This window comes from Coenobita brevimanus, chromosome 7 (genome assembly GCF_032717465.1).
Source record: "Coenobita brevimanus isolate Jiangsu-jjx chromosome 7, ASM3271746v2, whole genome shotgun sequence".
Classification (NCBI taxonomy): Eukaryota; Metazoa; Arthropoda; class Malacostraca; order Decapoda; family Coenobitidae; genus Coenobita; species Coenobita brevimanus.
Window position 1 is genome coordinate 7,049,013 of NC_136960.1, and position 132,621 is coordinate 7,181,633.

The following is a 132,621-nucleotide window of genomic DNA, read 5'->3' on the forward strand; positions in this document are numbered from 1 at the left end:
GAGGAAGATGAATAAAGAATATCTGCTGCACTGACTGCTAACATCATTGGTGGCGTATGGCATAAGAAAACAGTAATCCAAAAAGAACAGTCAAGGTATACTTAAAACATAAAGAATATTAACGTAAGATAAACGATAAAAAATATAAAGAAACCTAACTGAAAGTAGGATGAGTTGCAGGAAGAAGTCACAGGGGGTGTGGCGAGCTGACAGCTACCCTGACAGTTTTAAGGAAGCAGAGAAGCGTATTGAAAAAAAAATGCTATCTCTTATTTACAGTACCTTTCAAGAACTAAACCAATGCTGGGTGGCAGTCGATTTTTCCTTTGACTGCTCCGGGTGAACATTAAATTAATTCACCCTATCACTTTAAAACATCGTGAACCACATAGAACACTTTCATTTTCCACTCTTGCCAACCGCAGTCCAAACCCTAAACTCTGAATGACCGTAACAATGCAGCTGACTGAGGATGTTGCTGCCTTGTTGTGCATTCAGATTCTTAATATTTTCATTTTGTTTCTACTATCAGTGCACAGCAATGAGTCGGTGATACAGTGGTATTATGACCCATCCCATGTGGTAACTCGTCTGAACATCAAGGAAACTGAAAATATGAAAATTACACAAGCACTGTGACAGCATACTGATCACGATGTGTGTGTGTCCGACTATAGCCTGCCGCCACACATCTGCAGAAATGTGTTTATATGCGGTAAATATTCTCTTCCCTCTTTCTCAATAGTTATAATGTGTTTAAACTGGGGTTGTGTGATACATTTCACAATAATAATTTGTCTACTGTAGTTGCTCTATAAATGTCATGACCAGAGGGACATCGGCTGAAGATGCGCGAATTTACGTCTTAACCAGTAACTGGCTAACATCAAACTTAACCTGGATGGTACGGAGGCTGGAGAGTTACATTAATAAAGCCCTAGAAAATTTTATCTCTTGTATCTGTTTTATGGTAACGTATTCTATTCTACGTGAGGTGCTCCATGGATACACTGTCAGGTGTTTCAGTCCTGTTGTTAGGAACCTGGACGGCAATGGTATTCATTGTTCCTTTATCATTACCAATTGTTTCCATTAACTCTTTCACTGCAGATGTAACTTAACCCCTTCAGTACAATGATGCTGTTATTTATTTTTTTCTTTCTAAAGGTAGTCAAATTTATTTAGCAAAAGACCCCACTGGCAGTATTATCTTCAAAATCCATCATTTAAACTATGTACAAGGCAGTTCAGTATTTTATTGCTTCTGTCAGACCATTTTACTCACAGAGGCCTCTTGCACTGAAAGGGGTAAGTACTGACTCTGAGATAACATTATGTATTCAGCCAAAGGACATCCTAAATAGAACAATGGTTAAAATGCTACATTTACTGTCACTGAACTGGTTGCTGTATCAGTATTTTTCATATGGTTATTATTTATTTCAGCCAAGGAAAACTGTAGGCAACATATGAGCTGAAATTGACCATGCTATTGCTGCAAATTAAACTATTATCTATCGGATACATGATTATTATTGCTATATCCTAGGTCGATCATGATTCTGTCGAAATATCTGGGCAATGAGGACCGTAATGGAAGTCCAACTTGGCTGCTAGAGTACTCACTATACAAATGTTTCGTCTGCAGAAATGAAATTAATACATACCTCATACAATAGGACCCATCATACAGTGGATACAGTTCATACATGATCTAGAGCTATATTGAAAAGAAAATTATCTGGACAACACTTCCTGAATAGAAAGCTATCTGGACATTACTTCAGTTTTAACATTTTGTGCTATTTTCTTGTATATTCAAGTGGCTCACTAGAAACTCCTTTGCGATACATTATACATATCATGCCTCAACATTCTCTTGTATACCATGCACATACTGATATCAAAATTAACATTGGTGTAGTCTGCATTTATGTTATACACAAGGATAATTACGTGCCATATGGATAAATACATTGGTAAGGACTGGTGATGACGAACCTCCTGATCATATGAAACTAATGGTCCTTTGCCTTAACATACCTTCCGCAGACTATATTAGCAAAACGAGATCGCCGCTTGTTAGTTCGAGGAATCTGAACTTACGCAACAGCCACATTTCCGTGCTGCCAATCTGACCGGTCAAGAAATGCTCTCCACCAACCACGTCCCACACAGCCGCGGGTTGTGATTCTCAAATGACAGCACAAAAATGCGGCTATTGTGTCATCATTTGTATGTATATGTCCGATAATCCTGAGTAACTGCATATTTCCCCCTAATATTCCACCACTTAAACTTGTTACTGTCTTCAGGTGGTAAACTTTTCGGTGAAAGAGGCTTGATGGTGTAATTATTTTCCCTTTTGACTTTTTCCATCAAATTTGCCTTTTTTTTTTTTTTTTCTAGTTTGTGTGGCCCTCTTGCTTTCTGTTTCCCGCCAGTTAGGACTTTGGAGTTTGGCGTACATGCCACATAGGCTTCCTTGCTATCCTTGCGATGCTCCTAAGTCCAATCATACTCTGAAAGGGAGCTGCCTAGAATGGACCAACCAGTCTACTGCACCCGTCCTCTTCCTCTCTTCTTATGTTTTCTCTGTCCATATATGACTTTCCTTAGCATGATACATCTGAGAGTAACTAACGGACATGCTACAAGTGTGAGTAGACGTGGCAGGATATTAGGCAAATTTTAACCCCTGGCTACATATACTTCCTCCATTCCACTGCCACATGCACCAAATTCGCGCATGCAAAAGGTACCCTATGCACAAACTAAGGTTTCCTATACCCAAGCACAGAGATACGGTACACTTCAAGGTACTTGGTGCACAGAGTCACATGCAACAACTTCATGGCTGCACAGAGTACCTTATGCACAAAATAATTTATAGCACATCCCTTTCTTTTAACATATATTGCTCAATAGGTGAATCCCTCTGAGTATGAGAAGGGCAATTTATTCAGAAATCAAATTGTCCCTTTGTCTAACACAGGAAATCATCTGTTTAGGATTACATGCGCAAACATCAGGAGGATGCTTTAATGCCTGTACTTTATGCATACTCAAACTTGGTTGGTGTGACACTACCCTCGCACCCCCCACACCAGAGCCAGCGCCAAGTAGCACCAAGCTTTTGAGCTATCCGTTCTTGGGTACACCAACATACACACTGAGGAAACAAATATCCAAAATAATATTCCCGTCAATAGGAGAAGTCAAAATTCAAAAAAAGACTCGCAAAATAAATATAGAAAAAAATTCCTTCGCAGAAAAAAAATCGAAGATCGACAGAAAAGATACGTCTCTCACTCACTCACTCACTCACTCTCTCTCTCTCAAAAAAAAAAAAAAAAAAAAGTTACATTCTATAATACGAAGAACACAGGGACATCTATGCAATATTTCAGTATATGTGTGCTTCAAATGACTTATATGTACATTATTGTTCACTTACACCTATAGCACGCACTTGTGTGCTCTCACACACGTAACAAGTACAGTATTCACATTTTGTACAGCGTGTCAAATTATAAATAAGCACGAGTGACCCCATGCTGCTAGGGAAGATGATTTCACAATGTACAAGAATGGTAGATGAGCACAGGAACAGAAGGCCACGAAGTAGTGTGTAAAGGGATGCCACACAGATAACACAATGTAAGCAGACAGCACGGTCAAAACGGGCATTGGACTAGCGTTCACTGTAATAAAATACATTTGAATTTAACATATTACCTAATTATGGCTACTACGAATTCTGTATAACCCTGTTAAGTACAACCTACACCATAGGTGAGGTGACAGACACCTGTGGATCCAAGTGAGGGTGGTGTCTGTATTGTGTCCTAGGATTCTGTTCCCTAGGGTGTGGGGGTCTCGATGGGTGAGAGTGTGACGACTTAAAGGTACTGCCCTCACTGCCACACAATGAATCACCTCGCTCCCATTTGTCCTTGGCAATTTGAAGGGTATCAGTCCAGTTCATGTTCGTCATGTGGGACAGTGGGTGTTCAGCAGAGCAGCAAGATTCCCTTGATGAGCAATGGGACTCATCCTCAGACTCTGCATCCCCCATCGTTGAAGACTGCGGTGAGGTACGACCATCGAGAAGAGGTTGTGAATACCACTCCACATCGCTGGCTTCTTCAGGCATGTTATTACCAACATGTCTGTGATCGGACACACCAACACTCTGATAGCGAGGATTGTCACTCTCTGCTCGTCTGTGGGCTGATGAATGACCCACCACCTGAGCCTCGTAGTCCCCTCCACTTACCATACTTTGTCCAGCTGGCGGAGTCCTTAACTTTGACTTAGACCTAGATGGACGTGGGCCAAGCAGAGGGCTATCATGGGATTTGTGAGAACCCCCCGTGGAGGAGCCACCACAGTAAGCCAGCTGCTGCGGTAGGAGCCTGGTGGACGGAGACTGGCCATGGCTGCCGGTGGAGGCCAGCGTGTTGTTGCTGGAGTGTTCCCCGGCCAGCACTGGTGGAGGCGGAAACTGCAACACAGGGCCAGCCACTCCTGTACCACCCAAGAAACAGTCAACATCAGCATCAGGCAGTAATAAAACGCTGATTAATTCAGCAGAGGTATTTAAAAAAAAAAAAAAAAGCAGGAACAATTACTTGTTGTTACTGGGTAACCTCGGTCTGTCTGGTCGAACAGACCTGTCAACCACAGGCATGCAATCAACGCTGCAGGGCTGCCTCATGCAGTTAACCGATGTTCCTTTGTGGCAGACAGAGCCCCGCCACAACAAGGGATGGGGAAAAGTGTGGAGGTTTGGCTTCTGGATGAACACCACATCTGCGTCTCTCCTCTCAGTTAACTGGGACACCAAAGGCCTCACATCACCCCATTACTTCGTTGTACAGACACCGCTCAGCAGTGTAAATGGTTTCCAGAATTACAAGAAACCATTAAGCTTGTTCCTCTGAGCCTAAAGACACCACTATACCGAGCGAGAGGATGATGGACGCTGCCACCTAGGAGCAAGAACTCGATATGATCAACCAGGTGCCAGGTGTGTGTGTGTGTGTGTGTGTGTGTGTGTGTGTGTGTGTGTGTGTGTGTGTGTGTGTGTGTGTGTGTGTGTGTGTGTGTGTGTGTGTGTGTGTGTGTGTGCGCGTGTGTGTGTGTGTGTGTGTGCGTGTGCGTGCGTGCGTGTGTGTGTGTGTGTACTAAAAATGTCATCGTAATGAAAGGGTTACGTTTATCCGTGAATCCAGACCCAGAACACTGACTTTTCTCCTGGTGGGGCGTGAAGGCGTCAGAAAAAATAAGCTACGAAAAAAAAGTAATCGAAGTGAATGGGTTACGTTTAGCCGTGAATCCGAGCCACTGGTTTCTGTTCTGTATGTCATTTTTTCCCATTTTTTTGTCATCAAGGGAAATCTAGGTTATGTTAGGTTTACTTTCCTAGTAACAACAGGGTTAGTTTGTTAGTTAGGTTAGGTTAAAGTTGAAAATAAAAAGTAGAACGATGATCCTGGGAAAATCAAACTTGGCGCATAGTGCGAAACTGTTAAATGGAATGGAAACCTGCATCGAAGCCTTAAACACTGACCTTTGTCCGGGTGGGGCGTGAACGTGTGTGAGCGATGACTCCCGCTGTAGTCGCTGGAGGTCATCTTGGCGCAGGAGTCCTCAGAGGCCCCCGTAGTGGGTGGAAGGGACTGGACGGGACTGAGTGGGATATTGGGCGGGAGTCTCATGTTGCCGGGGCCACGAAAGATGTCCCTGATGAGCGGCGTTGTGGCGTACGGCTCGGGAGACATGGCCTTGCATCTGGGGAAGGATTCAGAAAGGAACCTGCATAATTTTCCCCGTGGTTTGTCATGACTGGGTATGAAGCTGGAGGACCGTGAATATGCCAGTAACGTGTGTGTGTGTGTGTGTGTGTGTGTGTGTGTGTGTGTGTGTGTGTGTGTGTGTGTGTGTGTTTAAGACTGTGTCAAAGGGGAAATATGCTCTACTGTGTGACTGATGAACCGTTTGCATTTCAGTTCTGACTCAATACACGTAACGACCTCTCTTTACAGAAAATCCTACCCCACCAGCCAATTCAGTCCCCACCCATCACAGTCTCAACCTTATGCATTCATCACAATTCTCTTGGTCTTATCCACCCAATACTATCTCCCTCTCACAGTCCGCCCATCACAATCCTCCCCATCTCATCCACCCATCAGTCCTCCCCACATTATCCATCCATCACAATCCAACCTCGTCCATCTGTCCCTCACCTTGGATCAACATGTCCGCTGAATGAGACGAACTTCAGTCTATCTGGGTCCTCATACACCACATCAGGCTGGCATCCCCCGTAGTCTGCTTTGGTGGGTGAGGCGGGGTGGCCACGGTAGAGCGGGGTGATGGTCATACCCTCACCCCCTGCCACACCCACGCCCACACGTTTGTCACCCCAGCACTCAGGGTACTCTTGCCAGGGCCCTCCCCCCTCACCTGAAGGAAGAGTTGGAGACAGTTTAAACACCTGAAGGAAGAGGTGAAACAGTTTAAACACCTGAAGGAAGAGGTGAAACAGTTTTAACACCTGAAGGAAGAGGTGAAACAGTTTTAACACCTGAAGGAAGAGGTGAAACAGTTTTAACACCTGAAGGAAGAGGTGAAACAGTTTTAACACCTGAAGGAAGAGATGACGATAGTTTTAACACCTGATGGAGGAGGTGAAAACAGTTTTAACCCCTTCAGTTCGGTGACGTATTTTCACACTGTTCTTGCTATGTAACCCCTTGCATCGGCACTGGAGAGGGATGCCTTCACGTGGTGGCACCGATATGACCGGGTGGTGAGGCTGCCTGGTTATACAAACATCTGTCAGTCCACTCCCTATCCCCCGAAAGGATGGTGGACTGTGTGGGGTAATTTTGGCGTGCAGTCCACTGGGTTCAGGTTCCGGATTTATATTTTTCGTTTCGTTCTTGCTTCTTTTATATCATTTTCTTCACCTCAGGGGAAATTTTTCGATCTGGAGGGTCGTACGCAGCCTCCATTAATCCCTTCATTACACGAGATCCTTCCTACGTTTAATGAAGTTGTTTGAGGAAAGCAGGAAATATAAAAATCCGTAGTGGGACGGAAGAGGTCAACATAGATTTCACTCAGTTTTGGAGAGATTTTTCAAAGGGGAGGAGTTAGATATAGTTTTCATTCCAGAGCTAACAGGTGTATTCTAATGGTAATAGAATGGCAGTATTTGCTACCCCAAGCTCATATGGACATGAATCCGATGTACTGAAGGCTGAAGCTGCTCTTTTACTGCAGTTCACCATCCTCCTTTCAAGGGCTAGGGAGATAGCAGAGAGACGTTTGTAGAACCTGGCAGTGGAGCCGCTCAGTTATATCAGTGCCATTACATGAAGGCGTCCCTCTCCAGCACCAGTAATAAGAATGAAATATAAATAGGCTGCAGGAGTAAAGTACTTAAAATCATAAAATGACAGCTAAGACATGGCATCTATCCAAATCACTCACCCTTCCCCGAGTGCTGCTTCCCTTTCTTGTTCCTGCGATGGCGGTAGATATAGAACACAATCACAGCGAGGGCGGCAAAGAGCACTGCAGCCACGAGAGAAATACCCACAATGAGATACGTATTGCTGTCCAGGGATGACGATTCCGCGATGTCTAGAGGGTGTGAGGGGGTGATGTGGGGCAGGGTGAGGTTCAGTGGGGGTGAGGTTGGCCCCGGACCCCTGGCAGTGACTCCTCGGAGGGTGACGATGTAGGACGTGCCAGACATCAGCCCAGGAACCAGCGTCCATGTGTTGTTTACCGTCGTGTCCAACAGAATTTGACTCTGGTTTTGTAAGTTTGAAACCTATGGGAAGAGAATAACGTATTTTTGATGCTCCCAGCCAGAGAACGTCATTTGTATTTCATTTACTGCGTCTATGTGTTATTTATTTGTCATGTTCAGCAGGATTTGACTCTGGTTTTGTGAGATCGAAGCCTGAAGAAAGAGAATGATGTTTTAACCACTTGAATCTGATTATGTTATCGTCAGCTCACCCTTGCTACTTCCAGATGCTGAGGATGAAGCTATTTATTACGGCACAAGTAGGCTATAGGAATTTTATTAAGACTATAAGAAATGCCCCTCCCCCCGCCTCTCTCTCTCTCTCTCTCTCTCTCTTAACCTTTGCTACAGCTAAATTACACAGACTCACCTGAATGTTATATCCGGTAATGCGGCCGTTGGAGTAGTGTGAGGGTATGGGGTCCCAGGTGATACGGACGGTGGAGGTGTTGACGTAGGAGTAGTGAAGTCCATGGGGGGGCACTGCTGGGGCCGCCTCTAATGTGGTGGCCCTCACTGCTGCCGTCGGTTGGCCCTCCACTGAACGATAGAACGGCACCACAAACACCTCATACCAAGTGGCGGGTCTTAGATTGCTAACGACGTGTGAGGTGGGTGGGGCTCCCTCTCCATGCAAAGTTACAGTCTCCACGCTCAGACCACCAGCAGGCCTCCCATGCTGAGTCTCCAGTGGCCTATAGCGGACGTACACACCCTCCAGCAGGTCCGCATCCATCAGAAGCTGCCAGGATACACGTAAGGAGGCAGCGGACGCAGGTTCCACACTCACCAGACGTACTGCTGGCTGCGACAACCGGGCTCTCAATTCGTGCAGTGGTGGCGCCCCTCCCGCTCCCTTAGCTCGTGTCTTAACAGTGTGAGTGACTGGTGACGGCCGCGACACGCCATGGGAGTTACGTGCACGAACCACGAACATGTACCTCGTTTCTGGCTGCAAATCCGTGACGGTTAAAGACACAGGTGTGGGTGTGTGGCCGGAGGTGACCGTCTGTTGAGTCGACGCTGTGGTCCATGGTCCACGAAGGTCTGGACTCCACATCTGCACACTGTAGCCTAGTAAGGACGACAAGCCTGGTCTGCCACGTCGCCAGCCTAAAGACACTGCTGTTGTGTTCACCCCCAGAACCGTCACCTGTTCAGGGGCCTCCGGCAGTGACCCTTCGTCGGGGATCTTGAAGAAGGCCACGTTAGGGTTGGTCGGTTTAGCCACCACCAAAGAGGCAGTCCAGGTTGTCTCCCCAGCCTCAGAAATGGCCGTGCAGGTGTAAACGTCCGTGTCTGACACTTTCAGTTCTGTGGATTGAAAAGGTGGGAAAAAAAGTAAGTTAATCAGTTGTATTATCACAAGAACTGTCACTGACGAAGTCTGGCATAATGCAGCTGGATGGGACAAGATTATCTTTAGAAACTATCTTCCTTGACACATAATCGTCATCATCATAACCATATTCCCCAGAAGATCAAATCGTCTTGCAGTTGCATGAATGAACAATAAAAGACGATATCATACAGTGGGGTTAAGAAACATAATTATAATCCCTTCGCCGAGATGTTTATCATACAAAAATAAAATATATCAAATGTCATCCCAAGGAAAGGACTAAAACTCACCTTTTATGCGCAGACTACTGAGTGGTGTGACGGTAGTGCATGCAACACCATTGATCGTATAGCCATAACAAAAACGAAACGCAAAAGACGTCATCTTACAACTAAAGAATGGAGTACGCCACCTAAACAGAGGGGCTGAAACTCACCCTTGATGCGCAGAGTGCCAAGTGGTGTGACGGTGATGCGGTCGTCGTGCTGGAGGGGTCGTCCTGCCCTGTGCCACACCACGGTGGGCTCTGGAGTGCCTCGCGCCTCACACGGCATCTCGCCCTCAGTGCCCAGGGGCAGGGTCTGGTTGGACGACCCCAGGGCGATGAGGGGTGGAGGCATGTCGGCTAGGTCCTGCAAGGGAAGTGTTCAGAGAAGGTCTTATTAAATTTTTATAGTGAATAAGTCGGCATAGCATCATTCTAACATCACTTTCACTTCATGTTACCTCCATATCATTTCAGACAACTTAGCAGAACACCCCAATATTTAGCACATAATTCCTTGTAACACTGAATGTTGAAAGCTTACAAAACTTTACTGCGTGCAAACAGCCTAATATACTGCGATGTAATTTCGTTCATATGAAAAGATGTTATGATTTTCTTTGTTAATTTGTAATACTGCATCTCGGTATGTTAAGCCGTGTACATGCAATAGTTATTTATCCCAGCAAGATTTTGTCGTCACCTGTATAAACCATATTACATATTCCTACCTGCCATACTTCCTCAGGTGATGGTAACACCCTCTACGACCTCCCAGACAATTAATAAAATCACCTGAAAGTAATAAAAATAAACCAATAAACTAGACCATACTAAATAAAGCATGTGTAAACGGTACCTGTACTTCCAAGTGAGCACGGGCGAGAGCAGACCCAGCCACTCCTACAGCAGAGCAGACATAGTAGCCCTGGTCTTCCCGCCGCACCCCCCGCACCGTCAGCGTATTATTGGCGTCCACGAACCATCTCCCGCCGCCCCAGGACTGCCCCGCCCCTACAACGTTGCCGGAGCCTTCGTGTGTCCAGTAGGTGGTGGGGGGAGGGGAGCCGGAGGTGGAGCACTCAAAGGACGCTGTGCCGTTGATGCCCACCCGTGCATCAAGAGGGGTGACGGTGATGAACGGACGTGCTGAAAGGAAAGTAAATTCTCTCTCTCACTCTCTCTCTCTCTCTCTCTCTCTCTCTCTCACACACACACACAACTAACGAGAAGGATCCACACTCACAAGGGACGTCAAGGGTGATATTGGAAGTGACGGATCCAACAGAACCATAAGCAAGTAGGGATGAGATATGGAAAATAAGAAAGGATAGACAGGTAAAGAGGGAGAAAGAAAAGGGATAAGAGACAGGGCAGATAACAGGCTATTTAGAAAGGAAAAAAACTGACGAGACTTGAGCGGCACTCACAATGGACGTTTAGGGTGATATTGGCAGCGACGGATCCAACTGGGTTTTCCGCCTGACAGGAGTAGACCCCCTGATCCTCCGGTGCAATGTGATGGATCCTTAACACCTGACTGCTCTCCTCCAAGGTCATCCTCCCCAGAGGCAGGTCCGAAGGGGGGCTCACGCGACGCCAGAAGACCTCAGGGGGCGGATCTCCCCCCACACGGCAAACCAGTTCCACGGTAGAGCCAGCAGCGCCAGTCACGGTGCCGGAGGAGGATACCAGGTGAGGCGATACTGATAACGTAAAGATAAAGGGTTAGAACTTACTTATAACAGGGAAAATGATGATGATGATGATGATGATGGTGATTATGATGATGATGATGATGATGGTGATTATAATGATGATGATGGTGGTGATTATAATGATGATGATGATGATGATGGTGATTATTATTATCATTATTATTATTATTATTATTATTATTACTAGTAGTAGTAGTATTAGTAAGTGAAGTGGGGTAAAGAGATACAGAGAACACCTGCAAATGGAGTCACAAAACAGAGTAGAAATTTTACTACTACTACTACTGAACACCTAGCCAAGTTGAAGTGAAAGGCGTCCACTGACTTACCCAATACGGTGAGTGTGGCAGGCGGTGTCTCCCTGTGGCCAAACACATTCCTGGCCCGACACACATACTGGCCCGAGTCTGACACCCTTACCCCGCTGATCACCAGGTTACCCCCGTCCACCACACGGTACCTGAAGAAAAAATATATCACCGTCATCATCATCAGTAACATCAGCAATATCATTATCACAACATCACCTTCACTATCAGCAGGCTGGCTCCATCCACTACACGGTACCTGAAGAAAAAAATCAACATCATCATCAATATCATCAACATATCAGTATCATCATCAAAACATCACCTTCACCATCCGCAAGTTGCCTCCGTCCGCCATTATCCTCTCCATCACCATCAACATCATCAGCATCACCTTTCCTATGAACGTCACCTTCTCCATCAATATCAACATCACTTTCACCTACACTTTTATCAGGTGATCTCTCTCCACCACACGGTACCTGCACAACCACACACAGACGCATACAAATCATCATCATCATCATCATCACTTTCACCAATGAACATCAACATCAACATTTTTTTCCCTGTTCATCGCACGGTATATCCGCTCTGATGGGGTCAATGCTGCTGAGAATAGTAACTTTGCTTCACTTGTACAGAATCCCTGGTGTATTCTTAGCGATTCTGAATTCACATTCACAAACACTTTCGATCCATCCCATGCCGTAACTAGAACACGGCGGTGCAGCTGCCTGGCCACATCGGTGCCACCACGTGAAGGCGCCCCTCTCCAGTAGGCTATCACATTAAGGTGAAGCGGGTAAAATATATCGCTAAGGAAGGGGTACACTTGCCTGCAAAAGTTCTGTTCCTCTTCCTTTCCATCAGCAGCTTTACCCAAACTAATATGATGTTTTGGTTTTCTGAGGGTCCGGAAAAGGAACAGAACTTTTGCAGGAGGCTGTACTATCACGATCACTTGTTTCTTTGCCCCCCTGGAGACAGGGAAGTGGAGGACAAGGCTGGAGAAAGGCCAGGGGAGCAGATATTGACGTCTCATCAGACAAACACACTCACATAAATACACACCGTACTGGACCGTCATTATCCATTAGTCTGCCCTAATCAACCTTGTCTTCAGCCTCCCTCTCGTCAGGGGGAACAGAAACTAGTGATCGTGATAGTACGCCTCCAACGCTGATGAAAATATGGTAAGTGACTGACCTGTGATGTGTGGCGGGGTCCAGTAGAACACCATCCTTGGCCCACGACACCACGGGCTCTGGGTTGCCTCGTGGGGGCAGACACTCCAGTAGCGCTGTCTCACCCTCGGCCACTCTCGTCGCTGATGGTTGGAGTCGGAAGTCGTCTCGAAGAACTGCCGTAAACATTGTAATAATAATAATAATAATAATAATAATAATGATTTCTTCAATTTCTTTACAAGGAAACAAACGCAAAAAAAAGAAAAAACTGCATAGCTTACACCAACACAAATAAAGACCTCCAATATACTACCTTCGTGTTTACAGCTGACAAGGAGGAAAAAACAGAAACACAAAAGGAAGACTGCACACTTAACAACAGCACCAGGAAAAATATATATAACAGTTTACAGCAGGGAGGTAAGGCCAGGGTGAAGTTGTGTGAGTGGTTCCCCAGTGTGCAGGTAACTCTGGGAGGTGTTGCACGTCACAGGTAATTGCTGCTGTCCCCCCACAATTAACCAAGTGACAATTCTCGTAATTAAGATGGAGGACCAGGTGCGTACGGGGTCTACACTTCTACTGCTTGGGGGTTTGCCTGAGTAAGTGATGATGATGATGATGATGATGATGATGATACTTTTTTACAGGCATTTATTATTATCATTATTATTATTATTGTTATTATTATAATTATTATTATTATTATTATTATTATTATTATTATTACCATTATTATTTAATATTATTATTATTACAGCTTTTGATACTAAGGCACTTCTACTGCTTTTGCACTGGCGCTATGGAATTTTGTGCTGCTGGTTAGACAATGCACTAAAAGACACTACCATAACCCCCCTTTCCTCTCTCTCTCTCTCTCTCTCTCTCATCCGGTCTTTGTGTGTGTGTGTGTGTGTGTGTGTGTGTGAGAGAGAGAGAGAGAGAGAGAGAGAGAGAGAGAGAGAGAGAGAGAGAGAGAGAGAGAGAGAGAGAGCAAATATAACCATTCCGTATACACTTTCTTACACGTCTACGCTTGCATGATAACAGGCAACTTCCTTTTCAATACCCGCTGGGAGATTAGAGAGTCACAAGGCATGGATCGTGACTGAGTAGTGTTATCTCAAAGCCAATCCCGACACAGCAAAATTCTACCGCGAGTTTTAGGAAGTGTTAATGAGAGGGTGGAAGAGGCAAGCGTTGGTAAGATAGTATCGCCAACAATGTCCTCTCCCTCTCCTCCCTCACTGCTATCTCTCCATCTCCTTTGAAAAATATTTTGTTGAGATCGAAGACTCGTTTTTGGGAATGTACCGTCGCCAGTACAAGTACTGTCACCTCCGTTTTTTCTTTTTTCCTATGGACTTTGGAAATTAATTTGGAGAGTCAACAGCAGACACTAATGACAATGATCTGAGGCCAAATAATATTATAACTGTCGGATGCTGCAAATGCTAGAGGCTTGTTGTCAATGTCCATGCACAGACAAGCAGGGGAAGTGACAGGATTTTTGCTCCCAACTGTGCGTGAGGCGATGGGGAGTGGCGTCAGGTAGGCTACACTCCCGCCGCGAATTTACGGCTCATGCAGTGACCAGATTTGGGCTGAGAGGGAGGTGCGGCGGTGTACAGGCAAATACTAAAGTCCAATCGCTTCTCTTGCCACCATTTCATCGCTGGATTCATTGCCGTTTAATAAGACGCACTGGACTGAGATGCATATTATCAGTCATCTGTGGGTGATGATACGCACCTTCCTCCACTACATTTCATTCATGCATCTATCAATTCAGCAATGGGGAAATGAGCAGACGGTATTACAACCCCTACGGCAACACCACGCTACACAACACAGTCCTTTTTCAGTCTGCTAGTCAAGGATAAAACACAATAAACTTAACCCTATCTTCGTGCTAGGTATCGCCATCTTGTCCTCAGTTTTCACTTTAGCTTCATGCCGCTACTGGTGCTTGTCTTAAGAAAAGTTAAATGTTTCGTTAGACTTTAGCCTCAATACCAGGAGATTATTCCTTCTCAGGCCCCACAGTGTGTCCAAGCAACGCGCAAGCACAGCACAGCACAGCACAGCACAGCACAGCACATGACATCAAAACCATGACGTTATCACCATTCGGGACATCACCAGGAATCACTGTTGCAGTATTCGCGGCAGGTAGCGTTGAGCAGCGAAGCCCCAGGTTGCAAGGTCCGTTGTATAAAAGCCCTTCCATGCAATAAGCGAGCACCTTCAAACACGCTACTCATCAATTACGAAGCACAGTGACGAAACACGCTATAAACAGTGGGGCAGAAGCAGGGACATAAACATCATCACGTGTGGGATCATTTTTCAAGCGATCTCCATTACTAGACTCCACACCACACGTGCCCTTGATCGTGTGGAGAGCCCTTTAGGTGTGGTTGTTTACGTTCATCAGATTATACACTAATCATCTGGAACATGAGTGTGTGGCGTGGTAGTCGCGTGGAAGGCATAATTAGACCCAACCGCCCTAATCACCTGTGCTCGTTAACTCCATCATTTCTTCTACCAAGGGCGGCCCCATCGTTGTCTTCCATCCTTCAATACGATGATCTCTCTTTCTCTCTCCCCCCCTCTGTGTGTGTGTGTGTGTGTGTGTGTGTGTGTGTGTGTGTGTGTGTGTGTGTGTTTTACTACTTACAAACACCTATTTCAGTTTAGAGAATTTTTGCACCGAAGAGGTCAGATACAACCTACTTTAACCCCTTCACTACTAGGATGGCGCTGGAGAGGGATGCCTTCACGTGGTGGCACTGATATAACTGGGCGACTCCACTGTCTGGTGATACAAATATCCCTTAACTACTTCCCTATCCCCTGAATGGAGGATGGTGGACTGCAGATGGGCAATTTAAACCTGTAATCCACTGGGTCCACAATTAAGATGAACCTTGGACTACTACTGCTACTACTACTATTACTACTACTACTACTACTACTACTACTAATACCATTGCATCACCTCCACCCATTTGGGAATTATATTGTGAAGATTACAACCAACTTTCATAATACAGTTTCACCATTACTACTACTCCTACTGCTACCTCTACCACCACCACCACCATCACCAGCACTACTACTACTACTACTACCACCACCATCACCGCCACCACCACTCAGGCGATCTCCTACGCTGAATAAAAACCTAAAAAGCAAGAACAGAACCAAAAATGAACCAGACCGAAGAACATAACGACTTGTGCGCCTTAACAGCCTCATTTCTTCCTCCACTTTGTTAGGTCGCCCACATCATTGTCTTAAAGGTGCACTGGTCTGTCTTGTTGCACGATGCTCGCCTTGCAACATAAGGAACTGGGATTTGCAACGTCGATCTTGTAACATGTGGAATTAGGATCTTGCCTCTCAGTACTCCTTGCCGTATTCGTTTCATTCTTGCTATTGACTGACGGTTTTCTTGATGTAGGTACAACACACACACACACACACACACACACACACACACACACACACACACACACACACACACACACACACACACACTGAAATAAACTAAGTGCCACCCCCTTCTATTACCGGCAGACCATTGTTGTGGCACTTTCTATAATTTACCTGCATAAACAAAGCCTGTAAGAGAGGTGGCCCCTTCACATAAACAGACTCTCTCTCTCTCTCTCTCTCTCTCTTTCTTTCTCTCTCTCTCTCTCTCTCTCTCTCTCTCTCTCTCTTTCTCTCTCTCTCTCTCTCTTTTACAGCCCAAAGCCAGACGATTTTATTCAGTGTTGGACAAATGACTTTACTCACCAATGATAAGTTTCACGAGGTCTGAGAATCCATTAGAGCATGACCCAGTATTCTCGTCAATTAAGGAAGCTACCAAACACCTTTTCCTAAGCGATTTATCCTGTTTATTACACCTTATTGTCCTCTTCTGCGTTATATAAATCCTCCCAGTATGGCCACACGCTGCACTGATAAGGTACAAAAGGATGTCAACCACCCATATCCAAAAAACAATCGATAAGGAAGAGGTATTAGGGAGCTTTCTTACCAGAGGAGAAAAGAGGCGTGGTGTGAGTGTTAAAAGAATCGCAACAACTTGGGTCTTTCCCCTTCCTGACACCAAATAGAGACAAACATAACCAGCTCTGTAAATCCTTCTAAAAACCTCAACCGAGCATGAGTGTTAAAAGAATCGCAGCTTGAATCTTTCCGTCCGTGGCACCAAATAAAGCCAAATATAACCAGATCTATATTTCCCTCTAAAAACTCCAGCCGCGTCCCGTGCCTCATTCTTCCTCTCCACTTTGCCTCATCCCACACAGCGCCCCCAGGGAACCCATAAACAAACATACACGTCGTTAGTATCCCGCCAGCAGGAGAGGCGCAGCGGGGAAGTGATTACGCTTGGCTGGAGAATGAACTGCTCCCAGGGGCTGAGAAAACCTATACATACATACATACAAACAAACATACATACATACATACTCGTACATATATACATACAATCATACAAACAGACGGACAGACAGACAGACACATCCATAGATAATACAGAACAGCAGATGGATAAAGACAGAGAGAGAGAGAGAGAGAGAGAGAGAGAGAGAGAGAGAGGCGGAACCCAGCTATTCCCGTCCATAATCACCCCTGGTTAATGACTACGAAGCTCTCCTCACCTGCGTCGCGCAGGTAATAATAGGGAGAAAAACAAGAGTGCCCGACACGCCCATATATAGAGTCGACTTTTGTTATTAATAGCCGTCCTTAACCAACTGTGTGTGTGTGTGTGTGTGTGTGTGTGTGTGTGTGTGTGTGTGTGTGTGTGTGTGTGTGTGTGTGTGTGTGTGTGTGTGTGTGTGTGTGTGTGTGTGTGTGTGTTTCTCTTTCTCTAGGGACTCAGGGAAAGTGTGTATTTGGCTCACAACACCTTCACTCTGGCGTAAAAACAAGACTACACTGACGCATAAGAAAAAAACACAAGCACCAGCACGAACCAAACTAAAGAAATTCAAAAACTTTAACTTGAACAGAATTAAAGAAACGTTAAGGAATGGAGGAAGCTTGAAGTCAACCAAGTCGAGGCGTGGTATAGGAAGAAACTAAATGCTTGCTGTGAGAAGCACTGCTAAGAAAGGATGAACAACAGGAAAGACAATCAAAATAACACAGGAATTTTAACTTGATCACGTGTCAGCACAGGAATGAAATATTATCCACATACTGATTACAAGCATTGCATCACAAGTAAAGTAAGCCTTGAGAGGAACGAACAGGGGTATGGCATGAGGTGATGACCGTCTCACAGTCGATATTACAGATGAAGTAATTTTGCCATGTCCAATAAAATCACTCCTACTATGGATGCAAATCAGCGAAGAGAACAAGCTGGATTTCGCAGTGGTTACTCTGTTCTCGGATTTCATGGTTACTCAACAACAATCCATATTCGTGTTATTAATCAGGCAACTGAGAAAACTTCAGAATAAACGAAACATTTTTGGTCGGTATATAACAGGAGAAATCAAAAATAATTCTGGTGAAACGGCTGTAGGGATGAGAGCGATGCGAGGACCTGTGCAGAAGAAACTTGAGTTAAGTTCTACAAACTGTTTCAAGAGACAAGACTGCAGCCATGACACTCCATATGGACAGCCAGAAAATATCAACAAACAGGGGTGTTGGACAGGGAGACAAAATTTCACCCAAGTCATATTTTGAGAACCTAGATGCTTTCATAAATTTAGACTAGGATGATGATGATGATGATAATGATGATGGAAGAGGAATTAAAATAAAAAGTCATTTTGCTGTACCAGTAAATGGAGATTGAGCCTATCACCTTCAGTAACAGTCACCTTGCCTAAGTTATTAAATCGTTTGGTACTTGTAGTAGTAGTAGTAGTAGTAGTTGTAGTAGTAGTAGTAGTAGTAGTAGTAATATAGTAGTAGTAGTAGTTGTAATCCATTTATAGACTTCATCATATTGCAATGGTTAATGGAGACTGTATCTAATATCCTCATTACCAGACATCCTTCCATCTGACTTAATTATCAATAACCATATAATCAGTGCCATAATAAGGGTGTATCTTCAGTAATTAAATTCAGTGGATGGCAGGCCTTAATGGTCCTCTGCCTTATTAAGTGATATTACTGCCAGTCCCTTAATTACTCCATGTCTCTCCTTTTCTAAGATTTATTAATGTCCTTCAGTTGTATTATAAAGCTACATTTAGTGAGTGGACGGTAAGGCTCAATGGTTCCCTGTGTGTGTGTGTGTGTAATTAATTCCATAATCAAGGTGTGTCTTCAGTAACTGAGTGGATGGCAAGGCTCACTGGTTGTCTGGCTTATTAATATTAAGTAGTACCATTGGAATCACACACACACACACACACACACACACACACACACACACACACACACACACACACACACACACACACACACACACACACACACACACACACACACCACTAAGCTAACGAGTCATAGTCTAGACGGCCGACAAGGCTTCGTAACACCCCTAAACTAGCGATTTATTTTGCATATTACCCCTTAACATTCCCTTATGCGCCATTTACATCCATTTAACATCAACGTATTCTCCATCAGTAACATACAAGAGGATACTGAGGCGTAATGTACAAAATAAATCGCTTAGGAAGGTGCGTTAGGGATCACCAAAGGCACTTACAATAACAGTCCAATATTCACTGGGAACCGTTGCCTGTGAATCATGAATCAATTAAGGGAATGATAATAGAGAGGTGATTTACTGCAATGAGGTGGCTATTAAGACTTGAAGCTCCACCTTAGTCTTCTCAGCTTAATTATTTCTTCTTTACCTACGGGTTTTTAGAGTATTTTTTCATTTGACGGCACTGGGTCACTCTCATGGCTAAACTACCAAGTTGTGGTTGCATGAAATTCGATAAGCCTTTTGTTATGAGGCAGGAATGAGTCTCCTTGGTTACTAATTGAACCAGCCCTCCGTCTGACACACCTGGCCATCACCTGAGCTGCAAGGGGTTAGGGATCCTTGTCAGGTTAGAGTAAACGCTGTAATAAGCCGCTGGATTGCAAGGCTTAATAACGATCCCCACTACCCACTGAAGTACCAAGACGTCTTTATAAATTCATTCTTTCTACCTCCAGGCAAATGCATTCAAGTCGGGAAAGAACTCTCATATACAGAAGGCTTTATTGAGAGGGATTAATGAGCTAATATAAAGTTTTAGATAATAATGAGGTACTATAAAGCTAATGTAGCCATCAAGATCCAAGGCTACCCTGGAATTCAACAGGCCTTAGTTTTGTGTGAGGTACAACTAAGTCTCCTTGGTTGCTAATCAAATCAACCGCCCAATCAGACAACATCTGGCCATGAACTGAGCTAAAACGGGTTAGGGATCTTGGTCAGGTTAGAGTAAATCTGGGAGCGCCCACCATCCACTCACTGGATGTAGTCCTGTCTTCATGTGACTACACTGACTGACAAGCCTAATGGTTTCCTGCAACCTAGGAAACCATTTACAATGCTGGGTGGTAACCATATAACCAAATAACGGGGTAATGTGGACCAAACTAAGGTACTCCTGTTAACTGGGTGAAGACAAAAATGCAGCGTCCTTCCAGGAACCAAACCTCCCCATTCTTCCTCGCGCCTCGCTGTGGCAAAGCGTCATCTGCCGCAAGGGAAGGCGTGATGGCCCTGCAAGGTTGACTGCTTGCCTGCGGTTGATAGGTCTGCTCGGTCAGAAAGACCGGGGATCTTCTACTACTACTACCACTACTACTCCCTGGAAGGAGGATGGCTTGGGCAACCCGCAGGCCGCTCCCTCTTAATTACCACTCTCTGGTGGTGTATCTAAAAGCAATACTCGTTACCTACCTATATACGGGCTCAATAACCAGTATCGGTGTGTGTGTGTGTGTGTGTGTGTGTGTGTGTGTGTGTGTGTGTGTGTGTGTGTGTGTGTGTGTGTGTGTGTGTGTGTGTGTGTGTGTGTGTGTGTGTGTGTGTGTGTGTGTGTGTGTGTGTGTGTGTGTGTGTGTGTGTGTGTGTGTGTGTGTGTGTGTGTGTGTGTGTGTGTGTGTGTGTGTGTGTGTGTGTGTGTGTGTGTGTGTTTTCTCAGCGTCTCTAACAATTACTAAACAAAGGAACGCCTACGGATGTAAAAAAGACAATGAACGTCGATATCCAGCACTGCCTCAGGGGTGAGTGAAGCAAAGATGTTACAGTACACAGAGATGGGACTTCAACCGCTGCTCTGTACGCCTGTCAACCTCTGAACTAACCATTACAACACACTGAGGAGAAGACACGTCCTTTGGTCTACCTGGTTAATTGTTCTGAGGAAAAAGTATGTACACGGGTCATCTGTCTAGTTCCTGGTCCCTACACTCTTGAACGGACAAAAACAGACTGGATGGTGGATAGACTGACATTGTAATAGACTAAACTTTGACAACACAAGCCAATAATGTTATCAAGAGAAGATGACGAGATTAAGTGTACCAATTCTCAGTACTGAACGTGCTTGGAATATATGCCTGAAAAATCATTAGGGCAATCAGTAGTAAATCTTTCTACTGTGTGGACTGAAATGCGGTGGTAGTAACTGTGGCCCCAGGTTGATCTGCAACGTGAACCCGGTGGACTGCAGGCTGGAGTCGCTCTCATCCTACAGTCCCCCATCCTTCTTTTGTGGGATAGGGGAGGAGCTGAGGGACTCTTTTATAACCCGACAGTGGAGCCGCACAGCTAAACCGGTGCCACCACGTGCAGGCGTTCCCCCTCCGCCAATACTGTCGTGAAAATACTTAAGCAACAAATGAGTTTCGCCCTTAAATTAATCAACTATATCCTGGTGACGTCTTGTTTAGTTTATTTATCAATTTCAGGTCGGCCCTCTTGTACTGCAGGGGCTTATTAATGCCACATCTATCCCTTCCAATTCGAAAAACAATCTACCTGAATCTGAATAAAACCGTCTGAAGAAAAAAAAATCTGGAGTGATATTGGTACACGTGGCCAGGATAAGACTACCATGTTGCTCCTTACTGACTCACACATCCTGCCCCTCTCCCCAACTTCCCGACCTCCATCCCTCCGACTCCCCTCCCGCGTCACTTCCCTCGCCTTCGTGGGGGTAGGAGAGAGTCCCTTGGTGTTCGTTAGAGCGCTCAACCAGATTCTTGTTAATATCAGAATTTTTCAGTTTAGGAGACCAAATAAGTGGTGATGGGGTTAAAGATGGCTATATCAGGCCCTTCCAACCCTTCCTAGATGTAAAAGTATCTCTCAAATTAAACAAAATCGTCTGGTGATAGCAAAAACGAAACGGAAATTACGTCCTGTTGGTTGAATGGATTAACTAACTCCTCCCGGGCAGACTCTATTAACCTTTACTGCACCATGTTAACCACGCTTCCTGCTGACCACCCGATGCACACACACACACACACACACACACACACACACACACAATCTCTTTCTCTCTCTCTCTCTCTCTCTCTCTCTCTCTCCGTGGGCCAACCATAACAACAACACACTTACAACTTCAGCATAGGCATACACAACACACAGACACTACGGTGAGATAAAAATATAATCAGTTTTAAGTCCAGGAAGGCATACTCTTTTCACTTTAACTTGGCCTAAATTACCATATCTCCTTCCTGTATTCTAAGTCGTAACAACAGATTAACACTAGAATATGGTGCAATACTCTTTTCACGGCAACTTGGTTTAAAATTACCATCTGCCTAACTTCAATTGTGAGTTGCATAAAACGACCAAGCCTAAAACATGATGCTAGTCACGATGAAGTACTATGGAAAGAATGTAGTCCTGGCATTATCTTTTTCTGACACTGAGGTACGTTAAATAAGCACCTAGAGGACGAAAATTCTGCGCCAAGGTAAGGTGAAAGATCTTTAGTAAGTGTAATGAGGATTCGCCATTATCCTCTGACACAGTAACTTCTTGATTTTTCTAATATATGGAAGCGCAAGGAGACTGATGACCTCTACATATTCTAATCATCATCATCATCATCATCATCATCCCGAACTCTTTCTCCATCATCATCATCATCATCATCATCATTATCACCATCATCATCCCGACCTCTTTCTCCACCATCATCATCATCCCGACCTCTTTCTCCCTCATCATCATCATCATCCCGACCTCCTTCTCCTTCATCATCATCATCATCATCATCATCATGACCTTTTTCTCCCACCTAAGGAATAGCTGACGATTCTAAAACTTAAAACAAATAAATAACACAAGATATGAGAATTCCCAGTCTTTCTTCCAGCCCTGTTATTCGCTCGCCTTGTGGACCATTCACCCATGTTGACGGTAATGCAGGAAGGAAAGTTAAATCAATTCCCCAGCAGTTTGGATGTGTTGTTGCGTGTGTATGATGGTGTGGGGAGAGGGGAAGGGAGTAGGGGAGGAAAGACGGGGACAGGGAGGGAGAAGACAGGTAGAGAGGGGGAGACAAGACGGAAAAAAAGAGGGGAGGGGTCCATGAAGGGGTGAGAGAAGGGAGGAAAGGGAGGCATGTGGAGAGGAAAATAGAGGTATATGACGCGCACACACAGACACAGACAGACACAGACACACACACACACACACACACACACACACACACACACACACACACACACACACACACACACACACAGATCACAGTTACAAAAAAAAAATTGTCATCCACCCACTGGCAGGAAGAGAGGCTAAGGAAATGAAGAGGCAGCGGGGGAGGGGGAGGGAGGCAAAGAGGGTGAGACCGAGGAAGAGTGTGGCAGCGAGGGCGATAGGGTGAGGCAAAAATTAAGGGTGAGGCAAGGATAGAGGGAGGGGCAGGGAGAGAAGGTAAGGCAGGGAGAGAGGGTGAGGCAAAGAACGGGTGGGGGGAAGTGAGGCAGGGAGAGAGGATGCAGAAAGAGGGTGAGACAGAGACATGGTGGGGCAGAGTGAGTGGGGCAGGGAGGAAGAAATGGGCAGAGAAAGAGGGTGGGATAGGGAGAGAGGGTGTAACAAGGAGAGAGAAGGAGAATGCAAAAAGAGAGGGTGAGGCAAACTGAGAGAAAAAGAAAGGGTGGGGTAGACAGAAGGGGAGAAAGAGAGGGTGAGGCAAGGGGTGGCTTGGTGTGATGAGTAAGCCAGGCATGTAAGTAGTGGCGGCAGGAGTGAGGTTGCAGGAGGTTTTTGTGGTAGGAGTGAGTCACAGGACCGAGGCAGGTTTCGTGGGGAGGGGGGGTGAGGCAGGGGTGTGGGTGGAGGGGTGAGGCAGGAGAGGGAGTGGCAGGGTGAGACAGGGGTGTGGTGGAAAGGTGAGGCAGGTTTGATGGAGGAGTAAGGAAGGGGTGTGAGCGGATGAGTGAGGCAGAGGTTTAGGTACAGAGTCGTGGCAGGGATGTGAAGGAGGGGTGTGGCAGGGACGTTAAGTGCAGGGGTGAGACTAGGGTGTGGGAGGAAGGGTGAGGCAGGGGAGGGAGTACAGAGGGAGAAGTAGCAGTGAGATTTGTACCATCAACTATTAAAAGCGAAAAAAACAGTAACATACACTTCTTTAGTACCCCACTGTGGTGTAGGGTACAGGAGTAGGCTATGGAAGTCGCGATCGTTTTTACATTTCACTCTTCTTACTGCCAAACCTTTATTCAGCTTTGGCAAGATGTCGTTTCTACGTATCATTCTCGCTATCGTCAGACACCTTTACTTAGCTTAGAAAAGAGCTCTGGTAAAAGGCTCTGGTGCTTGACGTTAAGAGAGCCAGGTCAAATGAGTGGACTTGACACGCTATTAAAAGTAACTGGGGTGAAAATTGCTAATGAAAGGGACGAAAATGACGAATAAAGTAGTGAAGAAAAGGAGTGAGCTATTAACACCTTCACAACATTTAACCTGAATAAAATAAGAGCAGGTAAGAGTAGTAACAAAGCAGTAGATCGTACAATCCCACGCTGCCTCCACCGCAATAGGAGTAAGCAAGAGAATCGAAATACACAGGGTTCACAGGGGGTTAGGAGGAAAGTAAGACACAAGACAGAGGCGGTGAAACAGACGAGAGCAGTAGCAGAAGACAGTGAGAAAGGTAAAACAGTCATGCGGAGATCTGGAGGAGGATACGGACGGTGAAACAGACAGTAGTTGTAGTAGACAGTGGCATGGTGTAGTTTAGGAGGGTAGGGTTGATACAAGGCATAGACGGTGAAACACAAGACAGTGGATGTAGACAGTGGCATGGTGTAGGCAAAGTTGACTAGAGTACAGCTCCACACACACACACACACACACACACACACACACACACACACACACACACACACACCATAATCAATTCGCCTGGCGCCACCACCACCACCACAGGCGAGGTGGAAGTTACTTTTTTTCCCTCTCTGTGTCTTCGGCGCTTTATTTTTGCCTTTACTATGCTTTTTTGTGATTTTCTGGTGAGATCTGTGCCTTTGTTTTTTTTCCCTATGTTCTTCCTTTTTTTTATTTTTAAGTTTGTTTCTGTTGTTTTGGAAAAGGTGTTAGAGAAATGCCTCAACCAACGGGACGAGAATATGCTCCATCATCACTGACGTTACTTGATTACATTCTTGCTATTCCCAGACAATATTGCCAAGCCTAAGACAGGACCCCTAATACTGAACGAGGTAATGAAGGCTAGATCTAACCCCACTTGTTCGAAATTCTCTCCTGTTACATAAAATCGTCTGTGGGTTGCTAGAAAGACAACAAAATCAGTCACTGTCCTGAAGTAGTCAACGCCTTCACTGTGAGGACGTCACTCTATATTATTCGTGTGACTTCTAAATAATTTTACTCACTTGAAAGGGTTAGAGATACGGTACCCTTATTTAACCCCAACACTATACTCTTTAACTCGTCCTAAAACTATCGTCTCTCCATCATCAATGCTGAGTTGTAACAATAGACAAACACTAGAATATGATGCTAATCACGAAGCATTGCTGTGCAAAAGTTGTAGAGCCATACCATTGTCTTATTCTGTCACTGAACTACGTGAAATAAGCTCAGCAAATGGACGAAAATCTTGGCCAAGCCAAAATGAATGAACTATATTAGAGGTTCTTTTCACACTGAATAATATCATGTGGCAGCTTGTTTTAGATGAACAAAAAGTAATCGGGCAGAAAAAGCTTAATAAATTGCCTGTTACTTCCTCCTTACACTCATCCCCAGACACTCCCTTTCAACCAGTACAGCCATTCCTCTCTATAAATTACACTCGACTCTTCTCACATACTCACAAATGCCTTCCTACCCCATTACATCACTATGCTTTTCCAAGTATTCTTACATATTCAATTCCGTCTCCTTATTTTCCCCACCCTTCCTTTCCTTTCATTCCCAGACACACTATCAATCACTACACTCATTCTTATATGTATATTTCCCGATTCTTCTCAAATAGTCATAAATCTTTTCCTACTCCATATCTGCACTGTTCCTCTCTCCGTGTTCCTCTCTCCCCTACCTATTATTTCTAATTTCAATTCTCTTTCCATCTCTCCACCCTGGCTCTCCTCACACTCCCCATCCTTCACATATTTCACTCAACTTTTCTTACATTCTCACAAATCCCTTCACACTCCATATCTGCACTGTTTCTCTCCACGTGTTGCTCTCTTTCCCCTCAACATTATCTCTCATTTCAATTCTATTTCTCTTTCTCCACCCTGCCTCTCCTCTCACGCGCCTCCTCTCTCATATCTTGTTTCCCTCCACTCACACACGCACATATTTTCATCACTCTCAGGACAAGATTTTCCTCTGCGTTTCCCTCACTCTGCATCATATTCCTGTCATTCTCTAGAGCTCTTATCACTGTTGCAGGAGCGGCTACCACTTTACAGAATGGTTTATTACTCACTGTGTTATTTTCGAACTTCTTGCTTTTCTGCCTTAAAATGAAAATAAGGGTTAGCCTGTAAGAAGGAGCTCCAGTCGAAACTCACGTGGCAATATCTTGTGTGTGTTGCGGGGTCGGCTCAGTCTGCTGGTGTGGGCGTGGTTGTGGCAGTGGGAGCAGGAAATGAATAAATGACACAGGGTTGATACTGATGAAACTGAGCCCGGTGGAGTGGACAGGAAGCGCTATATATGAACTACCCTGTATAAAAACTACCATTAAATGTAACGATTATATATACCAATAGTACTGACAGCAATATATCTGCTAAGTACGTGAGGTGCAATCGTTCATCTAATTACGTGATACTTATTCCATCAATAGTCATCAATGAAGGTGGGGTCTGCTTTCAGAGGAATCTTTGTTATTAGTTCTCCCCCCCCCTCTGTGTGTGTGTGTGTGTGTGTGTGTGTGTGTGTGTGTGTGTGTGTGTGTGTGTGTGTGTGTGTGTGTGTGTGTGTGTGTGTGTGTGTGTGTGTGTGTGTGTGTGTGTGTGTGTGTGTGTGTGTGTGTGTGTGTGTGTGTGTGTGTGTGTGTGTGTGTGTGTGTGTGTGTGTGTGTGTGCACCTTCACGTTTTTAAATCATACCCATCCCACCTATAACAGAGGGGACAGGAATAAGATGATGACCATGATGGAAACCAATCTAAAGGGATCTTTTTCACTTCTAACTCAGTAACTTTCAAACCTAATTTCTCGTCGCCCAGTCGCTTCATCTATAATGTCTTTCTGTCCTCATGACCACCCCTCTTCCTCCAGTCTGTCTCTCATCCTGCACTTCACTGTACTGTCTTCAATTTGGCTCAGATTTTCGTCCTTTTGTAGCTAATTTCACGTAGCTCAGTGGATGAAAAAGACAGTACTTAAGCTCTACATCCTTTCCCCAGCACCTCTCGACTAGCACCATATTCTACTGTTAATCTATTGCTACAAACTCAACATTTCAGGTGGAGAGTTGGCAATTGTAGGACAAATTAGAGGTAAATGGGTACACTTGATGATTCCCGTTACCTCACTAACCTATTTCTTTTGTGGCACTGAAGTCATCCTATCGTTTAATTTTTCTGCTACTGCTTTCCGAAAAAAAAAAAAAAAAAATCTAGCGAGGTATTTGATCATTCTACAAGCGAAGGAAAGTCACTGTACTGCATAAGACACATCCATACCTCACGCTGGCCTACCCCACTTCCTTATGGCTCAGTTACATCTTAAACTTATTCATATATTTATTTCCAACTCTGGACTGAAACTACTACTTATATAAACATTTCCTATACATAGCTCGTCCATTAGGAAGCTATGCCCCCACCATCTTCCCTGTACCTTGCTATGTGTTAGGACCCTGTTCCGACCACGGTGAGGCGCTGTCTAACACAGGAAGGCGGCTCCTTGCTTTTGGTCGATGGGTCTGCTCGGTCAGACAGAGCAGGGCACAGTAGTGAAACAACAGCAACCATGAACTAGACTACTCCGAAATCGTTGGAAGAAGTTAAATCCATTTCGGCCAAAACTACGCCTCAGGCCATTGATCACAAACCTGGCCATGATTATCACCCCAATTTCCAAACATGTCAATGGTACAAAATCAACAGCATTTCCCAGGTCCAATCTCTCAAACTCTCGCCACCCGTCCATTATTCAACCCATTCTCCTGAACCTTTACCGAAGCCTCCCCTCGGCCAGACTTCTCTTACTTTTCCCTAATTCAAGCACTTTCTCTAATTCACTCACTCCCCTCGACACTTTTATCTGGTAAGGAATGTCACGGCTTGGCCACTTGACAGGGATGGTTATTAGGTCGCTCGTGACGAACAACCTCCCCGCCCCTATCCCTCCACCCACCTCTCCGCCAGGTCGAGCTGTCAGACTTAGATTATATTTACCGCCGTTACAGAATAAACTTGGCCACTGGGGAGTTGATTTGGACAGGGTGAAGACTGGAAAAGGGCGGGATGAACAGTGGCTTGGCTTGTTAGTGAGGGAGATTGCTGCTGGGGAGAATGATAGCAATGATACTTTCTGAAACCCGGCCACTGAAGAGAGTAGACTTCGACAGGGAGAAGACTAGGGTAGAATGAGAGGTAGTTTAGTCTGTTAGTAAGGTAGAATGCAGCTCTGAGAATGACAATAATGATACACTCCAGCCAAAGGAAGAGGAAGTACTTGCCTTGGTATTTATTTCTCTCCTAGGCTGACCAAAATCGAGTGTTGGCCAAAATCGAAAATAAGAGACATTCTCAGGTTGGAAAGGTTAATGAATGCATTGTTACTGCTGGAAGTTTGTGTGTGTGTGTGTGTGTGTGTGTGTGTGTGTGTGTGTGTGTGTGTGTGTGTGTGTGTGTGTGTGTGTGTGTGTGTGTGTGTGTGTGTGTGTGTGTGTGTGTGTGTGTGTGTGTGTGTGTGTACTTTAAGCCCCTTCTATCTGAGCAGTCTTGCCTCAGCTGAATAAAGTTGTCTGACGTAAGCCAAGAAATGAAAAAAATATATATATCTTTGGCCAGAAAGAGTACTTATTTTAATACCAGAAGTCCAACTAATAAAAAACTATTACACAATAACTGAGTACTTTCCGATCAGCAAGTAGCAAAAAGTAACACATCCGAAAAATATTAAGCCCCGGGAAAAATGAATAGAAGGGTCAAATCTAAAGCCTTGCGCTGTATAAAAATATGTATAATAAGGATGTGTATAAGGGTAGATGAAGAAGCGTGAAGAATGATGAGGAACGGAGAAGGAGGAGAGTGTGCTAGAGTGTACTGAAGACTTACATCATAAAGTCTGCTTGTCGTATTGCCTACTCTCCTTACGTGGTTTTATCAAGTCTTCAGTTAGCCTTACCGTACAATTATTTCTTTGCAGGCGAACTTTTAAGCTCTGGAGGACGACCTGCCTTCTTCGTTAAACACAAATCAAGTGCATTCATAAAACTGAGGGATATCTGTATGCAAATTAACTTTTACAACTTCAACTGAAATACAAAACTGTCTTCTAATAAAAAAAAAATGCGACTTATCAATCAGGCAGCCACACTTCTCCGTCATTACCTCAAAATCTATTCGTTCATGTTATCTATTATTTATCATTTCCTTCTCTGCCATTATCTCAAAATCTACTCATTTATGCCATCTTTCATTTATCATTTCCTTTTCTGTCGATACCTCAAAATCTATTCGTTTGTGCTGTCTTTCATTTACCATTTCCTTCTCTGCCATTACCTCAAAATCTATTCGTTTATGCCATCTTTCATTTACCATTTCCTTCACCCCCAACACAAAGATAACAGACTACCATAGTGGCCGGCCAGAGACCCATTTCACCACACAGAGTCAGACCGGGGGAGCAGAGGGAGTAGATTTAGCCGGGGTGAGATAGAAACCATTAAGAGAGGACGAAGCGGAAAGGAGAGAATATTCTGTGGTCAGATAGTGGAGAATTACGATATACTGTGGTGCTGCAGAGGGGCACCTTCGTGTGGTGGCACTAATATAACCGGGTGGCACACTTTCGCTCTGTACACCACGTCTGCATTAAGAACTAAGTTTGATTTTTCGCAGGACGATTGTCATTTTCTTTTCTCTAACCTAACCTAACCTGTCCTAACCTAACCTAAAAAGTGAAGGATGTATTTAGGGGGGGTGAGGGAGGGGGGTCCTGAGAAGAATGTAGAAGGAGGAATGAAGGAATGGATAGAGAGGGTGAAGGAAGAGAGAAGGAAGAGAAGAAGAATGTAGGAGGGAGAATGAAGGAATGAAGGGAGGGGGAGGGTCCTGAGAAGAATATAGACGAGAGGGAGAGAGAACGGAGGAAGGGGGGAGGCTGAGAAAAATGCAGAAGGGAGAGTGAAGGGATGAATGAAGGGAGAGTCATGAGAAGAATGTACAAGGGGATATGAAAGGAGGATGGGAGGGGGAGAGGAAGGGAGGCGACCGGGAAGAATGGAGATGGCAGAGTAGAGGAAAGGATGAAAGGGGAGAGGTAGGGAAGGGGGGTGGGTCCTGAGAAGAATGTGGAAAGGAGAGTGAAGGAATGGATGAAGAATGAGAGAGAGAGAGCGGGGGTCCTCAAAAGAATGGAAAAGAGAGAGCAGAGGAATGGATGGCGGGGTGAGAGGGATGGACCTATCAGAGTGGAGTGCCTGTAGGGTCACCCACAGGTAAACATCTGCCCAGGTGGTCCAATCTCTTTCCTACCTGGCGGCTTTGTTGTGGGAATTTCTCCTCCACACCACACCTGCACTCCTGCACATGTATCTCACACCTCAAGCTTCTTTTATGCACAGGAATAAGGACCAAAAACTTACAATAGCTGTCCTAAGACTTGGATAGAAGGGAAGGGAGACGAGGATATGGGATGGAATGATGAGGCAGGGTGAGGCAGGGAGGCAGCAGGGTGAGGCAGAGAGGTAGGCAGAGTGAGGCACAGAGGCAGGCAGGGCGAAGCAGAGACAGATAAGCAGGGTATGGCAAGGACGCAGATAGGAAGGGTGAGACAGAGAGAAAGACAGACAGGGTGAGGCAGGCAAATAGGTAAACAAGCACGCAGGGTGAGACAGGAAGAAGAAGGTAGGGTGAGACAGGGAGACAGGCAGGCAGGGTGAGACAGGGATGAAGAAAAAGAGGAGGTACAAGCACAAGTGGGCAGGGTGAGGCAAGGAGTCACAGGGTGAAGTAAGGAGACAGGCAGGCAAGGGGAGGCAGAAATACAGGCAGCCATGGAAAAGCATGCAGGGAAACAGGGAGACAGGCAGGTAGGGTAAGGCAGGTTGATAAGCAGGCGGGATGAGGCAGGGAAACATGCAGGCAGGAGGAGGCAAGGAGAGGCAGATTACTACAGCGGCAGAGGCAGAGGTTCCGCCATCTAATTATTCTAATGAAGTACAATCAATACTCAATAATACTTAGAGCTCACACACGCTGCTCTGGCCTCCTCCTTTACTGCTTATTGTATCAAATACCTTATGCAAATTACAGCCAGGAACACAATTATACCTGCGCTTCCTACACCGGTTCTCAAAGTTAAGCCCTTCAGCTCCATGACGCATTTTGAGTCCTATTCTTGCTATCACCAAACGATTTTATTCTACTGCGGGAGGTCTTCTATTACAGGGGTCACTGCAATGTATATCTAACCATCTCATCTCGAAAAGTCTTCCATGAACTAAGTAAAATCGTATGGAAAAATCATCATCATCATCACAATCATCGCCAATATAATCATCATCATCATCGTCATCATCATCATCATCATCATCATCATCAGATGCATAGGCTAAAAATTATGGCTTTGTTATGAATGAAAACTGAATGAAGAATGTCGTTGTTCCTCCTCTTATTTCTGATTTCCCACCTTTCGTCTGCTCACCCCCTAAATTTCGCCTCCAACCTCCCTCCCCCTTCCTTCCAATTCCCCCCCTCCCCTTCCCTCCTCTCCTCACCTCTCACCTCCCCCCCCCCCACGCCCACCCCAGAGGGTCCTCATTCTCCGCTCAGGTCATCTGCATAACAAAAGGCTAACGTCCCTAGGTCCTTGCCGCCCCACACCTCACCACCACCCTTAACCTACATGCCACCACACCACCACCACCGCTCTCACCTAATATCCCCTGACACCACAGCACACCACAGCACCAGCCTACATCACCACCAGTTTCAACCTACATGCTGTCACACCACTACCCCCAACCTCCATGCCCTCACACCACACCACCACACCATCACCATCAACCTGCATGCCACCCATACCATCACACCACACCACACCACCCTTAACCTACATGCTCTCACACCACACCACCCTTAACCTACATGCTCTCACACCACCACACCACACTCTCATCCAACATGCCCTCACACTACCACACCACACCACATACACTTACCATTACACTTTCCATTATACGCAAATCTTAACAATTCACAGGAGAAAGAGAGACAGCTGCAGAGTTCCCGTTAATATTCCTTTTACAAGTCAAGATCTCCAAGCTATATAAAGCGCAGATTCCGGTGATAGCTTTTTTTTTTTTTTAACAACACTTAGCTGGATTTTGACACAATTTCCCGCGAGAGAAAAGAAGCTACTGCACCACCAATGAAGCAGGATTTAAGTCCATTTGCTCGTTACTGATTAGGCTGGTGAGATCTTCCTATACTCCTTTTAAGTCAAGAGAAAGATTCAAGAAATAAAGAAAAGGATTCAAGAAGTTAAAAGAGAGAGAAGAGTTCACGAAGTTAAAAGAAAGATTCACGAAGTTAAAAGAGAGGAGGATTCAAGATGTTAAAAGAGAAAAATTCAGTAAGTTAGAAGAAAGGATTCAAGAAGTTATAATAGAGAAAAAAGGCAGGAGGTGGCATAAGGGAGGGCCCCCTGGGACGTGAGGCCCTAGGAACATATCGCCCCCCACCATCGACAGTGACGGAGAGACCACTGAGGTGACGCCTTAACCCTGACGGTCATTACCACGGTTTACCCACTAACAACAGACAGGTCCTGATCACCTCCCTCTGGCATGACCTAACCGGGAGTGCTAGCTGTTGTTTGGGAACTACTCTATGCCTTCTTCTCATCCACCATTTTCACTGCTGATGAGTAGCCTACACGTGGTGGCGCGGTGCATCCTGGGTGGAGCAAAGCAGCTGCAGCCAAACCTCCCCATACTTCCCTGCACTTTGTTGTTAGGCAGGACCCTGGTCCCAACCTGGAGAGGGGTTGTCTACCACAAGGGGATATCGGTTCGCAGCAAAGTTTATTTATTTGTACTGTGTTGTACCTCTGAGATGACCCCACAGATGCAGGGTCTTACCTATGGTTGACGAGTTTGCTCGACGAGAAAGACCGGGGTTAAACAACAACTGCCACTTCAAACGGACACTATCTTGTCACGATTGTATCAGCTCACCAACAATAGACAGGAACAGATCATCCCCCTGTGACATCACCTAAAGAATGTGCTGGCTATTGTTAGGGAACTAATCCACTTCGTCTCATTCTCTCCCTCGGCTTGTACTACAACCTGATACGAACACAATCTTGTAGTAACTGTATCAACTCACCAACAAAAGACAGGCTGCAATCACTTTCCTCTGGGATCATTTAACCTGAAGTGTTGGCTGTTATTTAGGACCAACTCTACGTTGCCTCGTTCCCTTTCGTCCCCTCCCTCTGCATATTCTGCCACTTGCAACGGACACTCACCTTGCAATAACTATATCAACCACCAATAACAGACAGTGCCAGATCACCTTCCTCTGACAGCACCTAATCCAGTCTTGGCTGTTGTTTGGAATCTACTCCACAATGCCTCGTCCTCTTCCTAACGTCTGCTTATACTGCCATCCCCAGTTTATATAGAAAGATACATACACAGATGAAGACACACAGACAGATAAACAACCACTTAGATACACAAATATACAGCCAGATATTTCACTATACTCACCAGCAATCTCCAGGGTGGCATTCCTACTGACGACTTCCCCTACTGAGTTTGAGGCCACGCACCAGTACACCCCTGCATCGTTGTCCTTCTTTGTATGCAGCACCTTCAGGAAGAACAGTCCGCCAGTACCCAGTTGAACGTGGCGCCCTTTGTGCAGGCTGTGTGGGGGAGAAGAGGATTGGGTCTTGGAGGGAAGGTGCGTCATCGTCAGCGCCGCCGCCAGTGTTATTATTGTCAGCTTTGTTATCGCTATTGTTATCTTCTATTCTTCATCATCATCACAGTTATCATCATTACCATCGTCATTGTCATCATCATCATCATCATCATACCATCTCCACCAATCTTCTTCGCATCACCATCATCATTAACCCTCCCCCTCACTATCACCATCATCATCAACATCATCATCATCCTATCTCCCACAACAAACTACGATGGACAAACCACTATCTATCTATCTATATACCTAGGCTGCTTCCCCCAAGGAAAGGGAGGTTGCCGAGACAGGAGGACACACTCCCCAATTACTCATCCATTCAAACACATTCATTCTCATCTTAGCCCCAAGGGAAGAACGGACAGATCCTCACCGCACCACACTGCACAAGGATCAACTGCGCAATGCAATCAGTGACATCCACAGCAGGGCCCGACAGCAGAGCTGGTTTACCCCTGCCACATCATAACAGATCTATCCCCTTACCCGCACCTGACCTGACTAGCTGATCAAACCAAATGCGGGAGAATATCCCCTCAGGGCTGCGTCATCACTTATTCATTCACAATTTCTCTCCATTTACTTCTGTTACTCACAGTCACTCTTCCTTGCTCAACAGACATCCCTCTCGCATCCAGTGCTCTCTTCACACTGTCCATCCATCCTATTCGTGGTCTTCCTCTCAGCCTTACACCTCTCACATCAGATCTAGTTATCTTTTTCACCAATCGCTCATTATCCATTCTCTCCATATGTCCAAACCATTGCAACACCCTCTGCTCAACTCTACCAGCCATCTCCCGAACAACTCCAGTTCTCCTTCGCACTTCATCATTTCGCACTCGATCCATACACGTCACTCCACACATACTCCTCAGACACCTCATCTCCATTACATTCAAACTTTTCCTCTCTGCTACACCCATATTCCATGTTTCAGCCCCAAATAACGCAGTCGGTACCACAACACCCTCATACAACCTTCTCTTTACATCCATTCTAAGCGAACGACATCTAAACACTTTTTTCATTCCTCCCAGCACCTTTCCTACTTCATTCATTCTAAACTTCACTTCTGCATCTATTCTTCCATCCACAGCAACATGTGACCCTAGACATTTAAAACACTCTACCTCCTCAAGCAACTCGCCATTCAAAGCTATATTCATCCCCCTACCATCTACCAACCTCGTACACTTCATCACTTTACTCTTATTCTCATTTACTTTCAATTTCCTCCTTTCACACATCCTTCCAAACTCCTCTGCCAACTGTCTCAATCTCTCCTCTGAATCAGCCACCAGTGCAGTATCATCTGCAAACAGCAGCTGCTTCAGATTCCACTCTCCACCATCAACATTCACCAGACTCAGACCTCCACCTAAAACTCTTGCATTCACCTCCCTTACAACACCATCCATGTAAATATTAAACAACCAAGGCGACATCACACATCCCTGTCGCAGCCCCACTCTCACAGGAAACCAGTCACTCACAGCATTTCCCACTCTTACACACGCTCTACTATTTACATAAAAACTTTTCACCCCTTTTAGTAACCTACCATCAAGTCCATACAATCTTAAAACAGTCCACAAAGCCTCCCTATCAATTCTATCATATGCTTTCTCTAAATCCACGAATGCCCAAAACACATCCTTGCCTTTCGCTAAATACTTTTCACACACTTGTCTCACCGCAAACACCTGATCCACGCATCCCCTCCCTCTCCTAAAGCCACACTGCTCTTCACCAATCACTCCCTCTGTACCCTCTCTAACTCTCATAATTAACACTCTACCATAAACCTTACCTACAACACTCAACAGACTTATACCCCTAAAGCTAGTACATTCATATTTATCACCCTTGCCTTTATACAACGGGACCACACAAGCACTTGCCCAGTCAAGTGGCACCATACCTTTCACAAAGCACACATTCAACAATCTTACTAACCAGTCAACAATGGTCACTCCACCACCTTTCAGGCATTCCACAACACACCCATCCATACCTGCAGCTTTCCCTGTTTTCATCTCCTTTACTGCCTTCTCCACTTCCTCCTTCGTGATCAAAGAATCATTCAACTCTCCCAACACATTTATTCCTTGCACCCTTCCATCTGCCACAATCTCAGCCACCCTTTCCTCCTCTACATTTAACAATCTTTTAAAATACTCTGCCCATCTCTTCCAACTGCATCCATCTCAATTAACATCCTTCCATCCTCTGCTTTTACTCGTTCTTCCTTCCCAGACTCTCCCTTTCGCACCCTTTTCACCTCCTTCCAAAACATTTTCTTATTCTGTTGAAAATTCTCTGTAAGCTGCCTACCCCACCTCTCATCTGCTGCCACTTTAGCATCACGCACAGCCCTTCTCACCCTATTCCTCTTTTCCTTATACCTTTCATATGACATCTCATCCTTCCTCTGCAGCCACACTTCATATGCACGTCTCTTCTCAGCCACAGCCATACTTACTTCCTCGCACCACCATTCACTTCCTTTTCTTACACCACCACCCACACGTCTCACACCACACACCTCTTCTGCATGCCCCACCACAGCACTCTTAAACAACTGCCATTCCTCCTCCACACTGCCATTTTCCTGATCTTTCACTGCGTTCCACTCATCTTTCAATTTCTCCTGATACTCTATCTTTTTCTCACTTTTATCCAACTCACTCACTTTCAAAACCTCCCTGCCACACCTAACCCTCCTAGCTCTCACCCATCTCTTACCTACTCTTAACTTTCCCTCCACCAGGTAGTGGTCAGACATACCTCCACCCTCCCCTCTCAGAACTCTCACATCCAACAATCTTCCTATTACATTCCTAGACACAACCACATAGTCCATCAAAGCTCTATCAACAACCCTTCCACCCTCCTGTCTCACCCATGTATACTTATAAATATCTTTCTTCTCAAACAGCGCATTCCCAATCACCATCTCTCGCTCAACACACATCGCTATCATTCGTTCCCCATTTTCATTTCTTCCAGGCACACTATGCATACCAACTACACCTTCAACTGCTACATTTCCCACTCTAGCATTCAGATCTCCCATCATTACCACATTCACATTCGCTCCAAAACTCTACAGACACTCATCAACATCATTCCAGAAAGACTCCCTCTCTTCTTCACCCCTTTCACTACCAGGCCCATATGCACTCACAAACACCCACTCACGTTCAAATTTCGCTTTCACCCACATCAGTCACGATGACACCTCCTTCCATTCAATCACACACTGCTGTACTTCCGGACTCACTAACAAGGTCACACTTTCTCTTGCCCTTCCTCTATCAACACCTGATAATCTTCCATTCACACTTCCAAACATAGACTCACCCTTCCCTTTCATCTTCGTTTCACTCAAAGCTAACACATCCAACTTTCTTCTCACAAACATTCTCCCAATTGTACTACATCCACGCACATTCATAGACCCAATCTTCAGGGTACGGGGATAGCTTCATCCCCCATCCCTTTCTCTGGCCTGTCTCTTTTTAGGAACTAAAAAACAGAGGAGGGGGTCCCTAGTCCCCTCACCCCGCCCCTTTTAGTCGCCTTTTACGACACGCAGGGAATACGGTGCCAGTATTCTTCCCAACACAACCTGGCCGTAGAGTAGTAGTACCACCCCATTGTGTGGCCAGGTTGTGTACCCCCCGCCACAGGGGGGGACACAACAGGGCAAACTCGAAATCACCCAAGACAACAATACTTTAAGGAACTAAGGTATGCAGAATTTAGATAGGAATAATACAGCAAAATCCTCACTATCAGATACGTATATTTTTGATGAATGTATGCAACGTCTGTGGCTATATACCGTACTTCTAGGTAGACTGATAGTGGTAGATGGAGAAGTAGAACGATAAATAGAGTGATAGACAGATGGACAGACAGACGGATGGATGAATGGATAGATGGACATAGACAGACAGAAAGCTAGACAGACAGATAGAAGATAAGGAGGAAGGTAGGTAGGTAGGAGTACGTAAGCAGGTAGGTAAGTAGGTAGGCAGTAGAGAGGCATACAGACAGACAGACGTGTGTGTGTGTGTGTGTGTGTGTGTGTGTGTGTGTGTGTGAGAGAGAGAGAGAGAGAGAGAGAGAGAGAGAGAGACGTGCAGATACTGAAATAAACTTACACAAATTTCTGTCCATCCTTATACCACACGATTTCCGGCTCTGGCCTTCCCACGGCGTGACAATTGAGGGTGGCTGGTTCATTTTTGGCCACCAGGAGGTCCGCCGGATGTTCTGTGATCACTGGTGCCCGATACTGGCCTGTAGGAGAAGGAAGGTAAGCTTTCAAATGATATCCAGGTGAGTACGTTTAATTTATCACATGTAAAGGTGGGTAAAGAGACACTGGTTATTAAATGCCCCACAGGTAAAGAGACATTGGTTATTAAATGCTCCACAGGTAAAGAGACATTGGTTATTAAATGCCCCACAGGTAAAGAGACACTGGTTATTAAATGCTCCACAGGTAAAGAGACATTGGTTTTTAAATGCCCCACAGGTAAAGAGACATTGGTTTTTAAATGCCCCACAGGTAAAGAGACATTGGTTATTAAATGCCCCACAGGTAAAGAGACATTGGTTTTTAAATGCCCCACAAGTAAAGAGACACTGGTTATTAAATGCAACCCAGGTAAAGAGACATTGGTTATTAAATGCTCCACAGGTAAAGAGACACTGGTTATTATATGTTCCACAGGGAAAGACATTGGTTATTAAATGCCCCACAGGTAAAGAAAATTGGTTATTAAATGCCCCACAGGTAAAGAGACACTGGTTATTAAATGCTCCACAGGTAAAGAGACATTGGTTATTAAATGCTTCACAGGTAAAGAGACGCTGGTTATTAAATGTTCCACAGGTAAAGAGACATTGGTTTTTAAATGCCCCACAGGTAAAGAGACGCTGGTTACTAAATGCTCCACAGGTAAAGAGACGCTGGCTATTAAATTCCCCACAGGTAATTGGAGGTAAGTTATTAAATGCTCCACAGGTAACGGTACACAGGTAAAGAGATGTAGGTTACTGCGTGCAAAGATAGGTAAACAAATGAAGGTAAACATATATATGAACAACCTTGTATGTTAGACAGCAAAATAATAATCATCAGTTTCTGCATTACAAGGACGTTTTTATCATCCGAACTGGTATATTCATTTTTAATTAACCCATCAGCCGGAGGACATTTCCAGAATAAAAAAACAAACAAACTCGGGATGAATTGACAGATTTATCATAACATCTCCCAATGAAAAAGTCTCTCCCAGGCTAAATGAAGGTATCTGGATGTAGCGAAATAATTAATACTCAAGGACGGAAGGGTAGAGCTGAAAACGATGCAGGAAACCATAAAACGAGCGGGATAACAGCCCCGTAGTGGGGTTCCCGGGCCCACCATATGGACTAGACGTGAGAGGGACAAAAGACACGCTCTATGGCATATTAAACACCTGTGCCTTTGTCTCGGCTCCTGTTTTTTATGCCAACATTACCGTCACTCGTAGGTAATTAAGATGCCTGGGGGTGCGTGGGCGCTTAACCACACACACACACACACACACACACACACACACACACACACACACACACACGGCTGATCCTGGCTTTTTTTTTTTTATGTGAGGAAGAAGGAACCAAAGGCAAAGAGCCAGCAAAACTGTTCCTTCCAAGAGAAAAACAAAATACGAGAGAGCCAAATTCAAGATCCATTCATTTCGAGATGCCTGGCTTTAATACTCTCTCTCTCTCTCTCTCTCTCTCTCTCTCTCTCTCTCTCTCTCTCTCTCTCCCCTCCTGCCACAATATCATCCATCATCCCAATTTTCTCTTAATCCTCCAGCTCTCTCCATCATATCCCTCCCCCCTCCCCACCCCCTTCTCTCTTTCTTCACAATCTCCCTTCTCTCCTCCCCCACCTTCTCTCTTTTCCTCCCTCTTCATTACCTCTCTCCTCTCCTTTTCCCTCCCCATCTCCCTCCATTACCTCCCTCTCCTTCCTCTCCCTCCCTCATTCCCCTCCCACACATTTTCCTCCTCCTCCTCCTCCCTTTTTCTCCTCCTCCCTCCTCTCCATCACCTGCTCCTACTTAGCTGAAGGAGAGAGAGAGAGAAGAGTGAAGGTGCATTTTCTAGTCTGGCATAAGGACTTTGTTGGGCAAGCCTACCATACGAGTACTGCACAATTAACCCTCCCAGTTCTTTTTATATGTCTTCCTTTTCTTACGCACTATATCATTACAACGCAGGTAATTCTTCAACACAGCCTCAACAAAAGATCCCTGGCAGCGACCGGTTGAAGTGGCCTGTTTCCGGAGGTCCAGTAAGTTCACAGATGAGCCTGGCTTTGCAACAACAACAACAATAATTCTAGCTATTTCCGATCAATTTCTGTGGCATGCTGGCTTATGCTGTCCTAATCCCACAGTCCACCATTCTACTTTCGGGTGATAAGCTGGCAGAAGAGGGACGTTTGTATAACCAGGCATCTCCACCACTCAGTAATATCGGTGCCACCACGTGAAGGCGCCTCCCGTACCACATCATACGAGCAAAGTGCATAAACATATATCTAATTAGGTAAGTCATTCACCAGGCATCCCCATCGCCCAGTTATATCGGTGCCACCACGTGAAGGCGTCCCTCCCCAGCACCCGGAGTGACGTGGTTAAATAAATAACAGGAAATTAGCCAACAATCACCGTAAATCACACCAGGGGCAGGAGATGGTCACAAATTGCTACTGTTAGAGCCACGAGTGCACGTCCAGGGGGTGGCAATTTGCGTTTACCTTATAGCATCAGATAAACGTGGGTAAGGCAGCGTGGGGCAGAGAACACCACCTTGCCTACCTTAGCCCTTTCAGTCCCAGTACGTCATTTCTGTAATCCGTATTCTCGCTGGTACTGGAGATTTCGTAGCACTTCTTCCTAAGCGATTTATTCTGCATATAACACCCTGATGTCCTGCTGTAATTTTTTTGTACCTAACATTGACGTAGACTGGCATCATATTTCAGTGCTAATCTCTTCTTACGTCTCAGGAGAGAGAGAGAGAGAGAGAGAGAGAGAGAGAGAGAGAGAGAGAGAGAGAGAGAGAGAGAGAGAAGGAGAGATTTGTAGGCCAGGTTAGAGCAAAACAGTCATAGTAGCAAATTCTAGCGTATATCTCTTGTTCCACTTCAACGGCAGAATAACAATACTACGGCTCTGTTTCCCTCCCATAGCACTTCTTTGTGTCTAGCACCACAATCTAGAATCTAATCACTTGTTACAGCTTAGTCATAGGATACGAAAATACGGCTCTACATCCCTTCCACAGCACTTCTTCGTGATTATCACCATATTCATCTCGGCATTCAAGATGGAGAGACGGCAATTTTAGGTCAAGGTAAAATGGACAGGGTATAGTAATTTGCATGTATAACAGATGATTAACTAGTCTACGCAACAAGGGAGAGAGAAAACCAAATTGTTGTACTCTGGACGCCTGCTGGTTTTGTGTCCAACCCCTTCAGTAAGACAACACATTTTCATTTTATTCATTTCCACCACAAGATTTTATTCATAGTTTTGCCCACATTGTTGCAATTTGGAAGCCTTTATTCCATGCAAAGAAGAAAGAGGCAACAGCTAGAAGCCTGCAAAGTTGCTCTATCCAAGAAAAACAATATGAGAGTCAAGTTCAAGATCAGTTCATTTCGAGATGCCTGGACACATTGCGTTTGAAAGACTGGCGGTCATAAGCAGAGGAAAATACAAACTGAGAAAGACAGTTCCAGAGCTGACCTGCTGATAATGAGAGGAGGAAAATTATTTTGAATTATTATGGTGGCAAGAGTTGGGATGATGTGCAGGGCAGCTTTACTACTTGGCGTGTGGCGAGGCTGGACGGTATGAGGGGAAAATTGAAAAAGAGAAAAATAGCACCAATTATGTTATAAATACACCTGAGTCAGTCTCCAGATCCGCGGCGCCCTGACCCTGCGCTCGAAGCCTGCCGTGAAGAACATCAAGAGGGACGTGTTCGCTATAGTGTTCTTTCAAATAATACCATAACTTTGCAGTGTATACTATTGGTTCATACTAGTGATATATACACACTTCAGTTTACACACACAGGCAACAACACCAGCTCTCATATGCACTGCTTTCATCAGAGTACCTTCCTGGATCTTCTCAGGTCAAAATGAGGAAGGGTAAATTCAGACAACTTTCAAATCATAGCATAATTCTGCACCCTATCGATCCTTACTGGCGACATATACCGATTTCATTTACATAAACACAGTCGCCACAACAACTCACATACACTGCTGTCACTTCAAACCTCATCCTGAACCGTCCATAGCCATCCTAGGGAATGGTAAACCCCAGCAGTGGACAAAAATCAGGGCCATGACAGTGAAATATATAGCTACTACTTCGTCAGGTCCAGCAGTGAACTTCAAGCACACCGATACGGAATATACAGCAGTGTGGGTACGGAGGGTGGCAAAGGAGTGCTGTGTATATGTGCATCGATGTATAGTAAGTGACGCTGGAATGGAAGGAACTATTCTCCATCGCACCAACATTTTCCAGCACCAACACTCTCCAGCACCAACCTTCTTTCCAGCACCAACACTTTCCAGCACCAACACTTTCCAGCACCAGCACTTTCCAGCACCAACACTTTCCAGCACCAACGGTTTCCAGCACCAACAATCTTTCCAACACCAATACTTTCCAGAGCCAACATTTTCCAACACCCACAGTTTCCAGCACCAATCCACCACCAACAATCTTTCCAGCACCAATACTTTCCAGAGCTGACACTTTCCAACATCCACAGTTTCCACCACCAACACTTTCCAGCACCAACGCTTTCCAGTCTCTCTTTTTTTTTTTTTATTCCAGGGCGCACAGTTCCCATCGCCCATACTCTCTCCAACACCCTCTCACTCAGCAACAAAAATCCCCACCCACTCCCCCTGCCAAACTCGGCTCTCTCTCTCTCTCTCTCTCTCTCTCTCGCCGGCAGTGGTTGGATCAATATGTAAGTTCTTCACGCTGATTACCCTCTTGCCTCAGCACTCAGCAGAGATCGTAAATACCACGGCCTATATTTATCAAGAATCTTAGTTAATTTAATGCTGGAAAGAGACGCCTTCACATGGTGGACCGATATAACAAGGTGGTGGAGCTGCCCAGTTATACGCATATCCCTCAATTCCCTCATACATCTCCACTGCCCATGTCCATCAATTCCCTCAAACATCTCCACTGTATCCTTCACCTTCACGTCACCCAAAAGGAGGATGGTCAGCTGCAGGAGGAAGAGGACCACTTTGGCCTGCAGTTTACCGGGTTCACGTTCACATGTGCCTTAAGGTGCAATATGTAAAATAAATCGCTCAGGCAGAGGTGCTACGAAGCCTCCTATCCTGCCGTCAACACACCCAATAAGCTCAAGAAAGTTCAAAAATACAGCTCCAGGTCCTCGTCTGTCAACATGGCCAGTATTTACCTCGCCTTTGTGCTCGCTGACACACCCACCTCTGACCTCTGAGCCAGCCAGTGATAAATGACCCTCTGCTAAGTGGATCTCTTGCCTTGACCACTGGCGATGGAGAGGGACGCCTTCATGGGGTGGCACCAATATAACCGGGCGGCTCCAGTGCCTACCTCGCCTTTCTGACCCTTGAGCCAGCCAGTGATAAATGACCCTCTGCTTAGTGCATCTCCTAACCATTAGTGCTGGAGAGGGACGCCTTCATGTGGTGGCACCAACGGGGCGGCTCCACTGCCTAGATATACAAACGTTCCTCAACTACTTCCCTGTCCCACGAAAGGATGCTTGCGGAGTGCAGGTGAGAGGCAACGTCAACCTGCAGTCCACTGGGGTCACATTCACATGAACCCAGGGCTACAACAATTACTGCCTGAACCACTGCCCTCCTATTACGTACTTTTTTTTTTTTTTTACGTCTCCGACTCTGGGCAAAGGCTTCAGGGCCTATTTCTTGGGGGCAGTCACCTATCCCAAGGCCCAGTAGTCCTCCTACACCTCCACATGTCACCACTTCGGCGCTAACACCCACCGTCCATATTGACTACATGCCAGGGCTGTCTCATACAGGACTGTTGTACTGTACTGATATTAGCGGGGGTACTTTTACGACATGTCGGCGGGTCATCTGGTAGATCAGGAAAGTCTGCTATTTAGGAAATTCAAATCCTTAAACTGTTCCCTGCCCCAGCCGGGATTCGATCCTGGGTCCATTAGGACTGCAGGCCACCTCTCTACCGATTCAGCCACCGCCTCCTGCTACTTTCAAAGAGTGTTACTGAGCTTCGATGAGAGCTTTTGAAATGGAGGCGTTACAAACTGCCTTATAGTCTAAAATATCACAATGGCGAATAGTGTTTCTTTTCGGCTTCCTACGCCCCAACGCACTGCAACTGGGGCGACAGTGAGCTTAAGTAACTGCAGCCACAACGGTTGACAAATGCAAAATGACCTGACTGAATATTGCAACTTGCCATTCTGCATATACGGACGGGAATCTCTAGCAGGTCAAAGGTTAATCGATATACCCTCTGACCACTATAATCTCCCTTTTCTGAACAATATCCTCTTGTGGAAACTTTAAAGAAATAAAAATTCATGCTTCCAAAGAATGCCAAAGGTTAACTCTTGGGTAATCAGAGGTTCCACAACTCTCAATGAAATTCTCTCAGTAGCCAGAAAAAAAAATTATAAAGTCAGGAAATAAGGCTGAAGCAGATGTTTCAATATACAAGGGTTAATGGAGATAAGTTTACATCATCGCCAAAAAAAAAAAAAAGAATGACGAGAAAAAATGGTGAGTGTATTTACGCTGCGCAGGACCTGTTTTATAAGACCACAGTTGCAAGAGGTAGAGCAAACACCAGTATCTACCCACTCTGCAGCACACACACACACACACACACACACACACACACACACACACACACACACACACACACACACACACACACACACTGTTTGCTTTAATCACCACGGATGAAATATTTTTAATTCATTTTCCCTCATCACAAAAACAGTTTAATCACGATAATTTCTGGGTCGGACATGAAAGGTGAAGGTTTAATCCCCCGCCTGAGAGTACTGAAGCAGCCTGGCCCGGTGGGAAGGTGAGGACGTGTTATGTTGGCCAGGCCCTACACGCTCACTAACCTCCCTTACATACGCAACCACACACAACATACACATAAACACGCGCACACAAAGTACTGTACACGTACCTACACACTATAGATACCTAGATACATGCACACGCTCTCAAAAGTGCGCTCATAAACGCACATGGGTATGAAAACATACACATATATACTTGTATGTGCACGAGAATACAACGATGAACCTACACATCTAGATGGGAATATGTGCAGGAAAACACATATATACATCCAGCGAGTACACTGTACTTGCACAGATAGATAGTTAGATAGATATACGAAAGCACACATTGCTACATCAACATATATGTATAAAATACGCATACCCACGCACAAATGCGTGAAAGAACGCGCGCAGGCGCACGCGCAAACACACACACACACACACACACACACACACACACACACACACACACACACACACACACACACACACACACACACACACACACACACACACACACACACACCATTTATTCTACTGGAATCCTGCTGCTTCAGGCAAAATCCCTTCATTAGCAGCAGGAACTGCCCTTCAAAACACACAATATCAAAGCACCCAAGTTTTTCCTTCCCTCCCTCCTCCCCCTTCCTCCACCCCCTCCTCTCTCTCTCTCTCTCTCTCTCAGGCCACCACTACCGGTATTCAGCCCAAGGAAGTATAAAGCTATAAGAGAGAATGATCAGATTCAGTTTAAGAAGGATATTTATTTGAATGTGCTAATACTGCGTCCTTATGGTCAGACTGTCTTACTGTACCTTGCTCCACCTTCTGTTTGATATGTGTAGACCAGTATGTAAGGATCCAACCCAATAAACTCCCTTTAACGTGTAGGGGCCCGAGGTAAGGCTATCGTAGTCCAGAACATTTAATGGAAGGAGACCGACATAGGCCCCTGCTGGTGTTTTACTAGAGAGATAAACTCCTTAGCATTCTCTAGGATCCAACCACCATTCCTTCACCATTACGGCAGGCACGCGGTACCCATTTACCTACTCACTCCCTCACCCATATTCTGTTCACCATTCTAACCCAAGTGCTGATCGGTACTCTGTCTTTCGTGTATGCAACTGGTCAACTCTGGAACTTAACAATTTGTCTTTCCTTCTACCTCTCTTTCCTTGGGGAAAGCAGCCTAGGTATATAGATAGATAGATTCTACCTCTTTCATGCAGTCTTTTAGCCCCGGTGCTGGAGAACGACGCCGGGTGGTTCCGCTGCCTGGTCAGACAAACTTCCCTCAGTTCCTTCCTTACCCTCCAAAGAAGGATGGTGGACTGCAGAAGGGAAATTTCAACCTTGGGTCACATTCAGATGAGCCAGGAGACGCAACTGCTATTACTACAGGTACTTTGAAACGTACTGAGTAAAAACATTTCGAAATGAACGGATCCTCATTTTGATTTTCTTTCCGTTCAAGTTTCTTAGGACGGGTCAAGTTTTACAGACTATCTTCAATTCTTTCCTCCATACATTAAAAAATCTTGTGTTCCTCTGTTCCTCTGACCATCACCTTGTACAAGTAATTTTACTTCCTCGCTTTTCGTGCTGTTTTTGTTTCCTCCTTCACCTTTCCCTTCGCCTCGCCCAATTTCCCTCTCCGTTAAGTTTCCTCGCGCCCTCCATCACTTCCCCCAAAAGCAGTCTAACAACCATCATTGTTTAGCAGGAATTACTACGTGACTTGTGTTCCTGAAGGGGAAACGCAGAGCAACCGACCTTTAACACGTCAACCGGGGCCCCTCACTCCCTCTCTCACTCTCTCCAGTCCCTTTCCCCCTCTCTCACTCCCCCCACTCCCCCTCACTGGTCCTCTCACCCCCTTCCTCACTCTCTCCGCTCCCCGTACCCCACTCTCTCCACTCCTTCTCCCTCACTCTCTTAACTCCCCCTCCTCCCCTCCCTCATTCTCTCCGCTCCCCCTTCCTCAACCCTTTAAAGTTCCTCTCCCCTCTTCCCCCACTCCCTCCGCTCCCCATCCCCTACCCTCTCAGTCCCACCCACCCCCTCCCTCACTCTACACTCCCCCTCCCTACCTTCTCCACTCCCCTTCATCCCTTCCCACACTGCTCTCCACTCCCTCCTACCCCACACTCTTCAATCTCCCTAACACCCTCCCTTAGTGTCTCCACTCCCCCTTCCATACTGCTCTCCATTCCCTTCTACTCTTCTCTTCCCCTCCTCTCACTCTCCGCGCCCCCTCCATATCCTCTCTCCGCTCCCCTCCCCCCTCCCACATCCTCTCAGTCCCCCTCCACCTCCCACTCCAGCCCCTTCCCATACGGCTCTCCATCCCCTTCCTCTCGCCTCCCCTCCTTCCCATTTACGTCACGCCCTCCATCTATTCCATATTTCTCCAACGCCTCCCCATCACGTCCCACCTCCCAGTCTCCGCTGCCAGTAAGCCATACATTCTCTCTACGCTGTTCAACTCACTTTTTTCTCTCTTTCCACATCTTTTTCTGTCCCTCATTCCTATCTTTTTCCAAGTTTTCTCTTTTCTCAAGCCCCTCCCTCCTCAATCCTCCCTCATAGCCTTCCAGTAAGCTATTCATTCTATCTTTTTCTGTAATTATTTTTTTCACAAAGCTATCCACTCTGTCAGGCCATTCAAAGTTATTCATTCTTCCTTTACGATGCTACTACATATTTTTCCTCTGCTTTCTCCAGTGCATTCTCCCTCACACACTCCAGTACCAGTAAGACACCCGTTCCATTCGTGTGTGTGTGTGTGTGTGTGTGTGTGTGTGTGTGTGTGTGTGTGTGTGTGTGTGTGTGTGAGAGAGAGAGAGAGAGAGAGAGAGAGAGAGAGAGAGAGAGAGAGAGCGTATTACTTATTCACTCCCCACCTTCGTCTCTGCCATGCTTCTTTGTAACTCCCTTGCTTTATATATTACCCTTCGACGGCAGACTTGAAAGAAATGTTGAGTCAATAATATCAACTCTATATTACTCTTTGTGGAGGTAGGGAAGACCAAGACAACATTACTCTCTCTCTCTCTCTCTCTCTCTCTCTCATACTTCGCTTGTCAGAACTTAACCCCTTCAATACGGTGACTTTTTTCTTCATTCAGGCTGTTTCAAGACGATTTTATTGAGAGAGAGAGAGAGAGAGAGAGAGAGAGAGAGAGAGAGAGAGAGAGAGAGAGAGAGAGCCTTATCATGCTTAAGGTAATATTCAGAGTTCCATCACATTCCACCTAAGTTTTCTTTTCCTGTGTTCCTGCATGAATTAGGTAACTTCCCGAGCTGGTGAGGAGCCAAGTGCCTGACAGAGGAGGAGGAGGAGGAGGAGGAGGAGGAGGAGGAGTAAGAAGAAGAAGGAGAAGAAGAAGATGATGATGATGATGATGATGATGATGATGATGATGATGATGAGGAGGAGGAGAAGAAGAAGAAGAAGAAGAAGAAGAAGAGGATGGTGATGACGACAACGATGATGATGATGATGATGATGATGAGGAGGAGGAGGAGGAGGAGTTGGGGGCTACACTCTTGTCACTTCAACTTGACCTAAAACTGTTATCTCGTCATCTTCAGTGCTAGTTTTAATAATACTTTAACACCAGTTCATGTTGCTAGTGACGATGAAGTGATATGGAATGCACTCGGCAATTTGTTTTTCCTGCCGTTGTGCTACATGAAATAAGCTGCCAAAGGACGAAAATCTGGGCCAAGTAAAGTTAAAGAAATAAAGTGGTGTTTCTCTCAATGTAATTTCAACTGCAAGACAGACAAAGTTCAATCTTCATATTCTGAATGAGGTTCTGAAGTTCGTCTATACTGGCAATGATGATCTTGTAAAATAAATAACACCCTTTTCTACAAGCTAAAGCGTCTCTTCTCCTTCAGTCCACCATCGTCCTTTCGGGGGATACAGAGGGAGTTGAGGGGTGTTTTTTTTATAACGGGGCAGGTACACCCCCCAGTTCTATAGGTGCCACCACGTGAAGGCGTCTCCCTAGCACTTATATGCCTGTAGACAACATTATATGGCCTCCCTGCAGGTGTCTGGCCAGGGACTAACTAGGGTACTATTCACACCTGTACCACCTGCCTGCGTCTCGCCTGGGTTCCTCTATTATAACACTGACTGATCACCCAGGCAGATAAGTTACCAATTACCCTCGTGTCTCGTAATGTTCACACCCTTCGACCCCAAGCAGCGAGGGAGAGGGAGAAGAGGGCGAGGGCGAGGACGAGGGCGAGGGAAAGAGTGAGGGAGAGGGAGACGGAAGGGGTGAGAAAGAGGGAGAGGGAGACGAAAAGAATGAGAACGAGGGAGAGAAAGAGGGAGAAGGTGAGAGTACGAAAGAGGGAGAGGGTGAGGGTGAGAGAGGGAGAGGGAGAGGGTGAAGGTGAGGGTGAAGGGGAATGGTCAAGGGTAGCAGCGGGGCACATACGGTCAAACCAAAAGTGTTAGAATGATTTACAGACGCTGTAAAACCTGACTTCCGACTGTGAAGATCGTGAGCATTACCCCTCGTATTTATCATGTACCTTAAGTTTTACCCCTTTAGTTCGACTCTCTCTCTCTCTCTCTCTCTCTCCTCTAGGTCCCTTCTTCATCCACATCTCCCTTTTCTCCTCCCACCCCTCTTCCTCCGTCCCTCCCGCTCTCTCTCCATTTCCTTCCCTATTCTTTTGTCCTTCCATCCTTTCCTTCCTCCTCCCGTCCCTCCCTCCATCCCATCCTTCCCTCTCGCCATCCCTCTTCTCCGCCTCCAATCCCGTGGTGTGTGGTGGGACAATGGGACGTTTTCTCGCTGACCAGATGATTTCGTAACACTTTTTCCTTGGATATTTATTCTACCTAACACCCCTTAAAATCCTCCTCTATACTGCCGATGCAAACTACCTTGATATTAAGACTATGAAAAATCCTAACACCTCCTGCTCAGCGATTTATTTTGTCCGAGACCTCATAAAACAATAAAAACGGTATACAAAGCAATACAAATGTGTAACATGCAAAAATAAATCGCTAAGGAAGAAATGCAACGAAGTCTCCTATCCTGGTGCTCAACGGCGACTGTGGAAGACGGAGGAGCCATCTTGTCACGCCTAACTGTCCACTTCCCGACCCCAGGTAATATATAAGGCAGGTACGCACACTACATGTCAAACCCACACATACACGTACTCATATATCGTAGTTGTGAGTAATGTTTTATATTTCTCAGAGTTTTGTGCCTGAAACTATTTTTGGCTGGTTTCCGTTTTCAGTGGCGTTAGAAAGAAAGACAAATAATTAAATTTAATAATATAGCTATACAGAGTGAGTAGGATTAACACGAAAATGGATTAGTATATGGCAAGTTATAATAAGACGGAGGTGGGTATGTTTCCCTTCGGAGTTACAACATATGTGCAAGGATATAACTTCACAACAGGGCGGGTGCTGTGTGTGCAAGGGGGGAGGTGATTAAAAATAACTCTACCTATCTTTAATATGAAAAAGAAATGAGAGTCACTGTACGAAGCAAAGAAAGAGATAAGCTTACATAAAGAAAATAACAATAATTTAAATATTCCATTAATTTTCCAAACTTTTTCAAGATCACTTTTTTCACTCTAGGAATTAATTACCGTACTGAAGTGTTTATAATGTGAAAGTCTTTAAAAAACTCACAGTAGCTCGTTAATTGGAAACGCCGGGGAAGTTCCTTTGTCTCGTGCGGGTTCATTTAAACTATTTTTGTCGCTACAGAAACTCGATAGCGCCGTGTTTATGTGTGTAGGGTTTTTGCATCCACCTGTTAATTAGTAGCCGCCTTGAGAGTAGTAAAGGGGCGTCCTACCTTAAGGGCATATAAAAGGGAAGTAAAGGGCCAGTGAAAAGAGGCGTGTCGCTGTAGGATAAGCTCAGAGGCTAGTATATGCGATTTTGTTAGCTAGATTGAGACTCGTTTCCATTGGGTTAAAACATCCTGAGAAGCTTTACCAAGACTTAGCAATAATCCACCAGTGTTACCATATTTCTTAGCAATTTTCTAGAGATTTATGTAGTTAGTGCCGTATACAGGAAAAAATATATATATCAACTGAGGCCCAGTTCCCAACCATTAAGGAGTTGTTTTTGATGGCTTAATGGGTTAATTATGAGAGAGACCATATTCCCCCATTAACTATAACTCCATAAAGGCTGGATATTAAACCCAAGTTGATACAGCATTCTTTACTGAAAAGTGGCTCAAGAATCACCTGAAGTTAGCGTGTCAAGCCCCGGGAGCGAGTCAGGCATATCAGTGAATCTGCAACTCTACAAATAAGACTAAAAGAGCTGGGAGGCTTGAGAGAGGGTGGGGTGTGATGGTGGTGGTGGCGGTGGGTGTATTGTTCTGTTAGGCTGGGTTATGGTCGGGGTGTGTGTGTGAGGTTCCTATTGTGGCGTTGGTAATGGTAGGATTTAACGGCAGGGCTGAAGGGGCTATTACGAGACCTGATAGTGTAATTAGCAGAGAGGCTGTTCCATCTCCGTCACCCTCCAGTAAGATGACACTTAATGGGTACTTCCACTGGTATCAGGAATCATTCTGTTATGTCGTGTCGTTTATCTTACTCTTCACTCTGGCTTGGATGTGCAGTGCTTGGCAGTTGTATGAGTGAAGACGAAAGTAAAAACAAGGAATCTTATACACAACTTATACTAAAAAAAAAGTTTATAAATACAGCCCATGGCTGTACGGGAGCCTTAAAGCTCCAAAGGGACTCTTGCAGATATTCTCAATTTATTCTATGACAACTGTCCTCTCGCAAATATTATTATTTCTGTTTTATGGGAATATCTACATACTCCTTTCCACGTCACTCCTGTTAAAAATAAATCTCGCTTTCAAGAACTGGTCGTGTGTTTGTAAATCCTAAATCTCCCATAATATCTGCCTCGTAAATCAAGATAACTAATAAATCACGATAGTATTCCTCCTGATTGTGCAGCCTCATTGCCTTGTCCTTCCGGAAATAATACGTTTTCTGCTGTCCAACTGGCCGTGGGTTCGAGTCCTGGCTGTGGCAAGGAATAGTTTAAGGATCTGAGTTTCGTTAGAGCACATTCTACTGACCTATTATAAGACCAGCCGACATGTCGTAAATCCACCCACACCAGTACCAATACCCCAGTCATGTATAAGACAGCCCTAGCATGTATCCAGCTTGGAGGGTGGGTCTTAGCGCAGAAGTGGTGACATGTGGAGGTGTATGGTAGGTAGGACTACCGGGCCTCAGGAAACGGGCTATTAAACCTATGCCCAGAGACAGACGAATGAAAAAAGAAAAATATAGAGCGTTTTATTGTGCATCGCGGGTGATATAAGGGAGGGTTGGGCACCAGGGCCATTGTGCTGGGGTGACAATGGAGGGAAACCTTTGTAACCTCTTTATGGCCCAGGCTGCCTCGACGCCAATGCCTCCCACGGCTTTCCCACACGCTCCTCGTATTTACCATTTATACGTCTCGTTTTAACCCCTTCAGCTACTTAAGTCTCTACACAGCTGAATGAAATCGTCCTCCTAGAGATCTGATGGAGTTTATCTTTAATTCATCAGTTTCAGAGGTGTGCCCAAAGATAAGATCGCTAGCGGTATAACACACACACACACACACACACACACACACACACACACACACACACACACACACACACACACACACACAAAGTGCTGAATGAATAAGCCCCTTCGAAATGAGAGCTTTTTAACGTATGCAAATCAAACCAAAACATATCTAACTCAACGTAATCAATTCTTACCAAACCAAAGGGAACCGAGCCAAACCTAACCTATTCTAACCTACCCAAACCGAACCTAACTTAATCCTAATCTCTTCTAACCTACCCAAACCTAACCCAACTCAACCTAATCTCACCTAACCCAACTCAACCTAATCTCACCTAACCTAACCTAACCTGACTCAACCTAACCTACTAACGCTACAACGACGCTAGGGTGTGAGACGAGCCGAGGCTCACCCTCACCGGCCCAAATAAGGAATGTGCCTCTCACCTCCCACACTTCACCCCACACCCTTATACGTCAAGCATTTATCCTTCCCTGTAATTCATACCGCACAATGAGAACTCCTAGCTATGTATTCCACGACCTCTGCCACAAAAGAAGAAAAAAAGAAAGAAAGGAAGGAAGGAAGGATGGAAGGAAGGAAGGAAGGAAGAAAGAAAGAAAGGAAGGAAGAAAGGAAGGAAGAATGAAAGAAAGAAGAAAGTCGTCTGTCGGTAGGAAGGCTAAAATATAAATTAAGTCACTGGAGCTGTTGTATATATTTGTTGTTGTGACCCATGGATCATCTGAAATAAAAACCCAGTAGACTGCAGACTGAAGTTGTCATTTTCCCACAGTCCATCAACTTCCTTTTTAGGGGAGGGGGGATTGGGAGAAAACTAGGGGACCTACCACTCATGTCGGTGCCACCACGTGAAGGCGCCCCTCTCCAACAGTACATAATGGGATTGAGAATAATAATAATGGGTGCTTAGTCCTCAACACTCAGTGACAGGTGGTTTGTGCTGTATAATTAGCAAGGTGCTCTACCCGTGCCCGGCCAGACTAAACACATCGCTTGGAATAATACCTGTGTTTAATTGTCTTGCTCTGCGGTAAAATGACCCCGTTCATTCTCACTCCCCCTCAGTGTTTGTAGTTCTTGCTCCCATTGCCATCCCTCATCTCCCTTTATTTTTATCCCTCCCTACGATGACGGATTTTTTCTTTTCTTTGCACCATATTTTTGTTCCTTCCTGACGGTTTTATTCAACACTGGCGAGACTTCAAAGACTGAATAAGTGACTGACTGATTAATTATAGTCAAAAGTTCGAGGCTGCGTCACAACATAGGTCACTGTCACCGTACACAAAAAAAAAACAAACAAACAAACCAAGGATAAAACCTAAACATATATGCACATAAATACCTAACAATGTAGCAACAACAACAAAAAAGGCATCTAACATTAAAATATAAATTTAAAAAAACGTACTTTCAAATGCTACGAGTTACATATGATTTCAGTAACTCCAACACTGGCAGGGGGAGAGGTAATTCCAAGCTCGAGCAAACAGTCAAACGTTCGGTGGAAGAAAATTAAAACTGTCCTATGAATGAAGGTATTAAATTCACCAAAACACACACACACACACACACACACACACACACACATGGCAAGTTTAAAGTTGACTGTGTTATTATTACTCTCTCAGCAGCAACTTCAGTAAATATGGTTTCTTTCTTTCTCTCTTGTTACATTCAAATAAGAGGTGCTGCTGCAATCTACATTATTTTCAGCACCGGGAAATACTTAAGTTCAAAATAAATCTGCCTCATTTTAAAATCCTTCCGGGTTTAGGTACTCCGGTAAAGCGACGCCACTATAACTGCAAGAACTCGAGCCTCAAACCCCCTTATCTCGTGGACTAGAAGGGATCAGGAAACTGCACCAACACCCTGAATTAAGACGTCCAAGAGCATTCAACCCCTTGTTTTTTTCCCCCGGCCAGTGTGTTTTTCCCTTATTGCCGCGTCTCCTGAGTAAACAAGGAAACTGCAAGGAAAGAATCGAGTGTCAAGGAAGAATGCGAGGGGGTGCCAACGTGAGGTGTTTCCCCCGCCTCCCCCAGATAATGATTATAGTGCCACCCAGTCATGCCCAGTGCCGCGCTAAGGGATCGTGGTACCTCTTCCTTAGCGACTTATCAACACACCTTTTATCATCCTTTCCTTCGTGGCACCTCTTCCTTAGCGATTTATTTTGCACAACACACCTTAATAATCCTCTTGTATGTCAGTGATACAAAGAACAAGGCAATGAGTCTAAGGATCGAATTTTACGTGACTGTTTTTGGGGACCTCGCAACACCTCTTCCTCAGCGATTTATTCTGCATATCAAGGGAACAGGAAGATGTAATGAGCATGGCAAATCGCTTAAACACAGGTGCTACGAAGCCAATACGATGCCAATTAAGAGTCTAAGATCAACACCCCCTGACACCCTCAAAAACACGGCCACACGCGTTTCATTGTTTTCGCAGACGGGTGCTGACGTGTGTAGATGGCCGGGCAGCATCAAAGGAAGGGAGGGGCTGTTCTTATTCCCTCTAGTACTTTTTCAACCACAGAAGAAGGAATCAAAGGCTGACAGGTAGCAAGATCTGTCTCGTTAAAAAAAAATCAAGCTCATTTCAGTACGAGATACGTGGACACATTACGTTTCAGAGACGCCATGGGTAAGCAGAGGGAAAATCAAAGGGGAAAGTTGTTCTAAAGTTGACTAGTACTTCGTAGAGTATAATGAAGGACTGAACATACCAGGTGAGATTGTGTAGGTAGACGAGTGCTGTGTGTCCACCGTAATAGGGAAGGAATGCAGCAAAGTGTTCAGAGAGAGAGAGAGAGAGAGAGAGAGAGAGAGAGAGAGGCAACAGTGTCGTGATGAGAAAGAGTTAGCGTGGGTATGGGAGTTGATAAAAATACAAACACTACACTCCACCCCGTTTAATGGAGCTGTATGTGCAGATCCCCCTCCCTCTCCCTCTCTCTCTCTCTCTCTCTCTCTCTCTCTCTGGGTCACGAAAGGAAACACGAGACCAGACGGGAAAAATGGAAATGAACGTCGCCCCCCTTAAAAAAAAAATAAAAATAAAAATAAACTAATAAAAAAATGGCATAATAAAAAAAAGAATAGGAAAATATACAACAGGAGTTTCAAAGAGGAAAGGTAACAGTTTTATCAATAACGTGTGAGAAAGAGATATGTCAAAAAAAGATTGAAAAAATGGTGAGAAAGGCGAAAAAATGGAACGCAGTCGACGAAATGTGTGTGTGTGTGTGTGTGTGTGTGTGTGTGTGTGTGTGTGTGTGACTCTGGGCATAGACTTTACCACCCGTTCCCAAAGCCCAGCAGTCCTCTTACATACTATACACCCCCACATGCCAACACTTCGGCGCTAACACCACCGTCCACACTGAGCACATGCTAGGGCTGCCTCATACAAGACTGGTGTATTAGTTTTTTTTTTTTTTTTTTTTTTTGGGGGGGTTCAAAGATGTCATCGGGTCTTCTGGTAGATCATTAAAGTCTGCTTTAATAAGATTCTATCCTTACCGGGTAAACAGTTCTCTGACCCAGCCAGGATTCGAATTTGGGTCCATTAGGAGTGCAGGCCACCCCTCTACCGATTCGGCCACCACTTCACACACAGAAAAATGGCGGGAATAGGTAGGCTTAATACGGACCGATTACGAAAAGAGTAAATATATAACGAGAACAAACTCTGCAATACCGAATGTTGACCAAGAGCTTTACAAACAGGTGTGTAGCCCTTCGCCACGCTCCTGTTCTTCACCTGTCCTTCGCCCCTGCTTCCATTACCTGTAGGGTGCTTGTGCCCGGGTCTGAGCCGCGTCTGGAGGGTAGGGACAGTATTCATGAACTTCCTTGAGATGAAGTTATGTGTAAGTTCGTTTGCTTATGCCTTTATCATACAGGGGAAGTATTTATAAATCTTCCTGAGCCGCAGTTGTGTGTATAAGATTGTTTGTGTATACTTATATCTTCATCCACATGGGGCTAGCATTTATCAACTCTCTTGAACCGATGTAGTGTATGAAACTGCTTGTCTATACTTTAAGCCTCACTCATACCAAATAATTCAAAACCAAATTACCTTCAATATTAAAGCGAAAAATGCGACAAAACAAAATAAATCCAAATAAAATTAACTGATTTACATTTTTACAATTCTCCATTCATTCATACTGATTCCAAACAAATCAAATCGAAACAAGACTGAATATCATTCCCTTCACTTTGATGGAGTATGATATTTTACTCTTACTACTTTGGAACGATTTTATTTCTTCGTGAGAGATTATTTTCGAAAAGAGGGGGGTTTAATACAGCCTTAACTCCTTGCGAAGCTGAATAAAATCATCTCAAGGCAGTTGGAATAAAATACAAAAAATCGCCATGGAAATTAGTGAGTTAAAGAAAGAAATATGACATGTGAACTGATTCCTGGTAATATCTGGCTTTGAATATCGTGAAAGAGGCTAAGATCGTCTATAAATACGGACCAAGGAGACGGGAGAGGGCTGACCAAGAGGAATGAGACAGGCGCACAGACAGACACTAGATACCCACACGGAGGCAAAGACGGATGGGCAGGGGTGGGTGACAGGGCAGGAAAGGGGGTGAAGGGAAGGGTGGTAGGGTGATAAGGAAGGCTGGTGAGATAGGGCGGTGTGATGCAGTGTGGTTGGGCGGGGAAGGTGAGTGTGTGGTAGGATGGTGTGGTAGGGTGATGTGGTAGGGTGTGGTGATGTAGGGTAGTGTAGTAGCGTGGTGAGGTACAGTAGTGCGGTGGAGTGGCAAGGCAGAGGACAGTCAGGTTGATCTGGTGAAAAAATGGTCTGTGTGGTACTGTGGTGGTGGTGGTGGTGGTGTGAGTGGGAGTGAGGCGTGAGTGATGTGAGAGGGGTGGTGAGGCAGAGGTGGTAAGGCAGAGGGCAGATGAGTGTAGTGGTGAGCCATGATGATGAAGGACGGTCAGGTATGGTAAGGCACAATGGCATGGCAGGCAGAAGTGAGGCAGAGCAAAATAAAATCACCCAGACTCCAATACGTAAGAGAATATTTGACATCTTGCCTTGAAAATTCTCCCCCTCAGCTGAATAAAATCGTCTGGAGATAGGAAGAACTATGGGGAAATCTGTCTAACCCTTCTAGCTCCAAGACTCTCCTAAGTTGAATGAAATCGTCTAGAAGGAGTTATAATTAAGAGAGAATCTGATTTCCTCTGGTCGAAGGGGTCTAATTAACAGGTGCAATATTACCTTCTGAGCGCCGTGAAAAAAGGGGAAATAAATATACAGATTCCTACTAATCAAAGCCACACACACACACACACACACACACACACACACACACACACACACACACACACACACACACACACACACACACCTAAATTACAGCGGGTACCTGAAACACACACACACACACACACACACACACACACACACACACACCTAAATTACAGCGGGTACCTGAAACACACACACACACACACACACACACACACACACACACACACACACACATCTAAATTACAGCGGGTACCTGAAACACACACACACACACATCTAAATTACAGCGGGTACCTGAAACACACACACACACACACATCTAAATTACAGCGGGTACCTGAAACACCCACACCCACACCCACCCACACACACACACACACACACACACACACACACCTAAATTACAGCGGGTACCTGAAACACACACACACACACACACACACACACACACACACACACACACACACACCTAAATTACAGCGCGTACCTGGATTTATATATATATTAAGCTGCCCTGACGCTGGCCGGATCAGATAGGGTAAAATAAAGTCATAGATGAGGAGTTAAAGGGGCGTTGTAGCATCCCACTGGCCGGGGCTACTAACTCACTCTTATCTCTCTCTCTCTCTCTCTCTCTCTGCCTGGAAACACGGTGGGGTGGAGAGTGAGAGAGAGAGAGAGAGAGAGAGGTAGGATGGTGATGCACACTAACTCACTCTTATCTCTATCTCTCCAATTACTGGGTACTAGGAGGGGTAGGGTGAGGTAGGGTGATCAGGCAGGTAGTTAAGTGGGTAGCCTGGCGAGGTAAAGCGTGGTGAGGTGGTTAGGCAGGGCAAGGTGAGGCAGGATGGTGACGAAGGGTGATCTGGTACGTGGTGAGGTAGGGCAGTGAGGTAGGGTGATGGTGAGGTAGGGTGGTGGTGAGGTAAGGTGGTCGTGAGGCAGGGTGGTCGTGAGGCAGGGTGGTGGTGAGGTAGGATGGTGGTGAGGTAGGGTAGTGAGGAGGTAGGATGATGGGAAGGTAGGTGGTGAAGCAGGGTGAGGGAGGTGGAGATAACGCGTGGATGACGTGGGAAGGGGATGCATGGGTGCGATGGAGGGGAGATGTGGGGGGGGGGTGGATTGGCGTGGGAGGGGTAATGGTGGGTAGGCTGAAGGGGAGTGGGTAGGAGGGAGGGTAGGGAGGAAGGGGGTGGAGAGGAGGGGTGGGTGGGATGAAGTACGGTAGTGAGGCTGGAACTGCTGGGGTGGTGGTGATGGTGGTGGCCAGGAAAGGACTACACAGCATATGGTCAGTATTTGGATCATTTATGCAACACTTACTAACAATTTCAAGCATTTCCCTTGACCAGACTTCCTTATATACCTGCACAAGACTCCACAAAGCCACACACTCTCCACGGCTTCAATACTAATAAAAAAATATAAAAAAAATAAAGGAACTAGAGAGTCCTGTAACGAAATTCACAATATTACGATAAGTTCCCTCAATTTCCTCTGGTAACTGTACTTTTCCCAGGAAGATTAACGAAGAACAAAGGCTATAAGGAGATTCTACACAACCATTTGCAGTCCTGTTGGAAAAAGATGTATTAAGTTACTACAGATAATTAATTGTACGTTTGTGAGCCTCAGTCCTAGAGAGGTAACAGAGACAAGTCATGAGCGAAAGGAAGGGGGATACTCGCCCTTGGGAACCGCAACACACACACACACACACACACACACACACACACACACACACACACACACACACACACACACACACACACACACACACACACACACACACAGGCGCCGCAATCACCACACCTCTCGCCCACCACACACACACACACACACACACACACACAGGCGCCGCTCTCACCACATCTGCCGCCCACATCATACTGTCCAGGCACTTCCGCAAGTCCTGCATTGCAAAGGAAAAGGCGATATTCTTTAGCGAGCTCTCGTAGTGAAAGGGTTAATCCTTATTATGCAGGTCTCCCTCTCTCTCTCTCTCTCTCTCTCTCTCTCTCTCTCTCTCTCTCTCTCTCGTACACACACACACACACACACACACACAGACAAACTCGCCCCTACTACCGTCGTGCTTTCTCCTATATCATCATCATCATCATCATCATCATCATCATCATGCCTCTGTTGTGTTTGCTTCCCTTTGTCCTCTTCCTTTTTGCTTTTTTGTTTTTTTGTTTTTTTAGGAACACGCAAAACTTCTCTATCCATATTCAGCCACACGCCTTAATCCCGAAAAGGGTAGCCACAAACAAATCACCCCCATGCCACCCTGTCCGTCCGAAAATAGTTAGTGAGAGGTAGGTAGGTCGGTAGGTGAGTACAGCAGGCAGGTACGTGAGTAGGTAGGTGGGTAGGCAAGTAAGTAGGTGGGTAAGTAGGTAAGCAGGTAGGTAACTAGGTAGGTGGGTTCCTGAGATGTTCCCCCATTTAAAAACAAGAGGTCTTAGGGGTGAAGGAGGTAAGGCGAGAGGGCGACTCATCAGCCAGGACGTAAAATCAGGGACAAGAAAGTTACAAGGAAGTTACGTGGAAGTTACGACACACATCAGGGCGGAGGTGTGGGCCATCCGCTGACTAATGGCTTTATCCTCACTAGTTACGACTCCCACTAAAGGTCATATTCTGAGAGGCTCTGGAGATTTCGTAACGCTTTCTATTTAGTGATTTACTTTGCGTACTAAACTTCTTAATCCTCAGTTGAGTTATGGCTTTATTCCCGCCCCTCCTCCCTCCCTCCCTCCCTCTCTCTCTCTCTCTCTCTCTCTCTCTCTCTCTCCTGTTCTTAAATACGGACACATCCGTAGGAACGGCCAGGTCAGTCAGTCACACCCTAAGGATATTCACATGCTTTTCACTTTCCTTAATTTTTTTCACATATATTTAGGAATTATGAACACACACACACACACACACACACACACACACACACACACACACACACACACACACACACACACACACACACACACGGCTCTACTCTCCTAACCAGCATCAACCAAGACGCAACCACAGAGGGCAGTAGTTTTCAATAGATATTACCACTTTTTAATTATTTATTTTTTGTACATTTTCTTTTTTCCATCGGCCATATACCACTACAGGTGAGCCGCTCCACTGAACCATACACAATTACCTTATTTTACGACCCTACTCCCCTCTCGCTAGACTCCCTCCCTCCCCACTGGACTCCCTCCCTCCCCGCTAAGCTCCCCCCACCTTGCTAGGCTCCCAAAAGGCCGACCCACTTGTCTACCACGCTATTTTACCTATTTCAACCTTGAACATGATTTCACTTTAATCTTAAGAACACCAGGTCATTTTATTAACCATCTCCGTTCCACGGGGGACAGGGCGACATGAAGGCGATTTGTTTGTGGCCACCCCTTACAGGATTAAGGCGTCTGGCAATGGACAGACAGATAGATACTTTCAGATAATTTCACTCATCTTTGGGAGAGAAATCAGACCGCGAAAGAATTAACGGTGACTATTTCTTACCAAGTCCCTACGAATGGCTTCTGCAAATGTTAACAAAATAATTAGGTGACAGAATCGACCCAAGAATTAGGTCCTCGGATTCAAGGTGTTAAGCTAAGAAAGACTATCAAATTAGGGATTAGGAACAGCCTTGATTAAGATGTTAGCCATAGAGGGTGTCTAAAGAAAATGAAAAGAAAAGAGAAGGTACCGAGAATGGGTGAGGACGTAATCTCAGTAAAAGGGCTACACGTCTGACTGGAAGGTATTTGTGTCCGTGATAGGAAATTACAATTATCTGTCTCAAAATTGCGAGATCTTTGCGAGAATGAGTGAGATGGATGAGATAGCGATAAGAGATTACAACGGGAAGGAGACGATTACAAGGAAAAGGCGGGGCAGGGTAAGACCAAGAAAGAGGGGGGGGGTGTTTTGGGGTAGTTTTTGCACGTATAACCCGGACCACCACACACACACACACATTATCCCTCCCCCCCAAAACACACGACATAACCCACCTCACACACACACACACACACACACACACACACACACACACACACACACACACACACACACACACACACACACCACACACAGATACACACACACACACACCACACACACACACACACACACACACAAACGCTACCCACACCCACACCCACACCCACTACAGAACACCTACATACCCTTACCCCACAAAAAACACACACCACTCTCTCTCTCCCAAACATCTCCTTAAGGCACACACCTCCACGCAACAAACACTCCTCCAAACAGCAATGCCAATTAAGCATCTCTATTTAAGGTGGAGCTATATATATACGCGGAGTCCTTCGCTTTGCAATATTAGTGTTTATATATCGCAGCCTATCTTACGCAAACACCTCGCAGACAGGGTCATAAATCTGAATGGTAGGCTCCCTCTCCCTCTCTCCCTCACACACACACACACACACACACACACACACACACACACACACAATGCACCTCTCACCGAGCCAACACACACACACCTTTTAACCAGCACCATCAATCTGCCACGCACGCTACACCGCATCAGAAAAAACGAAAAGAGAAAAAAAAAGAAAAAAAAATGAGATACGGAAATATGTTACCCTATGTACCTGAAAGAGTGATCCAAGTCTTGCATGTTACTTTCCTACGTTCTAACATTCCCGAACTTCTATCTATCTATCTATCTATCTGTCTATCTACCTATTGGCCTTTCATCCAGTGGTTTATCTATCTTGTACCAGAAAGACTGATTCGCTTCTCGCATGTCATTCTTTTATTTTTGCTTTCTCACATTCATATTTTTAAAAACTTGTATATTTTCATCTATCTATCTATCTGTCTGTGTTTTATCTATTGGCATTTTTTTATATGTATAGATTTCTGCTGTCGTATTAAAAAAAAAATTGTTTGTACAGTTTAACGTCTGATTCCATAAACCCTACAAAAAGCCTAAATGAGAGAGAGAGAGAGAGAGAGAGAGAGAGAGAGAGAGAGAGAGAGAGAGTATTTACCCAAGGAACAACTCTACCAAGCGTGAAATAAACTAGTGAATATACAAAGCAACGGAACCAGAGTAAAACCTATCTGAAAGAGAGACGAAAGTAGGTGAGCAGAGTAAATACCTCACCGAAATGAAGAGGTTAAATGTGCCTATACTCCCAGTCCTGGCATTTTTCACCAGTACAGGAAAACTCCATAAAAAGACACAGAAAAAAGGGGGGGGAAAAAACTCCGCATCCACTTTCCATCCGTAATCATGTTGCATAAATCAACCTCAACTCGTCCTTATTTGCCAAGGTTGGACGGGGAGGGTTTGTGCAGTAAGGCGAGAGGCTCTGCACACATCATCAGCCTCACCAGCATCAACAGGGCTTCTGGCTTGACATTCATAAACAAACTTAACACGGACTCCTTTTGGTAACTATGATTATTTTCCCCCCTGTTTCTTTCTTTTCTATATTGTTTATTTTTTTTCGTGAAATTCACTAACTCACAATCAACTCTTTCTTGTAACTATTTCTTTCTCACTTCCCGCCCCCCCCTCTCTCTAGATGCTGGAGTATCTCTAAATGCCACTCTGTCCGTCTGTCTCACACTAACGATCTTCGGACACAAGGTGCTCCACTCCCGTAAATTTCAGCGAAGCCGCACCACACCACATCACACCACAAAACAGCAAACAAAATCACCCTCACACCACATACCACACACCACACAACATCACCCTCCCACACCACCCCACACCACACAAATTAACCCACCTCCACCATCCCACACTAAACCCAGCAGTCGAAAGGTCTTGAAGCTCCCGCATCTTGCACTTTATTTTTTTTTTTAAATGACAAAAACAGGACAAACTTCCCGTGTTTTCTGTTCGACCTGCAAACAAATCAAATACGGAAAGGGGAAAAAAAAAAACGAAGTATCTTTGTGAATCTGTATCCGTGCTAGCTGTGACCGTCCCCGCGCCACATCATCATCATCATCATCATCATCATTCAGACCTCATTTCTCATCCTATTCTGGGGTGAGCTAAGGGCCAGAGAGTCAGAAAAGCACTTCCTTAGCTCCTTACTTATTTCCATGAAGAAAGCAGGCAGGATTAAAGAATACTTGTAATGTATACGGTGTGGCTGGAACACCGACTCACCCTTCGTTACAAATACCATGAATCATCCTGACCAGGGTTCGAACACATCCGGGGTGGACATTGAAGAGGGTGCAGTGACATATCCTTTCAAGTGCTCGCACATGTTCGCACCCTGTTGTGGTTCCTTTGATGGCATACACAGGCTCTCTCACTCACTCACTCAGCTATCTCCAAAAAACACATTTCTTCCCACATTCCTCACCCTCCACCTCAAAGGCTTTTATACTTATACTCGAGCGTGCAGCGTTGGGTACGGATGGATGACTTCTTCAATGACAAAGTGGTGTTCCTCGGACCTACAGATCAATTGTCCTTCAGGATTGATTAACTGAGTAATTACAATAAAAAGATCATTACAGCGTAACCACAGACGTCATTCGGATACCGACTTAAACATGAACAACGCAACAGAGCTGCCCACCTATGCCAGGTGTGTGCAAGGCCAAGGTACAGTCCATACAATTCATACGTGCGGTATGTGGATAAAAGAAGACGTCACACAGCACACATCTGAACAGTACTGCAGCTGCTGTTTTGTACACACCTGACACGGGCCAGCAGCTCTACTAGGCTGTCCATGTTTAAGCCGTCGTCCTAAAGGACAGTTGATCCACAGGATCAGCGACTACAGTGCATTTCAGATATGTGGAAGACTCGCGCGCGCGCGCGCACACACACACACACACACACACACACACACACACACACACACACACACACACACACACACACACACACACACACACACACACACACACACCTTGGCTAGGATTCATGAAAAACTCAGTTGGTGTTTTTTCTACGTCTCTTGTTCTCCATGCATTTATATATATATATATATATATATATATATATATATATATATATATATATATATATATATATATATATATATATATATATATATATAACAGAGAACTGATCTTAAGACTGTGAATCTGCTTCCGAGACTAAATCCTCAACACCAACTACAAAGTGTTTTTTCCAACCTTACGAAGATCCCTAACCTTTTCAGAAGATGACGGCCAGGCGATGGGATTTGACTAGCAACCAAGGAAATTCATTCCTAACCTACAGCTTAGGTTCATCGAATTTCATGCAACCACATAGTAAATACAGTTACCAATGAGATTCACCCCAACTTCGTAACCAAGAATCATCAATATTCAAGCAACCACTACTGGTAATTCCAGTGGAGGAGTAACCCAGTTCCATCAGATAAACACAAACCATCTACAGGCCACTTCGTCAGCCTATGATGAGAACCGTTGTGTTTTACCGTCCGTGACGTGGGCAGTAAATGTGACCACGAAGAAGAGAACAAACAGGAGCTTAAGGTTGGCAAGCTCTCCTTATTCTTCTCCTCTCTCTCTCTCTCCTTCTCGGGGATTTATCTCGGTAATCGGTGGACTGAGGACGACCAACATAAACATTTACTGTGTTGTGTTTATTGCTGTGTTTACTTCCTGCAAGGTGGCGTTTTGAGATCCCCCCCCCCATCTCTCTCTCTCTCTCTCTCTCTCTCTCTCTATCTATCTATCTATCTATCTATCTCTCTAGTGTATCCTTTTGTCCACCTAAACACTGCACATGGCCACCCTCTGCAGATCATTACATAAAACTGAGAAACTGAACATGCGCAAATAAAGCTTCTTTCTCCTGCTTCTGAATATAACTACTCTGGATCGGTTAACAGCGAACGTAAATAGGGTAGTCCTTAAATAGCGCTGCACTAGAAAATCACCAAGCGGCATGTGTTGCAGGACGGCTTGGTCTGCTGGTGTGGGCGTAGGTGCGACAGTAGGAATGGGCAAGATTTTGATGCTGGAGAGACACTGATAACGCTGACTGAATCATTCTCGCAAAAAACAGCCCAGAGGAGAGGACGACGAATGTTATATATAAACCACTGGGTATATATAAAAGAAAATTACAATGGAAAAATGTGAACAGCGTGGAAATCACACACCTTATCTCTCTCAGCAAAAATTCCCAGGTAATAACGTGATGTTTACCTGGCCTTCCTTATCTCGCGAGTTGCCAGACTGGGTACATGTGGATGTGAGTGTCTGCTTGGAGAGAGAGAGAGAGAGAGAGAGAGAGAGAGAGAGAGAGAGAGAGAGGAACATTTTATCCAGTGGGTATAAAACGCAGGCGGTACGGTACAGTAACGGTACAGTAGAGGCAGGCCATGGTTGTTTGCCTTCACATAATGGGACTAACGTAGCGACACACTGCACTTTAATCCACTTATGATAACATTAATCTCACTCGCCCACCATATCTCTGTTTTTACCTGAAACTGTTATATTATTGTTCAAAAATTTTCGGCGAGAAATTTTGGGCGGCTACCTCAAATAAAAATATTATATATACACTGAAAACCAACGTACTAAAAATTATTCCAAACTACTGTGATGGATTTTTCGGATGAGCTCTAGTGTAGGGTCTGGTTCTGTGGTTGTGTTATACCTTGCAAACTTTCGCTTTAAACTCCTTCGGTTATAAATTCTGTAAGAAGACAATTAGCTACCTTGATCACTACTAGCAATATCTCACCAACAACCACAATTACAGCTTCTATCATCATTATCATCATCATCACCAAGAACTTACTAAAGTCACTACTACAACCATCAGAACTGGCAAAGATCTCAACAATACTTATAACTATCATCATCATCAACAATATCATCCCAACCCTCTATCCCATTCACACCATTATCACCATCATCACAAAATCATTTCCATCATTACAACCACTATCAAACTTCACAAGACTATGTACTATTACCATCATCATCATCATCATCATCATCATCATCCCAACCTTCTCTCTCACTGTACTACCACCATCATCACAAAATCACTTCCCCCATTACTACCACGATCAAATTGCACTTCCCAGGCCTCAACCTCCCTACCAATCTACCCTGCTCTCCACTACCCCCTTCCCTCCCCCGTAACTCTACACTGCATTCGCGGATTCAGGCAATTATAGTGTTGCGGGGACAAGATTCTGAGCATCACGTGAGATTAAGGTGAGAGAGAGGACAAGACAGTAAGGGAAAGGACAAGAGGGGGACGAGAGAGAGGGTAAGACAGGGATAAAAGAGGGTAAGAAGGAGTTGAGAGAGGAGGTAAGAGACGGACATGAGAGAGGGTACGAGGGGGATATGAGAGAGGGTAAGAGGGGGATATGAGAGGGGGTAAGAGGGGGATATGAGAGAGGGTAAGAGGGGGATATGAGAGGGGGTAAGAGGGGGATATGAGAGAGGGTAAAAGGGAGATATGAGAGAGGGTAAGAGGGGGATATGAGAGGGCGTCGTAAGGGAGAAGGCGAGATTGAGGGAATGAGAAGGCAAGGAAGTAGGTAAGAGAGGGCAAAGGACGAATGCGGGCAAAGAGGGAATGAAGAAGGCTGGAGAAATGGGAAGTGTGGTGCATTACGGAACCGAGAAATGCTATCAAGTGAGAGGGCAATTAAGAGGGCTGGGAAAAAGATGGTGAGGAAAGGGCAAGACAAGACAAGAAAGTGGAGATGTGTTGAGAAGAGGAACAAACTGCGTTGGAGAAATGGAATGTGTAGTGTATTAAGAAGGCAAGATTGTGTAGCAGTTTTTACAACCCCAGGCTCATTTGAACGTAAACCCAGTTGACTGCAGCCTGAAGATAATCCTCTCCTGCAGCCCATCATTATCCTTTCAAGAGACAGGGAAGGAGCTGACGAACGTTTGTATAAAGGGGTAGCTCCGCAACTCGGTCATATCGGTGCCACCACGTGAAGGAGCCCCTCTCCAACATCCAACATTGTGTAAACAGTAGAAATGCCACAAAGAGAGAAGGCAAATAACAGAGCAAGGAAGAAGCCAAGAGAGAGTGAAGAAAGGGACGAGGGAGAAGGCAAAGAATGAGCGAGTTAGAAGAATGAGGGCAGGAAAAAAAAAAAAAAAGCCAGGTGCACTAGAAAGAGAATAGAGAATGTAGCTAATGAGGTTTACGACTGGAGAAGCGGAATGATATCGGTAAGGTCCGTGGTAATGTTAAAATACAGACGGGGAAAGGGCAAAGGGATGAAATGAGGGCAGAGGGGCAAAAAGGGGGTAACGTGTGAGAATCTGTATGGAACTCTTTAACACTGACGGGTTGAAAATACATTATAAATCACGACAAGAACTAGACTTTGTGATGCTATGATTATCCCCCAACTGATTAAAAACTGTCAAGCGAGACTCAGAATAAAGAACAAAGAGGATGAATAAAAAACAAAGAGGAAGAAGGATGAAAAAAGAGGAAGGTGGGTAGAGGGTGTGAAGCAAATTTTACAACACCATACTTTACAAAATCAGGACAATATCTACGGTAACGCTTTAGAAGGCATAATTTTCCCTATCTAAACAAAACTGTTGGGCGGTACTGAGAAGGAGAGAGAGAACAAGGCTGGTAGAGACTGTGAAGCGCACGTAACAACACTAAAGTCAGAGTACACATGGCATCGGGGAAATAATGGCGGTGGTACGATTAAAGGATAACAGTGAACACGGGTAAGGGTACACGCTAAGAGCCTGTGTGACCAGGGGCGAGTGATCAGAACAAGGACGTGGTACAAGGAGTGAGAAGGAAAGAACATGGTACAAGGAGTGTCAGAACAAGTGCAAGTTACAAGGAGTGAGAGGGCAAGCATACGGTACAAGGCGCGTCAGAACAACATTTCCTACTCATTCATTTCCTACTCCCACGCCCACACCAGCCGATTAAGTCGTCACCACAACACATAACATACTCCCACGTGAGGTTCTCGTGAGCGCTATGTACGGTCCTCCCATTATAACTGCAGGTCAGGAAGGTTTGTAAATACGGGTTGTAAATACTGGTGGTGGGACCCTGTGTGGAATGTGTTAAGGTGATACGTGCTATTGTGTTAACACCAGAGGAGTCTTGTTTGTTTCTACCACCAACACTGCGGATTAAGTGTGTGGACCCATTAACACCCTGGCTCGCACTGCACAGACACACACACATACACATACCCATACACACACACACAGACACACGAAAGCACACATACAGTACATACATTCATACTCACAAACACATCAATGCATAATACCCCAATACAATACACAAAACAATAAGAATACATCAATACATAACCCAAAACATCAATACAATACATAATACATCAATATATAAGGCAATACATCATTACAACACACAGTACACCACGACAATATACAATACACATCAATACAACACAGGAACAATACAGGAGCGACGGTCAGAAACATCAAAGGAAGCAACTAACCTGGGCAAGTCAGTGCACCTGTGACTATGTTTTTATGATGAATCACTCCTGCCTCACCCCTGCCTCACTAGTCACCCCTCTGCCTCACCCTGCTTAACCCCCTGCCTGACTCCCTGCCTAACCATCCTGCCTCACCACCAAAGGCCTCTTGATCGGCCTTCCCTCTGCTAGTCCTGACCACCACCTTCTTTTGAGGTTCATCACGTATGCTGGTTGAGCTTTGCCTCCCTATTCTTGCCCCTGCCTTCCCCTACCTTATCTACCCTCGTTTTCCCTCCTCTCTCTCTCTCTCTCTCTCTCTCTCTCTCTCTCTCTCTCTGTGGGGGGGTAGGTGGGCGTGTGTGTGCGTGCCCGCGCGCGTGCAGAAGGATTAACTGATCAATGAGAGAAGGCGTGGGTGAATGGTGAGGATGTGGATGTGGATGATAGTGTAGGTGTGTGTGTGTGTGTGTGTGTGTGTGTGTGTGTGTGTGTGTGTGTGTGTGTGTGTGTGTGTGTGTGTGTGTGTGTGTGTGTGTGTGTGTGTGTGTGTGTGTGTGTGTGTGTGTGTGTGTGTGTGTGTGTGTGTGTGTGTGTGTGTGTGTGTGTGTGTGTGTGTGTGTGTGTGTGTGTGTGTGTGTGTGAAGACCAAGTGATGTATCTGTAGGTGCGATTGTGGGAGTGGTGCATGGGATGAATGTGGGTGTGGATGAAAGACGAGTTATGGGTACGGATGTGGGTGAGGGTGAGGGTGAAGGTGAGGGTGAGGGTGAGGGCGAGGGCGAGGGTGAGGGTGAGGGCGAGGGAGAGGGTGGGGGTGAGGGTGAGGGTGAGAGAGGGTGTGTAAGCCCATATGACACACCACAAATCCGACATCACACCCTATTTCCCAGGGCTTACCAGGTCCGCCATTTGAGAGGCATGGAGGGAGGGGCAGAGGGAGAAGGAAGCGGGGAGGGAGGGAGAAAGGAAAGAGGAGGGGAAGGGAGGGAAGGAGAGAAGGAGGAGGAGGAAGGGAGGGAAGAGGAGAATGAGGGGTGGCAGTTGGAAGGAGACGAGAGTGGGAGAATGGGAGAGGGGAAGTGGAGGAGAAGGAGGTGGAAGGAAGAGGAAGAAGAAGACAAGGAAGAAGGGAGGGAGGTAGGAGGAGAATGAGAGCTGGCAGTCGGAGGGAGAAAGAAGGAAGGAAAGGAGAATGGGAAAGAGAAGGTAGGACGAAGGGTGAGGAAAGGAGAGGACAATAGGAGTTATGAAGGAGAAAACACAGAGAGGAACGGTAAAAACAGACGAAGAAAATACAAGGAACGCTGAAAACCCAAGAATATATAAGAAAGGACAGGATGGAGACAGAAGGCAAGACGGGAAGACAGCAGCAGGGGGACAGGGAAAGAATCGCACGAGGCAGAAGGGGAAAACGCAAAAAAGAAAAATAAATGTAAGGAAAGATATGAATTGAGTATATAAGCGAAGGAAGGAGATGAACAGAATGCACAAAAAAATCGAAGGGAAACAGATGAAGATAAAACAGAGAAGAAACTCAGGAAACAGAAGAAGAAAACACAAAGAATCGTATGAAAAACAAAAGTAAAAAAACAAACAAACGAAACAGATGAACAAAATACAAAAAGAATCACATTAAATCGCACCAGAATAAAAAAAAAAAAAACAGGAAACAGGCACCAGGAAACAAAAAAAGGAACAACAGGGAAACAGATGAGCATATGAAACAGACGAAGGGAAACAGGTAAAGAGAAACAGATGAACTGCTGAGAGGGGTAGAGAATGCGAGGCGAGGTAGTGGAATATTGAGCATGGGTGGGTTGGAGAGGCAGGGCGATGTTATAAACCAGAGAGAGAGAGAGAGAGAGAGAGAGGAAAACCCGATGGAAAAAGATGAGAGGCACGTCCAGGGAAGAAAGGGAATGAATAATGGAATGTAAAGGAGGAAGAAAGGAGGAAAGGTGAGGTAAAACTCTCTCTCTCTCTCTCTCTCTCTCTCTCTCTGACAACACACACACACACACACACACACACACACACGGAAAGAAAGAGAGGGAGGAGGGGGACTAAAGGGCAGACTGTAAAAAAAGAGGGATAAAAAAAAAAATCGAGAAGAAAAGGGCTGATTAATGGAACGTAGAAGGGGATGAAAAGGTTCTGAGAAAAGGTACGGCGTGAAATCTAAGTGAGGTGCGAAAAAAAAATAAAATAAAAAGGAGATAGACAGAGATAGATAGACAGATAGACAGACAGATAGATGGATAGATAGACTGACTGGTAATGAAAAATGAAAAAGAGGAAGGAGGGGGCACAATGGAATGCACAAAGGGAAAGTGACTGTGTACGAGGGTGAGATGCAGAATGAAGGAATAAGCGAGGGAAATATCAATGACAAATGGACGAGAGAGGGAGTTGAAAAGGAGGAATGGAAGAGAAAGAAAATACAGGAAAGGAAAAAGAGGAGTCAATCATCGGATGGAACACAGGAGGTTGAGGTTATGGAAGAGAGATTAAGAATGAGGGAGAAGGGGAGGGAGGAGGAAAAAAGAACAGGAGAGAAAAGACGGAAAAGAAGTAACTAAAGAGAAGAAAGTGAATAGAGGGTAAACGAGGAATAAAGGAACGTGGAGAGAGGAAGTATTTAAGATGAAGGAGGAAGACAAGGAAGCAATAAAGAAAAGAGGTGAAAAGAAGTGAAGATGAGGAAGATGGGGACGTCAGAAGAAGAAAGGCTCTGTATAATGGAATGTAAACGAGGAAGAAGAGGATGTGGATGAGAGAGAGAGAGAGAGAGAGAGAGAGAGAGAGAGAGAGAGAGAGAGAGAGAGAGAGAGAGATAATGGTGTAAGACAGGAAACTGTGTATACATCATGATAGAGATTCTTGAAATTCTACTTCTTCTGACACACACACACACACACACACACACACACACACACACACACGCTGGCTGCACGACCACTGGGACATAAACAGCGGGCTTTAATCTCATTGGCTTAAGAGATGTCGTAACACCTGCTCCTAATCGATTTATTCTGTACATAAAACTTTAATATCCTCGTGCATGTTACTGATACAGCGTCATATTATGGTAAATAAGATGTAGGGGTATATGAGGCGGAATATGTGAAATAAATCGCTATGGAAGAGGTACTGCGAAGGGCATATGAGGGTATATTGATGCACTACGTAAAATGAATCGCTAAGGAAGGGGTGCTACGGGGGGCTCAGTGTCACCAGGCCAGGCTTTACTCGGACATAAAAATCCGGACAGCTGTGTGGGACGGTGAGTGAGGGCAGCAGCAGGGAGTGACGGACACAACGACTAACCCTACATCTGTCAGGCTTACTGGGTTGTGTCGAGGCCTCCCTGGAACCCTCCCTGCACACCTCCCTGCATCCCTCCCAGTACCCCTCCCTGCACACCTCCCTGCATCCCTCCCTGTACCTCTCCCTGCACACCTCCCTGCATCCCTCCCTGTACCTCACCCTGCACACCTCCCTGCATCCCTCCCAGTACCCCTCCCTATACCCTTCCGTGCACCCCTACCTGTACCCCTTCTTATACCCTTCCCTACACCCCTCCCTGTAACCCTCTCCGTACACCTCCCTGCATCCCTCCCTGTACACCTCCCAGTATCTCTCCCTGTACCCCTGCCTCTGTGCCCTTCGCTATACCGTTCCCTACACCCTTCCCTGCGTCCCTCCTTTCCCCGTCTGTTGTACCCCTACGTGTACCCCTCCTTTCCCCGTCTGTCAACTTCTTTCCCCCCAACTCTGTCCTTTTCCTGCTTATTACCTCCGCCAATAATGTCTGTGTACAGTATATCTTAGAAAGCTGTAATCGGATTCCAATGAAATCTGGTGGATAGGTAGGCACTGGGTCAAAGAAGAATTGATTAAATTTTGAGCTGGAATCAGATCAGGATGCAGGAATAAATTATAAATGTTATTGGCGTTGGCAGAGGTACCCGCGCTTTGAGGCCTTTCTAGTTTTCCCTTTTTCCATAGCACTCTCATGCCCCTTTTCCCTCCTCCTTCACTGACCCTTTTCTCTGACTGCTCTCCCTATCCTCCTTTTCTTATTTCGTCCCTCTCCCCACTCCTTCTCCCCCTCTCCCCTGTCTTCCCTGTATCTCCTACCCTGTCTGCTCTCTCCAGCTCCCTGTTCCCATCCCTCTTTCCTCTCCCCTTCCTGTCCTCGTCCTCGCCTGTCCTCATCCTCCACTCTCTGTTCCCCCGTCCTCGTCATTCCCTATCAGGCTGGGTCGTCCCCTTGTCCCCTGTCCCCTGCCTGCTTGTGAACAGTCTTAAGTAGCCCATTTCTTCTTAATTTCCTTCCCCCCCTTGTCCCCCCCCCTCTCTCACTCTCTCTCTCTCTCTCTCTCTCTCCTTTCTGACTCTTTCCTAGCTCCCCTATCCCCTCCCTGTCCCACTACATCCCCTCTCCTCTTCTCTTTCCACTCTGCCCCCTATATCGTGTCCCTTCTCCTTTTTCCTTTTCTTTCCCATTCCCTAACTCCCTTTCCCCTCTCCCTGTCTTCCATTCCGTACCCCACCCTCATCCTCTCCTCTGCTCTCTTCACTTCTAACTCTTCTCTTTCCCTCTCGACTTCCTACGTCCTCTCTCACTCATCCCCTTTAAGTTTCCTCCCTCTCCTTTCCCCTTCCTTCCCATTCCCCATCCCTCCCTCCTCCTCTCCATCCCTTCCACCCCCTCTCCATCCTTCTTCCTTCCTCCCACACTTTTCTTGTCTTCTGCCCCTTCCCTGTCCTGTCTACTGTAGTCTTGTCTTGTCTTGTCTTGTTTTGCTTTTTGTTGTTGTGTTGTGCTGTGCTGTCGTGTGTTGTGCTATGTTGTGCTGTCTTGTCGTGCTGTGTTGTCTTGTGTTGTGTTGTGCTGTCTTATCTTGTGTTGTGTGTCTTGTGTTGTGTTGTGCTGTCTTATCTTGTGCTGTGTTGTCTTGCGTTGTGTTGTGCTGTCTTGTTTTGTTTTGTCTTGCCTTTTACTTTACTGTTTTTCTCTTGTAGTAAGTTGTCCTTCTTTTCTTATTTTGTCTGTCTACTCTTGTTTTGGTAAGTCCTGTCTTTTTTGGTCCTGCCCTGCCGTGTCCTACCCTGCCTTGCCCTGCCCTACCATGTCGTACCCTGCCCTGCCTCTCCCCTACCCTCACATGTAAAAGACGGAGAGAGAGAGAGAGGCCGTAACTCGTCCAGCAGGGAGGAAGGAAGGGCAGACTACTGTAAAGACACGTGTTGGGAGGGGGAGGGAGAGAGGAAAGGGAGGAGAGAAGGCACAGAGAGAGGAGAGAGACAGGGAGAGAGGAAAGAGATAGTTGGTGAGTAGAGAGGCAGTGGGAAGGAAGACACAGGAGGACAGAAAGACACGGAGATAAACTACTACAACTTATAATAATAATAATAATAATAATAATAATAATAATAATAATGGTTGATTCCTACCTTCTCTGGACGTGTGTCGACGAGCTCTAACCCTGTGAGGTGACTGCGCTGCGCCTTGACATTCCAGAACCATCGTGCACCGCTGTGAGGGGAGAGGAGTGCACGTTAGTATATGATGCTGGTGGTGGTGGTGGTGGTGATTGTGGTGGTGGTGGTGGTAGTGTCGGTGGTGGTGGTGGTGGTTGCTGTTGTTGTTGTTGTTGTTGTTGTTGTTGTTGTTGTGGTGGTGGTGGTGGTTTGAGATACATAGATGGATCCATATAAATCATTTCGTTACACACATTTCACACACGTGCTGATATCCACAGAGTAAAAAAAGAAACGAAATATCTTGAGCGCTCTCGTGTACTCATCTGTTTCCTTTTCCCCAGTGGCTATCAGTATATATACACATATCTATATACGAGAGGGAAGATGGCTAGAAATATTGGAATGCCTCTTGGTGCACTGAGCCTCTTAAAATTTGCCATGATTTAAAGTTAATCCTCTGGAGAGTGGCAGGAAAAAAAGTGGCATTAAATTCTGAGGTAAATGGACCAGAAATTACCAATATAATTATGACGGTGGCTTTCTTGCCTTGCCGAACGTGTGGCAAAAAAATTCATCCAATCAAAATGAAAAACAACATTGGCGTGTCTGATCCAAAATAATGCCAATGTGAAGATAAAAACAAAACCATATTATTCCTGATATTAACTATGACCCTATTAAAAAAAAAAGAAAAACCTGCTTAAGATCCTTTATGAATAATCGTCAGAGCATAGCAGAAGGGAAACAGGGAGAAAAGAATAAATTAGGGGAATGAAAAGGGGAGCAGAGAGTGAAGGTAATGGCTGGAAGGAATTTTTAGAGGGAAGGGGAGGGGGACAACTGATAGCAGGCGAGGGACCGGAGTGGTGAGAAAGAAAATGGAATGGTAAGAAGGAAAGTGGGGATATAGAAATTGGGGTGCTGAGGAAAAAGAGGAAAAGAGAGAGAGAGAGAGAGAGAGAGAGAGAGAGAGAGAGAAGAAGGAAAATAGGATGCTGGGAAATAAGATGGAGTAGTGAGCAGATGGAGTGGTGGTAAAGAAAACAGGGTGGTGATAAAGAAAACAGGGTGGTGGTAAAGAAAACGGGGTGGTGGTAAAGAAAACGGGGTGGTGGTACAGAAAACGGGGTGGTGGTGGTGGTAACGCTTGGCTCCCGTAATTAACAACACCTCGTTAGCACCGCGGGGTTGCCTACTTTACGCTCATCACCTCCACCTTAATTGTTTACTAAAATTAACTCGGTAGGACAGAAAAACAGAGGAGGAGGAGGAGGAGGAGGAGTTAAATACGAATACTTCTGCCACAAACGATACAAAATAAAGCACTGAATTCAGTCACCGATCAAACCTACCAAAACACAGAGACTACAGAGGAACAACACTCCATTTTTCAGGCATAAAAAACAGGCACAGGCTTTAGACAGACTGCCCGTACAGTGTGGGTAAAACTGGCGAGCTGTGACGATGTTAGTTTCACCCACTCTGAGAAATTAGACAGACACACGAACGTGGAAGACTTAGCGTCTGTCTAGAGCCTCAAGATACTCAGGGAACCATTACCAGTCCATCATTTAATAAGATATAACCGCACATTGCCTCACCTACCTCAAACACAAATAAACTGGGGATATAAACATACACACATACACACAAAAACACACTGCACACAGGGGGTATGCTACTTACATAAGGTGTTATGAACATATTTAAAGGTTTGCAGTTCTCACATAACTACTACATACATCTATTATATACTCTAACACTCTCCCCCTGGTCATCTACAATATATTGCCTTCCCTCTCCTACCTCTTCCTTTCCTGCCACAATACATACATACATACAGACAGACATATTCACGGTATGAGCAACTATGTTATTCGGCTCAGGGAACATTTCTTCAGCTGAGGGGGTCAGGAACAGTTTCCGCTGACCCATACTTAACACTGTCTTCTTTGTTCATTAATACAACTGCCAGATTTGGTCGAGAAGACGTTACCTCTTCACTAAAACGTATTAACCTGCACCAGACACAAGTACAGAGTGGGTGAGGCAGAAACGAACAAAGAGGGTTGGAGGGTAGTAGATCGAAATACTTTCAGGTGGGGCCGAACACTGGGCGGTATGTAAAGAAAAAGTCTGGTGTGAGGTGGGATGGAGTGGGATGGCAGTGGCTTCATTCAAGTCGCTAAATTCTACAGCAGTGATGCACCTAGTATCCGAAATTCTTTGGTGAGTAACAAAAAGCCGCCGCTCCACGAGATGTTACCGCATCTATAAAGTTTAAGTAGAACAGAAGTACAAATTTACCCTCTTCTTTAATACAACATACTTTCTTCTTTTCACCACAAGACGATTTTAGTCTACTTAGGAGAGTCGCGTCACAACAAAGAGGTGAATTAAATCTAGATCTAATCCCGCTATCTCTAGAAGTTTCCCTAAAGCTAAAAAAAAAATAAAAAGTCTGGAGAGAGAGAGAGAGAGAGAGAGAGAGAGAGAGAGAGAGAGAGAGAGAGAGAGAGAGAAACAACACTGTAGTGAAAGGGTTAAGAGACGAGTGTGAGAGGGGAAAGTGAGTAGGAAGGTAAGGGGAGAGTGTGGGAAGAGCCAGGATGTGAGGAAGGGCGAGGGGAAGGAGGAAATGTTGCGAAGGGAGAAGGGGTGAAAGAGAAAAACAGATATAACGAAGAAAACGGGGAAGAGGAATGACTGGATGTGGAGGGAAGGAGTGGAAGGTGAAAGAGGAAAATGCAGGGAAGGAAGGAAAGGTAAAACGGGAAAGATGGAAATATAGGAAAATGAACAGAAGGGTGGAAAGGGGAAGGAAAATATGGACGGAAGGAGGAGAGGGTAAAAGCTGTGTGTAAGATTGTTTGTGTACAAGTTTGTCTTCGCTCATACAGGTGATAAATACTTCGCCATCAAACGAGTATTAAAGACACAAAATACGAGAGAGAGAGAGAGAGAGAGAGAGAGAGAGAGAGAGAGAGAGAGAGAGATAGAGAATGCATGTGTGTAGGGGGGGGGAGGGGACGTCACATTCCAACATCAAATTTCCACTAAACACGTGGAATGTGTGTGAACGAAATCTTGACTCGCTCGCACCTAACACCCTCCCTCATTTCCTTGGCACCCTCTGACCCCCTCCCTTATTTCCCTGGCACCCTCTGACCCCCTCCCTTATTTCCCTGGCACCCTCTGACCCCCTCCCTTATTTCCCTGGCATCCTCTGACCCCCTCCCTTATTTCCCTGGCACCCTCTGACCCCCTCCCTTATTTCCCTGGCACCCTCTGACCCCCTCCCTTATTTCCCTGGCACCCTCTGACACCCTCCCTTATTTCCCTGGCACCCTCTGACCCTGGCACCCTCTGACACCCTCCCTTATTTCCCTGACAACTAATACATGTAGGATATACTGTACTGCTGACTCCATGACAAACAGTTCGCTATCACTGTTGCTCATGCTATCCTGAAATGTTCCTAAATTCCAACAACCGCTTTTCATTCAGCTATTTAACACTTCATTCCCTATTGTACATCGGTTATCTTGCGTGCCAGACACCTTTACATGTCACCACTTCGGCGCCAATATCCACGGTTCGTACTAAATACAGGCTACGACTGTCTCATTCAGGACTATTGCTGGCAAGAGCGGATGCGTGTCTTTACGAAATGCCGGTGTCTCTTGCGGAAAATCAGTAAAGTTTGGTTTAACGAAATTGTATCCATTGTACTGTTCGATCTAGCGTCCTTTTACAGAGCAGATCTCTTCTCTAACCATCAGATGATTTGTTTTGACTGAAAGGTGGTACGCAAGGACTATGAAAAGCAAAACAGACGAAGGATACGAAGGATAACGGGAGAGGGAAGATGGGAGGGTGGGAAAATAAGATGGATGCAGGGAGAGGGAAGATGGGGGGAGGGAGGGAGGATAAGAATGACGCTGGGAAGGGGAAGATGGGGGAGGGAGGGGGAGAGGAAAATGGAGTTGGGGAGGGAAGAATTCGCCCCTTTAGTACAATGTCGAATTCTTTTTATTTCATTCTTGCTATCTTCACACAACTGTATTTAACTTGGGATAAAGTTTTCCAACTGGAGTGGTTAAATTTAGCTTTCAGTAACTCCATAAATTTAGTGAAATCGTCTGGAAATAGCAGGAATTACAATAATAATAATAATAATAATAATAAGTACGCCATATTACTGCTGGGGTTGAGAAAGAATGAATAACATGAAGAATCAGGCTGGACACGTTCTGAGCAAATCACCTTGAGAATGTTGAAGTGTGTCCTGCCTCACCTCACGCACTGTCACCTCCTAAGCCACGCCAAAGATTGAGTTTCACACGCGCTGGGAGGAGGAGGAGGAGGAGGAGGAGGAGGAGACCGGAGAGGACGAAACAGACTGTGTCCTTCAGCCCAATGAGGTATTTTCTCCTTTATTTTTGCAACCTCTGACGAAAATGAAGTGACATTAAAAACACCCTCCAGTGACCCCTTCACAGCCCGATTTCTCTTCCTAGAATGGATAAAATTGTCTGAAGGTACCAAGAATAAACTTTAATAGACGACCTTGAATTGAAAAAAAAAATTGTAGACTGAAGAGATATAATAGACGAAGGAAACTTGGCATATACAGACTCACAGTCCTAGGTAACGCAGACTGGAGAAAAGAGGCTTGAAAAATACTGAAGATATTAGGAGAGAGAGAAGATAAAATTACGACGAAGGTAATGAGACAGGGAACAAGAGTTATGTGAACTGGGACGGAAGGCTGAACAGAACAAGAGGAAGGAAAGGAAAGAGACAATAGGACGATAAAGCTGGTGGGAAGAAGAGGACAAAGGAAGAGGTGATGGGTGAGGATGTGGGTGAGAGGGTGGGTGTGGGGGAGAGAGGGGTGGGTGAGGGGTGGATAAAGAATGAGTCAGTGAGAGTGAGGGTACATGTTAATCATAGTGAGTAAGGAAGCACCGGAGTCAAGAGTTATTGTAGAGTGATTAAATGAATAAGAGTCAGTGAGTGATGAAAAGTGGAAGGGAGTCACTGAGAGGAGATAATCGATGAAAATGAAAGGTGGACAAGCGAGGATGAGTCAGAGATGGGGGAGAAGGTCTGAGGGGTGAGTCAAGGGGTTGAATAACATAAGTCAATAAGCAGTGAGACGGGAAGTGAGTCAGAGAATATTCAGGAGGTTTAGGTGGATGAATGTGCGGTAATTTGAGTCGGAATGTGGTTAGAGATCAATGGAAAACGAGTAAGTTGAGGAAGAGGGAGATAAGTGAGAGAGCAGTTGTTGTTGCTAATGTTGATGTTGTTGTTGTTGTTGCGCCAGGTTAATCTGAACGTGACCCCGGTGGACTGCAGGCTGAAGTGGCCCTGTTCCAGCAGTCCACCATCCCCCTTTTCAATGACACGGAGGGAATTAAGGGACGTTTATATAATCGGAGAATTTCACTGCCTGGTTATATCCATGCCCCCACGTGAAGGCGCCCCTCCCCAGCACAGACATTAAGTATAGTCGGTGTAAGATAAGTGAGACAGCAGTAAGGGGAGGTGACGTGGGAACTTCAGGAAGCAGGAAGGAACCAGATGTGCAAAGCTTCCGTCAGTGTCAATAAGATGGCGTTCTCCCATAACAAGGCTATTTTTCTTTACCTTCTGTGGCTATTTTGCTTCTACATTTTCTTCTTCTCTCCTCGCCCTCGTTCTCCACTTTTCTATTGTCTTTCCTTCTTGGTTTCTGTTTTCCTTTGGTTATTTTCTTCTTCCTGGTTTATGTTTTCCTTTGGTTGTTTTGTCATCTTACCAATCATTATCTTATGTTTCTGTCTCCTTTAATCTTCTGTTCTCCTCCTCCTCCTCCTCCACCTTCTCCTCCTCCTCCTCCTCCTCCTCCTCCTCCTTCTCCTCCTTCACCTCCTCCTCATCATCATCATCATCACCTATCCTCCATCAGTCCTTCCCACGCCTATGAAACTCAATCTCTACTATCGCTATCTCCAGTTATCCTTTCCACTTCACAAAATAGCCTTTCTATCCAACTCTGACCCAGATGATTTTACTCAGCACTGGGAAACCGTCCGAGGTCAGAGGGATAAGGAAAGGCAGTGTCGAATTTCCCGCGTTAATTAAGATGCACCTGAATTACCTGTCTGCAGTATAAGGAGTGGTCATACCCGTCCCTCGTCCTGGTGTTGGGTGACGTGAGGGTGTGGCTGTGAGAGGCGAGGTGGGAACTAGGTGACACACACACACACACACACACACACACACACACACACACACACACACACACACACACACACACACACACACACACACACACACACACACACACAGAGGGGGGGGGGAAAGATCACTTTTAGAGGACATCAACTTCCACACACATACATGAAGCTGGTTACATCCATCTTCCTCTTCCCTGTAATTCCCTTAATGTCACTTCCTGTTCTGTTCTTCTCTCTCTCTCTCTCTCTCTCTCTCTCTCTCTCTCTCTCGTCAATGACTCTCTTTCATTTAGTCATTCTCCTTTGCCTCTTCATGACTCCTAATCGACTCTCCTCATTCTTTTACTCACATCCCACCGACCCTCACTACTGACTCATACAATCATCCACCCCCCGAACCCACCCTCTCACCCACACCCACACCCTCACCCACACCCATACCCTCACCCACTCCCTTAACCCACCCTCTCAAACATACCCTCACCCCCCCTCTCACCCACATCCTCATCCATCCCCCTCACCCACACTCACCCACCCTCTCATCCACACCCCCACCCACACCCTCACCCACTACTTCCTCTTCCTTTGTCTTTCCTCCTCCCACCAACTTTATCGTCCTATTGTTCCATCCCATTCCTTTCTCTTGCTCTGTCCAGCCTTCCTCCCCAGTTCACATCATTCTTGTTTCCTGTCTCGTTACCTACAACTTAATTCTCTCTCTCTCTCTCTCTCTCTAATACCTTAAGACATTTTGAGGTGTTAGCTGTCCCTGAATTCTTTGTAACTCTCTCTCTCTCTCTCTCTCTCTCTCTCTCCACCCAGCACCAAGGCGACGTAGGGACTGGTTCTTCCGGTAACTGGGGCGTTTTTAATTAACGATGGGAAACTTGACACTGCCTTCCCTCATCCGTGTTGTTGCTGTGGACGTGAACCCAGGACGGTGAGCCTGCCCTTCTCTTGCAACCCTCCATCCTCCTTCCGGGGAATGAGGAGGAAGCTGGGAAATGGTCGTATAAGCAGGCGGAGCAGCTGCCCGGTTATGTGCCACCACGTGAGGGCGTCCACTTAAAAACACTATCTATGGTTATTCGTAAAAGGCGTGAGTATGGAAGTTCAGAGGAGAGAGAGAGAGAGAGAGAGAGAGAGAGAGGGTTGTATAGGTAAGGTGTAGGAAACAGTCATCAAAATCCTTCCAGTATCGAGACCTGTCTATCATTTTTTTCTAATTACCAAACAATTTCATCCAACTTCATTAACAGAGTGAATGAGAGTGAATGAGTCTGCTGTCGAGCGCCATCTCTCTATAATGGCAAACAGTAAGATGTACTGTACAGAATAAAAAAATAAAAAGGTGAGTGATTAATTAAACAACGCCATCTTCCCAGCATCTTCAAGAAAATAATCTACCCTGGCAAAAACAACGAGGGCCTTACATGGACTGCTGCGCGTCTGGAACAGTTTAATTTTTCCGTAATGTATTCACTAAACCTGGATAAACACGAGGATTCATTCGTCAATTTAGTGTTTACTGTTACCTGGGCATTACAACCTGGCCACTCTCTCCTCTCCTCTTTTTCATTCACTCCTCTCCTCTCCTTCATTCTCCCCTCTCATCTCTCGTTTTCTTCTTTTCTCTACATCATCTCATGCAATTCTCTCTCTTTCTCCTGTCCCCTCTCTCATTCTCTTTTCCGTTCCACCATCTCCTTCATTCTCCCTTCTCCTCTGTCCTTTCCTGTCTCTCATGCTCTCTTTTCTTCTCTCCTTGCCCTCATTCTCTCGTTTTGTCCTCTCCCTCATTCTCCTCTATTCTCCTGTCTCTTCTCCCTCATTCTCTCCCCTCCTACTCTCCCTACTTCACATCTCAAAACTCTCAGTAACATGAAGGCAGTACACGCTCACTCAACAGACGCCATTCCTTGTCAAACACACACACACACACACACACACACACACACACACACACACACACACACACACACACACACACACACACACACCTTTTTACCTGGTTTTCATTAATTGCAACCAGTTCATGCCCAGAGGTTAATTAGCATCCTCTCAGCTCTATTCACTCCCGACCTACTGTTTTTTGGCCCAGTTTCCGTGCGGGCGTGGGGGCGCTCTAGCCGGGAACGTGGTAGCTAGTGTGTCCCATCTTTGAACCATTTAGCCTTAATATTCTTTTAACTCTATCTTTATTCTGGCTAATACTCAATGATACTAATTACTTTAAGAGCATCGAAATGAACGGATGTTGAATTTGACTCTCCCTGGTATTGTTTTTGTTTTTTGTCTTGGAAGGAACGGTTTGCGGTCTCCTGGCCTTTGGTTCCTTCTTCCTGGCATTAAAAAAAAAAAAAAAACTTCAAGAAGGCCCTCCTGCTGAAAGTATTAGGTTATAGGTTTAATTAAGTTAGTCTAGCATGCCCTGGATTAGTTTAGATTAGCCACGTTAGGTCAGGGTTATGGGATGCCATGTAAGGTATGAAGGAGCTGAGTTGTGTAAGGCCAGAAGCTGACCAGACGCCACCATCATGTCCTGCGTCAATCAGCGCTGGCGGGTGGTCTGGTGTGGCGTGGCCTGGTGTTGTGCAGTGTACTGTGATGTGGCGTATTGCGGTGTGGTGTGATGAACTGTGGTGTGGTGTACTGTGGTGTGGTGTACGGAGAGGGGGGGGGGATCACATGAGAAAAGAACCCTATTTTTTAAAAGATCCCAACCAATTCCACGATAAAAAATAGAACAAAGTAGTCCTTTCGCAGTACACTTTTATCAGAAATCATATGAGTCGTACTTTTTACCATCACACTAATTCCCGTTTGGTTATGAAATTGTTGGTAGTTTAAGATAAGAACATGACTAAATGATCTTACAAGCGAGTTATGGTTAGGAAAGTTTCTGAATAAGAGTTCCAACGAGACACGTGGCTCACACAAACACAAACAAACCCCACATCAAGTCACGGAAGGCGGGTCAAGGGGTCAGCACGGGAACAAACAACTGACTACAGGAACACAGCACACGGAGGGGTAGGGAAGGGAAGGGAGGGGATGGGAAGAGAGGGGATGGAAGGGAAGTGAATGGGAAGAGAAGAGAAGAGAAGAGAAGAGAAGAGAAGAGAACGGAAGGGAAGGGAAGGAAGAAGAGAAGAGCAGGAAAGGAAAAAAGAGACGTGAAGAGGGAAGGGCAGAGATAGAAAGGGAAGGAAAGAGAAGGGAAGGCAAGGCAAGGCAAGGCAAGGCAAGGCAAGGCAAGGAAAGAGAAGAGAAGAGAAAAGAAGAGCAGGAAAGGAAGGAGAGAAGTGAAGAAGGAAGGGCAGAGATAGAAAGGGAAGGGAAGGGAAGGGAAGGGAAAGGAAGGGAAAGGAAGGGAAAGGAAGGGAAGAGAAGGGAAGGGAAGGGAAGGGAAGGGAAGGAAAGAGAAGAGCAGGAAAAGAAGGAAAGAAATGAAGAGGAAAGGGCAGAGATGGAAAGGGAAGGGAAGAGAAGGGAAGGAAAGTTTTGGGATGAGAAGAGAAGGGATGGAAAGGGATGGGATGGGAAGAGCAGGGAAGGAACGGGATGGGATGGGACGAGAAGGGAAGGGACAACAGGAAAGGGAAGGGAAGGGACTATGCGATAAGAGAAGGGAAGGGAAGGGAAGGGAAGGGGTAACTGAGGATGCTGGGCTGTCGGTCCTCGTTAGTGGCGATGGAAACAAGTAAGATGTATTACCTCTTATTAGCCCCGGCGTAGGCGTGCTCGGCTGGTCAGGTTCCGTTGAGTTAGGCTGGACGGGGTAAGGTAAGGTAAGGTAAGGTAAGGTAAGGTAAGGTAAAGTAAGGTCAGGTCAGGTAAGGTAAGTTAAGGTAAGGTGGTAAGGTAAGGTAAGGTAAGGTAAGGTAAAGTTAGGTAAGGTAAGGTATGGTAAGGTAAGGTAAGGTAAGGTAAGGTTAGGTAAGGTAAGGTAAGGTAAGGTAAGGTATGGTATGGTAAGGTAAGGTAAGGTAAGGTAAGGTAAGGTAAGGTAAGGTAAGGTTAGGTAAGGTAAGGTAGTGTACGGTAAGGCAGGGTAAGGTAAGGTTTCTTTTAGGCAGGGTGGGTTAAGCTAGGTAAGGAAGCATCTCACTGCGAGCTGAAGAATGTTGCCTGAAGACAGCAAGGATAAAAAGAGGGACTTTGTCTGGGGAATTGCTGTGGACAGTTTCTAGCCACCACCCACAATGAGAACCCTCCCCTGATGAGGATAATAGTGTCTGGCGGTGGCATCATCATATCGAAGTGATTAATGGGGAAAATATATGAGATCTTACTAGCTACCACCACCACCATCATATCCATTTTCCAATCCCTTCACTGCCAGGACGTCTCACAGCTGAATGAAATCGTCTCGTGGCAACAAGACTAAAACACAACTGGCGTCCTCGAACTGAAGGTGTTAAATCAGACCCTTGAGACGGCGGGTGAGAGCAGGCCAAGGAGCCCCAGCCATCCTCTCCTAATCCCGGGTCGAACAAGGCCAGGAAATTGGGAAAAGGTGGCTGAATGGGGAAATTAAATGGAGAGGAAGAGGAGGTAAGAGGCAGGAAGAGGAGGTAAGAGGCAGGAAGAGGAGGAGAGGGAGAGGAGGGGAGCGGGATGGAAGGACGAGGGAAGGGGAGGTAGGGAGATGAGAGCAGGGGACAAGAATGAAGAGAAGGGAAAGGGAGATTAAAGTGAAGGGGAGGAGGATGGAAAAGGAAAGAGCGAGGACAGGAAGGGAGGCAGAGTGAAGATAAGACTGAAGGGGATGTAGGACTGAGGAGGAAGAAAATAAACGAAAGATAAAAGGAGTGAATAAAGGAAACCATGAAGGGGAAGAAGATGGAGAAGAAAGAGATGGAGAGATGTAAGAACAAGAAGGGACTGGGGTGAGTAGGCAAAATGAAAAGGAAAAATGAGAAGGAAGAATGCAAAAGCCCGAAAAGAAAGGGGAGGAAGAAAAGAAACAATAATGACGATTGAAGGATGCCAAGAAGTAGATATTGGAGGAGCGGGAAAGGAAGAACAAGCTCAGTGGAAGAATATGATAACTGGCAGGTAAAGGTAATGAGACAAGGCATAAAAAACGAGAGGGATGAGATAGGGGAGACAACAGCAATTAGCCCCTTCACTGGGAGAGGTCTACCCCACCAAGATGACTCAATTCACCTAAATTCTGGGTATACTGGGTGGAGTGTAACAAGCTTCGAAAATGGGCACCAGACATATTTTCTTTATAACAGTAATATTCAAAGATGGAACGAAATGCACAAGTTCTCCATTCCAAAGAGAGTCAAACACAAGGGAGCCAATATCGAGGCACAGTTAAGATGTAAAGCCCTTTCACACCCCCTCGAACAAATATCAAAACCTTGTGAGAGCTTGTTAAAATTGCTAGTAGTATTCAAACATTTTTTTTTTTTTTACTTCGCTCCTTTAATATTTGTATCCCAGGCATGTAAAGGGATTATCTACTGACCACAACTGGACTACCACTATCAGAAATTTGCCTACGCTTCTCTCCTGGTTATGACGATACAAGGTGTTACATAAAACCGGTTTATATGAGACAGATGGCAATATGATGCACAATACTGAGCAATACAAGGACGGATAATCTCAGGTGTTTGGGGATGAACTGGCAGTGTTCATTGAGGTATAGCGCTGGCAGGGAACTATCGATCAAACTTTTGTTCGCGATAGTATACGTTCATTCCGACAGTCAGCAGCAGAAGTAGTAGCAGTCAGGGCAGTCATGCATGGGGTTGTGTTGCCTGACCTCAGCACTCAGCAGGGACACGAACACCTCAAGCCAGGGTGACATTACGGAACTTTCAGCCTTTCATCACCCCTTCCTGGTAATAACACACCCACAGCCAGCTTTCCTGACATACACGCTACCTTGATATGACGACCCCCTTGAAACAGGTGAGGTGCAGCAATGCTTTATTCTCGTAACCATACTGCTTTTACTCTAACCTGGCCAAAATTACCTTCTCTCCATCCTGAACGCGGAGCCGTAACAAAAGATTACTGCTAGAAAATGATGCTAGTCACGACGAAGAGCCATGGAAAGGACGTAAAGCCGTAGCATTGTCTTATTCTGCCACTGAGCTACGTGACATAAGCTGTAAAAGGACGAAAATCTGGACCAAGTTAAAAACGATATACCAGACGATTTCACTCACCCCAGACAAACCTGTGGTGGAGTGAAGGAGTTAAGGAAAACTAAATCTAACTCCTCCAGTATGGCAAGTCTCTCCTCAGCTAGAAATTGAAGAGGGAAAATAAAACCGTCCCGTGAAAGCAAGAATAAAATAAAAAACAAAACAAAACAAAAAAAGACAGGTCCTGGTGGTGACGAGGCCAGGAGAGAACCACCCCTTTCATTAGTTCTTGCCAGTAATATCACACCCGTCACCAGCCCTGCCTTCACCCCACGCCACCTTCAAATATTAATGGCCGATACACTAGGGCTGTTCTCGCCGGTTAAGAAAGCTCCCTAACACCTCTTCCTGTGCGATTTATTACACCTTGCTATCCTCCTCTGTGTTACCTAAATCAATCCAACATCACCATACTCTGCATAAACAACATACAAAAGGATCTTAACCAGTCATATACAAAAATAAATCGATAAGGAAGTGGTGTTAGGGAGCTTCCTTATCCGACCAGAATACAGAGGACTAAGAGAGGGGAGGGGCGAGGCCAGCTGGAGCGTGGAGGGGGGGTGGTATTTCTGTAGCGTGAAAACACTGATGGATGAGTGTCTGCCTGATATCGCTCGGGTCTGCTGTTGGTGGTACTCCCTCTTTCGTGATTTCAGTTTTCTTGTTTTATGGACCCTACTTCACCCTAATCTTATGTGGGAAGAAAGATAAGGGTGATGATGATGATGATGATGACAGATAGGATGATGAAGATGAACAGGAAGATGATGATGATGATGATGATGATGATGATGATGATGATGATGATGATGATGATGAACAGGAAGATGGGAAGATAAAGATGAAAGAGAAGTAGCAGATGATGATGGCTGACAGGTAAAGATGACCGACTGTTGATAAGAGTGACTATCTACTGTGAATGGCATCTCTGAAAAGGATCTTGGAGCAAAAGAAGTTATAGATGTGGAATATTAATCACGTAGTTCAAAACGGGACCAAAATCACCATCCATAACCCTTCCTTGTGATAGTATCCATAACGTAAACTCTCCATAAACATGTTCGGTGACTGTCTCTCCCTGCTGGGGCAATGGAAGGTGGTACATGAACTATTTTTTTATGTTACTGTAATATGAAGCACAAAACAAAACAGTATGAAGCACAGAACAAAACAATGAAGCGCAAAGCAAAACATATGAAGCACAAAGCAAAACAATATGAAGCACGGAACAAAACAGTATGAAGCAAGGAACAATATGAAGCACAAACAATATGAAGTACAGAACAATATGAAGCACAGAACAAAACAATATGAAGCACGGAACAAAACAGTATGAAGCACGAAATAAAATATGAAGCACAGAACAAAACAGTATGAAGCACAAAACAAAACAATATGAAGCACAAAACAAAACAATATGAAGCACGACGCAAAACAGTATGAAACATGGAACAAAACACTATGAAGCACTGGACAAAACAATACAAAGCACAACGCAAAACAGCATGAGAATATGAGAAAAACACAAAAGTCCGTCACTGAGAGAAGAATGAGAAGTATGGAAGGCTGGACACAGAGTTGGTAGGGACTCTTGGTGAACTTTGGCTCCTGGGTGTATACAGACCGGCACGATACACGTCAGATCACAGAGATTTCCACTCTAAAACGCAGTCAAAGAAGCACGAGAGAGTGGTTTTTGCTTTTCCGATACAGACTCTTGGTAAAAAAGCCAGGATCACCATGAAGGCAAAATCCACCACCACCACCACAACCACACGCCCTCTCTAACACACGCACACTCTCTCTCTCTCTCTCACACACACACACACACACACACACACACACACACACACACACACACACACACACACACACACACGCCACGGCCTCTCTACCACACGCACACCAAATGTTCTTATTTATCAAGGCTCTTAACCAATTTGCCAGAGAAAGATGCCCCCATTACAGATTACTATCATCAGAAATCATTTATTCTTCCCCTTTTTCATTTTTACATCTAACCTAGTTTGGCTGTGAAATGTATGGTAGCTGTGTGAGTTTTATTTTATGCAAGGAAAAAGGAACAAAGACGGATGCCCATAAAACTCCCCCCTCCCCCCTAAAAAAAAAATGAGTAAATAAATGCGCCAAATTCGAGTGTACACAAACGTATTTCTAAAAAATCTTATACACAACCTAAGCTCAATAAAGTTTGTAAATACGGAACCTGTCCCTTTACCACACGCACGCCACACCTGGACTCAAAATAATAAAAAATAAAAATAAAAAGTGAAGGATTACCACCACCCACCTCACTTCGACCATCGTGCGGGTTTGGACTGAAACACTGTCAGTTCGGTTTGCGGGATCAAAGAGAGAGGGAGGGAGGGAGGGAGGTGAAACGGGAGGAAGAGAGGGAAGGGGGGGAGGGGGAAGGGAGGAAAGAAGGATGGAGGGAGGTAGAGGGAGAAAAAGTGGGAGGGAGGAAGGGAAGGATGGAGGGAAGTATAGAGAGAAAAGGGAGGAGAGAGGACGGGAAGGATGGAGGGAAGTAGAGGGAGAAAAGGTGGGGAAGAGAGGAAGGGAAGGAGAGGGCGAAGGGAGGGAATGAAGAAGGGAGAGAGAGATGGAGGAGGAAAAGAGAGAGGAACGTAGGGAGGGGGTGGGGGAGAGAGGAAGGAAGGGGGGGCCAAGGGATGTGGGTAGGTAGGTAGGGAGGGAGAGTGAGATGAAGGGTGGGGGAGAGAGTGGGGCTGCGATGGTGGTGGTGGTCGCGTTACATGGTGTGATGGTGTGGCAGACCAGCTTAGGTATGGTGCAATAAGCTTACATTGCCTACCATGCAGAGTGATCAGCGTTGGTGGGGGCGGCTTAGACATGGTAAAATAAGTTCATCACCAAAATGTTTACACCCAGATGCAAAAAAGGATGTGAAGCAGGTTAGGTATGGTGAAAGAAGCTACGTTCCTCCCCACGTTTACATGCAAGTAGTATATATATAAATAAATTTTCGTATGGTTAAATAAATCTATGTTCCCCACCGCGCATACCTGCAGATATACGTATGATAAACTAAGCTTGCCTCCCACCACACTTACACGCAGACAGTATATATGTGTAAAACAGATAGTGTATGTGACAGCTTCGGTACTGTAAATGCCAAGAATCGTCAACAACAGGGAATATGCAGCAAACCTGGACCCGCTGAGGTGACCTGGGTGGCGTAACACTGAAAGAGACGAAGCAACTGACGAGATAAGCACCTCCTAAAACAAAATAAATAAAATGAACATATAAATAATAATCTCCCACGCTAAATGCAACCATCGAGCTAAATATCCAGGTCCTCATTTCAGTTCTAGGAGCAAAAAGACCACGATAGAAGAAAAAAAGTGCTCTCTATGATGCCTGCCACATTTACTCTTGCTGCTGCCGAAAGACTTTAGCCCACTCATCTTGCAGAAACCCTCGTAGGTGATGGGTAGTATTGCAGATTAGCTTTCAATGAGATCAAATTAAACGTTTTTGAGTAATACATCTTATTTTGGCGTAGTAGGGAAGGTAGTGGTGTGTGTGTGTGTGTGTGTGTGTGTGTGTGTGTGTGTGTGTGTGTGTGTGTGTGTGTGTGTGTGTGTGTGTGTGTGTGTGTGTGTGTGTGTGTGTGTGTGTGTGTGTGTGTGTGTGTGTGTGTGTGTGTGTGTGTGTGTGTGTGTGAGAGAGAGAGAGAGAGAGAGAGAGAGAGAGAGAGAGAGAGAGGTGCGGGTTAACAGTATGGTGCTGTGTGTAGGGGTGCAGTGGGTAGTGTAGTGTAAGGCAGTGAAGGGCAATGGTGTGCAGTGAAATACGGCGACACAGAGTACAACATCGGCCTCATTTGCTTCATCCCGTCCTACTGTCAATGTCACTTGATTTTTAACACATTCGCGTCCTTGGTTTTTTCGTGTTTTAAATTACCTATCACTAGACGGTGTTATAAAACTTTGGAATTCTTGGGTTAAATAGGCAAAAAAACAACCTCCATTTACCGCTTCCTTACGAGAGGTCACTTAAGTGGAATAAGGTCATTTGGTACGTAGCATGAGTAACTAAATACAGTGCTTGTGGAAAATAATCGTTCTGAAAAGGCTAATATTATCAAAGTTCACCTTCTCCTGTCGTTGCTCCTACCAGACGTTTTTAATAACACCTTCACTGAGGAATCTACACGAAACTGAAGACAAATGCCAAGTGGTAATATGCGCACACACACACACACACACACACACACACACACACACACACACACACACACACACACACACATATTTGCCAAAAGTATATGTAGGTAGACATATACAGACAGGCAGATGGATAGACAGATAGATAGATACTTGTAGATACTGAAACAGAAGGACAGACAGACAGAACCGACTGACTGACTGACTGATTGACTGACAGGCAGGTAGGTAGGCAGATACAGTACATAGACTGATACATCAATAGCGCTTTTTTAACATTCCAGCCACAAACAAACCACTGCATTCAAACTGGAGGAAATTTCTCATACAGAAGTTACGAATTGCAATCTCCTTCATGCTCTTTACTGAGATGACAATATTGCACACGGTCACAAGGCCTCCGATATTCGACTAAGGGCTACTGGGACCTCGAAAGCCTGCCATTACAAAGGCCAACCTCTATATGAAGATGATAATAAGGGGTCTGGATCGGTGCTAATGTCGGATAATGAGGCCTATTACCCCAGCGCTGACTCGACAACATTAGCGACATCACCACTCACGTTAGTCAGGGATTACTGCAAACAGGTCGCTAATTCCTTCAATCCCGGGGCATTATCTTGTCTATTCCTCCTACTTCCACACGATTTGGCTCTTACGACAGGCTTCCGGTACTAAAAGGGTTAGTGAAGCAAAGTTAAACATTACGTCCAGGCAGCGAAGTGGTTAAGCCTATTACTTTAGCGCCGATGGTGGCAGGTGGTGGCAACCATCATCCACTCTTGACGTATTAGTACCTACATCGTCAACCTTTTCTGTGTCTGTCTTCCTCTCTTCCTATTTCTTCAATTTTTTTTGTCATTTTTGTATTCCTCTTCTTTCCACATCAGGTGGGTCTTCGCAGAATGACAAAGCATAATGGTTTCCAGTTACCCAGGAAACCATTTACAACGCTGGTTAGTAACCATATAACTAAGTAACGGGGATGAAGTGAAGTCTACAATGGTGGCCCTGGTATGAGGGTGGAGAGACATAGATGCGGCGTCCGGTACCAAACTTCACCACTCTTCCCCCCCGCCGCCGCACGGGAACATTGTTTAGTGCACGGGAGGGGCGATTGCCTGTGCACAGCAAATCACGATGCAGGGAAAAGAGGCAATCGTGCAGAAAAGCCTCAACTGGCTGTATAAAGCCGTCTAGCATATGATGGAATAAAACACGAAACTCTATAATCAGCCGTAACATTAATATTAGTACGGCAATTTTCGGTGAGCTAGGTTGACCTCCCGTTATCCGAAATGTAAAACAAAGTAGATAATTCGCTGGCAAAATTTCATCTCCCGTCATCCGAAATGTTTATACAAAGTAGATAACAAGCTGGTAAAGTGTAAATGGCTCAGCGCAATCACATGACAATCCCCGGGGCTTTACCTGGCCTCTCTAATCAGCTTACCTGTTGAGTGAACCCATGTTGAGCGATCACAGGGCGCAGGGTAGGCTAGGAACAAAGGGGAGCGGGTAGAGAGGAAAGAGGGGGGATGGGAAGGGGGGCAGAGAGAAAGGAAGGGGGGAGACAAGGGTGAGGGAGAGGAAAAGGGGAGGGGGAGGGGAGATTTATGCACTTGTTATTCAGAGCCGTGCAGTTTGAGCGGGTTTTATCTGGGGTTACGACTGCCATAAGGCGCTATTCACACGCTGTCCATTACCTGTTCTCTAAATCTGGTAGCTACCCAGTGCGCATGCCTGGACTCTCTCTCTCTCTCTCTCTCTCTCTCTCTCTCTCACACACACACACAGACACACACACACACACAAAAGCACCCGCCCACACCACACTACACACAAAAGCACCCGTCCACACCACACCACACTACACACAATTACCCTCCCACACCACACCACACCACACCACACCACGGGAATTAACTTGAAGGATCGCGAAGTTCCAGCATCAAATAACTGTACTCGTTCCTAATACTCTGGCCACCACCTCACGATTGTATACAGCTTCTGGGGAGAATTTTCGTGGCGGTAATGCTATTCATGTATTCCAGCAGAGCAGAGTCCTAATTCAATTTTCATATTCCCACATTCAATTTACATTCAAAATTCTCATGCATATTATTCAGTGGTAACTCCTTCGGCCTTAGTACTTCATTTTTTTTATAATTATCTTTTTTTTCATTTAATTTTTGCTACCTCCAGACGATTTCACTCAGTTTAGGGAAGATTTTGTCAAACAGAGGAGTTACATGTACAGGCAACCTCCATTAATCCATTCAAATCACTCAAAAAAAAGTTGTAAAATCGTTTAACACTAGCAAAACAAACCACTACATCATCGCAGTGAAAGGGTTGATTAAGAAAAAAAAAGTTCTGCTCCCGGTGGTCTAGTGGTGTCAGCGCCCCGGAAGTTCGATCCCCAAGAAGTGCGTGTTTTTCTTTTCGTTTTTTTTTTCCTTTTTTTGCCATGGATAGGTGCAGGGTGGTTATTTGCTCCAAACTCCTTTACACGATGATTCTTTCTCATTTTACGGACACTTCCCTTAGACGTACTTTAGTGATGGGTCCGTTATAAGAGATGGGACGGATGAACCTCTCTAATTCGGACAGCAACTCCGAGTCTATCCTTGTCTTGTTCTAGTAGTCCCTTATGTTATTCTAGTAATCCCTTGTCTTCTTCTAGTAATCCCTTGTCTTCTAGTAATCCTTTGTCATCTTTGTTTTCCTCCAGTAATCCCTTGTCTTTTTGTCTTCTAATAATCCCTTGTCTTCTTCTAGTAATCCCATGTCTTCTAGTAATCCCTTGTCTTCTTCTGGTAATCCCTTGTCTTCTTGTCTTCTGGTAATCCAACTTCATTTATATAGTTTCCTAGAAGGGACCATCTGACCTACTGGAGTTATCTTTTTTTTTACGGGTTTATATTCTTACATCGTCTAAATTTCACGACTGAATCCTCGGAATGAAGGGGTTAAGTGGCTACGGTAGTCTACCCTCATGACCCTGCACCTCAAGGGGGGGAGGGGGAGGGGATTAGATGTTACTGTTATGTACATGAATAACAACACCAGAAGCAGCTGTACATCTCATCATCAGCACCCACTCTCTCTCTCTCTCTCTCTCTCTCTCTCACACACACACACACACACACACACACACACACACACACACACACACACACACTCACTCACTCTCCCCCCCACACGCACACATGCACACACACACACACACACACACACACACACACACACACACACACACACACACATACTCACACTCACTCCCCCCCCCTCTCTCTCTCTCTCTCTCTCTCTCTCTCTCTCTCTCTCTCAGTGAGGTCAGTAAGTACACACCTTACCCATAGTTTTCTCAGGATGGATAGTTTTCTCAAGATTTACTTTTGACACTGTACATCCTGCAAAAAAAGAAAAAAAATAACAAGATAGAAAAAAGGAAAAAGTAAGGAGGAAAGAAAGAAAGAAAGAAGGAAAACGAAAGGAAGAAGGAAAAGAAACAAAGAAAGAATGAAAAAGAAGGAAGGAAAGTAAGAAGGAAAGAAGGAAAGTAGGAAGGAAAGTAAGAAAGAAAGAAGGAAAGAAAGGAACAAGAAGAAGGAATGGAGAAATGAAAAACAAATCTATTAGTTGACTTAGGAGCTTCGTAACACCTCTTCCTAAGTGATTTATTTAGCCTCTTACACCATTCAATTCTCTCGCATATTACGGCTGCCAGTTAGAACGATACATATAATGCACACCATTAGATACTAATATGATGTGCCAAATTAATCTTAATATTCACTTCTCTGCTGAGGATGCTAACTTATGTCGAGATTAGAGAGGCATGTTAGACGGGTTAGATAGTACATATGTTAGAATATGTTTGCGATTCTAAATTATGCCCATTTTCTGTAATATAAACAGTAGAAAATATTAAAGTGTAATGTGTAAAATAAATCGCTAAGGAAGAGGTGTTATGGGGCTTCCTATGTGTTTCTCTCTCTCTCTCTCTCTCTCTCTCTCTCTCTCTCTCTCTCTCTCTCAGGCTAAATAAAGGGAAACAGAAGTAATAAAAGGGAAATAAAAGTGATAATGGAAAGCGTTGGATGTCCCAGCTGAACCAACACTTCCCCCGGAGGTCAAGCACCCTGCCCTCTCCCACAAACACTAGACCTAAATAACACACACACACACACACACACACACACACACACACCAGAGAGAGAGAGAGAGAGAGAGAGAGAGAGACAGACAGACAGACAGACAGACAGACAGAGACAGAGAGAGAAACCGATTTATTTTTTTTGAATTGCAAGGGTTAATTAAAGGTCTGTCTAACCCCTGCACCTGAGTAAAACCGTCCGGTCCTAGCCAAAATATGACATAAAATAAGTCACCGAACTGAATGTGTCAAGGGAATACTGTAAACTGTAACATTAGGGCTACATCTAACATCTCCAGTCGGCACAGTCTCTCTTGAGTTAACTGGACGTGGTTCCTACTATACTCATATTACGTAAACTTGGCCTAACACTGCCATCCTTGTCTTGAATACTGAGTTTTAACAAGATATCAACGTCAGAAGACAGTGCTAGTCACGAGGAAGTGCTATGGAAAGGATGTTGAGCCACAGCATTGCCCTAGTCCGCCATCGAGCTACGTGACATGAGCTGCAAAAGGACAAAATCTGGGCCAGGATAGGGCGAAACGACTATAGGTTTAACCCCAGGCTCATATGGAAGTGAACCCGATGGACTCCAGGTTTAAGTTTCCCCTTTCCTGCAGTTCACCATCCTCCTTTCGCGGGATAGAGGGAAGTAACTGAGGGATGTCTGTAACCGGGCAGCGGAGCCGCTCAGTTACATCGGTGCCACCTTGTGAAGGCGTCCTTCAGCAGGACCCTAAGCTGAATAAAATCGTCAGGAAGTAAAAGGAAAATCAATTCAAAAGACGTGACCTCATCGATGGGGTCAGACGAACAAGGGAAAGTGTTAAGATTCCTCAGCTGAAACAACAACAAGACCAGCTAGACTGACGCAACATAAGACTGCATTCTCGTGGGCTGTGTAATAGATTTATTTTGCATAATACACACTTCCATGTTTCATACTACACACTTTACTCTGCTCCATACTGCCCACTTCACTCTGTTTCACACTACACCCTTCACTCTGTCTACTTCCTGCTACTGTCAGACTATTGCTCTGGGGGGAGGTCTTGAAGTGAAGGAGTAACAAAAGTACCCATTAACCCGTTCAGTAGCTCCTTATCCATTTAAATCCATCTACTATAAAGATTATTTATTTCAGCTCAAGGTAAACCTCTTTTAGTGAAGGAGTTACAGTTTCCTTCAGTATGATCGTCTTTTTTTCGTAATTACATTCTTGCTACTTCTAGACGACTTTCTTTATCGCCAAGGAGGGGGGGGGTCCTCCAGTAGTGAAATGATTAGTATTTTGGGGCAGCTAATGTTCTGCATGTTATTTTAATACCAAAATACCGTAATCAATACAAATAACATGCACAAGAATATCATTAAGCCAAATCCAGATACACCCTTTCATGACAGGGAAGAGGTACAGGGAAGCCTCCTAGTATCAACAGTTTCATGAATAACACAGCTAAACTAGATCAGTGCTATGTATATATAGGATGCGATGCTAGGAATCTCACTATTAGCCAACACAACAATCTGCACTGGTTACATGCCTATGACTATCAATTAGCAATACACTAGTACGGGAGAGGTGCCAGTGAACCTACTCGGCCCACACGAATAAAGCACACACACACACACACACACACACACACACACACACACACACACACACACACCTCAGCGACAGCGTACCCCTCCACTCGTGTTTACTGTGCTATTCATCTCGTGTTTTCATTCCATCTCGGGCCAGTCACCTTCCCGTACCCCATCACAGGCTTCACCCCTTCAACCCAGGAACGCTTTCGTATTATATTTTTGCTGTCCGCCTGATGATTTTGTTCGGCTGATATACGTCTGGTGGTGAAGTGTGAAGAGCAGACATGGCACCCTGCGGCCCGGCTGTACCCTACGTGCCGCCCTCACAAATATTTGATAACTACATGAACTTTTACCCACAACTGAGTTAACTGTGAGCAAGGAAACGTTTCTGGTACTAATTTGCCAGCTTTGGTACTTGAGGTCTCATAGGCGGTTACATTTCGTACGACATTCAGTTAATTTGAGAACGAATCGCTTCTCACATTTTTAAAAGTGTAATGAAAATACCACACACATATTTTATTGTAAATACCCCTCATATCATAAATACCCAACACCAAAAACAGGTTATAGTAAATACTTATCAGGTTATAAATACCCAAACCTCACTGCATTTTCAAGGAAGAAGATCGTCTTTTTTGGCAACACATATTTAAGAGAACAAGTTTTCTCTCCGATGAAGTTTATCAAGTCCAAACACAGATGCCAGCTCACAGATGAACAGATAGAAAATATACCAAAACTGCGACATAAAAAATATTCCTCCATGTTTTAACTGGCTGTGAAAGTCATCCAAGCCGACGTGACTAGTAAGAAAAAAAAAAAGTAATACTGAAATGGAATACACCTTTTTTTTTTTTCGTTTTAGTATAAATCATGGACTAACAATTGTGAATTAATCGTGTATCTTTCCCCAGCCGTTCACCACGTAGGGAGGATATTTGCCTCGTAATGCAAGGACAGGATTTCGTTCGCAATGCATCACAATGCATATAAAAATGTTCAATTATCTGAAGACATATTTATAATGACATTGCAATTCTTACTTAGACAATTATTTTTCACTACAAATATACTTTCGGAATTCCAAACGGAAGTAGCCCAGGCACCGATACCAATATCATAATCCGCCCGCTGACTTAGAGAGGCTGCCCATGCATGGTGTTGAGGATGCCCAGACAGCTGTGAGTGGAACGCTGTTAGTCTGTGTCAGGGGTGAGAGGGGTGAGGGCATTGGTGAGGGCATTGGTGAGGGGTTCGGGTGGGGATAGGGGGAGGAGTGGGGGTGATCTGTGTTATGGATGATGTGTAAGGGGGCGGTGAGGGGGGGGAGGAAAGGAAGGGGCGGTGTGCTCTGTATCAGGGGTGAGGTAATGGAGGAATGGGATGGGGTTGTGAGGAGTGAGGTAGGAGTAGGGAGGGGTCAGTGAGGAGTAACTTGGGAGGGAGAAAGAGTGTGCTCTGTTTAAGGGTGATGTGTGAGGGGGACGGGTGTGTAGTCTGTGGAAGGAGTGACCAATGAGTGGGAGAGGGAGTCTGTGAGGGGAGGGGGAGTCTGTGAGCTAGGAGGGAGTGCTTGAGGGAGGAGGGAGGAGTAAAGGGAAAGGGGGTGTGGTCAGTCAGCGGTGATATGTGAAGGGGAGGGGTGTGTCAAGGGGAAGAAGGTATGTGAAGGGGAAGGGGGTGTGGTAAGTGTCAGGGTTGATGTGTGTGAGGGGGGGGAGGGGGAGGGGAGACGGTAAACTTGATCTCAAAAGGTGCTCGGAATGTCGCCACGTACAAATGATCCCTTGAAAATAACTATAGTCCATTCACCTTAACATGGCCCAGGTTTTTTCCTTTTGTAGACCTATTTCCCGAAGCCCAATAGCAGAATAAGACAATACTAAGACTCTACTTGCTGGAGGGTTGATATGAGAAGTAACGAAGACGATCGCTCGCCGAATTTCATGCAAAACTTAGTATATATTCTAAGAGTGGGAGTGGCCCAGTTCCGTCAGGAAAAAAAGGCAAACGAAATAAAGAAAACACGAGAAAAGCGGAAAAATCTGGCACAGCTACAAAATGGCTAACCTGACACATGTGACTGTCACTCCCTTCCCCGCCACATGACACCCGCCGTCCTGTCATGTCATGCTGGTCACGCTATTTGCCTTCACTTGTCTTATACTGAACTGATCTGTGTACAGCTGTGAGCAAAAATTCGCCGACAAATCCCTGCCAACTATGTATCCTGTTCTCCATAGTTCCCATCCTTCCTTCAACATCAGAGAGTATCCTTCCCTTTCATACCCCGTGTCTGTTGCTTCAAATTGCTCCCACATAAAAACATTTCATAAAGACCTTCCACTGCCACAAACTTTAGCTCCTGATTGTACATCTGGAGTTACATGCTTCCGTTCCATCATCCTAACTCTGTTACTACATCTCATTATGAAAAATTAACAACACACGCAGACGACTGTTTGACAATCGAATATTAAAAGACAACGATTTGCGACTGTGTACCTTTTTCCAGATCTGTAACTTTTTGAGGTGGTGTACAGTTCAGAGTATTTCCTCTCCTGTGGTGTAGTTTCATGCCTGGTCTTCAGAATAATCCTGTGTTTTTTTTCGTTTTTTCTTGTGTGTGTGTGTGTGTGTGTGTGTGTGTGTGTGTGTGTTCTAGGAGCTGGGATGAGTGGGGAAAAACCTTGCCCTTTGTTATCCCTTTCTCACACAAAATCATTAGATTTTTTTTTTTTTTTTCAGTGGATAATCTCGCTATGGGTCACTGGATATGTGTTATATGTATTTCCTACGTATCAATGTCCCTATGTCAGATATGGAGGAGCGTGGGTTGAGGATGTGGCTGTTATGGCGATGGTGAGAGGCTGGGAAACAGATGGCGGTGCAGGTGGTGGTGTGGTGGTGGCGGTAAGGGTGTGCGGTGTGGTGTGGTGGTGAGTGTCGCAGGCGGAAGTGGTGACTGCGGCTGCGGCACCAACAACCACCGCACCCACACTCAAGTTTGACCGCACGGAACACAACAAACACCGCGCCGCCTCGTAAAAACATCAGGAAGAAAGCGGGAATATCAATAGGGCAGAAGAGTACTAAAGGATATTTATATAGTAATGCCTCCGTAAAACCACGTCAGAATTGCCAGAATGTATCTTACAGCGAGAGAGAGAGAGAGAGAGAGAGAGAGCAGAAGCAATATTGAATTTCTCGACTGACCGACTCTACATTGAAGGAGACACGCCAAGAGCAAGGGTACGAAGCCAAAAAGAAACAAAAACGCGAAAACTTTTGAGAAATATTATGGAACGGGACCGTAAAGGAAGGAGTGGAGGAATTAGGCAGATATATGAAGAAAAATAAGCTAACAGCCAATAGGTCGGAGTGGAAAAAGATGAGAGGCTTTTATTCTGCAGTGGACTGATGATGATGATGATGATGATGATGATGATGATGATGATGATGATGATGCATAGATCGAGCGTAAATCAGAGTGAGGCAGGACTGAGGTGAGGCAGAGTGAGAGTAAGACAGGAGTGTGTGTGTGTGTGTGTGTGTGTGTGTGTGTGTGTGTGTGTGTGTGTGTGTGTGTGTGTGTGTGTGTGTGTGTGTGTGTGTGTGTGTGTGTGTGTGTGTGTGTGTGTGTGTGAGAGAGAGAGAGAGAGAGAGAGAGAGAGAGAGGCGGAAGTAGAAGAGATGAGACAGGAGAGAATAAATTTTAAGCAACAAAGACCTTGGGAAGTCAGTATTCTTAAAAAAAAAAAAAAAAAAAGAGGGGCTTCTGTACCATCTTCCTTAGAGCTTTATTTTGCATATCATCATCATCATCATCATCATCATCATCATCATCATCATCACCATCATCATCATCATCATCATCAAAACAGGGGAGGTGGGAGAAGGTAGTGGAAGGTGGGGGAAGCTGGTGAGGGTGGGTAGGTGGGGAAGCTAGTGGGGATGGCAGGTGGGTGGGTGGGGAAGGCAGTTGGGGAGGCAGGTAGGTAGGTAAGCAGGGAATGCCAGCGAGGGAGGGGGCAGGTAGGGAGGAGGTGGGAAAGTTAGCGGGGGGTGGCGTGTGGGTGGGTAGGTGGGGGTGACAGGGGGGTGGATGGATACGAGAAGGTAAAGGTTGGTAGGTGGGTGGGGGAAGGCAGTGGGGGGTGGCAGATAAGTGGGTAGGGGGTGGCAGGTAACTCGGCTGGGGGTGTGGTGGTGTGATGGTATGACAAAGGACGCTAATTCCACCACAGACATACCGCGGATTCTTGCCTTCTGCCCACCTGAGGAGACGGGTGATCTGAAAGGCGGATGGAGGGGAGGAGTATGGGTAAGACCTCTATGGGTAAGAGGGAGGGGTGTGGGTGAGAGGGAGGGGTACGGGTGTGGGGGGGGAAGGGAGAATGAGGAGGAGGAAAGAGATCAGTATTATCGTGGGATTAACCGGCATTTAAAAAAAAAAATTGTACGAATTGTGGTTTTAAAATTTTCTTCTGCGTAATATCACAAGATTTTTTCTTTTTAGCTCGAGAAATGCATCACAGCAAAAGAAAAAAAAAATCACGTAAACCCTTCAGCCCGATGACTTATTTTCAATCATAATTTTCCTACTACAAGAAGGCTATGTATACACGGGTATCTAATTCCTTGAAGTCGAAAAGTCGCTGAAAACTTAACGTCGTAATTAGCCTGAAGGGGTTAATGACTTCATCGAGAATTACCCGGTACTCCTTTATACTTCATTCCAGCACTACGAGTGTACTGGTGTTGTGATGAGGAGTAGACAGAGATGGTTTGGGCAGGTGGAGAGGGTGGAGGGCGGGATGACAACCGGGTGCGGAAAAAGTGTGAAAGTCGAGGGTCGGGTTGCAAGAGGCAGATCTTGATTAGGGACGAAGTCAAACAGTGTGACCTCAGGGACAAGGGACTGAATAGGCAGGCTGCCAGAGATCGTGCAGCATGGAAAGCCGCCATTAAGTGACGCAAGCCGACGTATGCATGTATGTTGGAGCCTTTATAAATGATACGATTTTATTCAGCTCAAAAAACCACGTCAGCCGAAAGGTTATCCTTATCTGTTTATACTCCCGCCGGGCACGTTAGCCGAGGAGGAGATGGAGGAAAGTGGTGAGAAGGGAGAAAACGTTAAGGGAAATAGGAAGAGGAATTCAAAAGAAGAGTGAGGTAAGGTAAACAATGGATTCTCGAGGGGAAAAAATAAGGATAAGTGTGAAAAAAAGGAAACTGGAAGAAGAAAGAAAAGTTAAAGGTATGAAAGAAGTGGAAAAGAATGAGAGAATATATAAAGAACAGGTGAGAGTGAATGACAACGTTTAAAATACAAGGAAGATGGAAGAAAAGTAAGAAATGGAGAATGAAAAATAAAAATAGTGACAAGAAGAATGAGATGAAACGGGAAGTGGACGAAAAATATATGAGATATTAAAAGAGAAGTGTGAAGAAGAAAAGGGGAAAAAGGGTGAAGGGAAAAGAAGAAAGAGAAGAAATGGAAAAAGGAAGGAAAAAAAGAATTATTACAAGAAAAGTGTGTGGGAGGAAAAAGAAAAAAAAACAGGAAGTGACAAGAAGGACGATGTGAAATGAAGAGTAGAAAATATGAGATACATTATTACAAGAAAGCAATGTGAGAATGAAGGAAAAGTTAAAAATATGAGGAGGGAGGAAATAAACGTGGAGTGAGTTTAAGAAAAAAAAGGTAACTTGATACAGAAGAGAGGAAAAAGGTAGAAACATAAAAGATGGAATAAACATGAAGGTGATGCGCAGGTAAATGAGGATTACCGAAGAAGGAAGAAAATTAAAAACATAAGGAAAGATGGGGTAAACGTGGAGGAAGGACGAAGCAGAGGTAAGTGAGAATTAATGAAAAAAGAAAAGAAAAGAAAAGCTAAAAACATAGGTAAAGACGGATAAACGTGGAGTGAGGCTGAAGCGCAGGTAAGTGAGGGCTAATGATGCCAAATATTTGCAAATATTTAAGGTCTCGTGAAACACCTGCCTTCCCGGTAGTCAAGGCGGCGGGGCCTGAGTCAACCAGTGATGGCCTAAGTGTTTATTGCCTCAAGGATTCATGTCGCTAATGCAGTGGCGCAGTTACGGAAAACATTAATCTCCCTTCTCAACGATGACGTCTTTTATTATTTATATACTGTATATCTATTTTTAATGGCAAATGACAACGCCCACCATCATCTTACTCGATGTTGAACTATCTTGAGCTACCATTAGGTTACTCTGCACTGAGTGACAAGCCAATGGTTTCTAACAGCCAAGGGCACCACAGCAACATTGGGTGGTAACCACATAACCAACCAGACACCTGGCTGTTTAGTGGGCTCAGGCATTTCAACTGGATGCGGCCCATAAGGGACGAGCAAGTGGCTCCCCTTGCTTTTTATACGGCAATAATGTAGTGAACGAAAGACAGAAAGATAGACAGAATAATTTTACCCAAGACAAACCTTTCGTAGTGTGAGGGGTAAAAAAAGGAAAACTAAAGCAAGAGCCAATATGAAAAGCGAAGATAAAATAAATTGGTGTTTCCACGAGGCAATCCTGTCTGAAAACGACTACCCATCCAAATCTAAAAAAAAAAAAAGGAAAAGAAAGGGCAAAAGATAAAAATGTATGAAGAGGGAAAGAGATAAAAGAAAATAAATAAACTAAAACAGAGTAACAGTCAGTCCCATAATAACACTTGCGAGACTTAGGAACCCGAGGCTAGGCTGAGAGAGAGAGAGAGAGAGAGAGAGAGAGAGAGAGAGAGAGAGAGAGAGAGAGAGAGAGAGAGAGAGAGATTAAAACCGTGTGGAGGTAGTAGGAATAAATTAAGCAGGATAATTATGAGAGTGAAGGGGTTAAAGTGTGAAATGAATTAGTGTTGGAACAGCTGGTGGGGGCGTGGCTAGGGGAGGAGAAGAGGGGGGAGAGAGAGAATGAGTCAGTAGTTAGACTGAAAATTACACACACACACACACACACACACACACACACACGCACACACACACACCAGGGATATATATACAAAATGTCATGATATACACAGCTATGGAGGCAGAACAACACAAGCTCACCATAACACTGTATATTACTACTATAGGTAAATACATAATTAGAGGTTTTTCATACTCCCTCCAGAATAACCGACCAGAAACCATACACCTAAAGCCTACTCCTCCAATACCTTCTTTTCTATCTATCTATCTGTCTGTTTATCTATTTATCCAACTATCTATCTACCTATGAATCTATCTATCTAAATCTCGAAAGAGGTGGACACAAACAAATCGCCTCCATGTCACCCTGTCCTTGCCATTTGACTGCCCTCTCTCCAGCTCACACATCCCTCTCTCATACGCTTCTCACCTACTCCTTTCCCATCTCTACTCTCCTTCCTCCCCACTCAACCAATGATGAAAAAATGACCGAAAAAGAAAGGGGGAGTAAGAGGAGAGGGAACAAGAGAAGAGGAGTAAAAAACGTTCATGAGAGGAATGAAGTGATGTAGTGAGTTGTTAGGTGAGTCAGGGTGAGGTAAGTGGGTGAGGGGAGGGCACAGGAGGGGAGAAGGTAGTTGGAAAGGGAAGGGGCAGGGAAGAAGGAAAGGAAGGGGAAGAGGGAAGGGGAGGGGAAAGTGTAGGAAGGGGAAGAAAAAGGGAGAAAGTTAGGAGGGGGAAGAGAGGAGGGGAGATGGGAAGGAGAGGGAAGCTGAGGGGAGGGAAGGAGGAAAGGAAAAGAAAGAAGGGGGAAGAGGAGGAGGGAAGAAGAGGGAAGAGGGAGAAGGGAACTGTGAGGAGATGGAGATGGAATGAAAAGGAAGGAGAAAGTGAGGAAAGAGGGAGCAAGATAGGGGGAGGGAAAGGGGCTGCAATACGAGTCATAAGAGGGATGAAATACGTATATGAGTAGGTCTATTAGGAGAGGCAGGGAGGGAAGGGTGAGTGTAGGGAGAGACGAGGGGAAGACGGGGGAAAGACAAATAAAGGAGGAAGGAAAGAAGAATGGGGAAGGGGAAAGGTGGAAGGGAAAGAGAAATGAGGAAGGAAGGAGGGGTAAAATGGAGCAAGGAAGGATTGAGGGGTAGGAGAAGAGGGGAAGGATGGAAGGGGTAAAAACTGGGAAGGAAGGAGGGAGAACCGGAGAAGGGAGGGAGAAAAACGGGAGAGCAGTAGATGCATAAAGAGAGGCTGGGGTAGACAGGGAGGAGTGCATGTCGAGTGGTAAGGGTGAGGAAGGGAGCGAGGGAGTGAGAAGGGTGAACAGGGAGGAGGGAGGGGAAAGAATGGGTGTAGGAGGGACCATGAGAGGGAGAAATGAGTGTAGAGAGCTGTTAGAGTAGACGGGGGGGAGGAGTCACTGGACAGGGGGTGGGGGAAAGGGAAGGGGAAATGGGAGAGGGGAACGAAAGAGGAGGGGAGGGAAATTTATGGGATTTGCAGTGAGAGTGGGGAGGGATGAATAAGAGAGAGGTGGGTGTATAGCGCATGTAATCGAACTTGAAAAAGATCCCTATCCCCTTCCAGCTCAGTTTGGACAGGTGTAGTCAGACTGGAGGGTTGATTTAATTAGTGGCCAACGAAACTCATTCCTACCTTACCAATCACTAAGGTTCATCAAATTTCATTAAACCACCACTCAGTATTCAAGTTGCAGTAATGGCCCAGTTCTGTCAGGTGAAAACAAACCGACTATAGTAGGGAGGGATGCGTGCAGAGGAGGGAAGGGGAAGGGGAGGGAGAGAGGGGGAGAAAATCCTTCAAAACAGATTCTGCAGTAAGTCCATCTGATCCCCACCCCAGCGGCACTGTTGCTACCTTGTGCTGGCGTGAGGGTGAGCACGACCCTGTGTTGTCCCCCTCACTAGCACACCCTCCCATGTCCTGAATAAACGAGCCTGGCGCTAGCAAAACTAAATACATAAATAAAATATAAGAGTCCAGCGGCAGCAAAAAAGCCCAGTTGTTGCAATAGTAAGAAAATGAGTCGTAAAAAAAAAAACCAATAGACTGTTTCTAATTCCTTACATATAGCCCTTTTATTTTACCCTAACGATGACCCCTAACCCCTCTCGGTCCAGTTGGTGGGTAAATGTCGCTAGATGGAAGGGACGATTTGATTAGTAACCAAGGGGACTTAATCCAGCCTCATAACTAAGCCTTATTGAATTTCACGCAACCAGGTATTAGTATTCAAGTTGTATGTGACCCAGTTCCCTCAGATGAAGGCACGAGATTAAGTCAAGCCGTAGAACAATTAAAAGAAAGTCTGGCTGCCGCAGGAAAAAAAAAAAAAAAAAGACATCTCACTGAATGAATAAATGGAGACTGTTTCTGATTCCGTAACTCCATGAATTCGGGTGACATTATTTTTTGTTCATTTTTTTAAGCTATCAGAAGATTTTACTCAGGAAAGGTTTCTCTCACTGAAGGGGCTTTTTATGGACAGGCTATACCTAATTCCAGAAGATCTAATAATCTTTCCTCAGCTGATTAAACTCGTCAGAAACAAGCATGAAAAATATGAAAACAAAAATATTTTCAGACTTAGTGGGTTAACTGCCCCATAGGATCATCATCATCATCAGCATCATCATCATCATCAAAGCAAGAACTGGATGCATCAGGCGTATTCACATCGAAGGGGTAATGAATGATTAGTATGATGGATGGTGTTAAAAGTGTGAGTCTGATGGGTGGCGGCGGTGGTGGCGTGACGATGGAAGTAATGAAGGGGCTGGTGGTGGAAATAAAGGGAATGATGCATTGGGTGATAATGCTGGTGGATGGGGGTGAACGGGGATCACTTTGTTCGTCGCTGGCTAACGACTGGAGATGGTGGCTAACCTGAGCCAGATTCTCTTGCCAGGTAGTAAGATCATTCACTAACACCAACTACAGCTGAGGCAAAGTCAAACCTATTCTTCTAACAAATCAATTTTTCGTATTTTTGTTTTACGAGGCGTACGATGGGAAACCTCAAATATCGTTCCTTCTATGTAAACACGGGGAAAAAAATGGCTCAAGGTTAGTTCAATGCCTTTCGTAATGTTTCCAGAACCGCCTAACACACGCCCAACACACGCCCTGGAGTCATACTGTTTCCTCCATAATCCGCGTGATACTTTTTTTCTTTTCCTGTGTGTAGCGTGTTTATGAAAAGATAGGTAACATTTCAAGTTTCTTTTCTTTGTCTTTCTTTTTTTTTCAAGGATTTCTTTAAAAATGGCAGCGGGCCAGAGGATGGAGAGAGAAAATTGGGTCCAGAGTGGAAGAAGGACCTAAAAAGAAAGAAAGCAAAGAGGCTTGGTGGGAATGAGAGAGACGGGAGGAGAGGAACATAAACAGGGGTCTCTCTCTCTCTCTCTCTCTCACTTATCCCCACTGTCTATCATCCCGTATTATCACCCCAACCACCCCTCTCTCCCAAAGCCTGTCTCCAGCTCTCGCCTTTGGTTCCTTTTTTTACTTTCTTCTTCGGCTTTCCTTCTCTCTTTCTTCTTTCTCTTCTCCGTATCCCTCTCCTCTTTCATCCTCTTTCATTCTCTGATTTGCTTCACCGCCCATCTCTCACAAATCCTGTTTTCAACTCAATTTCTTTCCTCTGATTCCCTTTCTTGCCTGCACACCATTTTTCCCTCTGTATTTCTCGTTTCTCATCCTCGCATCCTTTCGCTCCTTTCTTCTCACACACACACACACACACACACACACACACACACACACATCCTCTTCTGTATATATTCCCTCTCATTCCCACCAAACCCCTTTCCTTTCCTAAATTCAAGTCGCCTCTTCCACTCTCGTCCCAATTTTCTCGCTCCATCCTTTGGCCCGATGCCATGAGTTACCAAAAACTTAGACAAAAGAGAGAGAGAGAGAGAGAGAGAGAGAAATAGATGCGCAAAGGAGATAATATACACTGAAAGATAGACAGACAGAGACAGACAGATATACAGACAAATACAGACAGAGAGACAGATAAAGCGGCAGACAGACAGACAGACAAGCTCTCTCTCTCTCTCTCTCTCCTAACCCTTCAATCGCGTGCCTGGGATGAGAGGCGTTAATTGCATGTGAAAATTTGTGGCTGTGTTCTGACTGCACGCACACACACACACACACACACACACACACACACACACACACACACACACACACACACACACACACACACACGTACATATACAAACACGGATGCACATATAAACACACACACACACGTCTCTCTCTCTCTCTCTCTCTCTCTCTCTCTCTCTCTCTCTCCCTCTCTCTCTCTCTCTCTCTCTCTCTCTCTCTCTCTCTCTCTCTCTCTCTCTCGCTGGCCCTCATTATTTACAGGTTAGCTTAATAGTGTAGCAAAAATATCGGCTTGGGTGGGAAAGAGGCAGGTGGGAAACAGATGGAGCTGGGAGGAAGAGCAGAGATGATAAAGGGAGAGAATGGAGAGAAGAGGGGAAGAGAAGAGAAGATAAAGGAAGGGAACTGTAGAAACGGGGAGAGGAGACGGGAATGAGATGATAAAGGGAGGAAGTGGAGTTGACGAAAGGAAAGGAAATAAGGAAAGGGGAAGAGAAGGGAGAAAAGAAAAGGATGAGGGGAGGTGAAATTGGTGAAAGGAATGTGGGTGAAGACAGGGTGGGGAGGGGAGATATGGGAAAATGAGGGAATGGAAGGAAAGGAAGAGAGATGGGGAGAGAGGTGAATATAAGAGGAAAGGAGAAAGAGGAGAGAAGAGAGGTAGAGGGGAACAGAGAGAAGGAAGGGAGAGAGAGGAGACGATAGGAGGAGAAGAGGGGAGAGGAGAGAGGCAGAGAGGAACAGAGACAGGGTAGTGGTAAGGAAGAGAACTGGAAAAAGACCAGGTGTGCAAGGAAGGGGGAAAATAGGGCAGGGGCTGAAATGATGGAGGGATGGTGAGGGTAGGCAGAGGGGAAATGGAAAGAGAGGAGAAGGGGAGGGAGAAGAGAGAAGGGGGAGTGACGGAGATAAAAGAAAGGGGAGAACAGAGAGAGGGAGGAGGGAAGCACAGGGTGGCAGGCTGAATTGAAGGGAGGGTGTGTGTGTAGAAAAAGCTACTCGTATATTCACAGGAAGAAGAGGTGAGGGAAGGAAAAGAGAAGAGATGAGAAGAAAAACGGAAGTGAGTAATAAAGCGAGGAAGGGAGAGAAAGGGAGTGGTAAGTGTACATATATGAGGCAGAAGGAAGGGTAAAGGAAAGGAGAACATAGGAGGGAAAGAAGGGAAATCAAGGTTGATATAAATACTGAGGAGAAGAGAGGAGAGACGAGAAGAGAGGACACAAAAGGACGGAGAGAGAACGGAGCAAGGGAGAGGAGGAAGGGGGGATGGAAATGACAGGAGCAGCACTGAAAGGAAGAAAGAAAAGGGAGATGACAGATAGAAAGAAAATGAAAACAGCGGGAGACCGAAATGTTGGAGGAGGTGAATCTCAGAGAAAGGAGAGAGAAGAAACACGAAAAGAGGAAAGAATGAGAAAAAAGAGTAAGAGAAGGGAAAGATCAGTATTTAGTGGGTGGCGTAAGGTATGTAGGTGGCAAAGGGAAAGGACTGAAGAGAAGGCAGGGAATAAGAGAGAAGGAGAGAGGTACGGGAAACAAGGGAATGGGTGAATTCTGTGTGTGTGTGTGTGTGTGTGTGTGTGTGTGTGTGTGTGTGTGTGTGTGTGTGTGTGTGTGTGTGTGTGTGTGTGTGTGTGTGTGTGTGTGTGTGTGTGTGTGTGTGTGAAGGTGGTTTGTAATATAATAATAATAATAATAATAATAACAATAAATTTTTAATAAACTCGCGGGCTTGCAGCAGAATACATTAGGGGATGCCTCCATAAATGGCAGGATTCAATTATACATTATAATTAAAAACTACAAGATGAAAGTGATGATGTGGCAGGCCATTAATGAGTACTGCTGGGCTACAGACATTATATACTGTGATTTAATGCTCTGATGAACCAAAATAATGTATGACGATGCTTCAAGATCATTATACATTATTAGATTCCTTATATACATAATGCAACGTGACTAGCCTACTTCTTAACTGTTAATTATGCTGTGCCTCATGAAGCAGCAATTTAACTGAGAAGGATAATACAAAATTAATTAGTATTTCCTTCTTAGCGTTATCATAGCACGATGTGGCCGTGCGTTGATGAATACTGTGCTTGATACTGGTTCATAATATACTCCTCTCATCGTAACTTGGCCCAGATTTTCGTCCTTCAGCAGCTTATTTCACGTCCTTCAGTGGGAGAAAAAGACATTGCTATAGCTCTACATCTCTCCATTGCACTTCTTCGTGGCTAGCATCATATTCTAGTGTGAATCCATTTTTACAGCCCGGCATTCAAGATATGGTTATTACAGTTTTAGGCCAAGTTAGTGTAAAATCATTACAGTACATTCTGACTATGAAGACTGACGGCGATAATGCAAGGATACCATTCTCTGCCTCTTGGCGTTGTAATAGCATAATGTGTCGTTACGTAGATACAATGTAGTGTTTGATACTGACAAACTCATAACAGCCAGCTAAGTATTATCATATCACGGTGCTTGGTGAGGACACAAACACTTAATTCACACAACCTGATATACCATTACTGATGTGATTATGCCAAAAGCTCATTGTATAAATCTAAACACACACACACACACACACACACACACACACACACACACACACACACACTCACGGATCCAGTGTTTGTCATTGCATAAACTCATCCCAATCGATCTGCCACTTTAATATGGAGTTTTTTTTTATGACATTGCTACGGTTCACAGTCTACTGGTGGAGATAAAACAACATTCATTTCATCCACAGCTTACAATAACAGTACAGGCATTGCACTATTTGATTACATTACCAGATCATATTATATGAAGTTTGTGGTGGTATAGTAATCAATTGTGTGTGTGTGTGTGTGTGTGTGTGTGTGTGTGTGTGTGTGTGTGTGTGTGTGTGTGTGTGTGTGTGTGTGTGTGTGTGTGTGTGTGTGTGTGTGTGTGTGTGTGTGTGTGTGTGTGTGTGTGTGTGTGTGTGTGTGTGTGTGTGTGTGTGTGTGTGTGTGTGTGTGTAGGGGTGAATGAAGAATGGATAATGATGGGATGAAAGGGTAGATGGTCTCAATTCCTTGGTATGCTTTTCCCACTACACACTGGGCAAGGCACGGTATTTTCCCAGGCAGATGATGATGATGATGATGATGATGATGACGATGATGATGATGATCATGATGATCATGAGGAGGAGAAGAATAAGGATGATGATGATGATGAGGAGGAGGAGGAAGACGAAGAGGAGGAGGAAGTGAATAAGGTGATGATGATGATGATGATGATGATGATGAGGAGGAGGAGGAGGAGGAAGAGGAGGAGGAGGAAGAGGAGGAGGAGGAAGAGGTTCGAATGGAAAGTCTTGCCTGGTAACAGTTAAAGAAAACGATTGGGGGGACTAACTATGGTACTGTTCGGAAATCTTTTACGCGTTAACTCTTATATTAATATTATTTGCGTTCATCTTCTTGGTTACATAGAGTCTCCTGCCCTAGAGTGTCGCTGGACGATTTTCCTGTGCCTGCTCCCTCTACCCACGAGATTGAGACCATTAACAGAGCCAACGGGAACGGAAAACGGTAGGAACGGGGACACAGGCAGCGTTAATGGAGAGAGAAAATACCAGTGTAGGGTGGGGTTAATGGGTAAGGTTAATTGAGAGAGAGAGAGAGAGAGAGAGAGAGAGAGAGAGAGAGAGAGAGAGAGAGAGAGAGAGAGCAAATAAAGGGAAGAAAAAAAAGATAGGGCATGAAGTCTGATGAGGGCAGAAGCGGAACAAAGGGAGGCAGGAAGAGGAGAAAAGAGAGTAAAGAGAGGAGGCGAAGTGAAAGCAAGGACGGATAGAGAAAGGAGTGTAAATGAAGGGAGAAGGGGGAGAGAGATAACAGAAAGCAAATAAAGAGAAGAGAGAGAGAAAGTGAAAATGAGAGGTGGGTAGGAGGGAGAACAGAGAGAGTGCAGGCGAGGGAGAGCAAAACCAATTTCCCACGCCTTTCTCGGTGATTTTTCAAAGTGTTGGTTTGGAGGGAGGGTGGTGGTGTATGTACGTGTGGGTGGGGGCGCACATTTACCCTACCACACCCACAGTACGCCCACACCACGCCCAGATTCTACCCACCTCAACATCCCATCCACATCTCATGCATATTCCACCCACATCATGCACGATTCAGCCCATATCCCACCCACATCACGCCCATAATCCATCCACATCCCACCCACATGACACCCATAATCCACCCACATCCCACCCACATCACGCCCATATTCCACCCATATCACACCTACATAATACTCTGATTACGCCCATACCACGCCCATATCCCACCCACATAACGTCCGTATCTCACTCGCATTACGCCCACACCACGACCAAACTCCACCCACATCACACCCACATCTCTCGAATATTAGGAAGGGCCGTGGTGCAGCTGGGGGAGCATAAATTGAGACAGGATCAAGTGTCTTTCCAATACGGGCCGCATATTACTTAAAACTAGCAAGACATACCTTAAGTCTTAATTGGACGGTGAAGCTTAGTAACATTAAAGTCGGAATCGGATAATTTAACGCACACTGTCCAATAAACTAAATAAAAACCGCCAGAACACTCCGTTACACTAGGCCACGTTCCGCGCAAACTGTTTCCCACTCGCAGACACGATGTAAGAGACTGAGGAACGAGGTGCCTACGGTGCTAGCCAATATTACGGGTAGATGCTGCTCCGACTTACACACTGACCTATTATGATCAGATATTATGCGACAAAATTTCCGATTCCAACCTTAGTGAACATAGGTTCTTGATACTCATTTCAAATGGTTAGATTTTACAGCCATGTAATTACCAAACTTTACGATGACATATTCTCTCACTGTACTAGAGATGCTGGGGAGGGGCGCCTTCAAGTGGTGGCACCAATATAACCAGGAGGATCCACTGCCCGGCTGTAGAAAGGTCCTTCAACTCCCTCCCTAGCCACCGCAGAGGATGGTGGACTGCAGAATGGCAACTTCAGCCTGCAGTCCACCGTGTTCACATCCGAATGAGTCTGGGGCCACAACAACAACAACCACATCCGCTCGCACCCCACCCACAGCCCTCGCATACTTACCTCCCAAACCTACCCTGCCATTTCCACCCTCCTGCATTCTGACCACAAGTGTCGAAACATTTTCCTTTCCTCCCCTCCCTCTCTTCCCATTCCCTTCCCTTCCCTCTCTCTCTTACCCTTCCCTCCCCTTCTCTCAGTCCTACTTCCCTCCGTCACCTCTTACGTATTTCCTCAACCCCTCCCACCCACAGCCTTCAGCATCCACCATCCCCCTCTCCCCCACTCAACCTTCCACATCCTGTCCACCTACCAACATGCCTACCACCATCATGTCTCAAGTGTTACAACATTTCCCTTGTTTCTCTCCCTCTCCTCCTCTAAATATTCCATTCTCGCCTCCTTCCCACCTTCCTCCCACATCCAGCCTCCCCCCCACCGCCATCTCCCTCATCATGTCTCCTGTTTCTCCTCCTTTCCATCCCTCCGTATTCCCCTCCCATCTCCTCCTCACCTGCCACACCCCTTCCACCTCCATCGCCCTCTCCTCTTCCAGTGTTTACCTCCCCATCCATCAACCCCCTCTCTGCCCTTTTTCCTCTCCTCTCACCTCCTCTCCACTTTCCTTCCACATCCCACCCCAGTCCCACCTCCATCTCCTTCTCTCCTTCCACAGTTTATCTCCCCATCCATCCACACCCTCTCCAAGCTCCTTTCTCCTACCCACAAACGTCACAACATTCCCACTCGACTATTTCTTTCGCTTCCCACAAACCCAAGTTCAAATGTGGTGTCTTGGTGTTGGCTTAAAACTTGCTCCTTCAAAAAGATGGCATATTTCTTGGGTTAATTCTTGCTATAATCATTCCGTTTTATTCAGCTTGGGTGATTTTTCAACCAGGCGGGGTTAGAGACAGCCTTCATTTAACCCTTCCGAAAAAAAAGAGGAGAAAAACCGCCACTAACTCCTTCGATAACCGACACGTTTCCTAAGCTGAATAAAAAGCGTCCGTCAGTAGTAGTAGTAGTAGCAGTAGTAGTAGTAGTAGCAGGTAGTAGTAGTAGTAGTAGTAATAGTAGTAGTAGTAGTAGTAGTTGCAACCCCAAGCTCATCTGAACCCGAAGCTGGTGGACTGCAGGACAAAGCTCGACATCCACAGTCCACCATTCTCCTCTCGGGGGTCAGGGAGGGGACTGAGGGACGTTTGTATTACGGGACAGCTCCAAGAACCGGCCACATCGATGCCACCACACGAAGGCGCCCCTCTCCAGCACCGAAATAAGGGGTTAAAATTAATGATCTGTCGCGATTCCTCTTTTGCCCACCGCCAATGTTCCGTGTTACTATGGACTCTACGTGGCACTCAAGGCGTCGTTGCACTTGTCTCTCAATGATTTATTCTGTACATTCGCACTAAAGGATCCGTAACACCTCTCCCTTATTGATTTATCCTATATATTACATCCCAACATTCTCTTCCATGCCACTTATATCATCTTAATAATAGACAAAAGGAGATTAAAGTGTTACGTTAAGAATAAATCACTAGGGAAGAGGTGTTTCAAATCTCTAAAAATCACTTAGAATACGATCCTAGAACTTGTAAACCTAGACACATTCGGTGCTCTCCTGTCGGGGGCAAAATTTCGCGTACGAGTGCTGAATAAACCCACCGAGAAACAGGGAAAACATTAACTTAAAATTTATTCGGCTCCCACATATCCCATTCTCACCTGCCACCCCTCTAACTATTTCCTGCCTAGTTTCTTCTTCTTCTTCTTCTTCTTCTTCTTCTTATTATTATTATTATTATTATTATTATTATTACTATTATTATTATTATTTTACTGGGGTGGTTTGTGGGAAGAGAAGAGGTTTTGGTCAAGAAGATACAGTGGTTGAAATAGGAAATAGTGGAGTACAGTTATTATGGTGTAGGTTACTTGTTGCTGTTGTTAGTGTGTGTGTGTGTGTGTGTGTGTGTGTGTGTGTGTGTGTGTGTGTGTGTGTGTGTGTGTGTGTGTGTGTGTGTGTGTGTGTGTGTGTGTGTGTGTGTGTGTGTGTGTGTGTGTGTGTGTGTGTGTGTGTGTATGTGCGCGCGCGCCTTATTTCTATACCCCCACCACAAGCATCCTTCCTCCCCGACCTTCCCCCACCTACCATGTCCTCTCCATCCTCCAACATTTTCAGTATATGCCTAGCTTTCTCCCTACCCACTACTTCTTTTCTCACGCATACATTCCACCCTACCTCCACCCAAACTCCACCCACCTTCCACACCCACCCTCCACCCACATCCTGCCCACAGACACATGGTATTCCCAGTGCCAACCCACCTCCTCTACCTTCCCACACCTCAACCACAAAGTTCCCACCGTCACACCCTCCCTTTTCGCTCTATGATCCCTTCTCACCTTCCACCCACCCTCCTCTCAATATTCCTACAATGGAACGCTGGAATAGAAGCCTAGGATCAAACGTTGCTGCTAAATATCATACAAACATGATGTATTCCTGAGTTCCCAGTTCGACGAGTTGGTTTATGTACAGAATTGTAACATAGTCGATTAATTACGACTGCGTTGTTCCATTTTGTGTTCTTCAGTATTACAGAGACGACACACCATAGTCCTCCGTCTACCCAACATTATTATTTCCAAGATGATTATTACTATTATTTTTTTCTGTTATGCCGAACGGAGTGGTGGGCAGGGATGAGCTTTCTTCTCTAACATTAATTTCTCACATCATTACTGTAATTAGTTTTTAATACCAAAATATAGCCTTATTATGGGCCATGATATCTCCTGTTATCTGTAGTTATTTCCTCTATAGATTACCCAGTCTCTTAATCATATATTCCCACTCCACCCTACCCCTCCACACTCCCACATTCCACCCACTGCTCCCCCACCAGTGTCCCTCTCCTTCCAATCTTGTACCCACCCATACCCGCCCACATTATGCCCACGAGCAGGCGATTTTACGAGCGTCAGAAATGCATTTACTTACACGCCTCTGTTGCCTTGCTAATGAGTGTGACTAGTGTATGAAGCCGGACCCTCCACTTCACAGCCCTCCTTCCCACCACCATATCAAATCACCCGCCCCTTACCAACACCCCTTCACACCTGACATCATTCGTTAACAACATTTTCCTTTTAATCTTTTCTACGATATTTTTCTTCATTAACCACTATATTTATTTACTCTTTTTTTTTTCCCTCTTTCACAACATCCTGACAGGCTTTCCTTTCATCCTTGTCTTCGTCATTCTTCTTTATTATATTCATTATTTATTTAGTCTACTATGTCCCTCTCCCATAATTATAAAAATTAGCACAAGCAAATATCTCTCTATCTACCCCTTCTGGGATTAACACGCCTTGCTATAGATAAACAGATATGGATGGACAGACAGATAGATAGATAAACAGATAGATAGATAGACAGACAGACAGACGTATAGATAGGCAGGCAAAGACAGACAGATTAACTGACTGATAGACATACAGATATCTAGCATCTCACTACATTTAGACTCTCTCTCTCTCTCTCTCTCTCTCTCTCTCTCATAATTTCACCCCTACAGCCCCGTTAAGCCTCTGTCAGCCACCAGACAACCACCCATCACCACAGTACCCCCTTATTACCACACCTCACACCCGTTAAGCCAATATATACAGTGTACAGCCGGGCTTACAAGTTACCCTACTAATCCATCACGTCTACTATACACTTACGTCTTGTTGGTTACTCCTCCCCCTTTCCTATCAATACGCCATTTATATAAGTTGAGACAGTTTCGCCATGTTGCTTACCCCGCTAAGATACGTAAGTGTTCCAGGGCGCATAAGTAATTCAAAAAGCAAGCACGGAATATTAAATGATAAACACTATATAATCACAATTAAAAGTAGAAAGCATTCAGATCATTCATCCACCCCGCGCTTGCTATCCGCACCATTCAGTAGGTAAGCAACATGGCGCCTATTTGAACGGAACTGTCGCAACTCTACAAAGAAGGCGTTGAGGCAACATATCAAGAGAGTCATCTATGGGCAGAAAAACACAGCAAACTTCTATCGGTCTCAGTATGTCAGCCACCATAAGGCAATGAGAGGTAGCAGTGGTGGGGAGGCCTTCATCCTACAGTGAACCGACTCAGATTTTTAACGGTGATGACAAAAATGATCCATAAATGCACTGGAAGATCAAACATACCCGCCAGACACAGGAATAAACTGCATGAGCATTCTAACTCATCTCATGCAAAAATAAACTTCAAAAGAATATTAATGTGATATACCCAGAAATGGATTGCTAGAAAATATGAATGAGGTATATGCAGAAATAAATCGCTGCAGAATATGTACGAGGCATATGTAGAAATAAATTGCCAGAGATTATGAAAGGGGAATAACCAGAAACAAATTGCCAGAGAATATGAACCAGGCACATTTAAAAATAAATTGCCAGAGATTATGAACGAGGCATATGCAGAAATAAATCGCTGGAGAATATTAACGTGCCAGTATGCAGAAAGAGGTTGCAGAGAATTTTAACGACGTACCGTATATGCAAAATAAAATGCAAGAGAATTTCAGCTACTTCAGACCCAGACCCTCATAATTAGGTACTGTATTTGCTCAGCTTCGTTCCCCCTCCTCCTCCTCCTCCTCCTCCTCCTCCTCAGATCTTCTATGTAAGGGATAATAAAGGCAATGTCTATAGCAACTCCTCCAGTTCGAAAAGTCTCGCTTCAACTGAGTAAAATCGTCCGGGAGTTGTAAGAGAACACAACAAACACCTGTGCGCCCTCGGGTTGAAGTGTTCTGGGCAGAGGCACCTGAAGTGATGAAATACGTGGAGAGTGTGGTGGCAGTCAGCGAACGGTAAGTGTGGTGATTGTGATGGTGAGTGTTAGTAGTGGTGATGAATAACAGGTTAGAGCGGCAGCGATGATGGTGATTGTGATGGTGATGCTGATGGTGACTGTGGAGAGGGTGGTGATGGTGACTGTGGTGGTGAAGGTAACAGAACCAAGTGGTAGTAGTGGTGACGGATGGCAGGAAGGAGTGGTAGCGATGGTGGTGATTGCAATAACGATGGTGATTGTGGAGAGGGTGGTGATGGTGACTGTGATTCTTTTTTTTTAGCCGTGCGGTGCTTGAGAGTCAAAGGGATGTGAATGGAAGGGTTATAGTAATGGTCATGTCGTTGGCGTGTAATGTTTTGGAAGCTGCCTGAACCAACCCACCTGCCTCACCCCTCTTTCTGCCTCACCTTCACCCCCCATATCTGCCTTACCCACTCCTGCCTAACCCCTTTATCTGCCTCTTCCTAACCCCACAGGTCTTCCTTACCCACTCTTGCCTCGCCCCTCTTTCTGTCTCACCCTCTCCCCACATGTCTGCCTTCTGCCTTGCCCATTCCTGCCTCACCCTTCTTCCTGCCTCACCTTCACCCCTCATATCTGCCTTAACCACTCCTGCCTCACCCCTCTTTCTGCCTCATCCTCACCCTTTATATCTGTCTCACTCTTCTGGCTCACTCTGCCTCACTCCCACTTCTCATTTCTGCCTGCCTGCCTCGCTTCCTCAGCCTTCATCTCATATCTCTTTTTCTTCCTTCCCTTCCTCTCTCTCTCTCTCTCTCTCTCTCTCTCTCTAATTCCTCCACTCCGTCACTCCATTTCACATTCACTGCACAATGTAGCCGCGACACACACGTGTCTGTTCAGCTAATATTTATAACAAGGATATTGTATCTGAGGTGGTGTGGTAGTGCTGTGGTGAGCTGTGGTGGTGGTGGTGTTGCAGGGATGATGTGGTAGTGGTAGCCCTGGTAGGGGTGATGTGGTGGTCGCGGTGGTGGTGGTGATGGCGTGGTGCGGTGTTGGGGTGGTGTGGTGATCGAAGTGGTGGTGGTGGTGTGGTATGTTGGTAGTGTAGGTACGGTTGATGTGGTAGTGGTAGTGGCAGTAGTGGTTGTGGTGGCAGAGGTTGGGTAGTGGCAGTGGTGGAGAAAGCACCATGATCGATTTTCACTACAGAGCTGTGTGCATGTCCACGGATGTCAGTATATCATAACTATCCTGTGGTTGTGGTGGTGGCGGTGGTAGAGGTAGTGGTGGTGGTAGTAGTGGTGGTTAAGGCAGTACTGGTGATGGTGGCGGCAGCGGTGGTGATGGTGGTAGTGGTGGTTAAAGCAGTGGTGGTGGTGGTGGTGGTGGTGGTGGTGGTGGCAGGGCAGAAATAGAGATAAGGACAGAGGTGGTGGTGGTAGTGGTACTGGTGGTGGTAAAAGCAGTTGTGGTAGTAGTGGTGATGGTAGTGGTGGTGGATGGGGTAATGGTGATGTGATTGTGGCAGCATGAGCACCAAACTTAATTTTCACCCAAATATAATGCATATCCAACTCATATTCCATTCTCACAAACGTACTGATTTTAAGTAATGCATATAATTCTTTGTTTCTCTGTTAGTCTTCACTCACACAGCTACCATACACTTCAGAGTCAAACACAAGGAATATTACAATGAAAGGAATATTACAAAATGGAAATATTACGAAAAAAAAAATGATTCTGATACAAATAAAGGATAAACTGATACTGTAACGCGTCTGTCTTGAAATGTGGTAAAGATCTGGATAAATAAAACACATGAGGACATATTAATAAAGCATTCTAACCAATTTACCGATAACCAAGTCTCCATAATAGTTAACTCTTATCACAGATCGTTATTTTTATCGTATACTGTCACTTTAACATTCACTCTGGCTTGATTGTGAGGTGTTTGGTGAATGTATGAGTAAAAACAAACGAGGATTACGGTGTTTGACAATTCTGTTCCTAGTCTACTCTCAGTGCCATTCTACCAACTACCCTCTCTCTCTCTCTCTCTGTATATATATGCATTCGTGTGTGTGTCCGTGTATGCGTTCTTCGGCACACCACGTATTGTAATTCGCCCACCATTAGTAACATCGTAATGGCATGAGTAAAGTACATCGTAGGGCAATTATTTCACCATTTAATTTAATGAACTCTCCTGCGTCAACTATTCTGTGCGGATAATATTCCTAGATGACAGACGTGGCGAAAGTTATGGCGGCAGAGCGGGAGAGGGTGAAGGGGGAGAGAGGGTGGTGGTGGTGGTGGTGGTAGAGAGAGAGAGAGAGAGAGAGAGAGAGAGAGAGAGAGAGACAGACAGACAGACAGACAGACAGACAGACAGACAAACAGACACACACACACACACACACACACACACACACACACACACACACACAGCGACCCGTTGCATTTAAGGCTGGATATATAGCCCGTGACTGTCCCTGTTGCTAGCGGCTCTGTCCCTCTCTAACAGGGCCTCGTCGGGGGTGGAGAGGGACGCCTTCACGCGGTGGCATTGATATGAACGGGAGAGGTCGGCCATATAAACCCTGATATATATAAACCTACCTCGACTCACTCCCTATACCCCGAAAGGAAGATGGCAGATTATAGGCATAATTTCCATCAATAATATACAAGAGGATATTGAAGAGCCATGTAAAAAATAAATCAATAAAGAAAAGGTGTCACGACATAACCCCAAACCATCCCTCTCTCCCTCACCTTAACTCTCTTCCTCCCCTTTCGTCTTCGTGTTTTGCTTGCCTTCCTAATCGCTGCTTCTCCTTCTTCCCCTCCTATCATCTCTCTCTCTCTCTCTCTCTCTCTCTCCCTACCTACCTAAAGCTGTGGGCTCCGACAGTTGATCTCTCGTGTGTGTGTGTGTGTGTGTGTGTGTGTGTGTGTGTGTGTGTGTGTGTGTGTGTGTGTGTGTGTGTGTGTGTGTGTGTGTGTGTGTGTGTGTGTGTGTGTGTGTGTGTGTGTGTGTGTGTGTGTGTGTGTGTGTGTGTGTGTGTGTGTGTGTGTGTACCTCTTAGACAATGACATCCTTGCGACATACTTTTAAAATGTGACTCTCTTTTCCTCTCGTTTTATCGCCTCTGCAGCCACCACAACCCCCCCCACCCCCACCCCCACTCTCACTCATACCCCCTCCCCACTCCTATTCCCACACCCACTCCCATCCCCACCCCCATCCCCACTCCCGTCCCCTCTCCCATCCCCACCCCACACAGATAAAGACGATGACGATAACAATAGTAACTGTATTTCACTTTTTTTTTTTTTTTTAACAGAAGATGAACAGAAGAAGGAAAAACAAATAAAACAAATTAAAGTGGATCATTGAGCTTCCATTTCCACCCAGCCCACCTCCACTCCACTAAGCTCACCTCCACTCCACTAGGCTCCTTCACCCCAGACATAATGGTGAACAAATAATCATTAGACTTGCCCAGAATTCCACTCTTGCGCTTCTCCACTTCCTTTTGCACTAGGAAATATGTAAAACTTTTTTATTTACTATGTTAAAAGGTATTATATTGTTGTTGTTGTTATTATTATTATTATTATTATTATTATTATTATTATTATATTACTGTTATTATCATTGCTGAGAGCAGTAGTAGTAGTAGGTCATTTTTGGCGTAAAACTGCCATCTCTCCATCACGAATTTTAATCTGTAAGAACAGTTCAGCACTAGGATACGATGCTAGTCACGAAGAAGTTCTGTGGAAAGGATGCTGAGCCGTCGTATAGTCTAATTCTCCCGCTGAGCTACGGGAAACAGGTAAGAAAAGACTAAAATCCGCCCCGGGTTAGAATGAATTAATTACATGTTGAAGGGGTAACCAGAGGCCTTGGCAACAGACTTGGGCCCGTATTCTGGTCGGTGGGGACCCTAACACCTCTTCTTATGCGATTTATTTAGCTTATACCACCTTACTGTCCTCTTCTGTGTTACAAGAATCCTTCCAATATCACCATACTCTTCATCAATAACGTACAGGAAGGATATTAACTTGTCATATTCAAAAAACGAATCGGTATGGAAGAGGTGTTTGGGAGCTTCCTTACCTGACGCGAATACGGCCTTGGTAACCTGTGGCCAACACCTCAGCATTACAAGGAACACCGACACCTGCTCACGACAACGAGGCCTTCTCTGACAAGTGGCTCGAGGCTCATCCTTATCGGGTTATCTCAGGGACGATCACTGACTTATCTGGCAGAGGAGGAGGGAAAGAGAGGGAGGGGAGGGAAGGTGGAGAGGAGGAAAGGAGGGGGAGGAGTGGGAAGGGTGGAGAGGAGGAGGGAAAGAGGAGGGGAGGGAAGGGTGGAAAGGAAGAGCGAAAGAGGGGGAGGGGAGAAGGGGTATAGGTGATGGAAAAGTGCTGGGTAAGAAAGAGAGGGGGAACGGAACGGAAGGGAAAGACGTGCAAAGATGAGGAGAGAGGAAAAAGCGAGGAGAGGGAGAGGAGTCGGAAGGAGTGAGAAAAGAGTTAAAGAGTAAAGGAAAAGAGAAAGAAGGGAAAAGGGAAGGAGAGGAAAAGTAGGAGAGAAGAGGGAAAGGAGGGGGGGGGAGAAAAGATGGGGGAAGGATGGGAGGGGGAAAATGGGAAGAAGGGAAGGTGGAAGAAAGACGAAAGAAAGGGAGGAGTAAAGAATAAAGGGAAAGTAGAAGGGACAAGAAAGGGAGGAAAAAGGAGAGTGTAAGAAGAGGAAGGGGTGGAAGTGAAAAGGGAAAAGAAGAGGAAAAGTGAATGAAGGAGGAGGATTGGGAAGAGGAGCGGGAGGAAGTGAAAAGGGAAAAGAAGAGGAACGGGGAATGAAGGAAGAGAAGAAGGAAAGAGGTTTGGAGATCATGATAACAATACATCAAACATCTGACACAACCGCTGATCTGACACTCATCTTTATCTAACCACACTTGAGCGCCTTATCCCCCTAATAACACGGCCATTATCTGATAAGGAAGCGGCCCAGATCAAAAGAATAGGGGGCTAGTTGTTCATACATCCTGTCCAAGATCTCTCTATGTATTCTCTTGTTTACCATCTCCTTTATATCATTTGTTATCTTGAATAACCTCGTGTAAATAGTAGGATGCCAAGGTTATTTCTTTCATCTGTACAATAACATAATTCACGACATTCTTTGCATTTATATACCTGGCAGGCACGTTCGCTCAATTTAAACACTCTTAGCACTGTGAGAGATTCGCTACATTATAAGTACAATGATCAATATGTTCAGGTAATTAAGGCAAAATATGGAAGGATCAAGGAGGCACAAATAAATAGGAAAAATGAAGACACAAACGGAAAATGGAAAAATAAATGAAGAGGGAAACAAAAATGAAGAACAAGATGTAACTCGAAGGCATTCAGAGCGCGCATACCTTCACCAACGCTAATGAAATCCATGACAGTTGTACCTCCACTTTCCTACCAGACGAATACTTTTATGGTCTCACATGGTTAATTAGTTCTTCCGTCTTAGTCTTCCCCGTTACACGAAATCAGGGAACGCATACCTCCGACAACGCCAATAAAGGTTAGTATTTATTCCTGGATTTGATATTGGATCCCCCTCAAAATCTAATCAACTCTTCCTTGACCCACTGCTCGTCTATCCAGCAGACTTTACTGAAATCCGAGGACAACTTTTTGAGATATCCTGTATACAAACAAACACGAGTGAATACATAACCATCGCTCAACGTCGGTGGCGGAGGTAAACATAAATGAGGGAACCACATATGAGGAAGAAAGTGGCATAGAAGACCAGACCAGGGAGTCGTGTGGAGTGGAGGGGGACAGGGAACAATCTTGAGCACGACAGGGAAAAACAAGGCAGAAAAACTCGGTAAGAGGGGCGAGGGGCAAGGCAGGGAGGTAAATATAACCGTGAGTAAGTGAGGAGGGTGAGGCAGGTTCCTGGAAAATGCTGAAGGCGTGGGTAATGAGTAAGTGACGGTGATGAGGGATGGTGATGATGATGAAATTGTGAGCGAGAAGGGTGAGGCAATGTCCGGAGAGCTAAGGGAGGTGAGGTTGAGTAAGTGATGATGATGATGATGATGATGAGGCAAGGTTCAGCAAGCTAAGAGGTGGATGATGAGTAAGTGGAGTGATGATGATGATGACGATGATGGTGATGATGATGAAAGAGTGAGTGCGGGGGATGAGGCAAATTTCTGAAAATTGAGGGGAGGATGATGAGGAAGTGGGGGTGAGGAGGGATCATGGACAAACAGCCTTCAGACGATTTCATTCAGCTTATTAGGCTTCACAACGTCTTCACTAAATTGAATAAAATCGTCTGGAGGTTGCAAAGGTGAAAGTGGTGCCGGAGGGGGAAGCCTTCACGCGAGGGCACCAATGTAACCAGACAGATGGCTTATACGGGCGTCTCTACACTCCTTCGTTATCCCTTGTCTGGCGGTAACACGGAAAGAAATGTCCGTATCACACACACACACACACACACACACACACACACACAATCAGCAAAACAAATAAATAAATAAACAAAACAAAAAGGGCATAACCGTAGTGATGGGGCTAATGTACACAAAGGCATAAAACACTGTACAACTACACATACACATGCACGTTGGCATATTGGCAGACAGCGGGACACGCAAACATACACACGCATATATACTGCACGATATCCGCTCATCATCGCGCCCCCACGCACGCACGCACATACATACGCATACTCTTACTCACACACACACACACACACACACACACACACACACACACACACACACACACACACACACACAGAGTCACCTAAAGTCCTGCACAGCATAAAGGGAACCCAAGCACAGAATTACCTAAGAATTTATATCGTATATTTATATTTACTGTTTGACGCCCAGACTATTATTCATTGACCCTCTCTCTCTCTCTCTCTCTCTCTCTCTCTCTCATACTGTCTCCCTCCCACAACACAATCACACTTCTCCACTTCCACTCATTCTCATACTGTCTCCCTCTCCCAACACACTGGCACTTCTCCACTTTCACATACTCTAACTCCTGTGTCTACTTTTTATTCGTAGGTTTGCCTTTCATCTGACTAAAATCCGCAACCTCTTTCAGCCCATTTGATGGCCAGGTGCAGCCACTCTGGAGGGATGATTTGACTAGTAACCAAGGACACTCATTCCTACCTCATTACCAAAGTTAAACCAATTTCATACGACCAGCAATTTGGATTTAAGTTGAGAGCAGCCCAGTTCCGTCAAATGAAAACAAATTCTCTAGCAAAACTCTCATTACTTGCACACACACACACACACACACACACACACACACACACACACACACACACACACACACACACACACCTCGGCCCTTGAGCAGTGGTTCGTACAGTGAGAGTTCATTGATTTCCGGCAAAACTCTCACTCTTTCACTCCCTCCCTCACTCCTACATCTCTACTGCCTTTCACTTCTCCCCTGACCCTCTCAGGCTCGCGTCAGCTCTTGTATTATATTCCAGACACCGCCAGACGATTTTATTCAGCTGAGTCATGGGAGCCTGAGTGTTAATGTTTCCAGAGATACTAAGTGATTCTCTCCCTCCCTCACTCCCTCCACACCTGCCCGTCCCTCACACTCCTCTGTTAACTTTATCTCTTATTTCACTCTAGGTAACGCCAGACGATTTTATTCATCTGAGTGAATCACAGAAGCTTCCAGGAGTACGGTACTCTGCCACTCCTGCCCTCACCCAACACACTCGTCCTCTGCCACCCTCTTCCCTCACTCCTGTCCTAACACACTCAGGGATTTGTACCATTTTCTTGAAGCCCCAGCCACTCTCACCGTCACTCCCTCACACTCCACTACTCACACTCCTCTGTCATTTGTTCCCTTCCTCGACACCCTCACTCTCGCCCTCTTCCCTCCACTACCTCACTCCTAGGTTGAATAATTCTAGCAATCTTCAACCCCTCGCTCCCCAACTCGGCCCCCTCGCTCTCACACTCTTCCACTTACTAACCTCACTTCTGTGTTAAAGTTTTCACCAATATTCCGTTCCTTGCTCCCTCACTCAATATACTCATCCTCCACCACCCTTATTGTTTTTTTTTATATTTCAGCCCACCACTCCCTCCTTCACTGAACACACTCATCCTCCATTACCCTCATTCCTGTATTAATATGTCTCCCTCTCACTCAACACACTCACCCACCACACTCACTTCTGTGTAAATATTTCAGCAATACGATACTCTACCACCCTCTCACATCTAACACGCTAATCCTCCACTATACCCTCACTCCTGCGTTAATATTTCCAGCTATTCTCCACCACGCACACTCTCTCTCTCTCTCTCTCTCTCTCTCTCTCTCTCTCTCTCTCTCTCTCTCTCAACTATCCCACGTGCAACCTAGTAGTAGCAAAAGAAGGGCTACTCAAGACAGTTTTTTCTTATTATTCTCTTACTCCAAAAAATTTCTTCGCAAAAAAAAATAAATAAATAAAAATAAATAAATCTTCTGACGGTGCGAGAGGGTTAAATGACAGCCTCCTTAACCCCTTCACCACGATTATATTTTCCTTTTATTTTTTTGACAACTCCTTATGACATTATTTGGACCTTTTTTAAATAGAGAAAATGTATATATGAAGCAAGGCATCATTAGTAACGTCACTGATGGGTCTATCCTTAGCTGAGTATTTTTGTCTGGTTGTACTAAGAATAAACTAATTAAATGCATCACCACACACACACACACACACACACACACACACACACACACACACACACACACACACACACACACACACACACACACACACACACACACACACACAGCAAAAACAGAGCCATATCGTACGGGTGTCGGAAGCCATTATCAACCCCTCTCGTAAAATACCCTCTCTCTCTCTCTCTCTCTCTCTCTCTCTCTCTCTCTCTCTCTCTCTCTCTCAAAACAAAGACATCTCGTAAACCCCTCTGGTAAAACAATCAGCGCAGGAATCCAGCGAGATCAAAGAGAGAAGGGGAGTCAGTCAGTCGTGATCACAGGCAGATAAAAGGATTCGATACTAACAAAGTCCAATAAGTGAATGCCAGAGAGGAAGTTTAAATCCTTTCTATACGATGCTTGTGTGTGTGTGTGTGTGTGTGTGTGTGTGTGTGTGTGTGTGTGTGTGTGTGTGTGTTTATCTGTAGACCTGCAATCTCTCAATCCGTGTGTGTGTGTGTGTGTGTGTGTGTGTGTGTGTGTGTGTGTGTGTGTGTGTGTGTGTGTGTGTGTGTGTGTGTGTGTGTGTGTGTGTGTGTGTGTTTCTTTATCTATAGACCTGCAATCTCTCAATTCTGTGTGTGTGTGTGTGTGTGTGTGTGTGTGTGTGTGTGTGTGTGTGTGTACAAAAGAGGAGCTGTAGTATGAAGGAGGATGGTGTGGCATGGCATGAATAGTCGTTAATGAGTAGGGACTGAAATGCCTGAAGATGCTAGTACCATAGTTCAGAGACTCAGCATCAAGGTCACAAAAGGTAGATGGACACCTGAGTTGAGAAGTACCACTAATTCACTATCAATCACTTCATCACTATCAACATTTCGCTGTCCACTGTCACTACTATTCCCTCAGTCACTTCATCACTATCACCACTTTACTATCACCATCACATGCACTTAATCACTCACTTATTTCGTATGTATTAATCACTCCCTCCTTCCTTTAGCTACTTACAAGCTCCTCACACGCTTACTCAATACGTCGTCGAAAATTCATCTCGGTATCGTTTAACCTATCGCACTTTCCACCATGTCTCACACACTTTTAAACAAGGCAGATAAATCGACGTTTGGGAGAGAGAGAGAGAGAGAGAGAGAGAGAAACTATCTTCAGCACGTCTTAATGGCCTAGGGCGTATTTTCTATTCTCTTTTTCTGTCAGTTCCAAAATAGGACAGATTTTTTTTTCCGACCTGAGGGGGTCAGGTGTAGCCAAAATAAACTCCTTCAACACCAGATGCCTTTCCTAACTTTAAGAAAAATCGTCTGGTGGCAGCAGGAATGAGCAAAAAGGCCGTCAATCACATTCCACACGTTAAAACATCCTACGCTGTTTTGACGCTAACTTGGCCTAAAACTGCCATATCCCCATTTCGAAATATGTACTGTGACAATCGCGTAACAATGCAATATGGCGCTAGTCGCAAAAAAAGTGCCATGAAAAAGATGTAGAGCCGCAGCAATATCTTCTGCCACTGACCTACATTAAATAAGCTGCATAAGGACACAAATCTGGGCCAAGTTAGAGTAAAAACGGTATAATATCGAGAGAGGGATATGGTTTCTTCATTACACAGGCCCCACAAAGGACCATCAGATAAGCCATATCTGTATAACACTCAGAATTCTGTCTCTGCTCATGAAAAGGGTTGACGATGGACTGGATTAGCTGTACATCCACAATCAACTTCATCGTGAAGGTGTAATTCATCCAAGGCTTCTGTGTTCTTAATGTGAAAATTAAATGAATGAGGTTCTCGGAGTTTTCTGCTTTTCTACCCAATTCACAGACTCGCATATTATAAGAACAGGTACGTCTCTCATAATCTTAAGGTTTCTCTTTCTCTACCTTTACCCACTACCTTTTCCCTTCTACCTCTCTCCTCTCCTCTTATCCACTGCTCTTCTCCCTTTCCCTCCATTCCCCCCCTTCTCTTATCTCCTCTCCCTATCCTCTTAATGATAGGGACGGACTACACAGGCAAGTCACCGTAAAATCCAAGTAAACTTTTGTAACCGAAATCTGCACGCCTAGAAAGCAATAATTTAACAGAACAATAAGGTCCGTACGCCCCCCGTGAGGCACCATTAGCATATGTCGTATTAATTCAAATGCACAGCCACGCCTTCCACACCCCAGCACCCCACCACATTCGCCATTAGCTCATATTTAACACCTTCACTACCAGGGGTCGTCCTATCTTCACTACAAGGGGTCTTGCCTAATCTTAATAACATCTTCTGCCAGTAACAAGACTATAATGAAGAGGGCGTCCATTTAACCACGAAAAATCTCCTCTACAGTAAAGAAAATATATACCGGTAAGACTAGATTTTTTTTCTAAATTCATGTTCGCTGTTACCTAATAAAGACAGGCGGCTTAACCCTAGACAGGTAATGTGGGGTCTCAGAGACCCCAGTCCCCGAAATTTAATTTTAAAAAATATGAGCATAAGGTCTACAGATCTGTCCGTCTCATTACCTTCCTGCCTAGTGATGCTCTTCATGGGGATGATGGGGTCATAGCTGTACCTGGCTCTGATTTTGCTCTATAGAGCCATTGGGGTATGTTAGACCCCAGATTACCTATAATGTAACCTCAGTTGTGCCCTCTTGTGATTTTTTTATTTCAATTTGTTGTCTTTCTCCTTTTGTATACAGAAGGTCCCAACACCGGTCTGCTGCAGACCACCCAAGGAATCATGATATTACTTTTCAATTTTGCAAGATGTAATTTTAAAATTTTTATACCTAAAATTTAACCATTTTTGTATAAACTTTAAAAAAATATATATTTTTTCAATTAAACTTTATTTTTTCTGGCCCTATTTACAGATAAGGGGTTGAATTACTCGTGTATTGAAGCCCCCACGTTACCTAATATAGTAACAAAATCAAGATTACCTTACAAGGGTTAAGAAAAATGGAGAAAGCAACCTCATAAGACATACAAGACGTCACCGCACTAAGTGATTTAATGGAGAGTAATTCAAACCCCCGAATCATACACTTCCTCGGTTTAATAATATAGTCTGGTGGAAGCAAGAAATAACACGGAGAAAAAACTGTAAGATATAAACCACAGTCGCTCTCCATCACAGTGGTAAAGCCGACAAAACACATCTGATCCCACACATCATCATTTTGTTCTGCTTCACATCTCACCATGAACCCCCTTTGCCACAGCACATCACATTCTTATTTTGTTTCTACTACGCTTTTATTTTCAACTTAGGGGACAGCTCTTGTAGTGAAGGGGTTAGGAAAATCTATCTCTAAGCATTCCAAGTTTGAAATGGCTGTACTTAGAGAAATAAAACCATCAGAAGACAGCCAGAAGAAATTACGAATGAGCTCCTCTGTCTGAAAAGGTGTGTGTGTGTGTGTGTGTGTGTGTGTGTGTGTGTAGGAGAGAGAGAGAGAGAGAGAGAGAGAGAGAGAGAGAGAGAGAGAGAGAGAGAGAGAGAGAGAGAGAGAGAGAGAGAGAGAAATCAGAGTGGGTGGTGAGGAGAAAAGAGGTCGACGGTGAGCCAGGACAGCCCGAGAATGGAGCAAAGCTTAAGCCCAGATCAAGCCCGGATTAAGCCCAGAGCACTCGACGCTGGAAAAAAAAGAAAAAAAAAAAAGGAAGAACCCAAGGCTGGCTATTCTTGTGGGGGATTAATCAAAGCTGCTCTCATACCCCGGCATTTGTCTCAAGGTGCGCTGCTCCTCGTGGTGTCTCTCCTTTACGTGAAAAAAATGAAAAAGAAAAGAAAGAGGAAAAGAAAAGAGGAAAAAAGATAGACAAATATACACACAGACAGACAGACAGACAGACAGACACATTGAGATGGATAGATAGACAGACAGACAGACAGAACAGAAAAAAACACAAGGCTTCCAAAAAAAAACTGGAAGCACACACACACACACACACACACACACACACACACACACACACACATTTAAGTTCCGTATATTTTGAGATGCAAGAGAACACTGGCCGCGAACGAGTGGATAGGGCTGGATGTAGAGCTCAGAGGAAGAAGACAGTTGGCTGATGAACGGATCTCTAAGGAATAACACCATTGATAATTTTACAAGAACGCTGGTCATTAAGAACTACATGAACAGAACGACCAGAACTTAAGATGAAGGCACAGAAACAGGGCACGGGGGGAAAAAATAAAAGAGGGTAGTTTGGATTTTAAGAAAGTTGTGGCAAAGGGGGAAAAAAAAATATAGGAGGGTAGTTTTGAAATTAAGAGAGTTGTGCCACGCTATGTTGAAAGTCTTTGCGATGCCTGACACAACGGCAGACGAATCGCTGAAATTTTGGAAAGAGAATGAGAGGGATTCAAGGGAAAAAAATGCAATGTGTCTAGGCATCTCGAAATTAACGAGTGTTGATTCTGGCTTTCATTTTGTTCAGTTTTCTTTTGAAGGGACACGTTCTGCTGCTTTGGCCTTCATCCCGTCCCCCTTCCCTTTTTTTTTTCTTTTTCTGGGTCGGGAAGTGGCTTAAAACAACGACAGACAAAGCACGGAAGACAGAGACTAGACAGACGGACACTAGACGGCCGGAGAGCACAGCAGACACTAGACAGACCGAGAGCACAGCAGACACTAGACAGACCGAGAGCACAGCAGACACTAGACAGACCGAGAGCACAGCAGACACTAGACAGACCGAGAGCACAGCAGACACTAGACAAACAGAGAGCACAGCAGACACTATACACACAGAAAACACAGCAGACACTAGACAGACAAAGATCAGGGAAGACAGACACTAGACAGAGCTGCAGTGTCCGGCCCTAACCCCTTCAGCCCGAGAACTTCGCCTATATTCTATTCTTGCTACCTCCAGACAATTATATGGTGACCAGAGAATAGCGCTGCACATGAAACTCACGTAGCAGTATCTGACGTGCTGTAGGAGCGGCTCAGTCTGCTGGTGTGGGCGTGGGTGTGGCAGTGGGAGAAGGAAATGAATAAATGATGCAGGGTAGGTGCTGAGGACACTGACTGAACCGACCCCAATTACAGAAAAAATCGTCCGACAGCACTGGATTCTGG

At 45.1% G+C, this 132,621-nt stretch overlaps 1 protein-coding gene across 1 annotated transcript; it reads right to left on the reverse strand.

Annotated features, from left to right (window-relative positions):
• Positions 1-7,502: 7,502 nt before the first annotated feature.
• LOC145404753 (protein sax-3-like) lies at positions 7,503-106,631 on the reverse strand. The gene is given in 13 exon segments (XM_080276300.1): positions 7,503-7,810; positions 7,813-7,852; positions 8,202-9,145; positions 9,610-9,805; positions 10,298-10,587; positions 10,869-11,144; positions 11,486-11,616; positions 12,674-12,827; positions 34,063-34,220; positions 38,455-38,593; positions 43,549-43,660; positions 75,333-75,414; positions 106,549-106,631. Coding segments are annotated over 13 exon segments (2,913 nt in total).
• Between the last annotated feature and the right edge of the window lie 25,990 nt (positions 106,632-132,621).